The following is a 143093-nucleotide window of genomic DNA, read 5'->3' as shown; positions in this document are numbered from 1 at the left end:
CAAAAAGCCTTGCTACGCAACCCAAACTGGTTTCCAACCCATAATCCTTGTGTCTCAGGCTCCTGGGCACTGGGGTTGCAGGAGTGTGCTGCCCTGCCTGTCCGGAGAGCCCAACACATGTGCTTGAGGCAGAGCATGTAAGCAAGGTCGCTCTTCTACCTGGACTCTGGGCCCCTGACAATCAGCTGGTATCCATGCCCAGTCTGCTCTGTGCACATACACACACCAAAGATGCCCTGCTTTAGGCCAGTCATACAGCTGCTCCTGGGGCCTGGGAAGGGGGCTCCCCACTCCCATGCAGCTAAGGAATGAGGTGGTTAGCCTTGAATGCCAATTTGATGGGGTTTAGAGCAAGTCTCTAGGCGTGTCTCTGGGGGTTGTCTATAGATTTAGTTGAAATGGGAAGACTCGCCCTAAACATGGTCAGCAACATTCTGTGGCTTGGGGTCCTGGGCTGAATAAAAATAAGTAAATAAAGCAAGAGGACCATCTCCATTCACTGTTCTCTGGCTTGTGGGTGTGGCTGCATGTGGGTGTGGCTGCATGTGGGTGTGGCTGCATGTGGGTGTGGCTGCATGAGGGTGTGGCTGCAGCATGACCTCTTGCTGCTGTTGACCTTCTGGCTGTGGTGTCTGTATCCCCAGGAACTATAAGCCAAAATGACAAAATAATAATAATAATAATAATTAATAAATAAATAAAATAAAACAAAAACTTTCTTCCCATATCGCTGGCCAGGCCTCTCTAAAGGAACAGAGCTGATAGAATGGCTCTCACAATATGGTCCAGGTAGTAGAGCAATGGTTGTCTCAGGACAGTGAGGCAGAGAACCTGAGAGCTGCCCAGCCCACGAGGTTGGGTGTCTCAGCAGTTGCAATCTGGTCTTAGGCCTGAGGGATTCCTGGAGAGCTGCTGGTCTTCAGCCCATGGTAGAAGCCCGAAGAAGTTGGTTATGTAACAGCAAAAGGAGGCAGCAGTTACAGAGTAGATGAGCTTGCCAGCCAGAGTGAGGGCCCCAGGCCCAAGCAAAAGTCCTTTCCTCCATGTTCTATTATATGGGATGCCACCAGAGGGCGCCACACACACTTAGCGTGGGTACCAGCTTCCAATAATCTAAATGAGGAACTCTCACAGCACTGATGGTTTTATTGATTAGAGAGCCTGTCAAGTTGACAACCAAGGTTAGCTGTCATACTCCCTCGCTTTTTTCAGGCCTTTTGTCACAGTGAAGAGATAAATAGCAAATACAGGAGTGTCTTTTGAACTAGTCGTAGGAGCTGGGGAAAGGGCTTAATGGCTGAGGGCACATGCTGTTCTGGTGGAGAACCCAGGCCTAATTCCTAGAGCCCACACAGGGATCACAACATCTGCAACTGCAGTGCCAGGGCCTTCGGTGCTCACTTCAGATCTCTGGATGCACATACATAAGGGCGGGACCCTCATGAACATAAAAGTGAATCTTAAAAAACGTAAAACTGAAGCTAGGAGATGGTGGCACACACCTTTAATCCCAGCACTCGGGAGACAGAGGCAGATGAATCTCTGAGTTCAAGGCCAGCCTGATCTGCAAAGTGAGTTCCAGGAGAGCTAGGGCTACACAGAGAAACCTTGTCTCAAAAATAAAGACAAAAACAAACAATAAGTAAAATTGAACTGAGAGTTACAGCTCCTGGACTTTAGCTCAGGCCACACTTGGATTTAAGGGACTTAAGAAGCTTCCAAGCAGTGGCCTGAGGTCAGATGTCCAACCCCATGCCCACCTCACGCCCACGCCCCCCCCCCACGCCTGACTTATGCCCACGCACCCTCCACACTCCTGACCCATACCCACCACACACACACACCCCTCACCCATGCCTACCCCACCTACACACCCCTGATCCATGCCCACCCCACGCCTACCCCACACCTACCCCATGCCCACCCCCCTCCCCACACACACCCCTGACCTTACTGACCACATGATGAAGGTATGTGAGCCTCGTGTCTAGCAGGGACAGAGAAATGGTGAGTCTGCCTAGACACTGGAGAACGTTAGCCTCTTAAAAAAAATGTAAGGAATTTTCTAGTGAGAGAATTTAGGAGGGATTCCAACTCTTTGTCCTTTCATTGTACCAAATTCACTGAGTCCTACTTTGCATAATGATGTTTAATTGCGTTACAGAACATGGTGCACACGCAGAGTGGGCCAGAGGCTCACACACACACACACACACACAGGATGGGAATTTCGCACTTATTAGTTGCATTCAGTTATTTTCAGAGTCAGTCTTATTAAGCTGCCTATTCTCCAGGGGTTTTGACTTTTAGATCCTGACCTCTAAGAAAGGGCTAACAGCAGTATGAAGGAGGGAGGGAGACTCCATCGTCCCACTAAGAGCACCCCAGTAAAGGAGGCCTGACCAAAGGGGGGAGTAAAGATTTGTATTGCTTTTAAAATTATCTGTATTAACTGTATTACCTGTATTATCTGTAGGCCCGGCTAGCAATCAATCAAGACACACAGACACTTGTTATATTTTAAAATAGCCTTAGTTAACCTGGGGCAGGGCAGATATCAATCCTCTAAACTACCTCCCATAGTGGGGCAGGCACGGGATCCCTGCCTCAATCCCATGCCATCTGCTCCTAATAACTTCTATCAAGCTACCTCCCATCCATAATCCCAAATACTTGCTCATGTTCTTTATCTGGGCCAGATTCTCCATCCACGCCAGCCATGTGCTTCTCCTCCAGCTAACCCATGGCGGCCTTCCTCTCTTCACTTCAGGTCTCCTTCTCCTGGTGGTGGTCCTTCTTCTTTCCAGAATTTCTCTCTCTCTCTCTCTCTCTCTCTCTCTCTCTCTCTCTCTCTCTCTCTCTCTCTCTCTCTCTCTCTCTCTCTCTCTCTCTCTCTCTCTAAGCCCCACCTATCTCCTGCCCTGCCCAGGTGTGATGGCTTAAAGAAAAAGTGGGTCAGACAGCAAGCAGTAGTTAGCATCAAAATACATCAGATTATCCCAACAGATTTCCTTCTTTCTTTCTTTCTTTCTTTTTTCCCCTTTTGAGACAGGGTTTCTCTGTGTAGCCTTGGCTCTCCTGAACTCGCTTTGTAGACCAGGCTGGCCTCAAACTCACAGAGGTCTGCCTGCCTCTGGCTCCCCAAATGCCAGGATTACAGGTATGTGCCACCTCGCCCGGCTTTTTTTTTTTTTAAGTCCACATACAGTACCAGATATTCTCAAGTCATCCCCCATCCAAGTACTAACCAGGTCTAACCCTGCTTAGCTTCTGAGATCAGATGCATCAGGTGTGTGGCTGTGAGGAAAGTAAAGAGTTTATCAAGCAAGAAGTGAGAGTCCAGACAGATGCTGGTCAGAAACGAGGTCACTGATGACAGAGGGCCTGGAAAGTGGTCAGATCTACTGGAACGGGGTCACAGAAGAGGGAGGAGACCTTTAAACGTGAACTGGCTGGCAGCCATCGATTCATCTTGCCGTAGGACAGTATGTAAGATGGGGACAAAGTAAGAGACACTCTAGGCCAGGGAGGCCATGGCTAACATAGGCTCCTGGGTGCTTATGGGGTTAATACACGCAAAAATGTGTCCCAGAGTCTAGAGGCACTGAAACAGAGAAGTCATGGCAAGTCACACCCCAAGAGCTTCTTTTCAGATGCAGGAGCATCCTTCCAGGCTGCCCATCATGGACTGGCTGACCATAAAGAAGAGAGCCTTTGACAGGAATGCTGCAGAGAGATGCTTCCGCTGGTACAGGGCTTGGTGTGGCAGCATCCAGAACTTACAGATGGAAATGCCGGCATGGTGGCATGCACTTGTAGGTCTAGCACTGGGGGAGCAGAAACAGGAGGATTTCTGGGAACTTGCTGGCCGGCCAGTCTAACCCACTAGGCAAGAGCCAAGCCAGGGAGAGATCTTGACTCGGAAGAGAAACTAGGCCATGCCCGAGGAGTGACAGTTAATGTCCCTAACACACACACACACACACACACACACACACATGCACACACACACTCAGAGGAAACCACTGAACCGCTGGCAGGAACAGCGATGGCTGTGGCTGGGCCATCCTGGTGTCACTCAGGTTTCTAAGTGTAGCTGACCCTGGACCTGAGACTCCAGCCCCCTCCCTATGCTTCCACAGCATATGTCTCTACAACTCCAGCAAAGTGAATAAATCCCTTCAGCTTAGGCTTGATTTCGTGTGTCTGTCGCTTAGAGCCAAAACACTCTGACTCAAATCCACTCACCTGAGTGGCACACTCCCCTGGGTGTCCCCAGGCCACACACATCACTGCGTGCTGCTATTGGCATAAGCCAAAAGCCTCTTCTACCTGAAGACACCACACCTTCTACCTGTTTTCCTATAAGCAGAGTGATGATCGGTGGCATTGATTTTGTTTAGGTTACAGGCAGGGGAAACTGAGACGCTGGACAAATGACCTGCCTGGGCATCATGAGGAATACTGGGGGAATTTGAACATTCCATCTTGCTTCAGACACTGACCTTTGAACTATGTATAATTTGCTCTGGCATCGAAATTTTGTGGTGAAAAGGCTTTAAGGGAAGAAAAGCCCAGAGGATACAAACATTGTATCTCAGAAAAAAAAAAAAAAATGGCAAGCCTTCGCTTGGAAGGAGCCAACTGGCTTAATTAAACTTAATTCCCCCATCATGCCTGCTGCCCTGCCATGGCTTTACAAAGAGATAATGGCAAAATATAAAGTGAGTCTGGGCACAGAGCCTGGGAGAGAAGAATTCTCTGCTAAGTCCCTCACTGGTCTGTGGAGAATACCCTGGTACTGTCAGGGAGAAAGAGGAAGCCACATGGGTGGGCTCGTGACCTTCCACCAAAGATGAGAGAGTGGAGGGGGATCCCAACATCATGGAAAAATCAAATGAATGAGACCTCCTTAGCCAATCACTGAGGGATCAGGTGAGGCCTCCACAGCCAATCACTGACATAAGAGAGTGGGGCCTCCACAGCCAATCACTGACAGAACCGAGTGGGGCCTCCACAGCCAGTCACTGACAGAACCAAGTGGGGCCTCCACAGCCAGTCACTGACAGAATGGAGTGAGGCCTCCACAGCCAGTTACTGAGAAACTGACAGAGATATACAAAGCCAATCACTGGGGACCTGACTGAGGCTTCTACAGCCAATCATTGAAAAATTAAGAGAAGTCTCCACACTTAAGTTTCAAGAAGCAATAGCTCATTCATCGGGGCATAACTGAAAGAGTATTCAATTATTAGGAAAGGAAATCACAGCACCATTGGTTCCCTTGTCCTTTAACTATTGCGTCTTAGAAAGACTGCATGTGTCTCTTCTGTGAGTTCTTGGAAAATGGCAGCCACCATCCAAAGGGAATGACTTTTCTATTGCCATCCCTGATCAGGTGCTGGCCTTGGCTCACCTTGTGTAGACTCCTGGCACCGCTGTGTTTGTAGTGGTTGCTGGCATGGAGTGTGAACTGTTTCCAGGGAGGACTTGAACAATCTCTTTGCAGAGAGATCTAATTTTATTTACTGTCCCAGAAGTTAGGAAGAAACCCATAAATGCCTGGTTTTCATGTACCGTTATCTACAAGCAAAGATGCTGGTATATGGGGGAAGGGTTCCTCCAATCTGTACTGGAGCTGCTCCTGAGACAAAAGAGTCTAGCTTTCATTCAGAAATCTCTAGAATCTACCGCTTTGGGGTGCAGAGAGATGTCCAGGTAGGATTACCTGGGGACAAAGAAGACAAAGAGGACCATATATCTGGTGACGGAGGAGGAAGAGAGGGACAGAGAACCACTAAGTGAGTGAACTGCAGGTCAAAGATAAATGACCAAGGCATCATTTACAAAGGCAAAGTCAACTGCATGTTACCAAACAACCACAAAAGTTTGCTGGTCGGTACTCCCAAAACACACCGAGATGGTAACTCTTGTCCATTTGATGGGATTCAGAATCACCATAGGAACAAACCCCTGAGCCGGTATGCGAAGATGTTTCTAGAATGGATCAACTGAGGTGTGAAGATCCGCCTTAAATACAGCAGCACAATCCATGTCCTGAATCAAAAGGAAGATGTCAACTGAACACCAGCATCTCCCCCCTCCCTCCCTCCCTCCCTCTTTCCCCCCCCCACCCCCCCACCCCCCGCTCCTTCCTGTACTGCAGATGCAATGTGCCTCACACTCCTGCTGCCATACCCTTCCCACCATGATGGACTGTAGCCCTTCCAACTATGAGCCAAAATAAACCCGTCCTTTCTTAAGCTGTCTTTGTCAGTCATTTTGTTAGAACAACGAGGAAGGACACTATTACACACAGTGACAAGCTCTACTTCTACTTCTGTGACTGATATTTGGTGGAGCACTGAAGACGAAGAAGGAATAGCCCACACCGAGGTCAACGCTAAGGTGGAACTAAATTGAGTTCTGCTGGCTAACAAATGGTGAGCAGGAGCCAAAATCTGGTATCAGGCTTTGGCATGGAAGTTCTCCCAGAGTCTGTCTTGGTTTTCAGGACCAAGGTGAGCCCAGGTGTTGGCTAGGGGTCAGTGGGACAAAGTATGTCATGGGAGAGACAGTGTTTCGAATGTTTCTGCAAGGGAGGGAGAGTGTGAGCTACAGTGAGCCAGACTGTGACATGACCAGTACACAGGCAGTAGACACAGCCACATGTATTCAGCCATCTGAACACCTGGGTTTGGGAAAATGGATTCCGGTTGGCGCTTACTAAGGGTTTGAGGATGAGTGACAATGCCTGGAACATTCAAGCCCTGAACTTGGGTGGAGCACATACATAACTGCATTGGTAATTGCTGCTTCCCAGCCTACTATACGATCCAAAGACTCACTGGCAAGTCAGAGCTAAGAGAGCATCCATCAGTAGCAGTGGCTCAGCTCGCTGTGGCTCCCAGGTCACCTGTGGTGTGTGTGTGTGTGTGTCAGGACCAGGGATTCTAGATCTTAGCCAGTATTGGAAATCCTTTTTATCATACAGGAAAATGATACTTTTCACAATTTCAAAACCAAAAGCATGTGTTGGGGGAGGTAGCTTAGTCGGTTAGAGCGCTTGCCCAGCATGGATGAGGTGCTGGTTTTGATCCCCAGGTCTGCAAGATGTGGGCATGTCAACACCTGCCGGCAATGCCAGTATTCAGGAGACATCTAAGCTGGGGACATCTTGGGCTTCTCCCAGCCCTTTATCATGGTAGGCATCTCCTGGTCACTAGTAAAAAAGAGAAAAAAAAACAAGCGTAAGAAACTCAGGGGTGAGAAAAACGCAGATGGAGACAGGGAACGGGCAACTCAGACAGCTGCCTGAGCAGCGAGCAGTGTTTCCCTAACTGCGCTTCCAGGGGCTCTCAAAGCCTGTGGCTCTCCGCCCACCTGAACTCCCTCTCCAATTGACTGTGCTCAAGCATCAGCAGGGACGAGATTCCCATGACCACCCACGGGAGTTATGTTCTGCTTAAAGATAATACAAAAAGGGTCACCTTCTTAAAATATCACTCTTGTCCTCAGAGCTGGAGCCCCTTGTAGACATCAGGGGTGGGGGCAGGAAGGAGAGAATGTGGCCAGGCAAAGAGCCCAAGCGAAGGGGCTCTTGAGTTAGTGACTGCTGAAGCCCCTCTCCACAACCTAACACCCGGTGATGTCTTTTATAAAACATGGCTACTGTTTATTAAGTAATTATCACATGCTAAACAGCTCCCAATCCTCTGAGACAGACACAATTATTAGGCCCCGTGTTTACAGGTGAGGGACCAGAGTAGGCCAAGGTCTAGTCACTTGCCCAACATTTACCCTCTTTACAGTGGTATTGCTGTTAGGCCCTGAAGCCCAGGGTCCTGAACTCTACCCCACCTACCCACCACCACCCACCCCTGACCCACACCCCTGGCCCACTTCAGGGGCTCAGACATGACACCAACTGGACTTTTCCCCTCTTTTTCTTTGCTTTACAATAACCTCTATGCTCACTGACCACAAGAGGACCAAGATCACCCCTGAGTGTCTCTGCAGTGATGCCGGAGATGCTGTGTGCTGCTCAAAGGAGGGCCAGCTGCGTTCTGGGTGACACACACTGTGTCAGGCTTTCTGCCTCACCAAGCACTGCCTTAGAAGATGCAGGGTCAGGAGACAGATGCTGATGCCAGATTCCACCCCAAGCTGCTGCAAGCTTCTCCCTGGAGAAGAGGGGGTTGGGGCTCCTCCAGGGACTAAGCCCTTGATGTAATCAACGTAAGGCAGAAAGTAAGCCAACATCTGTGTTCTGTACTCAGAGATGAAAAGATGTTATTTTCTCTCTCTCTTGCACACACACACACACACACACACACACACACACACACACACTTCTCTCATGGATATACACACTCAGACACACACCTTTCACGCATGTACTCACACACACAACTTCTCATACACACGTATGCCTCATGCACACCCTCATACACACACACACCAAGCACCCACACCTTCCCCGGCCTCCTCTCTAGCTGGTTTAGGAAGTTGGGCCAGGCAAGGCTGTATTCCAAAGCGGCCAGACTCAGTGATAACATCAAAGAAATACATTCTTTTCATATGCTCGTCTACTTATGTATAAGCCCAGAATAATGGCTTGTTTTCTCTGAAATGACTAGATCTTTGTTTTTTCCCTTTCATGTGCTTATAAGATGAAGCTGTGAGCAGTCTGCGCGCACTGATCAGGCTGAGCCCCATGACAACCCGGCGTACGGTTTATTCTGGAAGACGCCTCCTTTGCTCTCCTGTAAGCTTGCACCCGAAAGCTTCCCTGTGCCGTGTGGTGGCCTGCCATGCCAGGAGGAGATAATAACCAGGCTTGCTCATGTGGTTGCTAGGAGGATGGTGGGGCCGTGCTAGTTCCATCTCTCCCTCCACACATATCCCGCTACCCTGTACAGTGTTTGGCACCTGGACCAGAGAGAGATGCGTGCCCCTCCCACCGTGAAGAGCAAAGAACGCAGTATCTAGCACAGTGCACCACAGAAAGTAAACATTTGTCAAATAAGGGCTTCTTGGGGGTTGAGTGTAGAAAATGTTCTGATGGGAAGTGGAGACAGGGGGACCAGAAGTTCAAGACCATCTTTGGCTGCATAGAGAGTTTGAAGCTAGCCTAGGCTGCATGAGGCACTGCCTCAAAGCCCCGTATGCTTGCAGCTCTGACTACCGAGAGAGCCAGAAGCTTAGATCTCACCCCCACTCTCCCTTAAATCTGGGCTGGCCTTCTTTGCTTAGACCAGTGGAATGGGACAAAAATGACAGGCGATTTCCAAGCTGAAAGCTTTGTTGCTTTGGAAGAAAGAATCCTGAGCCACGTGTTCCATGACAAGCCCCAGGTTTAACCCTGTGGCCCTAACTATTGGGCTCAGGCTGGTCCCTGCTCCAAGCTACTCCATAGTGTGAAAGCAAGATGTGCCTTGCCCAGGAGACTTCATTTTACACCAACACCGGATTCCACTCTGAGTGCGGACACAGAGACAGGGCGACCTTGCACCTTGGTGGGCAGCATATAAACAACGCGCCTTCCATCCAGTACCACCTGTAGGCACAGACTGACACACAGGTTTGTTTGTTTGTTTTTTTCCCCCACAAAAGTAAAAAGAAGGCAACCCACAAATTTATCAAAGAAAGTTGGGTTGACATAAACATGCATGTGAATTAGCATCATATCAGGAGAAAACAGCCCCAGGAGCTTCTTAACCACACAGACCTAAGGAAGGAGACAGCACGCCAACCTGGATCCCAGAAACAGAAGGCTCATCTTGACAGCATCAAAGCCTACAGATGGAGAGCCCATCCCCACAGGCTGCCCTCGCTGGCTGATGTCAGTCTCAAGTGGCAAGCGGTCACCTACACGTCAGAGTGCCCTGGGATACAGGTCCCACGGCCTCATCTGCAGGCTTGGTTCATTTGCTGGAGATGGTTCACAGATCTCAGAGAAATGCTCCATTCGTGTTGCCTGGTTTACTGTAAAAAAATGTCACACAGGTGCGGATGAGCTGCCAGATGCGAGGGCTGCACAGAGCAAGGCATGTCCGAAGGGAGCACAGAGCCTCGCTGGGCAGTTCACTCGGAAGTCCCTCTGTGTGCTCATCTCTTGAGAAGACCCCCCACTCCCCCCCACCCTCGCCAACTGCCGGTCTCTTTGGGTTGTAATAAAAGCTTCATTCCCCAGGCCTGGCTGAGGTCAACGCTGTCCAGCAGTGGTCAGTGTAACTTAGGGCCGGAGCTTGAAAGCCCCAGGCCTCTCAGTGTAGACCAGTTTTTCCGGGGACTGGCTTTGAGACCGCTAGCCACCAGGCATCTCATTAATACACAAAAGACAGAAGTATCTGTGGAGGGTTGAAACCCGGCTCTGGGAAACAAATAACAACCAAAGATTTTTTCACACTGCTGCACAGATATCCGTGTAAGGGGGTAATGATAAACACTAGTAGAATCTCTTTCGTTGTGAACCCTGGTACTATTCTTGGGATCTTCCTCTGTTAATCCCTCATTCCCTGGGCCTGGGAAGGGAAGGGAAGCACAGGGTGTGATGTAGAAGACAGCCAGGGTTGATTAAAGAGGATAGAACAGCATATTCTCAAGGGGTCAGTGGACGGTGGCCACAGGGACTGTTGCTGAGCAGAACACTTTGATGGGATGTGGGTGGACAATCAGGTGTTGAATCTACCTGTAGACTTGATACTGTTTCTTAAAGTCTCTCGAACAGACAGCCTTTTCCAAGGGGCATCATTCCTTCTAGATGACTGACAGATCCAATTGGATTAACTCATGTTGTGGATAAATGCTTTATCTTCCAGCTAGGTGGTTAATCTTAAAGCTTTCTGGACAATTTCGAATATCACGGTCCCCACCTAGAACCAGAGGTACAACTCAGATGCTATTTTTTTTTTTAACCAATAATCAGAGTCCTGAAGTTTTAATTCCTGGTTTACAACTGTTGGTTGTAAGTGAGGGTTCCAGCCCCAGTGACCTTCAAGCCTGCTAACATCTAACTAGCTACTGAACAATCCCTGATCAAGAGTTGAGATCTTAATATTATTTAGGAGACAGGCAAGTCAATCTGGCTGCTTCACACTGAAGTAGGGTCTCCACTCTTGCTGACTTTCAGGCCTTGAAGGATGGTAAGGCGAGCCCAGACAGATGGAATTAGAAGGTAGATTGGTGGTTAAGAAAAAGAAATAAAGATAAGATATCAGTTAAGCACACAAAGTTCAAAGACTGATAGGACTGCTACTAAGTACAGCCCATTTCCACCACGAAGATCGGGGCTCTGGTTCTAAAGCAGAGCTTCCAAGGAAATGGCATGGGCTTGGATTTGATACTATAGACCATGTAAAGCAGATGTGACATCAAAGGAATCATCAGGAATAGACACATGGCATCTGTTGTAGTTTGAATGAAAATTGTCCCTCATAGGCTCAAGTACATGAGTATCTGTGTTTTCCTCTTTGGTAGTGTAGTTTGGGGATGTTATAGAACCTTTAGGAGGCAGAACTTTGCTGGAAGAAATACATCAACACACACACACACACACACACACACACACACACACACACACCAGCTTCCTGTGTTGATAAGGATGTGATGAAATAGTTCCTGTTTCTGCTACCATGCCATGCCATGCCTTCCTAGTAATTATGGACTCTACCCCCAGAGCCATAAGCCAAAATAAGCTTTCTATTGCTTTTCATTTTCATATTTTATCTAAGCAATGGAAAGTAACTAATACAGCATTTGTACCGGGTGGTTTTGTGTCAACTTGACCCAAGCTAGAGTCATCAGAGAGGAAGGAACCTCAATTGAGGAAACGCCTCCATGAGATCTAGCTGTAAGGCATTTTCTTAATTAACGATCGACGGGGGAGGTCCAGGCCTATTGTGGGTGATGCCATCCTTGGGCTAATGGTTCTGGATTCTATAAGAAAGCAGGCTGAGCAAGCCAGTAAACAGCACTCTCCTCCATGGCCTCTGCATCATCCCCTGGCTCCAGGTTCCTGCCCTGCTTGAGTTCCTGTCCTGACTTCCTTAGATGATGAACAGCATATATGGACAACATGGGAGTGGAAGCCAAACAAACCATTTCCTCCCCAGCTTGCTTTTTGGTCATGGTGTTTCATCACAGCAATAGAAACCCTAACTAAGACAGCATTTAACCATGGTCAAATGACATCTTCTAATCCTACAGATAGGCTAAAAGTGGAAGCGAGGTGTCTATGTCAATAAGGAATAATTTGAGTTCAATAACAAATAATTTAGCCACATGACCTGGAGGGTTTTTGGTTTTTTTTGGTTTTTTTGTTTTTTTTCAATCTGGGATGTATAAAAAGGCAGAAGCAAAAGACTGCCTAGACCCCAGTACAGACAGCAAAGGGTGGCTTCCTCGGGAGAGAGAGGGGAACCAAAACTTTATTCATCTGCTCATCTGAGTAGGTTTTTAAGGTCCCTTCTGCCGACTTTCTTTCTCAAGGGTCTACAGTAGATGTTCCAATGGGAAGGTCTTCTTTCCAAGCTTTAACTTGGGAGTGATGAGCCACCCGACAAAGTCTTGAGACCTTGATGACTCCCAGAGATGATGACGTGTGCGGAAAGGTGCTTTCCAAAGAGAAAATCGTTGCTGGCCCTGAGGACCCTTCCCATACATTGGAAACAGGTTTTCCTGATTTCCAGATAGATTAGGCAAGTCCCTGTAAGCCATAATATTGAGAACCAGATAGAATTCATTGGATTTAGAGACAAACTGGCTTACATATTGGGCTTCAGTTACCTAGGAACAGATTTAAATACAGGAAAAAAAATATGTCCATAAGATACCTCAAAGGCCTTGGGCCAAGAGCTCTCAAAGAGGACCTAGGCAAGCTCTAAGGAGGATTACTGCAACGTTGCTCTCCAGGTAAGACAAGCTCCCCCTCTCTGTCTCTGTCTCTCTCTGTGTGTGTGTGTGTGTGTGTGTGTGTGTGTGTGTGTGTGTGTGTTGGTGTTGGTGTATTGCATGTGTGCACTGTATACCTGTGTGCATAGGAGGCTATACCAGTGTATGCATATATGGAAGCCACATTTATGTGGGTGCCTTATTCTTTGAGAGAAAATCTCTCACTGAACTTGATGCTGACTGATTCATTAAGACTTGCTGGTCAGTGACTCTCTGGGATCCTCTGGTCCCTGCCTCCCAGCAGGGGAATTACAAAAATACATCACCGTGACTGGTGATTTATGTGAGTGTTGGGAGCCCACACTTAAGTCCTCACTCTTGCACAGTAAACACTCTATCTGCCTAGGCATCTCTCCAGAGCTTTTCAATGGAGAACTTTGGGGTCCGATTAGCTTGTTCCACCTTTCCAGAGGATTGAGGTCTATAAGAGACATGAAGATAATATCTAATTCCTAGAGATTTAGCAAGAGAATGAGTGGCCTGGGAAATTAAGGAAAAAACATTATCACTTGCAGTGATCTCAGGAGGACAAATCAAGGAATAATTGTAATGGCCTGCATTGAGGTAGTACTAGTGACTGGCAGGGATTTAAAAGCTTATAACAGAGGAATTCACTGACAGGGGTTAAGTCTCACCCCATCTTTAGGCCAGGGGAAATACTGTTTATAGTTAGGAAAACCATGAGAGGCCTTTAATCTGACCATGCTCACTGAGGCTGCAATCTGCTCTATCTGGTACACCCCAGCTCCATACTTGAGGGTTAATGGAGAGACTTATAAAGAGAGAATCATAGCCAGGCATGATGGCACACACCTTTAATCCCAGCACTTGGGAGGCAGAGGCAGGCAGATCGCTGTGAGTATGAAGCCAACCTGGCCTACAAAGTGAGTCCAGGATAGTCAAGGCAACACAGGAAAACCCTGTCTCAAAAAACCAACAAAATAATACAAAACAAATAGAGAATCATTGTTTGTCCCTTTAAAAGAGGTTATTGTGGCCAGATGTTATAGAGGATAGCAATAATCTGGGCCCCCATTGTGTCAATGGGTCTCTACCTGGTAAAGGGAGAGGACAGCCAGGCAGGCATTGCTGGAAACATATAGTAAAATTTCCCAAACTGGGAAGATCTCTCAGTCAGTGGACCGCTTGCCATGTGTGATGGTTTGAATGAGGAATGTCCCCTGTAGGTTCATATGTTAGACACTTTCTGTCCAATTAGAAGTGCTGGTTTAGAAGGTTCTAGAACCTTGAGGAGGTGGCCCATTACAGAAGGAAGTATGTCACTGGGGACGGGCTTTGAGTGTTGAAAGCCTTGCCCCACTTCCTGTTCTCCCTGTCTGCTTCCTGTAAAATGTGATCTCTCTGCTTCCTGACTTCCAGGTTGACCTCGAGCTCCAGCCAACATGCTTCCTCCCACCATGCTGGACTCTGTTCCTCTGGAACCATAAGCTAAAATAAACCCTGTCTTCCTTACATTGCTTTTGGTCATGGTATTTTGTCACAACAACAAAAAAAGTAACTAACGCAGCTTGCAAGCATGAAGACCTGAGTTCGATCCCCAGCACTCATACAAGAAGCCTGGCTGTGACAGCACACACTGGGGAAGCAGAGACAGGAAGATCCCTGGGACATTGTGGTCAGCTAATAATCTAGCCAAATTTGTGTAAGTTCCAGGCTCAGCGAGAAACTCTGAAAAAGTTATAGATTTTCGATAAATAGCATAAAGGTAAGGGGAAATATTTAGTCGTAGAATCTCACTGATGCCCATGACAAAAGTCAGAGGCCAACTGTCTGGAGGTGATGACAGAGTAAGAAGCTCCAGCGTCAAGAAACTTTTACACTGTAAGATTTATTCAACGCTATCCCATTGGTCGTGATGGTCAAATCAGGGGGCAACTAAGAGCTTACTGGTTCCAGGGACAAAATGGAGGGCTCCAGTCCAAGGAATCCTCAGGTCAGTAAGTGTCCTGTCCTGTCCTCTAGTGTCCTGTCATGCCACACTGAGGGCAAGGAGTCTTAGAAGGATGTTCGTTATCAGGCAATCTCCTCCAGTGGCCTGTCTTCAAACACGCTACTTCCTATGGGGAAGATTACAGTGGGAGCTCTTAAGTAGCCTGTAAGACCACAGGGAGTTCTATCTGCCTTTGTTCTCCGCCATCCCCTGCTTTAACCTCCTCTCATTGGTTCCTCCTCTCGATCCTGGTTATATAAACAGAACTGTCCATGCTGCTCGACTTAGTAGGGGATCAGTGGGACTCTTAGGTCCCAGTGACAACTCTAGTAATTTTCTTCTGATGTCAGGAGCAGACTGAGTAAGTAATCTGTCCCAGAGAGGGATTTTGCCTACAAAGGAACAAGAATCAGTTAGGGTGTACTTCCATATATCCTCCTTATGGTGCCTGAAAAGGAAAGGAAAGTTATCGTTAGGTCACTGGTCGATGGTTCTTCTCCATCGGTCTTTTCTCTCTAACACCTAATTTAACCTGTCTGGTTGCACTGGTTGTATGGAACCAAGTTCATTTCTTTCTCTTTAAGGTCTGAGGAATCTAATTTGTCTGGACTGTGAATGGTACATCTGAGAAGAGCATCAGCAGGGAATAAAGGGGAGTTACCCAGCTGAGAGAGAGAGAGAGAGAGAGAGAGAGAGAGAGAGAGAGAGAGAGAAGTGGATCGTTGGAGAGTCCTTCTGTTTTGGAGCTAAAAATGTAGCTTGCCCTGTCAGTTCCAAAGTTGACTCGGCCAGTGAGTGCTGAGTTCCTGGCCAACAAGAGCCAAGTCCCACGAGGTGACCAGGGATCGTGTCCAGCAAGTCTTGCCTGGTTTGCATTGCACTGGAAGGTGGGGGCCAGGGCTCACCCCTCTATCCACCATAAAGACACAATGGTCTCTCTCTGATATCGCATGGATTTCCCTCCTGTAAGCGCATGGACAGACCAGGAAGAAACACAAAACAAGGATCCGCACATCCCGGCAGCACCATGTTGAAGTCTGAGGGCTAAAGAGGAATGGAGAATGCAATTAGCATATTGTGCAAAATAAGTGCCTCAAAAACAAAACACCTACACTTCAAGGTCTAGGGTTGCCTCTAAATCTGATATAGGATGTCTTGACCTTCTCACATGGTAATAGGGACGTCTAGAACACATTGCATGGGGATAATTGTCTCTTTTTGAAGAAAGAAGAAAGGCACCTGAGTTAGGTTATCATGGATGTAGAAGGAAACTGAAGTTCAAATGGAGCAAGTCATACAGTCCTGGAAAGTAAGGGAGAGTCCTTAGCACAGAGACCAAGGGGCATTGTGAATGGGAAAGAGCAAAGAGTTCCATGAGCTCACTCCATGAGAGGTGAGTCCATGCCTGACCATGATGAAGATGAAGATGGAAGAAAATCTTTTGCAGAAGATGTCCATGGGGTGTGGGTGGGCTACGGCCCTGAAAGCCAAGCATCAATCTACACCTTAGGTAGGTTTTATTCTATCTCCAAAGTCTCTGAAACCGCTTTCCCTGAGGAACAGTTGACCAGGAGGTCTATTTGGATTAACTCAAGGAAAGGAATAATGCCATATCTTGGTTTGGCACCAAAACGCCTAGACCTACACAGTTATCCTGTGAGCCTTAGTGCAGTTTAGTATGTCATGCTGTAGTTGTTGTGTTGCAAGTGGATGGTGCAGTAGAGAAGCAGATCGCTAAAGTCCCAGGTGGTTGTGCTCTGGGTGCTGAGAACCGAATTCAGTTGGGTCCTCTGCAAGAATATTATGCATTTTTGTCCCCTGAGCCATCTCTCTCTCCAGCACTTCAAAGAGGTGGTTTTAAAGTTCACCTTATGTACATATACACTATGGAATACTACTCAGCTATTAAAAACAAGGAATTCCCGAAATTTGTGGATAAATGGATTGAGCTAGAAATGATCATAATGAGTGAGTTAACCCAGAAGCAGAAAGAATCAAATGGTATATACTCACTTATATCTGCATACTAGCCCAAGGGGCATGTCCCACGAAAGCCTTCACTCACCAGGAAAGTGGGTCAGAGGGGAGGACATCCTATTGGGACTCTAAATGAGAGACGCATGGGAGAATAGCAAAATAAAAGGATACAGATGGTCCTAGAAATCTACAAGTAGAACAATATGATAGGCAGATTTGGGCCCAGGGGTCCCGCTCAAACTAAGGCACCAGCCAAGGACAATACAGGAGGTAAACTTTAAACCCCTTCCCAGATCTAGCCAATGGTCAGAATATTCTCCACAGTTGAGTGGAGAGTGTGATACGACTTTCTCACGTACTCTGGTGCCTCACATTTGACCATGTCCCCTGGAGGGGGAGACCTGGTGGCACTCAGAGGAAGGACAGCAAGTAGCCAAGAAGAGACTTGATACCCAATGAGAATATACAGGGGGATGTAATCCCCCTCAGGAACAGTCATAGGGGAGGGGAATAATGGGAAAATGGGGGGGGGGGAGGAATGGGAGGATACAAGGGATGGGATAAACATTGAGATGTAACAAGAATAAATTAATAATAAAAAAAAAAAATAAAAAAAAATAAAGTTCACCTTATATGGTATATTCCGGAAAGAACATTGTTGTTGTTGTTGTTGTTGTTGTTGTTGTTGTGTTGTTGTGGTTGTTGTTTATCTTCTCCTTCCTCTTCTTTCTCCTTTTCTATTTCATTTCTCTGTCTATTTCATTAGACAGAGACTCATATAGCCTAGGATAGCCTGGAACTTGCTAGATAGACCAGGCTGGCCTCAAAATTGTGATCTTCCTCCTCTGCCTCCCGAGCTCTGGGACCAGAGGTGTGTACCACCACATCTGGAAGAACAGAAAATCCTTAGACAAATAAGAAGACAATAGAAAATGGTGTTGAGTATGTAGGCAGCAATGTGGGGGAAGGGAGGCAGACAAATAGTGGCTGCAAGGCTGAAGTAAACTGAGGTCCTCAGAACCTCGACATCGCCACATCTACGCTGAGGGTTCTACAAGGCTGACAGACTGGTTAAAACTGCATACTCTTGATGAGTTTTTCAGATCCAGAGGCAAAATTATCTTGGGCTGTCTTTAGCGCCCTCATAATAGACACTTTTGCCTCCTTCAGTATCTGACCTAACACCCCTCTAATCTAGCTTTCACCAACACACAAACTAAAGATGTCATCTGATAGCTCCTGAAAGCTGCCATAGCAATGTCACTGTAAACCACCAGCTACCCTCTTGCCCACCCAGGGTGTTTGCTAGATGCTTTGATTTCATGGCTGTCTTTGTTCTGTGGCTATGAAAACTCATCGGACCACTTCCACAGTGGAACGTGCCATTGGAGTAGCCTATGTCGTTGCCCGTGGCCTGCGCTTACTTGTATTTGGCTCAGAACAAACCACTTCTTAGTCCCTTTCAGAAAGAGCTGTTCCAGCTGGGCATGGTGGCTCACACCTTTAGTCCCAGCACTCGGGAGGCAGAGGCAGGTAGATCGTTGTGAGTTCGAGGCCAGCCTGGTCTACAAAGTGAGTCCAGGACAGCCAAGGCTACACAGAGAGATCCTGTCTAAAAAAAAAAAAAAAAAAAGCTGTTTGCCATCAGCACTGGTTAGAAAGGTCTGCTAATACAATGTCCTCTGGGGTTGTCTCCAAGCTAAGTAAGATCTCAACCTGTCTCCTGTGCTTCTACTTTGACCCTCTGGTAAAGGGGAGGGGATGTCTTTGTAAATCTATGTCCCACATTTAGGCAAACAGAGTAGGGAAGAAATGGAGGAAGGGATGCTGGGGAGCGCCCTGCTCATGCCTCTTCATGGCCATCAGCTCACTAATGCTTCATACGCTGAGGCATTGTACCCCGTCTCCCACACCCGGAAGTTATGAATATAGACTACAGTTCATTGCATAGTGTGAGCAGAGACAGGATAGCATTCTTTTCACTGAATCATGTTTTCATTTTTTAAAATGTAGCCTCAATGTATTTTGAAGATTTTAAAATTTTTTAATGTATGAATTTGCTCTGTGTGTGTGTGTGTGTGTGTGTGTGTGTGTGTGTGTGTGTGCACGAAGTGCTCATGGAGGCCAGGAAAGGGCATTGGCTACCCCAGAACCGGAGTTGCAGGCGATCTTGAGCTGCCACGTGGATACTGGGCTCCCTGAAAGAGCAATAACCACTCTTAGCTGCTGAGTCACCACTCTAGCCCCCTCCTTTAACTCAAGGAACTGTCAACATTGTTGTGGTATTATTTTGTATTAGTTATCCGTGCTCTATAATACTACTTTAATTAACTGTACAAGTCCCTATGGATGAACATTTATGTTAAATTCATATTAATTAGATAATGTGAAGAACATGTTTATTGAGATATCTTGAGGTGCAGCTCTGGTTCTGTTGGTGGGATAAATTATTTTCTTTTGTCTTTTTTTGTTTTTGTTGTTGTTGTTGTTGTTGTTATTTTTGTTTTTGTTTTGTTTTAGATAGCATTTACACTATGTAGCCCTGGCTGGCCTGGAACTCCCTATGTAAGCCAGACTGGCTTCAAGCTCAGAACTCACAGAGATCTGCCTACCTCTACCGTCCAAGTGCTGAAATTAAAGGTGTGCCCCACCGTGGCCAGCAAAGTAAAAGTAAATTATTTTTAAATAGAAATGCTAGATTAAAGAAATGCTTTGATTCAGCGTGATAGGGCATGCTGGTAGTGTTGACACTCAGCTGACCAAGGTAAGTGGGTCACAAGTTTTAGGCCAGCTGAGGTACATAGTGAGAGCCTCTATGAAATAAGTAAATAGTTTCTGTTCAGCTAAGATTGTTAACCCAGTAAGTGCCACGACTACCACTGTCCTTACTGTTTGTAAGGCAAGTGTTCACGATAGAAGCCTTGATTGCTTTATAGCCCGCTCAGATTGCTCAATCACTTTTCCTTGGAGATTCTATTAACTCTGTTACAGTCTCCACAGGAGGGCATTGTCTATCACAATAGTTCCAGAAATAAATTACCCCCTGGGAAGGTTCAAAGATGTACAGATAGGAGACATCCAAAGAAGCAAAGAGTGTCACCCATTTATCCCTTCATTTACTTACTTAAAGGCTGGGTGGTGGTGGCACATGCCTTTAATCCCAGTGCTTGGGAGGCATAGGCAGGTGGATCGTTGTGAGTTCGAGGCCAACCTGGTCTACAAAGCGAGTCCAGAACAGCCAAGGCTACACAGAGAAACCCTGTCTCAAAACAAACAAACAAACAAAAACCATATACTTACTTAATAAATATTTTATCAAGGATGGATGCAATGGTTTAGTCATAAAAGGCTAGGCTCACGACCAAAACTTATCGGGTACAAATTGCACACACTCCACAGGATGGATCCCCTGCCCGCCTCCAAGCTTAGAGTCTGGTGGAAGTCTTGAGATCTGACTCTGGCTCTTTCAAAAGTGTTGAATCACACAGCACAGCACAGAGGCACCCTGAGAAAATGGAGACAAATGAGGTCAGTATTGTAAGTAAGTTCATATTGAAGGAAGAAGTCAGACACCCAGCTGGGACAGGGGAAGGGAACACAGAGAAGCAAAGGCAGGGAGTATGAGCGCTGGAGAGATGAACGAGACGATGGTGTTAGAGGCACGTGAGAGCTCACACCCAGGAAGGACGAGAAAGGCAAGATAAACCAGGATGTAACCGGCTCAATGGAGTGGTCCAGAGACCAATGAGGCACACCTGCTGCTGCTCCCTGTTCTGAACGGGAGACGCCATTCATCAACTGCCTCTTGCCGAGGCTGGGTCTTTTTCAGCCCAGTGCTCCAGGCAGCCCTGGCAGAGCAATCAGGGTCTGCATACATGATGAACCCAATCTGCCATTTCTGGAATAATCATTGTCTCTCCTGAGGACAACAGATAAAAATATTCAACTGGCACCAGGTAAGATGAACTACAGAGTGTAAAGCAAAACCTGCTCTGGCGCCGAACTTTCTGAAGCCAGGTCTTGCTTGGCTTCTCCACATATCAACTATAGCATATTGGGTCTGCTACAAGCTATTTGACCTCTCTGGTTTTCAGTGTCCAGGCCTTTAAAAAATAGAAAAAGTATAATTACTAAGAGAGTTGAGTATATCCAATATGCCTATAACAGTGCCCGGTTTTATTAGTTACGTTCACATGACTATGACCAGAATCCCTGGCAGAGGCAATATAACAGGGGAAAGGCTTATTCTGGACGTAGCTTCACAGAATTCAGCCTTGTTCTGTGAACTTGAGCAGGGCGTCAAGGCGGCAAGATGCGGTGGAGGGAGAGGTGGTTCACTCCATAGCAGGCAGGAAGAAGGCGAGAACAGCAGCAGAAAGTGGATAGGACAAGACCCAGCCTGAGGGGCCTCCTTCTTGCAGCTAGGCTCCACCTCTCACATTTCTCGAAGCCTCAAAATAACGTCGGCTGGAAGACTAAGGCTTCAGCATACACACCCATGAGGGCCTTTTCAAATTCAGACTGGAAACGTAGCCTAGCCCTATTTATCCCAGTACTCATAACCCTTTGAACATAATATTTTGTTAATTCTTTTCTAATTTCATACAATGTGTTCTGACTGTATTCATTCCCTCATTCTTCCCCCAACCATTTCCCGTTTCCTCTCAGATCTACTCCCCCCCCCCCCTATAAGAGACTACATGGCAGCAGATGGCCTGGTCCTCTGGCTCTTACAGTCTTTCTGCCCCCTCTTCCATTACATGTCGGGGTTATGTTGTGAACGTAGCCACTGGGGATGGGCACCCCACATTCAGTTCGTCTCTGCATTTTGACCAGTCATGGTTTTCTGTAACGGTCTCTGTCTGCTGCCAAAGGGAGCAGGGTAAGAGCCACGCCCACCTGCGGTATAAGGATCACCAATGAGCACGCAGCTCGAAAGTACACTGGTTTAGGGAAGACGTGGCGATGGGAGGGTTTCCTCTAGGTTCCATGGCATCACCAGCTATAAGAAGTGGGCTAAGTTTAAGCGCCAAGTGAGTATTCCCTTCCATTAGTCAGACATGACACTCAATTAGGTGGTTATCGGTTACCCCCAGGATGCAAGTGCCGTTGCTGCACTGTTCAGAATATCATGCCATGCCATGACGGTTGTGGTTCACAGTCTTTACAGGCGGATAGGACTTTTGGTTGCTTTTCTCTCTTGGCAGCTTGTGCAACTCCTCCTGAAGCTACAAGAGCCTGTCTTTCGGCAGGAGACTTCCACTTTGCATCCAGATTAGTTCTTCTATGTCCTGTGTCTAATGCGTCAGCGCTCATGATCTTGATTTCTTCATCTTTCCCTTTGCAACAGTCGCCCAACGTCCAAGTAGATCAAGATGAGAAAACAGATTCCACAGAGGCTGGCAAGTGTAGGAATGTCACAGCTTTGCTGTGTAGACAGAGACAGAGCCTGTGACTCCAGCTGACCTCTAGGAGAAATGCCACTTCAAACCACGTGGGCCTTCATAGAAATATTCCCGAGTCTATGTTAGCGAAGAAGGGCTGTCCCCGCTGACGTTCAGAACATGGTTCATTTAGAGAGGGCTTTCTGTGATGGAAGGCCAAGTTGCCAGCTCTAATGGTTGGACCAAGTCCTTTCTTCTTCAGCCAAGCAGAAATGAACAGTGAGATTACTTGATCACTGACCAAAGAAAACCAATGTTTTCTGGAGATTGCAGCCAGACACGGCAGCCTTGGGGACAGCATCAAATCTGCATGCTCCCAGAAGAGAAGAAAGATAGTATGAGGCAAAGTCAGGCTGGAAAGAGTAGCCAAGAGAATCTTCCAGATGCCTTAGGAGGAGGGACCAATGAGGTGGCTCAGCAAATAAAGACTCCTGCTGCTGAGCCTCAAGACCTGAGTTTGATCCCCAGGCCTCATATGATGGCAGGAAAGAACTGACACATGCACGGTGTCCCCAGGCCTGCATAAGCACATTGTGACACCTTTGTGTACCCCCAACACACACACACACACACACACACACACACGCATGGTAGATAAATATAAGAAAGGGGAAATAATAGTTCATTTGCTTGGTGTTTTGATTTGTTGTCTTATTGGAAGTTTGTTGTTGTTTGAGACAAGGTCTTCCTATGTAGCCCACGTTAGCTTCAAACTTGTGATCCTACTGGCTCAGCCTCACAAATGCTTGGGATTACAGATGTGCTCCACCACACCTGGTGATTGCCTCAAGTTGGGAGGGGGTGTCTCAGCACCAGCTGTGTAAAGTGAGGACATGATTGCTCCAAGATATGGTTGTGTGTGGGGGGTTTATTGTAGTCATGAGGAAGAGAACAGCTAGAGGCATTTGGAAGAGTCCAGAGAAAGAGGAAGTGGAAATTAAACATGGCCAGCAAACTGAACTGGGCCATGAGAGGAGAGAGTGAGAAGAGAAAGGAGAGAAAGAGATGGGGGAGGAGGGGGAGGGAGGAGGGGGAGGAGGGAGGGAGGGAGGGGGAAGGAGGGAAGGAGAGAGAGGAAGGGAGGGAAGAAGGAGGAGAGAGGGAAGAGAGGAGAGAGAGAGAGAGAGAGAGAGAGAGAGAGAGAGAGAGGTGGAAAGAGGTCCAGAGAAGAGAGAAGACCAAGAGAGATGGGCAAGGGAGAGGGGGCCAAGAGGACCAAGAGAGTGCATGGCCAAATGGCATGGTTATACAGCAATGAGAAGCTGGGACAGCGAAGCCCATGACCCGGAGAAGTTTAGGGTAGGGCAGGGTGAGAGGAGCCACAAGCACTGAGTGAGCCTGAAATGTGTGCTTTAGTATACTAATAGACACCACAGTTAGCCACTTGTCCTGAGTTTCTTTGGGATCTGACAGTGATAACTGATTTTTACCAGTACAACTGGTATTTCATGTGTGGGACATGGTATCTATCAGAGATTATGTTTTTAGCATTATCTGAGTTAGCTATAGATTAGGAAATAATTGGTGTAGATTTTTAAACTATGATTCATATACATAATAGAATACCATGTAGCCACAGAAAAGGAAGAGCAAAGATCTTATGTACAGAGACTGAACCATCTCTGAGATGTGCTGGCTTCTTTGTTTCTTTGTCTATCTGTCTGTTTTGAGACAAAGTCTCACTATATAGCCCTGAATGGCCTAGAACTTGACACGTAGACCAGGCTGGCCTCAAACACAGAGACCTTCCCGCCTCTGAGAGGAACAACACTGGCTGGTGCATCAAGGACATCTGGGTGGCTCTGCAGACAGTGGAGGGGAATTTCTCATCTATGCACATTCAAACCTTTTGAGCTTTCTATCATGAGAATGTATTTACCAACTCAAAAAACAAAATTAAATATAAAGACTAAAGAGCATAATTTTGAGCATGAGCAGCTGGCTTCTAATTTGCCCAATTTCCTTAATTTTGACTTCATATTCACAGTCTCAAGGGCTTTTCTTTGCACAGAGTCCAGTTTCCAGGAAGCGCGTTTAATTCCCTCTTTGTTTTCTGTCCTGTCAGCTGCCCCCTTTTCATGTCTGAGCCTGGGTGCTTCCGTGGGAGAGAGGTGAGTGGACATGAAAGAAACACAAGAGTGCTGTGCAGCTTTCACCATGCCCCGTGAGTACACACACACACACACACACACACACACACACACACACACACACACACACACACACACACACACACAGCTCTGCTGTCAATGTCTTGTGTGGATTGAATCTCCCGATTTCAGTTTGTTGGGACAAATGAAAGGCCATGGAAATGACCCACATAATCCCTGCAAGTTCCAAGAACTCTCTGTAGCTTCCTATTTGCACTCTTTTCTTGTCCTCTGCTGCCTTGTCAAGTCCAGGAAGATACAGAGTGAAAAAGAGGCCCTGTAGGATAAAAGAGCAAGGAGAGAGAGAAAGAAAGAAAGAAAAAGAAAGGAGGAGAGAAGGGAAGGGAGGGAAAGAGAGAGAGGAGGAGGGAAGGGGAAGCGAGGAGAGACATGGGAGAGCAAGCCTGTCTCCAAATGCTGAAGGCAGTTTAGCTGAGGAGCAAGCATTTAAATGAGGACTTCCTGGGGCCAGCATCACCATGTGGTGCTGAGGTGAGCTCTCACTCCTGAGTCCTCTGCAACTGCTGAGCTAGAAGCAAATAAATTAATGCGCCTCTAAGCTATTAAGTGCAGGAATGACTTTATGTTGGGTAGAAATGAACTTGGGAAAGCATATCAAAATTATTCCTTTGACATACAAATGTTTCATTGAACATCAAGAAATCTTTGTCCCAATGTTGCTTATCAAGAAACTAAGATGAAAGAAAGAAAGAAAGAAAGAAAGAAAGAAAGAAAGAAAGAAAGAAACTAAGACTAAATAAATTAAGTACATGGCCAGCGCCATGAAGGTGCCATTTAACTACAGTTGGGATTTGAACATGGAACTGTCACATTTCAAAGACTGCTTTCAGTGGCTCTACTGCCCAAACAAAAGCTCAGAGGTCTATATGTGTAGACATGCAAAATTTCCAAGAGAGACAGAGCTACTATCTCTGTCTCCAGGCATGCATGATGCTCAAGCAGAAATCTTTGTGGCACTGACTCTGGCTCTGAGTGACATGTGAGGGTTAGCACCAGTGACAGAGACATTTCCTCCAAATTAGTGAGGTCTTTCAAAACCTGAGGGGGAAAAAAAAGCTCACTGAGAGCTTTCCAAGTTCTTGAAAATGACCTGGATCTGCATGCTAACCGCTGGTGGGTAATGAGAGAAGGCTAACACAGGTGCAAATCAATAATAGATAATTGCTGCTCAGGCTCCACTTGAAAAACCTCATCTCAGAGAGAGCACTGGGTAACCAGGTCTCCAGCCCACTAGCCTCAAAGGTCAGTTCAGCGAAAAATCACAGGTTCTGCAGGAGATCAGGGAACCCGCACACTCTGCTCGTGGCTCCTACTAGAGACACCCTGCCACCACAGAAGCAACTCAGCTCCTACCACAGATGTGCTTGCAACAGATGACACTACCAGGACTCCATCATTGTTGCCCTAAAGGCTTTACTCCCCTCTAATACAGTGGTACCTCTCTAGTGCCCTGATATTCCCTGCCTCTCACTGGTGGAGTTCAGCTCACATGACAACATGATAGCTGCAAGGGAGGCTGGGGAAGTGAGTTCTGCTTCCCACCTGGATTGTGGAAGGGGGACTCATAATGTAGGAAGTTTTCCAACCGTGGACCTTACAAGGCCATTTTGGAGCACAACTACTCATATACCCTTGATGGAAGAATTGTCTTCGTCTATCAAGTAAGGAGTGCACAGTGTCTGGAGAAATCCACATGGAGTGATGAGGGAGGAAGGAGATATCAGCCTGGCCAGCAAAATCAGACAAATCTACCCTCATAAATCAGTGATTACATTGTCATAGCCAGGATTCCCTCATATCCCAAATATTGGAAGAGCAGAACATTGGCGTTGTTGTTCTTTTTGTTGTTGTTGATATAATAAAATACATGGATAAAAAGCAACTTAGAGGAAAAAAAGTTCTATTTGGTTGACAATTCCAGAGCAATAGAGTCCATCACAAAAAGAAAAACATGACAACTAGTAAAGTCTGCTGCATAGTTTTATGTCATGTTGACACGAGAAATTAAGAAAATGTTTCCGTAAGATCAGTCATGGTGTTTTATCACAGCAATAGTAATCCTAAGAAAAGACGAATTGGTATCAGAAGTGGGGTATTGCTGTGACAAACCTAACCATGTTGTTTTGGGGAGGATTGTAGAAGGACTTTGGGACTTTGGACCAGAAAGTCCATTGGGTATTGAGAGCTCAGTGGGCTCTTCTGTAGGCTTTTAAAAGATGAGTGCTGAAAGCAATGCAGACATTTTGAAGGCATGAAGGATCACAGAGAGCAGCTGAGGGCTTGGCACTATGAGAGACCACAAGAGGTCATTGGTGAAGGTGCAACCTCAATGGCTGTTGAAGTCCCAGTATTAAAAGGGTCATGCAAAAAAATTGAAGCTTGGCACCAACCACCAAGAAAGCCTAGGAGAGGCTATTGGTTAAAGTGGAGACCGGTTGTAGCAGAAGACCCCAGCATTTTTGGAGATGCCAGGACCATGGGATAACCACCAAGAACAGCAGCAGCCATGGAGTGGAGCCTGCCTGAGCTTAGAAGACAAACTGTGTGTTGCAGAGGGCAGAGCTGGAGAAGTGAGGCACAGCCTTTGGAAGATCTCAGAAGAGGGTGAATGGATCCCAGACACCGAATATTGTGTTATTTACAGTGTTGAGAATTCGGGTTTGCTTTGATCTGATTATGACCATACCCTGGTTCTTCCTTATTGAAGTAAGCAAGTATTTAACTTAGATCAGATTCTTAGAGGAGCCCACAGGATTTTTAAAGACACTGGATATTTTAAAGGAACTGAACTTTTAATGTGTTTGAATTTGTAAATTCAGTTAGTGGGACTTTTAAAGTTACTTACGTTTTGAATGTGAAACCTCGGGGATGAGTGAAAAAAGAAAGGTTGTGGCTTAATGATGATATGTTTATGCGCCAAGCTGACAAAGAGTCAATTGTGTTAGATAGTTTTATGTCAAATTGACACAGTCCAAAGTCATCTGAGAGGAGAGAACCTCAATTAAGAAAATGCCCCCCATAAGATCAAGTTGTAAGCAAGCCTGTAGAACATTTCCTTAATCAATGGTTGATGGGGGACGGCCCAGACCACTCTACGTGATGCTATCCTTGGGGTGGTGGTCCACGGTTCTATAAGAAAGCAGGCTGTGCAAGCCATGAGGAGCAAGCCGGTAAGCGGCACGCCTCCGTGGCCTCCAGGTTCCTGCCCTGTTTAAGTTCCTGTCCTGACTTCCTTTGATGCTGAACAGTGATATGGAGTGTAAGCCAAATAAATCCTTTCCTCCACAACTTGCTTCGAGCATGCTGTTTTGTCACAACAATGGTAACCATAACCAACAAATAACTCTGAAACACAGGGTAACCATGGTAGCAGGAGCCGATCACATTTTCATCCACACACAGGAAGCAGAGAGAGAGAGAGAGAGAGAGAGAGAGAGAGAGAGAGAGGAGGAGCGGAGAGAGAGGAGGGGAGGAGGAGGAGGAGAGAGGAGAGCGAGAGGAGAGAGAGAGAGAGAGGAGGAGAGAGAGAAGAGGATGTAGAGAGAAAGATACAAAGCGTCAAAGCCCAACCTCAATGATGTACTTCCCTCAGCAAGGGTCTACTCTTGAAGGTTCCATAACTTTCTCAAATAGGTATCAACACGGGATCAAGTGTTCAAATATGTGAGCCTCTGAGGGACACTTTTAATCCAAACCACCATGTAAGCACCAGCAGGAATTCTGGAGACCACAGATGAGTTATTGAAACCCAGGTAGAGGCCAATGTCTTCACTTTGACCAACTTCCAGGCCAGTGGTTTTGGTTCTATCATGGTGTCTATTCTTTTAGCAGATGGTCCATGCACACCCACACTACCTAGGCTGGATGCTTATGATGGATGGTGTCAAGTGTGCTTCACACCCACCTTCAGGAAATTTAGCGTGGTAGAGGAGACTCCGTCTAGGTACCCAGCTGGTGACACACACTAAATAACTTCTCCTTGCCACTAGGACATGTCCTCCCATCACCGTCACCCATCTCCAAGACCCCTCCCCTAGGTCGAGCAGGTAAACTCAACCTGCAGAACATGCTTCTCCTGAGTCGTCTTCCCTAGCCAGAATTTGTGGATACTTAGTCATGAGCCAAACCCAGAAGCCACAGTGATGCTCTGTGCATCTACAGGTTCAGTAGTAGCCCATAAAAAGGACCAAGAGGGAGGGTTGTACTCCAGTCATCACAGCCCAGAAGTTTCCCAGAAGAGCAGCTGATAGACATGTCTTAAGGGGATAGATGGAGGATAGGGGATAGATGAGAAAGAAGGAGCCTCTCAGAGTACAGCAGAAAGAAGGGTGTGGACATGGGAGGGGCCTTGAGCTCCACCAGCCACACAAGCCAGGAGCAGACACTATCCTAGATGGTGAGTATCTTTCTCTGTCCTCTAGGAATGTGAGAACCTGACTGTACTTTTGTTCATATTCCAAAGCCTTTTGTAAAGAGATTAGAGCACTGTCCCCAAGAGCTGAATAACACCCAGGGATTCTAGCTGTTCCTCCGGGCATCCCTCTGGACTTGACCTCTGGATAGCTTGCTTATTACCCACTTGAGAGTTGATCTGAGCCTCACAGGGAAAACCAGTTTCCTTTTTGTGTGAAGCAAGCCTTCCCCCCACCCCACCTCATTTCTGCATCTCCAGTTGGTCTCTGGTGAAAAATAAACAGTAAATAAATAAATTTTTTTTTGCAAAAGCTAATTAGCAGATAGGAAGATGCTAATGTGTTTTGTCAACTGTATCTCTCCCCATCTCATTCCCAGATGGCCTGGACCTGGGGAGGGGATGCAGCTGTTTGGAACTGGCACTATTGGAGATGGACAGCAATTCTAAACACTGTGGCATGGGGACTTCTCTCTGCCCAGCAGCTGGCCAGTCACCTGCTGGCTAAAGGAACTCCTCTTGTGCAAGGAGCAGATGTTTGTGTTGGTGGGGAGGCCTGTAGGGAGCAGTACAAAGGCTTGGACTCAGGGTGATGGGAGCTGGATTTGCACAGGTGCCTTATTTATTTATTTAAGATGTATTTATTATTATGTACACAGTGTTCTGCCTGCATGCCAGAAAAGTGCACCAGATCTCATTATGGGTGATTGTGAGCCACCATGTGGTTGCTGGAAATTGAACTCAGGACCTCTGGAAGAACAGACAGTACTCTTAACCTCTGAGCCATCTCTCCAGCCCATAGGTGTCTCTTTTTGAAAACAATGTTTATGGATTAGTGGTATAGCTCAGTGGTAGAGTGTTTGCCTGACATTTCCAAAGTCCTGGGTTTCATTCCTAGTATGGCAAAGAAAGGGGAGGGATAGGAGAGATGGAGAGAAAAAGGTAGAAAGGGAGGGGGGAGGAAGGGAGGGAGGAAAAATTGTATTACTCTCTTCCTGACATCTTTTGTTTTTGTTTTTGTTTTTCAAGACAGGGTTTCTCTGTGTAGCCTTGGCTGTCCTAGACTCACTTTGTAGACCAGACTGGCCTTGAACTCACAGCAATCCGCCTGCCTCTGCCTCCCGAGTGCTGGGATTAAAGGCGTGCACCACCATGCCCGGCTCTTCCCAACATCTTTTGGGGTACTTTGTATTCCATTCCTCATTGCTGTGGCAAAATACCGTGAGGAAGAAGGAGGTTGTCTTGGCTCACAGTCTGAAGGTACAGTCCATCACGGTAGAGACGGCAAGGTAGCCAGAGCTCGAGGGAGCTGTTCTCATCACAGCAGCATCCAGGAAGCAGAGAGGCATACCGGCTGCTGTGTCTGCTGTCTCATGGGTAGAAGACACCAGCCCATGAAGTGGTGCCACCCATGTTCAGGGCATGTGTTCCCATCTCTGTTGGCACAACCAAGAAACTCCCATGCCTAGAGATGTGTCTCCTGGGTGGTTGTAGATCTTGTTGAGTAAACAATGTTAACAATCACCCATTTACTTAAAAAAAAAAAATATTATAAAACTTACAGCCTTAACAATTGTTAGCTATACACCAAGTTGGAAGGCCTCCACCTAATTCTCAAGCCCCTCCTCCAAGTCTAGCCAGCCTCCAGTTTTCCCTTTCTCTGCCCAGAGAGCACAGTATGTGTAGTCAATCATTGAACTACAGTCAGGTTCAGTACAGGTGGGGTCAACCAATTGCAAATGGAAAATACTTGGATAAAAAAAAAATTCCACCTGTACAGAACATACACGGACTTCTTTCTTGTTATTATTCCCCAAACAATGCACCATAACAAGTATTTACATAGTATTAGGTGTTATGCATAATCTAGAGGCAATTTAAAGTGCAGGGGAGGCTGCGCGTGGGCTTCATGCAAATGCAACCGTGTTTTATATAATGGGTTTTCAAATCCTGGGATTCTAGTATCTGCAGCTGATGCTGGAGCATCACACACACACACACACACACACACACACGAAGGAGAGGAAGAGGGAAAGAGGAGGGGGAGGGAGGGAGGGCAGAGAGAGAGAGAGAGAGAGAGAGAACCTCTGAATACAAATGTCCTTGCCCCTCTCCTCTTTAACCCGTCTTCACTATGGTTTGCTGAGTTCAGCAGGTAACCCACATTTGGCCTGTGAAGTTCTCTCTGACATGCCCTGATTAACCTGAAACCACTCTGACGTCTCCCAGAATTCTCCCTCTTTAGGGCAGCCTTCCTTGACCCAGGTCTGTCCAGCTGCTGCAGTGTGGTAGGAAGGATGCTCACCACCTCTGCCTGTCACTGTGTGTTTAATGCCATCTGCTCTGCTTGGCGCCCACAGAGGTAAGCCCTGTCTCAAGCATTATTATGCGCCTTATCATCTCTCCCTTTGCATGTGGGGGAAGTAGTGAAAGGCCTTCCTGAGCCTCAGCGGAGGGGAAGCACAGACTGCCAGCCACTTGGCACTTTGACTTTGGAAGGTACCAAAGACTCTTTGCACAGATTAACAACGGCACTAGGAGAACAGTGCATTGTTCCTTGATGTCCAATGTCAGGTTTGAGCCATGTGTGATGGTACACACCTATAACCCTAACACTGAAGAGGCGGAGGCAGAAGAATCCCTGGGGCAGATGGACTAGCCAATACAGGCAAGTTGGGGAGCTTCAGGTTCAGTGCAAGATCCTGCCCCAAAAACTGAAGTGGAGAGCAATAGGGGAAGACACATGATATCAACTCTAGCCTGCATACACATACATACACACACACACACACACACACACACACACACACACACACACACACTTCTCACTAGGGTAACACCCAATCCCTGCTTGAAGGAACCTCCCTCCTGTGTGAGGCTGCAAATATATTATCAAGAGAAACAGTGACACTCGCAAAGGGACCACCTATTTCTTGGATCAGGCAGGAAGAGGGCTCTGTAGCCCCACAGGAGCCTAAGCCATCACACTACTTCCAGAGAGAGCAAAGAGGCATCCAGTGATGGCTGCATAACTGAGTCTATGTGACAGTGAGGCAGTGTGTCAGGGAGAGCAGAAAGAGAACGCTGTGTGGGTATTAGGCTGAGGATCTGTTTGGGGGATGGTCTCCACCAGCCAGGCAGAGGTGTAGTGGAGGTGAAATCTTCCCAGTGGGACTGACTGGTCAGGATGCTGTATTTCAGGGCTTTGAGATCTCACAGTCTGTGGCTGTGTTCCCTAGAGCATTCCACAGATGTACCCTAAAGGACATGACATTTTGCCCAGGGAGGCCCCCCAAGAGGAACGCCATAGCCATTGTTTGAGCCAAAGATCCCTAGTGATCTTGCAAAGTCTTCTCCTGGCCTGCTCTTCTAGACTTTCTGGTCTGGGGGCTATGACATAAGGTTATGCACATGACAGGCTTAGATACTTGAAGTCCCTGACTGCCAAAGAGAAACAGCTTTCATGTCTCAGAAGTGGAGCTGTGGGATGGGCCTAACAGCTACAGAGTGGACATGGCGTGTGCAAGGCCCTGGGTTCTGTTATATCCTCTCCACTCAAATACCAGAAAAGTAGAAACATTTCCTGATATACAGAGAAAGTGACAAGAGAAAAGACAGGAAGGGAGGAGTGAGTGACCCGTTAACCACATAGTTGGTGATGCTATGGCTAGACTTTGTGGAGGAACCGGAAGCCCTAGGCTCTAATATCTTTGTCTAGCTGAGCCACAAGAGGAAAAAGACATCCTGAGGGCCACATAGCTCTGGAACCAGATGGTCTGTGCTCTCCCAGATATCTGAGTGAATCTGGGAATAGCTCAGTCTTTGTGTTGCTGGTCAGAAATGCAAGCCTTTTGAATTGGACAACTAGGGAGTCAGAGATGCTCAGGAAATAGCTGACTGACTCAGCATCCAGCTACTGACTCCTCTGTCCCCACCCCCACTGCCTGCTCTGATGAACTTATGGACCACAAGTTGTTCAAATGTAGGACAGAAGGACTAGGGCTCAGGCTGCCATATTGTAAGCCTGCCTACATTGGTTAGGTTATCTGGGATGCAAGGAGCAGGCTCACCTAGTTCCAGAGATGAGAGCTGTGGAGGTGAGGAGGGGCACTCAGATCTGGCCAGTGACATACCGCAAAGAGGCTGTGAACAGAGCAAAGACACCATTGTACTCATTTCTCAGGAAACCACATGGGGTCCATATCTCCATGTCAACATCAGAGCCCCTAGCCTTTGCCAAGTATTGCATGTGGAACCTGCGTTGAGTCCCACCAGGCTATGACCAGGGGTGGCAGGTTCTCTAAAGGCTGAATGGGTGCCATTTCCCTTAAGAAGGAGGGTTGTGGGTTGGTGTCAAGGAACCATCTGCTACCTAGGGTGATGTGACCACAGTCCAGAAGCACTGACTATCAGTCTTATGTTACCTAGGCTGGTTTTGAATTCACTATGCACCTCAGGACAGCCTTTTTTCTAATCCTCCTGCCTCCACTTTCCCAAGTGCTGGAATCACAAATATAAGCCAATTCTAGTTTATTCAGTGCTTGGCATGTAACCCAGGGCTTTAAGCAAGCAAGGCTATGGACTATGCCACATCTCTGTGTCCCACCCTGGTTCTGCCATCAGAGATAAACAAAACAGTGGTGCATGCCTTTAATCCCCACACTCAGGAGGCAGAGGCAGGGGGATCTCTGTGAGTTTGAGGCCAGCTGGTATACAAAGAAAGTTCCAGGACAGCCAAGGTTACACAGAGAAACCCTGTCTCAAGAAGAAGAAGAAGAAGAAGAAGAAGAAGAAGAAGAAGAAGAAGAAGAAAAAGAAAGAAGAAGAGAAGAAGAAGCAGAAGAAGAAAGAAAGAGAAGAAGAAGAAGAAGAAGAAGAAGAAGAAGAAGAAGAAGAAGAAGAAGAAGAAGAAGAAGAAGAAGAAGAAGAAGAAGACATGGTAGACGGCCCTCTTTAGGTGTTGCTGCTGTCCGTGGTGCTGAATTTCCCTCCTCTCCAGGAGTTAGGTCCACTTGGCTGTGAGTTCCTTCAGGGTCAAGGCCAAAACCAGTCGATGTCCACCACTGAGTGTTTTAAGAGATGATGGCTGAATGAGGAAGGTGTCATAATTCTCCTGAAGTTGACACATGCAGATAATAACAAGGTGTGTGACACCTAACAAGCAGGGGCTGCTCTTCTTTGTCGATATTTGTCACAGGTTCTTTGATGTTTGTAAGGCAGGGGTGGACCTGCCTAGGACTGCAGACATGTTTACAGACTGGAGCGACCAGGATGGGCACCTCCAAACACCATAGAAAGGAGAACAGTGCCTTTTTGCTAGTCAATAAACCCAAATTAGATACCAGGAAGCCATTGCTTCACTTCTCACTGTGCAGAGGCTTTCTCCATACAGGGCAAGAGAGAGGGCAGGAGAATCTCACCAAAGATAGAACTAGTTTGGGAAGGGAGGGGTGATGAGGTAACTTTGGGGTAGTGCTGGGGAGATGAATTTGGATCTGCAGCAGCCATATAAAAAGCCAAGCATGGCAGCACACACCTTAATCCCCAGCTCTAAAGAGGTAAAGACGGGAGGGACCCTGTGTGTGATGGCCAGCCAGCCTAGCCAGTTGGTGAATTCTAGGTCCTACACACACACACACACACACACACACACACACACACACACACGAGAGCTTTGAACCATACCTACAGAATCCCCATCAAATGCTGATGTCTGAGCCAATGTCTTCAGCGTGGAACAATTTCCTGTATGCTTCTGAACCTTGGAGCTCCTACCATGTCTAGACTGTCCTACACTCTAATCATTTCTAAAGTATGATTTCTTCTGCAAGCAGTAGTGACTGCAGTAGCATAGCAAACCCACAGTTCCAGAACATTCATGTCAATACACAGTCCTTAGCTTTGTTCAAATTGGTTTTACTTCTCCTCTTTATGGGTAGTTGTGGGGATGGGGATCCATGGGACTGGGAAAAGCTGTCCCAGAGCAAAAAATGGGGTTGAGGTATGTCCAAACCCCAGATCTTGTCCTGAGATGTGCAGGAATAGGACTGTTCCTCCTTTGCCCCAGGAGGCGTGCATGTCCTAGCACATGTAGTCCTGCACCTCCACTTTTGTCATCTCTACCACCAGAGGAGGACCTCTCCTCTTCCAAGGTCATGTCTGTCAACACTTGAAATTCCTCCTTATACAAATGAGGCATCTCCAGCACCCTGTCCCCAGCCAATGATGTGTATTCATCCCAAAAGCCTTTACCCACCCTCCAAAGGTTTAAGCGGCCTTTCTTCCCCCCACTAAATGAGCAGTCTCACTGAAGATGCCTCCCAAGAGTCTTCACATGATGCTCACAGCCACCGGAAGTCTCTTCCACTCTCACTTCACTTCCTGTCTCAGGAGTCACTGGTCACCACCATGGGTAGATAGCACCACAACACAACAAGTGGGGAAACAGAGCGTGGACAACAGTCAGTGAGGTGAGGAAGTGAATGCGTGCCTTGTTTAGCCAAGGTAACAGAAGCAGACATGGCCTGTGTCCTGGATGGAAGTTTTCAGAGCCAGGACACAGCTTCCTATGTTTCCTCTCCAACAATTGCAAGGGCCAGGACTCCACCTCCATTCCCTAGAATGCTTTTGAGTGGACTGGCAATGAGCATGTTCTTGGGTGGGCTGTCAATTGCCCTGTGACTGAGAAGGTTGCTTGCAGCAATGTATCATGAGATTTGGGAGATGCTTGTTACAGCAACATAACTGAGCATCTACTGACAGAGGCACTGGCCTACCCAGTGTGAGGTCTCTGTACTCTAGACCTTGTGTTCTTAGCAGATCACTCAGAAGAATTCATAAGCACTACAAACCTGTCTCATCTGTTCATTTGTCCATCCAATGCACCCAATGAATGTCATGTTGTGACTTCACAGATCCCAGGGCAACCTAGAGACAGCTGCAGGATCTATATCCAAGATCCCCAACCCTCCAGCCTACTGAAGCTTGTAGCCATGACTCCATCTGATTTGGCTTCTTCTCATCTTGGCAACCTCAGAATTCCAGAGAGACACTGTCCTCCCTTGGCCCTCTGCTCAGTTTCTCCTGCAGTCAGACAGACACTCATCTGCAGGCCTCTCTTTCTAGCTCTGCTTCCTCAGGACTCCTGTAACTATTAGTTGAAAAAAGAAAGATCACTACAGCAAGGGACAGTCAATCTTGATTGTCAACCTCCTGTGATCTAGAATCAACTGAGAGACATGCCTCTGGTTAACAGAAGGGAGAAGACCCTCCCCCAAAGTGGGTGGGACTTTGGACACCAGCCCAGATAAACAAAGGTTTGAGGAAAAAACAGGGCTCCTCACTTGCCTGTCTGCCTCAGCTTCCTGCTGGTGAGCACATCTTTCTCATAGCCACTGCCAATGCCTTCTTTCACTGACACTGGAAGGCAGCTGCTTTGGGCTTTGCACATGGAGTGGAGAACAGTGGCTCTCCAGGAACACCATTGGCCTTCAGCCCCAAACTGGGACTATGGAGTCACCCAGCCTTGTGGACTGTGAAGTTACCGGGCTCTCTGTCTCTCTGAGATGCATACAGCCATTGTTGACCTACCCTGCCCCTGCTGTGTAAGCCAGTCTAATAACTCCCCATTGCAACATCTATCCTCCACAGTATGGGTTCTACATCCTTAGAGAACAGAGCATCATCCTGCTCAAAGGCAGGGCATCCGTGAGAGTTCTGCCTAGATAGCAGAAACCTGAGCGTTTCCAGCAAAGGGAGTTTAGTCTAGGATCTTGGTTCACAATGAGGAAGTGGTCAGGGTACCCAGATTGGAGAACCCGAGAGGAGCCATATGCCTCCTTCTCTGAAAGGACAGAGAAGAAAGGGTCTGGGGACAGCCAGAGGAAGCTGGAGCCAGCGCTAATGGGAACTAGAGCCTGCAAAGAGACACAGGCAGTGGAGGGGGATGCAGGCAAGAGACACCCAGCCTGCACCCTTTCTGTAAGAGCTCCCACTGGCTGCATGACCCAGAAGCAGGTGACACAAGAGCCAGGGGATCAGCTCCACACGACTGTGGAAGAGCTAGAGCCAATTTGGAGAGCAGCTGGCCCAGCATGGCTGCCTAGGCCTCTTCAGTGCAGCACCCACTTCCCATGACCCTTTTGGGCAGGGATTTGCCTTTTGTCCCAGGGCTCAGAACTCTCCTGGCTTTTTTTCCTTAGCTCTTATCTCAGCTGATGAGTCTCTGTCTCACTAGCCTCCCCTAGCTGGAACAGTTAAAGGCAAAAGACTCATTTCCCATAGCCAATGTAGTGGTGTATGTCCACTCAGGAGAGGCTGTGGCAACAGGAATCTGAGTTCAAAGCCAGCCTGGGCTACATAGTGAGATTTCTTCTCAAAACAAACAAACAAACAAAACAAACAAACAAACAAGGGGGTGGATAAAAACAAACAAACAAAAGCCCTCACTTTCTGAGTCTCTATAAATATGGTAGTAACCATGATTTCGCCCCACACCCTTGGTTAAAGAAAATAGATACAAATGTGACCACCTCTACCTCAATTTTCTTGTCTTGAGTGCCACAAAAAGTACTGGTGCAGCAGCAGCCATTTTGTAACCATGAGTTAAAAAGCCAGTACTCTAAAGATGGCTGAGCAAAATGGAAAATAAGTCTTAGGCCAGGCACAGTGATGCACGCCCATAATCTCAGCACTCTGGAGGCAGAGGCAGGCAGATCTCTGTAAGTTCGAGGCCAGCCAGGCCTACAAAGTGAGTCCAGGACAGCCAAGGCTACACAGAGAAAATCTGTTTCAGAAAAAAGAAAGAAAGAAAGAAGGAAAGAAAGGCAAGTCTTAGGTCTTTTATGACATTATTGAGATTTTAAGGCACCTCTAGGCTTTCCAGTGTGTGAATTAATCAAACGCTTTCATAGCTCAAGTCACTGTTGCTACTGAGGCTGAAAGTGTCCCGATGCAGACACGGCAGCATGACCTATCTAGTTCACACACCAGGAGCTAGCTATCTTAACTACTTTTCTACAGCTGTGACGAAACACCATGAGCAAAAGCAACTCGGGGAGGAAAGGGTTTATCTGGCTCACACTCCCACATCTCTGTTCATCATTGAAGGAAGTCAGGACAGGAACTCAAACAGGGTAGGATCCTGGAGGCAGGAGCTGATGCAGAGGCCATGGAGAGGTGCTGCTTACTGTCTTGCTCCCCATGGCTTGTTCAGCCTGCTTTCTTTCTTTTTTTTTTTTTTAATTATTATTATTTATTTTATTTGCATTGGTGTTTTGCCTGCATGTATGTCTGTGAGAGGGTGTCAGATCCTCTGGAACTGGAGTTTCAGACAGTTGTGACCTGCCATGCGGGTGCTGGGAAGAAAATCCTGCGCCCTTAAACACTGAGCCATCTCTCCAGCCCCAACCTGCTTTCTTACAGAAGCCAGGACCACCAGCCCAGGGATAGCACCACCCACAATGGGCTGGCCTCTCCCCATCAACCACTAATTAAGAAAATTCCCCACAGGCTTGCCTGCAGCCTGATCTTATGGAGGAATTTTCACAACTGAGGTCCCCTTCTTCCAAATGACTATAGCTTATGTCAAGTTCACATAAAGGTAGCCTGCACAGGATCTCGAGAGAAAGAAAAAAAAAAATCTCTCCTCAGACCCCTCCATGTCCATGATTCGTTGAGAGCCAGAGAAGTCTTTTTGGTCTTACCCGCTGTGCCCCATTGTGAGTGCCCACTTAATAGGTCAGGCTCTTACCCCACTCTAACCAATCCTCATTTATTGCCTACATCCCCCTCCATCGCAAGCAGGGAGGATCCTGGTAAAATGCAAACATCATACACTGGCTGGTGTCTCTTTGGGGCTTCAGGCTTGCCTTGGCTCCCTTAGTGCTTCCAAAATAAAAAATCCAAATTGCTTAGCTAGGCTGCCAGCCTCGTGAGCTGACTCACCAGGCCCAGCCTTTCCTCCCCCTGGATCTCTACTCCAGCCGTGCAGGCTGCTAATGATTCTCACAATCATCTACATGCCCATCCCACCCTCACAGAGGAGCCCACCCCCACCCCACCCCACCCCACCTCACCCACCCCCAGCCCTCTCTGGCCCTCCTCACCCACCTCCACCCTACCTGCCTCTTTCCTTGCAGCCTCTGAGCTCTGTTGCTCTCTTCCGAGTTTGCATTTTATTTCCTCCCTTCCCAGAGAGCCAGTTCCTTGACAACAGCGTCAGGGAGCGTTATTCATCTCAATGTCCCCAGAGCCTGCCACACTGCTGCGAGGACGTGATAAATGTGTGTGGAGTAAGAGAGTTGAATGAGTGAGGGAATGAATGGGGCCATGCATTCGGGAGCTTGGGGAGGCAGCTGCCGGAGGCACTGGCATTCTGTTCTGTATCTTTGCAGAGAAGAGAGAACAGCAGCGATGACCCAAGTCTTTGAAAAGCCGCCCAGCACCCTAGCTTCCTGGAACTCTGCCCAGCCAGCTTAGGGGAGGGAAGCACCCTGCCCAAATGGAGCTATAACCAGGTCGCTTCTGATTTTTTTTTTTTTCAAGCTATTGGCCACCAGGGAACCATCTTGAAGGTGGCCTTGACTTTTGGATCATCTCTGTGACTCTGTGACTCCTTTGAGACCTCCTGTTCCCCTCTGTCTTCTCAGGCTTGCTGCAGCTCTGAGATTGACGCACCTGTCTTGGATAGGGACAGAGGAGTGACAAGATGAGAGCCTGAACATTCCCTTCATGACACGAGGCGCTGTTCATCCTGCTGGCAAATGAATGATTGTCGTGTGAATTACACGGCCTGCCTGTTACACAGCAGCTCAGAGCCAAAGCCTCCCAGGCTGTAAAGCAAGGGGTAATAAAGAATTATGGGGCCCAGTAAAATGAAAATTGAAGACAATCAGCTCCCTTCAGAGGAGTAGTGCTTACAGAACATCCGTTCTTGTCACCCCACTGTAAGAGGGAGGTGAGGAGGAGACAGAAATCTGTCCCCTTACAAGTGGCTATGTCCCCCCATTTAAAGACCCTCATACCAACTCCCATTAAAGGCACAGTTAACAACTCCAGGGTTGGTGTCTCTGCTCCACCACTCCACCGCTCCACCTCCTCAACTCCTGCCTTCTCCCCCACAGCTGGGGAGTTCATCCAAGTTCAGCCTTCATTCTGGAAGCAGTGGCTCCTCAGCTGATGTGTTCAGTTAATTAGATGTCAGCCTCCAAGTGCCAGTCAGAGAAACAGAGTGTCACACCAATGTCCGGGAAGGTGTGGTTCGCTCGGTTCCAAGGGACCCAGCCATAAAGGGTCATGACTGATTGTGAAAGGCTGATGGCCAACACTGGGGTGTGAGTGGACACTTCCATCTTGGTTCATCTCTAGTCTGACTCTCATGGAAGCCTGTGTCAGAGAAAAGCTCCCATAGTCACCTTCCACTCTCTCCCCTCCTCCCTAGCCTCTGCTCTGGGCCCAGACTGCCCTCAGAGACCCTTGGACCTTTGCTTTGCACAGCCACTGTTTCTTGAAAAGAGATCCAGCCACGTCCCTCGGTCCCTTGCTCTTGGCTTTGAGAGAGAGAGAGAGAGAGAGAGAGAGAGAGAGAGAGAGAGAGAGAGAGAGAGGGAGTCTTATATTATATCCCAGGCTAGTTTTGAACATACTACACACATATAAAAAAATGACCTTGAACTCCTAGTACCTTACTCCTATTTCCCAAGCATGTGCTACCACACCTAGTTTATGTGATCTCACACATGCCAACGGTGTCACCTCCCAGCCCAGTCTCTTGCTTTTAATCCACATGCTGGCTTCTAAGAAAAGATGGGGACACCCTTGACACTCATATCCTTAGTTCTGTCTGATCAGGCCTCGCGTCTCCCGTCCTCCCACTCTGTAGCCAAAGAAACAAGGTTCCTGTCGGTTCCTCTGACTCCCTAAGGCTAGTGGCTATGGCTGGGTGTATACCGTGTGCTCCTAGCCCAGAAGGTTCTCCCATGCTTTATGTGTCTTTTAGTAAATGGCTGCTACTCTGGGAAGCATCCTTGGCTCTCCAGACCAGACCATGGCCTCTTTGCCTGGAGTTCCCTGGCCAAAACACACATCACATAGAATTGTGCCCTGTTTGCTTGATGCTCCTGGGGGTACATGGGGACTTTGGCCCCAAGTTTAGCTCAGAGTTCTACAAGTGACTCACGCTGTGTTTGCAGCTGGAACAAAGGCAGGTTGGGGCTTCTGGTGCAGGGGCATTTGTACCTTGCTGGCCTGGCATTGAGGATGAGAGCGAGTGTGTGTGTGGACCAGGTAGAGACAGCAGAGGAGGTCTGATGGGAATAGACAGAGGGTCCAGGGTCAGGAATCAGCCAGTCTTGGTAGGCCAGTTTCTCAGCCATCATAGGTGTGTGATGTCAGTGTGACTGGGAGACAGACACTCTGAGGGCAACTGGGAAATGCTGCCTCTAAAAGTAGCCACACCAAGCTAGAAACTGCCCCTACTAGTTGGCCCAACCTTATCCAGGAATTGTCAGAGAAGAGCCTTGGGGACAATGAGACAAAGCCTGGGTGACCAGTAGTAAATGGAAACGATGGGCTCTCTATGGATTTGTTTTCTGCCTCTGTGTGTGTGTGTGTGTGTGTGTGTGTGTGTGTGTGTGTGTGTGTGTATCCACATGTGTGTAGGTATATGTGTATATGGGTGTATGTCTGTGTGTGCCTACATGTGTATAGGTATATGTGTGTGTACCCACATGTGTATAGGTGTGTGTGTGTATGTGTGTGTGTGTAGAACAACCTTGGGTGTCATACCTTAAATGCTGTCCTTTGAGACAGCGTCTCTTACTAACCTGGAATCCCCAAGTAGGCTAGGCTGGCTGCCCAGTGAGCTCCAGGAATCTGCCTATCTCTGCTTTCCCAGCATTAAAATTACAAGTGTCACCACTGCCTGGCTTTTTTTCTTTATAGATGTTCACACCTGAACTGCAAGCACTTTACCACTTAAGCCATCTTTCCAGTTCCCAGACCAAGGATTAATCCTGACTCTGCCTCTTGTGGGCACGTGGGAAATTGCTAGATCCCCTTCAGCCTCATGCTTCACATCTGTGAGATGGGAAAATGAGGGTTTGAAGGCTCTGCGTGAAAGTGTGTCTCTGAGGACAGGGTGGAGTACATCTGAAATAAAATGTAGTTGTCACTGTGACTACCCCAAGACTCTGGATGGACTGAGACAGGAGGGGCAAGGCAACACCCAGTACTAGCGAGGACAGTGGGGCTTGTTCATAAGGCCTGGGTCCCTGAGGTCTCAGCCAGACCTCAACCTTCCAGAGCTTAGACTCCGGTCCTCTTCCCCTCTGCCCCCTAGTGTATAGCCAAGAAGCCAGGCCAGGCAGGCCACGCAGATCTGGCAAGAGCATGTCATGGCCTGAGGCAACGTTTGGTCTCACAGCAGTGACTTTCTGCAGACTCAGGAAATTAATTAACCGCCTCTCCTCGCTCAGCCCCAGCAATCCATCACTCCATTCACTGTCCTTTTTCCCATTAGAAAATAATGGCAATTGTCCCTTAAATAATCAATTTTTACAGTTTACATTTAATTTACAGAAGGATGATGGGCCCAGCACTCCCACCTGTGACCATGACTTTGTTTTCCATTCGCCTTCTTCTCTTGGTGCCCACATCCCTTAAGGCAAAGGAAAGGACACAGGATGAAGGCAGCAGGATCAGTCCGTGGGGTTCTGGCAACTTCTTTGAAACATGACAGGCAGGATCTAGGAGGCCCAGACTGACATGAGAAGCCAGATAGGAAGTGAAGAATGGACCCTCAAGAAAAAGGGCCAAGTGTGTGGCTCCCCTTCATAGCTCCCCAGCAAGCTGACCCCTCAGCCCAGGGCCTCAGTAAACCTTTATTTTGACCCACTGGGCTCTATCATCTTTGACATGCTCAATTTCTGGTGGACATCTCCAGTCAGCCTGATCAAAATATGTCAGTCCCCAGTTAGAAACCCTTCGGAGGCTCCCCCATTGCTCTGGGGGAGATTCCAGCAGGTTAGTCAAGCTGAAGTCAGCCTATGGTGGCCTCAAGGCTGCTCCCCCATGACACTGCCTTTCCAGCCCAACACCTCAGGACTGCACACTGGGCCTTGGGGCACACACCTCAGGGCATTTCCCAGATGCTCTTTCTACAAGCTAACCCTTGGTGTCCAGGCGAGAAAACGAAGCAGTAAGCTACCCAGGTTCTCAGAGCATCAGGGAACTCTGAGACCCGCTGTCACCAAGGACTCTACGAGGATTGTTGTGCCTGCAGCCCAGACGTGCCACAGAGGATACCAGCTGAGTATCCCCAGTACAATTCAGGTCTGACCCTATTTAACTGGAGTTGGTGTCAAATCCTATGCGGAAGGGGCCCATCCCCAAGAGTGGCCACCCACTTACTATGTCAGTTGAGAGTCCAAGGTTCTTTGGCCTGTGGCCTGGGCTTATGGTGTAATTTTGAGTTCCCACATGTGGATTTACTAGGGTATCTCACAATACTCAGAGAAACACACTTATTTATTAGAAAGTATGCCACTGAGGGGGGTCTAGAAGAGAGGGGTCAGGGGCTAAAACCACTTGCTGCTCTTGCAAAGGACCACAGTTTGGTTCCCAGCACCCATGTGGTGGAATGCAACTGCCTGTAACTCAAGTCCCATGGGACCTGGTACCTTCTTCTGGCTTCCTCCGGTACTAGGCATTCACAGAGCACACATACATACTTGCACACAAACACATACATACTTGCACACAAAACCCTCAGACACAGAAGGAGTTCGACAAAGGTATCAGAATGGGAAGTGAACGGATGTAATCGGACCCCTAACATGAGCCACCCAAATCAGCTGGGCAGCAGTCTCTGTGCACCCCCACTCATATCCCCTGCGCGGATGGCATGCCTGACACGGGCTCTGGGGATTAGGATGTAGGCATCATTGGAGGCTCTTTATTCTGCCCTTCATAGAGAGGCCCCCAACACGTGCATCCTGCAGAGATGAAGGACTACAGCGAACCCACAAAGGTTGTGAACCCTTTCGACACTGTGAAAATTAGCCTTCCATAGGTCAGGTGCTGGGGGAGAGAGAGCACTGACCGGGATGGGTGCAGAATCCATTGTGCACCCCAGCTGCACCTGGGCCCCAATACTGGCCTCCTCTCGCGTACTCACTCTACCCTGTGCCTGTGCCTCATGAACTCTGATTGCACAAGGCAAAGCCACCTTGGAGAGTTCACTCCCCACTCTGACACCTTCGCTGAACTCTCCTAGCACAGGTGGGTGGCTTCTCCTCTAGGAAGCCATTTATAGATGAAAATCTGCCTTGCCTACGACTCTGTTAAGAGGCAATTCCTCTTTAGCCAAGGATCTACCACAGGGTCTTCCTAAAGACCAAGTTCCCGGGAGCCTTGATTGGGGGGAAGCTGGCGTATGACTTTAGAAAGATACAGGAGGCATTGTCCAGCAGCTTCGACCCTTCCACCATCTCAGAGGCAATGGAAAAGACTACTTGGGTCAGGTAAGTGTCTGCTGCCCAGGCGAGCTAGCCAATCACTGTCTTACCCTGGTAAAGGGACATTGTACAGCCTTTTCCCACTGTTGTCTGCACAGCTCCTTCTCGAATGCCTAGGACAGAGTTAGCTGCCTTTCTTCCCTCCTCTTCCTTCTGTTTTTCTTCTGGGGGAGAACAAGGGTGGTTGCTACAGCAACCCATTTCTTTCTGAGAGTGCATTTAGCTACTTTTCTCAGATGCTCCCTCTGACAGGAGCTCTTCCTTCTGGGAGCCTGCTCACCTTGGAAGAAGTCTGCTCCCACCCCCACCCCCTCTCTCCAGCCTTAGGGTGACTATACACATTTACTGAAGGGAGGAAATCAACTTTAAAAACAAGACTTTCAGAGGAGAGAGGAAAACAAAGTAATTACATTCCTGTGCCTGCTGCCCATGCAATATTGAACTTGTAATATTTGGGGAGCGGGGAAGTTCACCATGCAACTATTGGTTTTTCTTCTTTACTCTTCACCTTCATGTGGTCCAGGGAATATCTTTGCTTATTTTCTTCAACAAATGTTTGTTGAACAATTATATATAAGAGGCCCTGTGCGTTGGGCAGGGACAAGGAGTCAGTACGGTACCCACCTGCTGGAAGTAGTGGGCTAGGGCTGAGTCTCCATGGTATGCACACGTCCTGGACTCCGTCTGCAGCATTACAGACAAAAGTCCTTATGCTAGTTTTTGGGATAAGGAAAGGAAAGGAGCCAGGATGGCAGTGCATGCCTTTAATCCCAGCACTGGGAAGACAGAGGCAGGCCACTCTCCCTGAGATCCAGGCCAGCCTCATCCATTTACTGAGTGTCAGGCCAGCCAGAGCTATATAATGAGATCCTGGCTTAAAAAAGAAAGAAAGGAAAGGAGCGTGAAAACAGAGCTACAAATATTAACCAGACTGGGTGGGGGAGGGCTGGAAAGGTCTCTCTGGGGTGATTTTGAAATAAAGAGTATAAGGAAGAACTTTATAGATGTACTCAGAGCTATACGGTGGCATCTGTGAGTTGTAAAAGCTCAACGTTGGTGGATTGGAGGGAGGGAAGGTGGCTGGTGGGACAGGAAGGTGGTTTCTTAAGGAGGAGAAACCTGAGGATGGGGCGCAACAGGTGGCCAGGGCACATGGAAAGCTCCAATGGGATCTCAGCTGAGCGTCCACCGCTGAAATTCACACATGTTCCCTAGCCTGTGGACAGATAAGGACACTGAAGAGGCCAGTATGAACCAGGAGACAAATTAGATAGAGGGTCCTCTAGTCATCCACAGGACAGATGACATTGGCCTAGCCAGGTGAGGCTTCAGACTGGAGCACACAGAGAACTTCTGAATATACCCTACATGTGAGACTGTAGGAGGCTGGCAGTGGGAGGGTGGCAGTGGGAGGGTAACAGTGGGAGGGTGGCAGTGGGAAGGTGGAGGGTGGCAGTGGGAAGGTAGCAGTGGGAGGGTGGCAGTAGGATGATAACAGTGGGATGGTGGCAGTGGGAGGCTGGCAGCAGGAAGGTGGCAGCAGGAAGGTGGCAGTGGGAGGCTGACAGCAGGAAGGTGGCAGTGGGAGGGTGGCAGTGAGAGGGTGGCAGTGGGAGGGTGGCAGTGAGATGGTAGCCGTAGGAAGGTAGTAGTGGGAGGGTGGCAGTGGAAGTCTGGCATTGGGAGAGTGGCAGTGGGATGGTAGCAGTGGGAGGCTGGCATTGGGAGGCTGGCAGTAGGAGGGTGACAGTGGGAGGGTGGCTGTGGTATAGTAGCAGTGGGAGGGTGGCAGTGAGAAGGTGGCAGTGGGAGGCTGGCAGTGGGAGGGTGGCAGTGGGAGGGTGACAGTGGGAGAGTGGCTGTGGGAGGGTGGCTGTGGTATAGTAGCAGTGGGAGGCTGGCAGTGGGAGGTTGGCAGTGGGAAGGTGCCAGTGGGAGGGTGGCAGCTGGAATGTGAGAGGTGACTGACAGGCTTGTGACCTGAGCAATGGGCTGATGGCTGTGTAACACTGAGATGGAAAAACTGAAGGAGGAGCAGGTTTAGAAAGAGGAGAGAGGCTCTACGTGGCCTGAGTTCTCCTTCGACGCCCCTCTGCAGCCAAAACAATCAAGTCCATCCCCTTCTAAATGAATTGGGAGCCCCATGAGAGCTGGGGAATCATATGTGCTCAGTTCACAGCTGGTTAGCAGAGCCAGGGCCCTGGTATCTGAAGACTCTGTGCTGCCGCAGGAAACAACCACTAACTAAAGCAACCACCCAAACTAAGCCTCTCCTTATCTCAGAGGTCAAAACCTGAAGTCAAAGCATTCCTGGGGAAAGTGCACTCCACACCCTGTCCCTAGCATGGCATCCTTGGTGCTTCTCGACTTGTAGGTTTGTAACACTGTCCCTGCCTTCACATAGCCCCCTTCTGCATCTCCTCCCTTCTGATGCTCCTTTTTAATTATTTTATTCTTAATTTGTGTGTGTGTGTGTGTGTGTGTGTGTGTGTGTGTGTGTGTTGTATCTGCTCATGTGCATTGCAGAAACCAGAGCACAGCATTAGATGTCTTTTTCTATCAATCGTCTTATTTTTGAGCCAGAGTCTCATGGAATCTGGAGTTCCCTGATCCAGCTAGTTTGGCGGACCAATGCACCCCCCAATATACGCCTGTGTCTGCCCTCTTCCCCCAGTGCTAGATTACAAGCCTGCCCCAATGCCACTCACACACAGTTGTTGTGTTGTTGTTGTTGTTATTGTTGTTGTTTTTAATGAAGGTCTGGGAATCTGAACTCAGGGGCACATGCTTGTATGATGTGCTGGTTTGAGTAGAAATGGCCCCCATAAACTCATGTGTTTGAATGTTTGGCCCTTGGAGAGTGGCACTATTAGTAGATGTGGCCTTTTTGGAGGAAGTGTGCCACTGTTCAGGCAGGCTTTGCCCAAGCCGCGCCCAGTGTGGCTCACAGTTGCTTCTGCTGCATGTGGATCAAGATGTAGAACCCTGAGCATCTTCTCCAGCCTCATGTGTGGCTGTGTGGCACCATGCTTCCCACCAGGAGGACAATGGACCAAACCTTTAAAACTGTAAGCCAGCCCCAATTAAATGCTTTTCTTTATAAGAGCTGCCATGGTCATGGTGTCTCTTTGCAGCAGTAGAAACCCCAACTAAGACATATGGCCATCTCCCCAGCCCCATTTAGCATTTATTTTATATGTATGTTCTGGTGTGTGTGTGTGTGTGTGTGTGTGTGTGTGTGTGTGTGTGTGTGTGTGTGTGTGTATTTGTGTCTCTGTATGCCAAAGACTTATCTTGGGTGTCATTCCTCAGGAACTTTCCACTTTTTTTTTTTAAAGACAGAATCTCTCACTGGGATTCATTAAGCGAGGCTGGCCAGCTGATTAAGACACACTCCCTCCAACAAGATCACATCTACTCCACCAGGATCCATCTGTCTCAGCCTTCTGAGCATCCACTTGTCTCAGCCTTCTCAGGACCCAACTGTGTCAACCTTCCCAGTGCTAGGATTACACACGCCCCACCATACACTCACTCCACCTCCCTAACACTCCTTTGTATAAGGTACACTTGTCTTTGGACCTCAGGCCTCCTCTTATTCAGAATGACCTCAAGATCATAAGCTTGTTTCTATCTGTAAAGACCTTTCCTCCTAAGTAAGCTCACATTTGCAGGTTCTAGGGTTCAGACATGGGTTTCTGTTTTGAGAAATTTGATCCATCAGTTGAGAGGATCATTGACTGAATGAACCCCATAATCCTGTAATTGCAGGGAGTGTGGCCCAGAGCCAGGCACTTGTAAGCTCCAGGCAGGCTCATTGGTCAAGAGAAGAACCAAGGATAATTCAGAAATGCCATTTAGTCGTCTGCAGGGTACCCATATCACCAACAGTTTCTTATGTCAACTGTAATTCCATAGTGAGGGCTTCCAGCCAGAACTTATGGTGGGTGCGCTGGAGAAGAGGGGAGCCACACTTAAAAGCAGGTATAGCATCCCAAAAGTGAGCACAGACCAAGCCCCATGGCCAGAGCTGCTTCTGTGTCTCTTCCTTCCAAGATGAGGAAAATCAAAGGTAGCACCTCACAGCCGAGGCTCACTGCACAGCCTCCAGGTCCTCTACTCCTCCAGGCCTCCTGTGTGGCCATCCCTGTGTCTCCCAGAAGCAATGATGGTTTCCAACCTTCCAGAAGAGGAAAGCCCATGAGAGATGATGATGAAGACACATTCTGACCAAGGTCGATGTGACCTCCAAAACTGGTGCTGGGGACAGATCTCTCATACACGTCTTGGCTCTAGGTAGATTCCTAGGAGGTGCTGAATTCCCCCTCCATCTTGAGAGTACTGCCCCGGACAGAATCTGCTGTGAGCTGCTGAAGATGGGGAGGGAAGCCTGATTGTCCACTTGGGCAAAGAGGTCCCAAGGCAAAAGTGAAGGTCTACTGGGCACGCATCTGCCTTTCGAAGTGACACCTAGATTTAGGATTACAGTTCCCCTCTACCTGAGGCAGATGTCCACAGGGGTCTGTCTCCCACTGATGCTTCCCCAGTCCCTGCCTCTGACCACCAACTCTGTCCCACAGAAAGCCTGTATGTCCTGACTCCAAGGTAGGTAGGGACCAGGTAAGTGACATTACAGGAAGACCACCAGGAAAGTGTGTGAGGGGCCAAAAGACCAGAATTCACAAGCAAGGACAACAGCTGGATCTCCAGGGATGTCCAGGGGTGTGGCCAGACTGCAATGTAATGGGTAAGGCCAAGGCACTCACTGTGGGTGTGGTATTTCTTGGACAACCAGCTCTCCCTCTTATTGGGGAGCCTGGTACCCCAGCATTATGGTCCCCCCATCTCCCTATAGACAAACCCTTGAGTAGGGGGTGTTCTATCCATGCCCAGCCATCCGACCTGGTGCATACAGCTGACTTCTGCTAGCCTTGTCTTGCTAGCTCTTCAGAGGCCTGGGGCTTCTTTGCTCATCCCCCATGGGCTCCCCTAAAAGCCACTTTTCTCTATGCTCTACTTATCATGATGTCCCAAGGCAGTTGAGTTAAAGAAACAATTTTACATTATGGATAAAGAAAAAAAAAAAAAACCCCTTCCCCCATTTGCCAGGTCTGCATCCACACTTGCTCCTGCAGCTCCTATCACTGGGCTCTGGCAGGTCCATTCTCTCTATTGGGGTCCACAGGAATAAACAGATCACTCCTGGTACCCACAGGCCCGGGAATCAAGCATGGAGCCTCAGGGCTCCCACTGAGCATCTAGAGAGGCACTTTTGCTGAAATTGCACTACGTAATAACGAACATTGTAACTGGCTTCTTCCATCTGTCGGAGCAATTGCTGTGCAGTTCTCCAACACTGGGACTTAGGGGTTTCGTCCTTTTTTTCCCATTTCCTTTTTTGCCTTTTTTTTTTTCCTTCAAATATTTATGAAGAGATTTCCCATTTATCCTGGCACGTCTTCTCTACCGTGGGTGTCAGCGGGGAGGGCTCAGACAACAAACTCCAGAAGGTATTTTCCCCAAAGCAGCAGCTGCGTCTCTTGGCAAATGCAGCACGGGGGGGGGGGGGGGCTTTTCTGAGGACTGGCCGAGGCAGAACAGGGGGAGGTGGCAGGCTGGTAGCCCCATGGTCTCAGTCTGGCTTCCTTGTCTCTGAGATACCCTGTGGAAGGCACTGGTGGAGGACACTGGGACAACTCAAGAGAACAGGATGTCTGGAACCTGACATCCCATAGTCCTAATGCCCTGTGCCAACCAGGACTCAGGACACTTCTGGGCTCCCCCACCACAACCCCCAGGTTGTGACTGAGTTTCCAATGGCCAATTTTCAGGGACTTTAGTGGCAATTCCTAGTGGGGGAGATTGATCAAGAACATGCTGACTAGGTCTGGATCCCCTGGCTCTCCTGTGCCTCCAAGTCTTCCATGTATGCAAGGTAGGGGACAGGAAAGCATGCTTCATACTGGAGTCAGGAGTCAGCTGTGTAGCAGAGATAAAGGGAAAAAGGAGAGTCTTGCAAAATCTCCCAGATCTCCCCCAGCCTGACAGCTATCCCCATGCTTGCCTGAAGACCCAGCTAGTCAAGTTAAATCTGGGAGCCCCCAGACTTCTAGTCTCTGTCAATTACCCAGAGACCAAGACAGGCTGTGTGTGCCCGTGGTAGATTCAGCTAAAAGCCAAACACTTTCTCTGAGAACCTAGCCCCAAAGGCATCATGGCCTCATGCCCTGGTCCTCCCCAGGTTTCCATTATTAATCACTTGGAAGCTTTCAAATATATGATGCCAGGCCCTCTTCCAGACAGCCAGAATACCAGAGTGGAGCATGTGTTTCCAAAACCTTCCAAGCCATTGTCAAAGGCATCCGTGGCTGAAAGTTATTGGATTCTAGGAAGAATGTGTTCTCTGGAGACTCCTAGACTAGAATCCTAGCATTTATTTCCTAGCCTTGACCTAAAATAAGCTACCTAATGCCCCCAGCAGCAGCACCTAAAAAAACAGGGATAGCAGCATCTTTCTTAGGATGAAGGGCCTGACCCATAGACACACTCACATCCCATCTTCTGGGACAAGAGATTCTTTACGATGCACTCAGAGGAGTTCTGAGTGGCTGGCCAGGTCACTAAGGAGTAGCCACACCTGGTTAGTTCCGGTGAATCACAAGCTGTTATCACAGGTGGGTCACCTCTCCTACATGCAGAGCCACCATGGGGCCCCACCCAGGTCTGGGCACAGACTTTGTAGGAAGGAAGTCCCTGGCAGGTACTGGACAGTACTAGCCACTAAGTGACAACACTTTTTTCAGAAACAAAACCAGTTTTTCTCTTGGAATTTCAAGTCATCCAAACCGCCGATCTAGGTAGCCAATTTCTGCCCAGGATGGCACAGGATCCAGGAAGAGCAGAGATGGATTGCAGTGTCTAAGAACTCTGGCTGCTAAGGTGGGAATGAGGCTGCATGTCCCAGTAATCATGCCAGGGACAGGTGCTTCTGGATAGACACGTCTGAGGTGCCACCAGCGATGCTGCATGCCTCTTGAGCAATCTCTGGAAGGCCTTGAAGGTGTGGCCTTCACATGGGAAAGCTCTCTCTCTCTCTCTCTCTCTCTCTCTCTCTCTCTCTCTCTCTCTCTCTCTCTCTCTCGTGTGTGTGTGTGCATGTGTGTGTGTGTGCGTGTGTGTGTGTGTGTGTGTGTGTGTGTGTGTGTGTACTCGCATGTGAGGGCCAGAGGTTGACACCAGCATGTTCTCCTCAATTGCAAGGCCATTCTGTCAGGGTCAGGCAGACACCTAACTGCTGAGCTCTGTTCTGGAGCTGAGGAAGAATTCTAAGAGCATTTTAGTGACTGAAAGCAGTGACTTTAATGACGTGCCCGTCACCCAGCATGTCCCCATTCATAGGTCCCCCAGGAGACAATATGAACCACAGAGAGGGAGTCATTGATGGCAACCAACATCTCTTGGCTAGATAAATTAATGGGCTTGTATTGTGAAGGACACCAGGGTCTGGCAATGCCCTTGGTTTTTGGTAGAGGAGGAAGTTGAGTGCTTAAGCCTAACTGTTAAGTGCTATTAGCAAATGAGATAATAACTGTTCCTTCAGTATATATTCAAGTCGAAATAAGGGTGGGCTCTCAGGCCAGACTTCTGAGTCTCAAAATCACACCATCTTTGGTAAGTCATTTGCTTGCTTCAGGCCCCTTGATATCACTTTGGTAAAATGAGCTTACATTAGTACCCACCTTTAAGAGTGGGGCCAGGGTGAGTCAACACGAGGCAAAGCCTTTAGAATATAGGCACTGCTTGCTAACCACCATCAACATTTCTGACTCCCCTGGCCTCTGTTCCACACAGCACCCCCAAGACAGGTACTTGGGTCCCATTTTACCAGAGCGGTTCAGCCACTAGTCCAAGGCCACATAGTGTCCATGGCAAAGCAAGACTAGAAACCCAGGTTAGGATGAGTTGGATGACTTTCTTTGCCCACTTCCTCCGAAGGTCTCAGAGAGAAAAGCTTGAGAGATTCAGAGCGGGTCCGATGACCCAGCAGGCAGGGACAGCAGATGGAGGGGAGAGTGTGCAAGCAGTCTGTCGACATGGGCGATTCTTCAGAGTGACGCCTGTAGCATAAAGCAAGCCCTCCCACTCCACAGCAAGATGGCTCTGAGAGGGCCAAGAGTGTCCCACCTCCAGGCCCCCAGCAGGCGCTGAGAACTGTAGGAGGCAGGAGATGAAAAGGAAGGCGTGGCTCAGGAGGCTAAGGGACCAGACCTCCCCCCCCCCCCCGCAGAGCCAACCTTTCATTCGCAGCTGGCACTTGGCAGCCGAGTCTTGCGGCTGGCTGCCCTCTCTCTCCAGCTCCTTCACAGGGCTGTTATATTTTAAGAATTAAAGCTGCACTAATGTGCCTTCACCGGCTACCGCCACCCCACCCCCACCCACCCCCACCTGCCGCTCATGCCTGGTGTTCAAAGGCTTCCTGTCTCTCTGTGCCTACCCAGTTTTCCTTGGAGTTGTCTCCACCTTTAAGGATCAGCTCAATTTCAGAGGCTAGCTGAGGACAAAGGAACCTCTGGCCTGTTTGTCCTGTAGAGTGTTTTGAAAAGAATGTTCTCAGAATAACCATCTGGCTCTCCAGCGTGCTGGGCTGGGAGCTTTGGCCAAGCTGGCTCTTCATATCAATATGCTCATCCTCATCCCTGGAGCTGATGCCGGAACAGGTTCTTGCTAGGGCGCTCACCCAGCCCAGCCCCTAATGCGATTCCCTTTGAAAGCGCAGTGGTCCTGAATAAACCCACATGGACCTCACTCACAATTCATGGGTCCACTATTTAACACCGACAGCAATGCTTTGGGTGGCTCCTCCCACCGGCAGTGCCCGGGAGACAGCAGCAGCCAGAGTCCAGCATTGTCTGGCGCGGGAGCCACAGGGTTCTTATATTGCAGCACCGGCCAACCTTCTGCTTTCAGTTCTGACTAGCACCTAGGCAAGGTCCTGGGAAAGAGAGGAAGATGAGCTCCTAAGGCCAGTGGCTTCCAGCACTTGCCCTCAGCCCCATTCCACCCTTACCTTCCCTGACGCAAGAAGAGGCAATCAAGAGACACCCTAGACTCCACCCCCGTGTGACTTCAATGGTGATTTGAATTTGATTTCACCTAAATGTATGTGAGGAGTGGGAGAAAGGACCAGAGTAGAGTGGCCTAGGCACCCTCTGAGAAGTGGGGTGCAATGTAGTAACAGCCAGAGACTGACTGTGCTCTAGTGACAGCTGTGCTCAAATCCCAGGCTTAACTGTTTGCTCACACGTGCACTGTTTACAAAATAAAGATAAATCCCCTCTTCTAGATTGATATCACAATGAACCTATGAGGACATAAAGTGACCCTCACCCAAAAGGCCCCCACTAAACGCTGCTCCCCTCCCCCTCTGTACTGCAAGGGGCTGCCTCTGAGGCTTCTTTCTTACTGCAGAGGCGCTGAAAAAGAAAGCTGTGTACCCAGCTCAAAGGGGATCTCAGAGATAAGCAAATGAGATGGAATAAACTTGAATCCACAAAGCCAAGCCGGCTTTTTCTGATCTGCGCTCTCCCTCAGAGGAACCTTCTGAAATAAGGAAGAATAGAAAGTCATTTTTTTTCGACTTTGCATAATCTGACAGAGGGGACACCACTCTCTTCTGGATGCTAAGCAGCCACCAAGTAGATAAGCCTCCTCCACCCCCAGCCAAGCCCTGGAACATTCTGAGACTCATCCGCAACCTTTGCCTATATAAACTCAGAGTCTTTCTGTCTAGGTGCCTGAGATGCTTCCTGGACTCCCTCACCAACCCCATCCACCCACCCACCCAGCTGAGCCTCCGAAATCACCACAACCATCTGCTTTGAGCAAAGAAGTGAGATATCACAAAACATAAAGGTCGTTCTTTCAGGAGGACAAAGGGAACCAAAGCTCTTCACATAGGCTTTTGGAGATACCATACACAGTGGCTGCATCCCTTGGTGATGATGGGGCCTCTCCTCTTCCTCCAGCTGCAGAGGTAGCCTGGCTTTGCCAGGCTAGCCACCTTGACATGCATGCCCTGACATGCGTATTGTGCCGCATGAGCAGCCTGCCTATGTGGCCTGCATGCCCTGACATGCGTGTTGTGCCGCATGAGCAACCACTCAGAAGTTGGGGGGAAAATGATTCTGGAGAACCGCTTTTACTGATGGTCTCGTGCCCCATCTTTTTGACCATGGGGTTGGCAATAAAACGTGTCATCAGTTGCGCAATTTGTCCGAGATGGCTGGCTCCCTAGAAGTAATGCCAAGAGTCTCTCTGGAATAAGACTGGTCCAGAATCTTTTCCCAAGCAAGGGGTGGATATATCCTTCTCTCAGGTCTGGAAGCAACCCCAGGGGACACTGAAAACTCTAGGGTCCCAAGGCAACAAAACACTGCCATTTAGAAGTCTTGAATCTGGCTGAGCAGAAATTTTCGGATTTCAATTGTGCTCACCCAGGCATGATGAATCGCCTCAGACAGCCTTGAGTTTGCTCCAGCTTCGCCGGCGGTCAAGTCCTTATTTGACTCCACAGTCTACACCCACCTAAGCTCGGGTCCAAGTGAGGCTGCAGGTTGGATGTTCCCCCGACAGACAGGCAAACAGTCAGGCCCCCTTTAGGATTCTCTCAGAATAACAGAGAGTAACAACAGGCTTCAGGACCTGAGGTAGGATCTGACCCACTGCCTTCTGGTGTGAGAGGTTCAGCAAGTCCTCGACTTCACCTTCACTCCCCATGTTTTCTACAGTGTGGGAGGCAATGCCCTATCTGTTCCCATAGCACCTCCTGCCCTGTGCTTCAAAGACAGAAGAAATGACAGTTTGCCACTCCTCTACAAATGGCTGCCCAGTACATGCCTATCTGTTTCTAAGGCCCTCGAAGCAAATCTGAAAGGCAGGCTGGAAGAAGCATCTTTCTCGCGTGGCTCCTCCAGAGCAGTCTGCTCAAAACTTAGGACAGTAAGCATCATAAGCTCAGGTCCCACCCCCAAATCTCTCCAACACTCTGCATGCTCCTCTGTGGGTGTAGTACAAAAGCTGATCCAACTTATACCCTAGAACTGAAGACGTCTGTCCCACCTCCTGCGGGATTTCAGGGGTGCTTGCATGGAGGATGGGGCATTATCTCACAGCTGCCTAAAAAGGGACAAGGGGAAATCTACTCCCCACTCAGCCCCTGGAAAATCAATTAGGCCACTGCATTGGTTTCTTCCAAGTAGAACCGGACAGAGGATGTCTCTGTAACCCAGCAGCTAGCTAATAACTCAGATGCGGGTTCTCACATCTTGTTTGATAAAACTCTAGGACCACAGAGGTGCTTCCAGCTGCAGGGTGTGGTGTGGGGGTGTGGGCACAGGTACTCCCCATGCCTCGTTTGCTCAGAGAGCTGCAGTTCCTCAAGACAAGGCTGGCGACCAGTTGTATTTATGTTGGGAGAGCGTTGAGGATTTGCTCTCAAACAATGATTTTCTCCCAAAGAAAAGATCTGAAATTGACTCTCTCAGAGCACAGCACCACCCACCCACCCCACCCCACCCCACCCCACCCCCCGCCCTCAAGTTCAACTTGGAGGCTACTAGAGGTGAGCAGCCTTTTCCTGAGCCAGGAGGAAAAATGGCATACCTTCTAGTTCATTCTGCATACAGAATACTAGACTAGACAGCAGTAAATTTTATAAAGGGAGGAAAAAGCAACGACTCTTGTCCTTTGAAACTTTGGACGACAGAACAGACACCCCCACAAAGGCAGAGGAAAGGTCCAGCAATTAAATCGGGTAACCAGCCTGGTCTTCATACTTTATTATTTTGCTATTTATTTATATTCCCCTTCCCCAATGAAAGATAATTTTCCAAGGGCAAACATTTGCACATCGCTACATCCATGCTAGACAAGGGCAGGGCTCACACTCTCCCAGGAGGAAAAACAGTGCTACCAGCCTGGGGTCATTAATTTTCTCTGAGGAGATCTGGGAAGGTGCCACTGGGAAGTAAAATTGCCAGGGCAGCAGTTTTCCATATACCTCTTTTAATTTCCTGGGGTTCGGGATAGCAGCCCTCAGGACACCCCTCAAGGATGCAACAGGAATACAGGTGTGACACAAGGAACCGACTGACCTCCCACAGTGGGTTTCTGGCCTCCCGTTTGGGAGGAAGGGAATTGGGTGAGCTTGGGGTGGCTCAGAGGAGAAAGGAGTGTTCTTCAGCTTGGGACCCTGCCAGAGCCAAAGACAATTAAGTGAAGAAGCTAGCTGGCCTGAAACATTCTGATATTGTTACGGGAGCGGGGCGGGGGCGGGGGTTGAAAGTAGAACAAACAGAAGAAAAGGTAAAGGTTCAGAGAAGGAGCTGGGGTAAGAGTGAAACGGCTGGAGGCTGCAATGCCTGACTCTAATACAACTGCGGCGGTGTTCCTGCCTCTACCAGCAATGGACTATCAGAAGTGTGACTGTGGTGAGTCACATCCTCAGTCTCCCCTCCGGAAAAAGTCCACAGCTTCCCAGAACCCCTTGGCTGCTTGGGTTGGGGGTAGAGGTGGTCTCCGTTTGGCTCAAGCCATAAAGAATGCCTCCGATCTGTGAGCCACATCTAGGACTTTTGCAAACTGGATGAGTGTTACTGTATATCTATGCCTAGACCTTCATGGACAGGTACAGGCACGCGTTGTGGGGAAAGGAGGAAAGGGTACATACTCCCCATCCCACAGACTGCTAAGGAGATCCTGACTTGGGAAGAGGGGTGACTTGGAGACCTGGCTTCCCCGGGGTCCTTCCAGGGAACCAACCTTTCCCTCGGCTTCCTTCGTTCTAATAATGTGAATGAAGCCTAGGAGAGAAAGAGAGCGCGCGTGAGCGCGGGGAGGGGAGCGCGGGGAGGGAAAATCCCGGCCAGGGGAGAGCGAGCGCGGGGCCCGAGGCGGAGGGGCGGCGCCGAGAGAGCGCGCTGGGCGGCGGGCGGTGGGTGGAGGCGCGGAGGGCGCGGGCCGAGAGCGGAGGGGAGGGCGGGCCGAGAGGGAGGAGCCCCCGGCCGCCGCCGCCGCCGCTGCCGCTGCCGCCAGCCCGCCAGGCGGCCCGCGTAGCCCGCGCAGCTCTCACTGGCCGCCGCGCCTCGGAGTTTGAGCCCCGCGCAGCCCGAGCGCAGGCACGCCCGGGGCGCGGGGTCGGAGCGCGCAGCGCGGCGCCGCCCCCCGGCCCTCGGCCCCCCAGCCCCTGGCGCCCCGGAGCTGCGCGCCGAGGGAGGAGGGCGGGCGGGCGCGGCGGGCCGGGCCGGCGGGCGGCGGACTATGAGGCGCCCACCATGGTGCGATGCGACCGCGGGCTGCAGATGCTGCTGACCACGGCCGGAGCCTTCGCCGCCTTCTCGCTCATGGCCATCGCCATCGGCACCGACTACTGGCTGTACTCCAGCGCGCACATCTGCAACGGCACCAACCTGACCATGGACGACGGGCCCCCGCCCCGCCGCGCCCGAGGCGACCTCACCCATTCGGGACTGTGGCGGGTGTGTTGCATCGAAGGTACGACCCCTGTCCCTAGCGCACGCACATACACGAACAGATGCACACGCACACATTACCCCGGGGAGTGGGCCGGGGGAGGGGTGGGCGCGGCGCTGGCTCCACGCGAGACACAAAGAACCTGAAACCAAGAGGGTGGGTCCCCAAGTGGACACGGGCGCAACAGCCTCGGGTCCCTCCAGGCTGGGGACCTCCCCAACACACAGATCCCACAAACTCTCGGCTCGCACGCGCACACCCCCTCGCGCACAGACACAATGAAACACACAGAAACTCACGCACGCGCGCGCAACCCGAGAGCGGAGCGATCCCCAGGGGCCTCGCCGGCGCCCCTGAGGGAGGTGGAGGCTGGCGTGGGGGCGGGAGGAGTCTAGGGTTGGGGGGGAGCGGACGCGGGAGAAGGGGGAGGGGTTGCTTGGCAACCGGTGTCTGTGCGATTGCTATGGGAACTGGCCATCCTGGGGCGGGGCCGGCCGGGGGCGGGGAGCCCCGGGGCAGCTAGGCGCTCACTCCAAGCCCCCAACTGAAGGGGTGAAGGCGGGGTACAGGTTGAGCCCCAAGAGGGTCTGGGAATGCCAAGTATCTCCAGCCGGACACCCTTCTCATATTCCAAGAGGCCGCAGATTCACTCCTCCCTGCGCGATGGGGACAAGAGGGGAGCCACACTGCCTCTTCCGTAACTGAAGCCGCAGAGCCTTGGGTCACTGCCCCTCAGCACGAAGGCTGCAAGACACGGCCATGGGAACCACACTGGGGAACTAGGGCCAACAGCAGGACAAGAGTGGGCTGGGAGGGGCGTGGTCGCTCTGCCACGGCAGGGCGGGGCTCCGCGACCCCCTAGGATGCTGAGACCGGAGAAGTGTGTTAAGGTTGAAATGCAACTAGAGGTCGAGATTAGGTCCCCTGGACTGTAAGGACAGCTCCAGGAACACAGGCCAGATGCCTCCGACGCCAGAAATGCAGTAGGCTTCTTAGCCCTCCTGGCGCCCTCATGCCCAACTGTGAAACTCAGAACTAACAGGTGTCTATAGAGGGCAGGTCTAGTTCTGTCAGGTTGTAGTCAGATAGGCTGCTTGGTCCTGGCTCTAATCTGGGAACAGAACTGAGGATCAAAATCTTGGATAACGTTTTGTCTTTATTAACCCATCACCTTTTCTCTTGTGTTCGCACCGCCCCTGGGTGGTTGAGGAAATTCTTCCATCTCCCTTACTACTGCTGCAACCCCTCCTGCTACTTAAGTGTGGTGGGATGTGATAGGAGGTTAGGGACCAGCTCTTAGAAAGATAGCCCTTCCTGGTTGCTTTGGAGTCATCTGAAAAGAGGCAGTGTGAGGTTTTCCTTAGTGACGCCCCCAGTGTCCCCTCCAGACCCGGGACTCCTGTCCACCTGTGTCCCTGGACTCAGGCTGCAGCTGAGGGCTGCTTTTGCACTTTGGAGAGTCACGCCCAGGGCTCTGAACAGTCTGTAGATGACGGGAGTGTGAGATCAATGGTTAAGGGGAGAAGCACGCCTCACAAAGGAACTGATGGGCCCGCGATGACACCAGCCCCCCTTTTTTCTTCTGAAAAACATCATTTTGGGTATGCAGTTGCTCAGATCGTGAACACCTACACTTCTCATCTGGAGAATGTACCCACGTCACTACCTGCCGCAGCACCTGAGTTAGAGAGAGACAGCAAAGGCTGCAGGGCTGTGTTCCACCTCACTAGCTCCACTGAATGTCATGTGTGGCCACCATCCCCCCTCACCCCCACCCCCACCCCCAAGAAACCCATGGAGCTGGGACCTTCCCGTTTCCCAAGGGAAACTTGAGCGCCCGCAAGCCTGGCCTGCGTGGTGACTCCAATGCCTCCTTTATTAATTCCTCATTCTAATTAGGATTGATGCTGCACTTAGCATCTTGCCAGCTGCCTCGAGCCGGTTGAACTCACTGTTCATCAAGAGAGCCCCGGGCTGATCAGGGCAGCTGGCTCGCCCTGGCAGAGGGAGCCATCTGGGGGACTTCATGGAAAGAACTGGGCTGCCTCTGTTATTCTCCAAAGCTCAGGGAGGTTCCGTGGGACGAGCAGGCTGTACCTACCTCCCAGGGCCAGAGCATCCTCCAGACATCCAGGGCTTGTGAGAGTTAGTCCAAGATTCCTTGTCCAGTGCTCCAATCCATAACTGGGTGGGAACTGCCAGCTTTTCTCTTAACACGGCGAGGAGGCTGACAGCTCCTAGAGCCACTAAGAGCCTCCTGTGACACCAGCCAGCACGTGGCCAGGGGCTGAGACCAAGACAGGACACTTAACCTCTGTCTACTGCCCAGGGACACCAAGAGGTGTTTCACAGGTTGCTGCTGCTTTTTTTTTCCTCCCCCCCCCCAGGTTGCTGCTTCTTTATTAGCTTTTGTGGGTAAAATGCACCATTTCTTCCTGTTTTCCAGCAACCTCCCCACCCGCCGCCCCAAGCCTCCCATCCATACACACACACACACACACACACACACACAAAGCATGACATCTAAATGAAGGGGTGGGGGAGATGAAAAGACGAAACCTTTGGTCTAAAATGGACTACTGCAGCGGGCAGTGAATAAATGGCTCAAGTGCAGCTCGAGGAGTCTGATGGGTTGGCTGGGCACTCATGAACGGTCAATTCCATTTCCTGAGTGCTTCCTGTGCCCGTTAGACCTGGACAGCCCAGCCCTCTATGCTGAAGTGTCCACAGAGACACGGGACAGGACAGCTGCTGTGTCCCACCTTAGCAGACCTGACCTTGCCCCAACTTCCCTCCACCCACCTGACTCTTGACTAGACAAACTTAAGAAGACTCCAGCGCACAGTGCTCCCCAGCAGGCTCACGCAGCCCTGCGAGGGACTGCCCTCACCCCTATGTGCAAGCAAGAGAGAACAGTTCTGGGATTTGCCCAGAGGCACCCAGGCAGGAGGCAGTGGGCTAGATTTGAGCCTCTCTCACTACAAAGAGAGCCATGTTACCCTGCCCTTTTCCCCAGCAGCTTCTGGGTTGCCATTAAAAATAGAACCAAGTACTGGTATTTGGCTACCCAGTAGAGCCCAGCTCTAAGGTTGGGTGGCTGGCAGGAAGGCATTTGGAAGGGAGAATGTACAACCGGTGCACAAATTGCATAACACACTTTTCTCCCTCTTTTCTGTGTGTGTCTCTCTCTACTTCTGTCTCCATCTCTCTCCTTCCATTGTGTTCTGGACTAACTTGTCCCATCGGCCACTCCTCTGCCCACCCCACCCTACCCTTGCTCCGATACACATCTCTTTAACTATCTCTGGCCAAGGCCAGAGACATAGGGAAGGGGAAACAAAGTCATTTCTCTCCCAGGCACCATCCACAAATGCTTGCTTAATTTCTTGTAGTTTGGGAATGTGGAAGGTGTGGCTCATGTCTTGCTCAGAGAACGAAGTACTGTTCTCTGTACTGGAGGGGAAAGACCCCGGGCTCAGAAGTAGGAGCATAAAACCATCTGCCGTGGCGCCACACCCACCATGAACCCCAAAGCACACACAGCCTGCTGAGGACCCACGAGAGCAAAACTGAGGCTGAGCACCATACTCACTTCCTTCCCGCTCCCCCTACCACGTCCCCTGCAGAGGAAGCCACCTCCAGCACACTCACGACTCTGTCAGAACCTTAACAAGACAGTCTTGACACCGGGGGTGTGGCTCATGTGCTTCTTTTGTGGCAGCTCTCAATGCTGGAGATATAAAGAAAGTGCTAGAACCTAAAGGATAGGCAGCTCCTTTGCCCTAATCAGATTCACCTCCCTCAGCTGGGCAGAATCTTTTATAATAGTGTCTCCAAACTTCATTCCCACAATGACACACAGATACATACATACATACATATATTTTTTTTCCTTAGCCCTGTTCCCTGCATGTGAGAAGGGAGGGCCTAGCTAGGCTACCTGCTCCAGGGGATCCAGCTATTCTAAGCCCTGGCTACCTGCCTACAGATGGAAGGGGCATGTACTCTTCATACACCCAGGCTAGGCAAGCTGGGAAGTGGGTCTCCAAACCACACTCTGTAATGAACCAGACTGCTTGGAGACCCTGGGTACAAACCATAGCTTTTCCTCGGCAGCTGCAAGGCCCTGACTTGTTCAGGGACCATCGCCTCTTATGTTTGTTTTGTTTCCCCCCTGCACTAACCCATAGACAGCCCATCCAGTCTGGCTAAGGGCGGTGGTAGTGGCCAGAGCAGGCTCTCCATCCCTACTGCTTTGGGATGCCACCTTCCCTGAGGTTCAAGATGGGTGGGGCTCCCGGGTCAGGGTTGCCTTTCCCAGCCTGCATCTGCTTCCATGTTGTCACTGGTCTCCAACAGCTATAGGGCTCTTTATTTAAACCAGCCAGGCCTGGGAAAGGGCAGCTAAGGGGCCTACTTTACCATATTGGCTGACCTAAAAGAAGGATGCAGACTATGAGAGGCAGGGCTATTTAAACAATAGGCATCTTCTTCCCATGGTTCTGGAAGTCAGGAAGACCGAGGTAGAGAGGCTGGCTCCTCGGTCCCTAGTGGGATGTTCGTCCTGACCTGCTGATGGCCACTTGCCCTAGGAGGAGGCTGTTGGTGAAATCCTTTCTAAGAGAAGAGATGCTACCTCGAGGACCTCTTCCTTATGGCCTCATCTAAGTCTAGTCATGCCCCCAGCCCCATCTTGTGTGTACTGCTGTCCACATCGAAGACTAGGAGACCGCCATACGAATTTGGGGGCATTCAACAGCTAGGCCGTGGCAGGGGTGCTTTTCTTTCCATATCCTGCACAGCAGCTGGCATTCATACCCCCGTCATCTGGACAACACGCATCCAACTGAGCTGCACCCCAAGCCCTCTGCTTTCTCTCTTCTTGAAGGAAATACCGGCTCCTTTCTTTCTTTCTTTCTTTCTTTCTTTCTTTCTTTCTTTCTTTCATTTTCCCCCTTTTCTGCCAGCTGACTTAGTAAGAAAAAGCTGGACATCTGCATCTGCTGGTGCCCTAAGGATTCCACCACAGAGCTGGCTCTGAGGAAGCTGTGTGTCACAGGCTTTCAGATAGGCTCAAGAGTACAATCCAAAGGTCTTTCCAGTAGACCTCTCGTGTCAGTCTCCCCACAAGTGCTCACAGAAGGGCAGAGTGGAATAGGGCCTCTGGTCAAGCGACCCAGGGTCTCAGAAGTGTGGAAGGCAAGAGTAATCGCTGTGGGGAAGGCAGACTGCTGGGCCTCCGTCTCTCGATCTGACACATGGGGTCTAACTGATCTGGACCCTCCTCACCTCGCAGAGCCCCAGCCTTAGCTTGCAAGTTGAGTGAAAATCTGGGTGCTTCCAAGGGAGACACAGTGGCTTTAAGTGACTTCAGAATACCTCAGCCATGCTGCATGAATGTGATAAAAGCTGCCTGCCTGTCGGTACACTTCATCCATCCACCCATCCATCCACCCATCCATCCACTCACCCGCCCATCTAGCCATCATCCATCCATCCATCCATCATCCATCCATCCATCCATCCATCATCCATCTGGCACAAGCTCACTAAACAACTTGTCACCTCAGACCTAGGAGGTTCTGCAGCCTTGCTGCAAGAAGGACACACTTTATTTGGGGGCGGAGGTCTCTGTGTAGCCTTGGCTTGTCCCGGATAAGGTTGGCCTCAACTCACAGCTATCCACCTGCCTCTGCCTCCTCTGGTGCTCAGATTAAAGGCGTGCGCCACTGCTTTCTAACTGAGCAGCTGATACTGCTGATTTGTTCTCTGATGCGATCAGAGGCGGTCCAGCCATAGTCACAGATGAAGCAAGCCTGATGTGGATGGAGGAGGATCAGCAAGGTGAGCCGAGGGCAGCCCAGGGAGGGTGGCCCAAGGAGGCTGAAGGTCAGGGTTAGGGGCCCCTCCTCCTTTCACCCCAGATTGCTGCTGCTAGTAGGACTGGGGCAGTGGTGAAAAGGCACCCAATGGCTTTTTGTTGTTTTTCTGAGGCACAGTCTCATGAAGCTCGGGCTAGCCTGGAACTCGATACATACTCAGGGTTGACCTTGAACCTTGATCCTCCTGCCTCCACCTCCCAGGCGCTGGAGTTACAGGTCTGCTCCGCCAGAAACGTGGCTGAGACGTTTTGTGTTTCTAGATCCTCTACATTTATGGGTAGGAGTTCAAAAGGCTAAGAGCCAGCTGGACCCCGGGCTCGATAGCCACACTAGATTCCTGGGACCAAATGGCAGCTGCAGAGATAGAAAGCATGGAGGAAGGGTAGGAGAAGAGGAGGAGGAGTCAAGACCCAGAGATGATGCCTCACAGCCTGCTGGACGATGGTGCCAAGTCCAAAAGGGAGAAGACTGGAGAAATGGTAGGGAATCAGACCCAGGGTCACTCCGATTTTTGATGTCACGAACCTCCATGTTTACAATAAGTGGCCGGTCTGGAAGGCCCTGTGGAGCCTCGCAGGGGCCCATGATAATTCATCAGCACCAAGGCTCATTACCACTGGCCGCTCTATGTGCAGGGTTTCTGGTGTTTGGGCCATATCACTGCGTTGTGTCACTGCCCTGTGTTGAAGAATCTCCAACTGTGTCGCAGCCTTGAACCTCTAGAAACCAGAAGCACACCTCCTCCTGTTGTGATCACTCAAAGTGCCTTCAGATGTCACCGTGTCCCACTGGTCCCACTGGTCTCAGGGAAGCACCGTTTACTCTGGTGGCTGTGGGGCAGGGAGGCAGGCAGGCCCCGTTCCAGCTAGAAACTCTGCTCAATTCACCAACCTTCAGAGACACACACGGAGCTCTAGCAAGAGGTGGGACAAGCCTATTAATGGGGTGACCTGGCATCTGTTTTAAGTGCCCGACTCCTTCCTCCTGTATTAATAGCACGGCTCGCCTGCTGTGCCACCCCAGCATGAGGCCTCAGCCGGGCCGGGAACTGCTGATGGAGCCCAATCCTCCCTCACAGCAGCCGAAGGAAACTCAAGACCAGCAAAGCAGAGTGACTAGCCCAAGGTCATATGGCTGTGATGAGGGTCATTAACAACAGAGATTGAGTCGGTGCAGAGGGTCTGTCCCCAGCACAGCTTCCACCTGGGCAGTAAGCAGCCACCACAGTGCATGAATCAGGGTGACAGCCGTAGTGCAGTCATTTGGAAGATAGCTTCTAGTATACACAGCGGATCCTCCCGGTGCAGCTCAGAGACAGTGCTATTCTTCCCAAAGCCCCGCTTCTCTCTCTCTTCCCTCTTCTTCTCCTTCTCCTTCTCCTTCTCCTTCTTCCTCTTCCTCCTCCTCCTCCTCCTCCTTCTTCTTTTTCTTTCTTCTTCCTCTCTCTCCCTCTTCTTCTCCTTCTCCTTCTCCTTCTCCTTCTTCTTCTTCCTCCTCCTCCTCCTCCTCCTCCTTCTTCTTCTTTCTTCTTCCTCTCTCTCCCTCTCCCTCCCTCTCTCCCTCCCTCCTGGCCTCCAGGGGGCGGAGTGGACTCTAGCTATATCCAGTTAGCCCCTTCCTTGGGATTTTCAGCATTCACCTGAGTGTCCCCCAGACACAAGTGGCCTCACGGGTGCATGAGTTTGGATCTAGACTGCAGCCACAACCTCCGCCACAACCCCTAGTCTCTCAGGCAGGGCATATAGAAGGGCACATAGATGTAAGAGAGCTTTGCAGACCAAAGTCTTGGTCTCTGCGGAGACCCAAGATGTCATTTGCTTATTGGCTTTGGCTTTTATTTTTGTATATTTGAAACAGAGTCTCATGTAGTCCAGGCTGAACTCACTTTGTAGCCAAGGCTGGCTTTGAACTCCTGATCCTCCTGACTCTGCCTCCCAAGTGCTAGATTACAGATGTGTGTGCAATCGTGCCCAGCTTGCTTTTGCTTTGCTTTTGACAATGCTGAGGCTTGAACTCGGCACCTTGCACATGCTAGGCAAGCACTCTGCCGCTGACCTACATCCCCAGCCTGTTTTGGTTCGCTTAAGATGGTCTTAAGATGGTCTCACTGCATGTCCCAGGAATTCTTGCATCCTTCCTCATCAACTTCCCAGGCGCTAGGATTACAGACTCCAGGCGCACAGCTCCACGCCTGCTGCAAGTGTTGTTTGTTAGTCCCTGCTGCCCTCTCCACTGCTGCCTCATCTCTGAGAAAGAGCCGCAGGGCCTAAGAAGTGTCTTGACTCAGCAGAGTTCCACACGGCCTAGGAAAGAAATGAACAAGTAAAAATCAGTCAGCCTGTCTCGCCTGCCACCAGCCTTTTACTTTCTGTCTGTCAGGGACAGAGGCTCGTCACAGATAGCCCTTTCTCCCCACATCAGTCCACACAGAGGCACCAACAGCACTGCAGTCACACAAATCTGGGTTCAAGTCTAAGCTCAGCCACTTGTCGGCTGTGTGTCTCTAGACAAATTACCGCGTCTATCTGAACACCAGCTGTCTCAGTATAAAGCAGGGTGTTGTGAGATAGCTCCTGGGGTTGTCTTAATGTTAAACTATAAAACATGGCAAAACATCCCTTGTGCCTGGCACCTTGGAGTCGTCTGAAGTGTGCCGGTCGCTTCTTTCCCCGGTCCTGTAATTCCTGAACTTTGGGAGTTCACAGAAGAAATAGATCTCCCAGATGTTGCAGCTGACCTGGGAAGTTACGTGGTCAGCTTCCTGGCCACCAGGATCTGGGAATAGCTGTCTCCCTCCTCCCTTAATAGAGCTCATAGGTGCTGGCTCATCACTCTGGGAGACAGAGCTCCAGATGGCTGATGAGAACCCCCAAATTGATGGCTAAGGCAGAAACTGAGTGGCTATTGATATCCAGCAATAGAAAGACAACATCTGGGGTGAAGCTAAGGATGGTCGAATCCATCCTTCCTCCTGCATCCTTTCTACAGCCAAACTCAGCTCAGGCCCCAAGTATCTGGGGTGGTGCAGATAAAGAATGGCCGGTCCCTAGGGTGAGGAGATCATTGCAGAGAGTCAGCAGAGCTGTAGACTGGCCGCCATTTTGCCACTAACTATCTGGACACTTTTCAGCCGATCCCTTAACCTCTTTGGGAAATGGTGCCCATCCTTGCCTCCATGTTTCCCATGTCTCCCTCCTCCTTATAGCTTCCTTCTCTAGCTTCCCTTCCTCCTCCTCCTCCTCCTCCTCCTCCTCCTCCTCTTCCTCCTCCTCTCTATATCCCTGCCTCTTCCCCTGTGGTGTTCAAACATGCAGTGAGAAGAGACTTTGGAAGGCCCATGACAGCGGCCATGCTCTCAATAGCGGCACTGTGGCAGGAACTGAGACTTCAGAATCCTTTTCTTGGAAACGGTCTGGGCCTGGCTCCCCTGCCCCCAACACACTTTGAAGGGAAAGGCTTGCACACGGAGAGCCTCACACATGAGGTGTGGGGCAAGCTGTCTGCCATCTGGAGGAGTCTCCCTTCCCTGCCCCACGAGTTGTCATCAAGCCTCCATCAAAACCCCAGGAGCTCTGCCTTACACCTAGCGTGGCACTGGCCACTGCAGAGACAGGGTCGAGCCTGTTTCCTGACACTTGCAGAGCTCCCTCTAGAACCATTCCTATCCCCTTCTGTCCCCAGCCGGTTCTCCTCTGTATGGAGCTGTTGCTCCGCCCACTCTGTACCTCCAGCTGGGTGCCTGGATATCCTCTTCCCTCTGCTCTGGTCTCTGCATGCAGCCACAAAGGTCTCCTCAAGCTATCAGCCAGATCACATCGCTCCCCAGCTCCCTCCAGTGAGAATGCTCCCCCACTTGTGAAAAAGCCAGGCTTGGCCCCTGGTGCCTCCAACTCTGACATTTCCCAGAGTCTCAAGTGAACCTGCTGATGCTTAATAGGCAGAGAGGCTGGGGGCAGTCAGAAAGACCACCTTGCTTGGACATGTTTCTTTGTCTCTCTGGGCCTCTGTTTTCTCATCTGAAAAAATGGGGCTTTGGATGCTAGACAGTACTCCGTGCCATAGAATAGCCACAATGGTCAAAAGGAATTGTACTCAAGGAGCCTTGCTCTGCCCAAACATGGTGTCACTGTCTCACTGGAGAACATGCTGTGCTGATGGTTCAGCCCAGAAGGCTGGGGGCAGCATAAAGTGATGTCTGGGAAAGGAGCTGGACCAGTTCACCAAGAGTCACTGAGTCATGGACCAAGGAGGTGACTCAGTGGGTGAAGGTACCCGCTGCAAAGACTGAAGACCTGAGTCTATTTATTATCTGGGTCTCATGGAGAAAGGACAGAATAAATTCCTGAAAGTTGTCTTCCAACCTCCGTAATAGTGCAATGGGATGCACAATATCCCTGCCTGCCCCCCCCCGTGTGTGTGTGTGTGTGTGTGTGTAGTCACTGAGTGACTTGCCAAGCTTAACAGGTAGACTTACATAGTCAGCACCATACGTTGGTTTTGTGGGTTCACTCCTTCTATGGAGAAGATGGATTGAGGCTACGAGGCCACCAAGGTTGTCCCTAAGTTGAAATGATGAGAGTCGAAGCCAAGATGGTGATCTGAGGGAGGCCAGCACTGTTGGATGTCCAAGAAGAAGGGTGTTTCCCAAAGACTGAAGGAGGCCCGTCTGACCGACTGGATGTCATATATAGAAGTTGGGGGACAGGCACTGAAGGAGGAGGCCAGGAGGAGCTTCACAGTATCTCAGCCCAGGAAAGCCACAGTAGAGCCACTTCCCAGGAAAGCCACAGTAGAGCCACTTCCAGGAAAGCCACAGAAGAGCCACTTCCAGGAAAGCCACAGAAGAGCCACTTCCCAGGAAAGCCACAGAAGAGCCACTTCGCAGGACTGAGTGCCCAGCTGTGGGGAGAGGAGAGCTCAACTTTACTATGTATCTGGCTGAAGACCTCCCTTCTCCTGGGGCTGAGACAGCCATGACCTGGGGAGAGAGATTACAGAAGCCCAGATGGATGCATGCATGGAAGGATGGATAGATGGATGGATGGATGGATGGATGGATGGATGGATGGATGGATGGATGGAGATAGCTCCCCCTGGTGATGTCGTAAGCCCCAGTACTTGGGGCTTAAGGGGGCAATCATACTTCTGAAAGAAAACTCTGGCTGAGAGACTTGGCAAAAGTTTTTTGTTGTGGGTATTAAGTTGTAACACAGAAGTTGCCATGAAGATCCTGGAAGGGTTGGCTCTCCTGGTGTGGGCAGGAAAGGGAGAGACATCTTGGAAATTAGAAATCAAGACAGCAGCTAGGAAAAACCCAGGGCCTGAGGATATAGCTCATTTGGTAAAGTGCACAAAGCCCTAGGTTTGATTCCCAGCACCCCGTAAACCAGGTGTAGGGGTGCACATCTGTAATTCCAGTGCTTGGAAGAGATGGAGGCAGGATCTAGACCAGTTCAAGGTCATCCTCTGCCACATAGAGATTCAAGGACTGCCTCAACTACAAAAGATGAGAAGGGGCAGAGAGCACCCCATTTTCTTATTGGGGGTGGGTGGGGAGTGTACATGTACACCCTACATGAAGGCCCGAAGTTTGATTTGGGAAATCATTCTGACTCAGGCTTCTGCCTTATTCACTGAGACAGGGTCTCTCCCTCCTCTAACCCAGGGCCTGTTTATGTGTCTTGTCAGCCTGCTTGCTCCGGGGACCTTCAAGTCTCTGCTTTTCAAGGCTAGAACTGCAGCTGTGCCCAATCAACCTGACGGGGGTGGGGCCTGGAGATCCAAACCCAATCCTTATGTTTGCATGGCGGCAAGCACCATTGAGCCATCTGCCCAGGTCCTTAACCACTCTTGAACGCAAGGAGCGTGCAAATGCCATCAGTGATCCCAAGTGACCTGTCCTGCTCCAAGAAGACACTGGAGTTCAGAAAAGCTGGTGATAGGGACAAGAGGGTTGCAGAGAAGATGGCAGTAGGGTAGAGACAGAGGTGGCTATGGAAATCTGGAGTTGGCTTCTCTTGCATTTGCTAAGTGCCACCACCAGGATGCACCTCCCATCAGGATGAGGGGCTGCTCAAAGCACATAGCACCCTGCTGAATACCTGGCTCTGAGCTAGGCACTGTGGACCCCCAAAAGCCTGCAAACACTTCCCATTCAACAAGAGAGACATTTCATGGGGGGGGGGGGCGTGAAGAGAACATGTCCTATAATGGGCCTGAACTAAACAGGGTTCTTGTATGTATTTGGCATTGTAAACAGCAGGCAGGACAGGGAGACACAGCCAGATTTGGGTAAGTCAGGATTTGAATCCACACTGCCTCCTCCTGTCTAGGAAACCCTAACTCAATTACTGTAGCTTCTCTGAGACTCAGTTGCTTTGTCCATAAACTGGGTTGGGTAGCAATCCTCATTTTCTGGCAGGAGTGAATGGGGAGACAGGCAAATGCTTGGCTTGGGGCTAGAATTGTGACCATGCGCCATCTGTATCTCATTTGCTGACGTAAAGGATGCCCAATACCTGGAGATGATGTAACAGCCCGCAGTGAGCATGAGTCTTGGGAACAGAATTCCTTGGTGTTAATCCCGGGGCCTCTGCACACCTCATTCCTAATCATACCCCCCAGCGATGGGCAAAGGAAAACATGGGGACCCCGTCACTCTCCCCCCAACCCCCCGCAACCAAGACTCTCCCAGGACATCTCAGGACATTCAGGCTCTCTTCCAGGGGCTGCACAGCCCAGCCAAGGCCAAGCCACCAGCTCATCGTTAAGATGCTGTGGGTGTGGGGGTTGAAACTACCCGGCACTGCTTCCGGGCCTCGCTCTGAAAAGCTCTGATAACAAGTGCACATTGACAGCAAGGGTTCCCCAGGCGAGCACGCTGTCCCCGGCTCGCATCTGAGCCCTCGCCCGAGACATTTTCTCGCTTCAGCAGTTTGGCTTGTCATACAAAAGGGGCTCTGATTCCTCCTGATGGCTGACTCCTCTTGCATGAAAAATGGCTTTTGTTGTCTTTTGAGCCTAAAGGAGTCCAAGGAGCCCTGACCACGAGTCCACGCCAGATGCCTGGCGGCTGAGCGGTCCCACTGGCTTCACCGGTCAGAAGGGCTCTCTTCTACCTTGATGATCACTTATAACCTGTAGTCTGAGGCCCTGAGGCTGTTGCCCTCTGGCCTCTGAGTTCCTGTCTTCTATTCTCATACTAGTCAGCTCCATTTTTCTTGGAGTGACTGGCTTTTTTGTGTGTCCCAGAAATTCTTTTTTGGGTGGCCACCATACTAACATAGCCACTGTCCTCATCAGCCACATGCCGGGCAACCTCTTTTCCTTTTTGTGTGTGTGTGGTGTCTCTCTCTATTCGTGTGTGTGTGTGTGTGTGTGTGTGTGTGTGTGTGTGTGTGTGTGTGTGTGTGAATGCATGCACGTATGTGTAGAGAAAGACTAGAGTTCAGTGTCTGGTGTCTTTCTCCGTCTCGCTCCACCTTGTTTTTTGAGGCAGAGTCTCTCACTAAACCTAGAGCTTACCAAGCTAGCCCGAGCACCCCAGGAATCCGCTTGTCTCTTACTCCCCCAGTGCGCATGCATGTACCCTCTCTAGGCTTTCGGGTGAGTGCTGCAGACCCAGCTCCGGTCCTGGAGTTTGCATGGGAAGTACGTTACCCACTGAGCTATCCTGCCAGCCCAGTCCCACTTTCGTAAACATCAGTTTCTCCGCCCTTCTCCTTCTTTTCCATCCTTCTTCATTTTCCTTTTTAATAATTTCTCCTCTTCCCTTTCTGGCCAGCCATATTTAAATTATGCAAGCTTCCTGTGGAGAGATAGCCTTTCTAGAGTTTTTGAAGCATTTCCTAGATTTAAAAATAAAAAATAAAAAGTATTATTTTAACTCTGCCATGATTAGGAGGGTTCTTAAACACGGAGAGAATTCTATTAAAATGGCAAATTGAGTGAGTGAGAAACCCACGGTTGTGGGGCCTTTAACGATCATCTGGTGCAAAATGGATGTGACTGTGGCAAGGGCTCTTTTATTAGGCTGGGGAAAATATTGGAAGGAAATTCACCAAAATGTTAATACAGTAGTCATGGCAACCAGGAGTGATTTATCTTATCTCCTATGGTTTCCAAATTTTCTATTATGTTGGGGGGTGGGGTGGTATAAGCCTCATGCTTAAATTAAAGGAAACCACCAGATGAATGGGGTGCATGTGTTCTTTCCCAATGGATGGAGTTTCATCTCCTTATTCTTAAATGCATCTGGGCACCACGCCCGTGGCTTCTGGCCAGGGTTTCACGACTGGCCACCCCTGACTTATAACCAAATTGATTCCTGGATCAAAGCTTTCAAGAGCCGTCTATAGTTGAATCTTTTATTTCCCGTACGTTGCAGTTTATACACTGGGTTTTCATCCTAGAGAGCTCTCTCTTCCAATAAAAAGTGCCATGACATAATTGAGGAGAAAATGAAATGTGGATGTGGACTCTTAGGAACTTCTATCACGTATGGAAAGCCTCGTAAAGAGCACTGGGCTCCTGAGAGGCTCCTGAGGAGGCGGCCAGGCTGACCAAGTTTCCTAAAAATAGGAATTTAGTGATGGTTAGACAGAAGCAGCTTCGATCTGTTGCCTGCCCCCAGCCCCTGGGATTCTTCCCCTGTGACAAGTTTAAACAGCGCTTCATTGCACCGAAAATCTTCATGGTCTTTGAGATAAAGGGTGCTCTCTCAAAAAAAAAAAAAAAAAAAATTCCACTGCCAGCCCAGTGGTGGTGGCACACACCTTTAATCCCAGCATTTGGGAGGCAGAGGCAGGCGGGATCTCTGTGAGTTCAAGTCCAGGACAGCCAAAGCTACAGAGAAACCCTGTCTCCAAAAAAAAAAGAAAAAAAAAATTCCATTGCCAACTTCATTTGGGTCAAGTTTGGAAAAACCTGCATAGTGAGTGCACGGAAGGAAAACCAGTTTCCACAGTGCCTTTCAAAGCCACTTGATGCAGTATTAGCTCCCTGCCCATCCTGATGGCCAGGTCACACACTGCTTCCTGTTAGCAGGGGTCTCCATTAGGACAAAAGTGTGAGCACACACACAACAGGAAAGGCAGGGATGTCACAGCACAGCGTTCTGCAGCTCTGATTCCCAGCACTTGACATGGAAAAGTTATTCTTGATCAAAACGACCGACCGCCCGTCCCTCCAGCAGTTACAGCAGTTACGTCACTCCTCCATTCTTCTTCAGTCTTTCCCGGAACCTGAAAACAAAGCCCTCTAAGGCCTTCCAGATTCTTGGAAGTAGGTATTCTCCCTGAGTCTGCCCATCTCGGGAGGAAAGGAAAGGAAGTTTCCCTGGACTTCTGTTTTTGCACTACATATATGTGTGCGTGGTTACATTATAGATTATAAATGGTGGTATTATAGATTATATATAGTTGCACCGTACATACTTCATATATGTTTGTATTATATATAATTTATAAACACACATATGCTGCATCATAGATTAGATATGGTCGCATTTTGTATATTTCACATATGGTTGCAATATGTGCATGTGCATGTGCATGAACATGTATGTATACATTATATATATATATACATATAGATATGTAGTTGCTTGCCCATTTCTTGCTTAAAATCAGCACATCGTTGTAAAATGTGATCTGGCAAGCACTGGCAAGATGCTGGGTCCAGACAGACCCATCACAAGACCCTCTCATCTTTTAGAAGTTAGCCCGAGCAGGGAGAAGCCCAGGTTAGCCCTGTCCACTCCTGACAGTACGTGCCTTATCCTCCACCATTGGCAGCTTATTCACGCGCGCGCGCGCGCGCACACACACACACACACACACACACACACACACACACACCTTTTCCTTTGTCATAATTACAAATCCTTTAACAGCTATCAAGTGCTGTCTGTGGAGTAAGCACATTATCTATTATCTCCCACTCCGTGAACTTCCCTCATGTTATTTCGTTTTCTCCTCCTAGCAGCTAGGATTTAACAGTGTTTAATTAATTATTGAATTAGCTATTAGGTAATCAGGTAGATTGTAGACCGGAGGAGAGCTAGTAGTTGCAATGGTCGCTGCTGTGCGCCAGCAGCTGCCCCAAGTGCCTTATATACATTAGCATGGTTAGTCCTCAGCTTCCCTCAGAGACAGCAGCTATCACCACTTTCCACAGATGGGGAAACTGAGGAACAGAGAAGCCTAGTCACTTGCCTGAGGCTCCAGAAGCGCAGGTCATGAACTCAGGTTCTCTGGCATTCCTCCTTCACCTCAGCCATGCCACCTCCCATTCAATGACAGCATGGGCGACGACCTACTGACCCCGCTGCACAGACAGTCCACAGCCAGCCTCATCTTGGCAATGCGGCATGCATGGCATCTCCCTATGCTGCCTGAGACACAACGGGTACTGGCACCCAGCTCTCCAAACTCTGGTCTGATCTCTTTCTCAGCCCTCTCCTAAAAGCTGTCATGCACCTGCTATATACACAGTAAGGAAACGAAGTGGATTGCATTGTCTCTGGGCCCTGTAAATATCCCAGAGAGCCTACAGTGATCCCAGGACATGGGGGGGGGGGGCGTGTCACAGTGCAGTTACGCTACAGGGAGGAGTTGGGTGTAATGAAAGAGAGCAGGACCCACCCAGCAGGGGCATCCCAGTGGTTGCTGTATGCTGGCTGTGGGCCAGGCTGGCATGGCAGGCTTCAAGGAGGAGGTAGGGAGAGCTCTGCCACCACAGCCCTGAATGATGCTGAGTCTAGATCTGACCCATGGAGCCCACAGGGACGGAGGTTACCGTGAGCTGGGGCGGCTCTGAGGATGGTGTGCAGAGAGTATTCTGCTAAGATGGCTCTTTGAGAAGACATTCCCCACACGCATTCATCCCCCAGAGCAGGTTTCACTGGGGATGCCCCACCCCAAAGCCACACTTCCCCACCCAGACTCCAACAATAGCATTCACCTACCGACTCCCAGCTAGGTGGGAAAACAGTGCGAGCAGAGCAGGCTTCCATTCAGGTAGCGAGACTATGTAGGGTGATAGTAGCAAAATGGCTTCTCTGGGCGACATTGATGGAAAAGGGTCGAGGGAGTCCGCCAGGCTGTGGACATGTTCTGTCTCTACCTGGCTGGTAGTTACGTGAGTGGGGGGGGGGGGCATGTCCATCAAGCTTTTGTCTCAGGATTGTGTTCTATATGTCAGCCTCAATAAAAGTTCTCCTCAAAAAAAAAAAAAAAAAAAGTAGAATCTGGGGCAAGAGAGGCTCCCCCAAGTGGCCTACTCCAGCCCTCAGATGCCCCAACAATTCCTAATGTGTTGGTTCTGGTTCTTGTTGTTGTTGTTATTGTTGCTGCTGTTTGAATCTGATAAACTGAGCACATGCTCATTGGAGATTCATATACCTAGCCCTCGCTAAGTTCTAGGAACTCACAGACTCATTCATTCATTCATTCATTCACCAGTTGCTTTACAAGTGCCTTTTGTGGATGTCGGGACCTGGAAGAAAAGGATTGTTACCAGCAAGTTCTGTGATATAAAGCTGTTTAGAATGACATGGCCACCCACACGGTCCTGCTTCGGGACTGATAGCCTCAGTGAATTCTTACAAATTCCATGAAAGGTGGCTTGTGCCGGGCGTGGTGGCGCACACCTTTAATCCCAGCACTCGGGAGGCAGAGGCAGGCAGATAGCTGTGAGTTCAAGGCCAGCCTGGTCTACAGAGTGAGTCCAGGACAGTCAAGGCTACACAGAGAAACCCTGTCTTGGAAAAAAAAAACAAAAACAAAAAGAAAGAAAGGAAGGAAGGAAGGAAGAAGGAAAAAAAGAAAGAAAGAAAGGAAAGGTGGCTCGAGTCAGCTTCATAAGGTAACATGGCAGGAGAAAAAATGGACTTGAACTCGCCCAGGCATGTCCTAACCTGAGTCCCAACAAGATCTTTCCAGCCACTACAGTATGCTTAGCCTGAAGCCTGCCTTGCCTTGGGTGGTTCCTAACTGGGGGGGAGAATCTTCTGGAACCCATGCTTAGGAGACATACCTTATGACGTCTCAAGTCCAGAATGATTTGGCCTCTATCTGCCTTGGGGAAATCAAGAAAGGCTTCTCAGAAGAGGTGGTGCTGCCTCAGTGCCTTCCAGAATGTGCCAGAGTCCCTCAGGGCAGGGGAAATGAACACACGGAGACACCTCTCGTCATCCACTCACACAGTTCTTGTGCACGCCTTGTTCACTTAGCTGACTCTTCATGGAGTTCCCAGTGGCAACGTAGAATGCTGGCCTGTCCCTCAGAGTCTGAGCATCCAGTGTGGATAGAGGCACAGCCAGGCATCACAGGTTCACACACACATGACCATGCATGCACAAGGAGCTCCAGTCACAGGACAGGGAGAAGGAGTCTGTCTGAGGAGTGGGAGTGTTGTGGGGATTTTTTTGTAGACGACACCCATGTGAGCCAGGTTGGGGAGTCAGCCATGACTATATCGGGGGCAACAGGGCAAAGAGGGCTCAGGGCGGATGGTGGGCGAGGAAGCGTGGAGGATGCCCTAGGCAGGGGAGTCTTTGGGAAGGTGTGAACACAAACCTTGAATTGCCTAAGAAATGAAATGGTGCCGAAGCAGACAACAGAGGAGGCACGGGAGTCGGGCTTGGCAGAGGCAGAGACAGAAGCTGAGAGGCCCTGGCCTCTTGTCCTGTGAGAAGCCTGTGCCTGCCCTCCTGACCAAAAGGTTCTAGGCGAAGCAGTGTGTGTCCCAAGTGCTCACTGCCTCTGGGCAACGCAGAACGGGATGAAGGGAGCAAGGCCTGAGGGTAGGACCCCTTTAGGAACACGTGAGAAGAAACCAGAGTAGGCACAGTGGAATCTGAGTCAGGACAGGGAGGTGAGGGAGAAAGCATGGCATTTCATCTGTTTTTCATCCTGGAAACAGGCTAGATGCAGGAACTTAAGGGAACCCTCTATAGGTGACAGAGCTGAAGGTATGTCATAGAATGGGCATATATAGGAGTAAGCAGGCTTGACTGCCCTGGTCTCCCTGGACCAGCCTGTACAAGGGGCTGTCGTGCCTTAACTAATTTCTTTTCTTTTTTTTCTTTTTTTTTTTTTTTTAATTTTATTAATTTATTCAGATTACAGCTCAATTGTTATCCCATCACTTGTATCCTCCCATTCCTCCCTCCCTCCCACTTTCACCCTATTCCCCTCCCCTAGGTCTAAGACTGAAGGGGACCTCCTCCCCCACTGTATGGTCATAGGTTATCAAGTCTCATCGTGGTAGCCTGCTTCTTCTTTCTTTGAGTGCCACCAGGCCTCCCCACCAAGGGGAGGTGGTCAAATATGGAGCACCAGAGTTCATGTCAAAGTCAGTCCCCGCTCTCCACATAACTGTGGAGAATGTCCTGTCCATTGGGTAGATCAGAGTAGGAGTTCGATGTTTAATTTCTTAACTGTATCCTCGTTTCACAGACAGAGAAATTGAAACACTATGAGTGTCAGAGCTAAGCTGGGATTTGAACCTAGGGAGTCCGGTTCCAGAGTCATGTCCATAACCGCTGTCCATGGAGGTCATTATCCTCCAGACCCAGGACGAGCGTGATGAATGACTCTGGGGAGGTGATAGGAGACATGCAGTTCTTTAGGAGGACACGGGGTAAGTGGCCTTACCTTGCAGGTGCCCACAGCTGGGACATGGGAAGATTTGGAACTTCTCGGGAGATGTGTCTACTGTGCTTCCGGAAAGAACTCGGCAGGCTGCTGTCCCTCCCCACCCAGCTCGTGCTTCCTTCCCACGGTGCACGCCCCCCACCCCTGCCCCCCCGACCCCCACCCCCGCCCCCCAACCCCCACCCCCGTTGACTGTCTAGAGACCTCTGTCTGTCAGCACCCTGGTCGTGGTCCCTGGAGAAGCCAACACACAATAATGAGGCAGGCCACTCTTTGGGCAACTTCAAAGCCATGATGCCAGGTGCAAAGGATGAAATAGAACCTACTGTACTCCTCAGCCCTAAACTGGGCGGCCTCCTGCTATTGGCTCCAGATATAGCCTCCCTTTTGGCCACGCCTGCTGAGAAGCCACAGGCAGAAAAGGCTGGGAAGCACAGTTCCTTGGAGTCCAGGGGATCTCAGTACAGGCGATCGGTGAGCACTGTTTTTATTAGTCTTGGTGCCAGTTTCATGGGTGACATCATGCCTCAGACCACACAAGCTCCTGGTGTGTGCAGGCTGCAGAGGTCCACCAAGGGAGGAAAACAGTGCAGTGTGCATGCGTGTGTACACATCTCACAGTTGCACATCTCACAGCCTTTACCCTACATATATGACATAGGAAGCTACGTGGCCACAAAACCACTCTCCTGATAGCCCCCAACCTGGCTACATGACCACGTTTGTGCCCCACTAGGGAGCACATGAGTCCCTCCCATGGCACGTGAGGCTCTGTCTGCCTGGATCCTGTCACTCACACTCAGGTGGAGTGTCAGAACAGCCCAGATTGTGACATTGGCATTGAGACTCTGCCGTGTCCTCCCAGGATGCCCTGTGACCTGGCCATTCTGACTGGCTGAGCCACCTTGCCGATGTATCTTCCTCCTCCATACTGCTGCTAATGAGAGAGAAGCCAGGGCAGCCAGGGAAGAGGGGGGCCATGTTTATCTGCAGTGCCCGCCTTTCTTTGAAACTATTAAGCAGCTCTCCTGGTTTTCTCAGAGATCTAACCCGGACACTAACAGCATTTACCTGCCACAGCCCCAGCCCTGTCTCTCCACACACTCACACCTCTACCCACCTCACATGCTGTGTTTCACTCATCCCTTCCCTTAATCATTCGCTTATCCCTATGTCCCATGGTATCCACTGTTCCCCCGCAGCCAGTGAGGTATATGAGACATTGGGGGACAGAATGTTCCAGAAATTGCTGGCAGAGGTATCTAATATCATGTCATCTGAAGGGGGCAGGAGGGATAGGTAGGAAGAGGGGGTTGCCAAGGGCTTTTTAGTAACATCATATGTAGATTTGGGGGACAGTTGTGGACTACATTGTGCCCCCTAAAGATATACTAGAGTCCTAACTTCGGGTACCTGAGTGGGCACTTTAGAATCAAATGTCATCAAGTTAAGCTAAGGTCACGCTCCGTCACAGTGTCCTGAATCCAATATCCTGAGTGTCTGTGAGAACAGAGGAGACGGGGAAGGGGAGAGGGGATCAGACAGGTTCTGCCTTTGAACCAGGGAGCACGGTCAAGCTTCCCGGGTCCAAGAGAGAATCAAGTCAGGTGTTTGAAGCCAACCACCCCAATGCGTGGTACTTCCTGATGGCAGCCCCCAGGAAGTGAGCTCCAAATAAGAGTAGCCTCACATGTGACTGCCAGAATCAGCGGGCTCCTGAAAACTGGTGTGCGTCACTCTCCGAGAGAATAAAACACACAGTTTTGTCAGCCACTGCATTGATAGTTCGCCGTGGAAGGCCTGAGGGCGGGCTGGGTGGGCGGGGCATAGCTCAGTAAACTTGCCTTGGATGTGCAAGGACCTGAGTTCAATCCCCAGAACCTATCTTTAAAAACCAAACACCAGCCAGGCATAGTTCCTCATGGTTATAATCCCAGGGGTGGGAAAGTGGACACAACTAGATCCCTGGAGTTCCCGAGCTGGTCTACTTGGGAAGTCCTAACCCAGTAAGAGACCCTCCCTCAAACAAAGAAGTAACCGCAGTTGACGAACCATGCCCAAGGTTGTTCTCTGGCCGGTATATGAGCACACTCATATATGCATGAACATAGACAGAGAGAGAGAGAGAGAGAGAGAGACAGAGAGAGAGAAAGACAGAGAGAGAGAGTTCACTGTGCACTGTGGAGTCTAAGAGTGCGTGCAAATGACCTATTCATTGCTCCCTAAGACCAACCTGGTGATATAACCCTTGACTTTATGCCCATTCCAGTGTAGAAACCTGAATCATAGGTGAACCAGTTTCCCAAAGGTGACATGAATTTCTTCCTGGAGCTACAGCTCTTTCCAAGGCTGGATTGAGCTTCCAAAGGCAAAACAAACATCTCCTGCGAAACATATATTCATTTAAAAAAAAAAAAAAAAAAAAAAAAAAAGCATCCTCACACATCACCAAAATCTCAGTGGCTTCAAAGAGCACAGACATTATCTCAGTGTCCATGGCTTGGGAATGGGCGCGTGTTCTGGAGGCCCTCTGCTCAAGTGTCCCGAGGACACAGGTGAGGTGTGGGATGGGGTACATCCCTTCCTGGAGCATAGAGCCCTCTGGTTGCTGGTTGCTGGCAGAAAACAGTTGTGGTTGTCTATTGGAGGTCTGCTGACCTGCTAGCCATCAGCAGGGGGCCTTGAGGGCGCCTTGCCCTGTGACCACATTGACAGTTCCCAAGCAAGGCCCTTTGCTTGCTACCAGGCTGGGAGCTGAGGGCACACATACCCATGGATCTTCTCTAACATGCACAGGAAATCTATATTACATAATCCCATTAGCATACTGCCAGGTGCCACCCACCCTCCAGGAGATATCTCGGGGCCACCATAGGATCTGCCTGCCGCAGATGGAGGGGTTATTTTTTTAGGATGGGTGACTTCCAGTCAGGTGAACTTGACTTTGAATTGTGCCTTTGTTCCTCATTAGGAGCATGATCTTGGGGAATTTGCCTGTGCACTCCTTAAATCTGAGGTTCCGTATTTATAAAAGAAGAGTGATAATGCCAGACTTAAAGGGCTACTGTGAGGATTAGATCAGCTCAACTGCAGACCCAGGCAGTTACTAGATGACAGCTCCCTCCCTCCCCTGTGCAAACAGAGCTCAGAAAACATCTGGCTCAGACGGTTGACACAGAAGACACCAGGTCCCGGAGGCTGAAGCCTGAATGAAGCCTGGTCTTCAGCCTAGCCTTGGGTGGGATTCACCTAAAACTCATGCAATTTTCAACAGCCTTCTGTTTCTTCCCGTGGTGGGAGCCAAAGTAGCTTGCTTGGAGAAGAGGAGTTAAGATCTTCAGCCTAGAAGCACTTGTTCTGGTGTAATGGACTGGCGCTCCCCTTCTCAGAACCCAGACCCCAGCGAGGTGACCCTTCCTTCTGGTCACCTCTTGGTGCTGAATCAAGGGGCACAGGATACCAGCTAGTGGCTGGCATCTTTGCCCCTATGTGATCAGTGTGTTGGTCCATTATATTGGCCCAGAGCCTTAGGAGAAGCTTCTGCTAGACTGTACATTCCCTGACCACACAGGTAAGGATACCAGCCTACAGGGTTATTCCCTTCCTGAGGGAAACCGATCCAGAGAGGAAATAATTCCCCGCCCCCTGCCCCCCCCACCCCTGCCCCCACCCCCACCCCCAAATGTGAGCCCAGGATACAAACTGATAATTGGCAACTACACACTTAGGATTGTTGCTTGTAATCAACCAAGTCGTCTCTAGCTGATGCCAGAGGCCATGCTCATGGTCTGGGCCAATATAATGGACCAACACACTGGCTGGCATCCTGCACCCCCTGATTCAGCATCAGGGAGTGATGACCAAGAGCACAGGACACAGAAGCACGAAGTAAAAATATCTGAAGGTTGAGCCTGCTTTCCCGTTTCAGAGTAGACTTGCGGTTTGAACGGCCTCTGTCTGCTCTACTTTGTCAGCCACGCCATCGTCACCTTGCCTGCTGGAATAGAGTCTTTCAGGGGAGCCACTGCGCACCCACTCCCTGCATCCACCAGGATGTGACTTACGGATGACCCTCATCACAACCCGTAGCTATCCCTAGTTATGCTGACACTTCCTCTCTCTGCTCTCAGACTTCCAAGTCTGTGCCTAGACATGGGCACAGTGTATCTGCCATGTCACTGGATATCTGCTTAAGGTTCGTGGAGGGCAGGGGCAGTGGCCTTCACTCATGATTTCAAAGCGTCCAAGTCAGTGGCCAAAGTGAGTGTTCGCTGGGTGAGTGCATGTGCCAGATGGATCTGGAAAGAAAATAAGAGTCTTATGGTCACTGTTCTCTGTTGTTCAGTAGACCTTTGTTACCTGTAGTGGGTGGTTCCAGACCCCTTCGGACAGCCGAGAATATTCAAATCCTTCATTTAAAATTTGCTTATAACCTTTGCCTATCCTCCTGAGTACTTCAGATCACTTCTAGATGGCTTATAGTGCCTAACACAATACAAATGCCATGTAGGTCACTGTTATGATGTAATGTTTAGAGAGTAATAAGAAAACCATATGTACACACACACAATCTAATATAATAGCATTTTTCAGTTGTCAGTCCACACGCAAAGAATCCTCAGCTAGGAAGGGCTATCTGTACTTATCTCCTGGAACCCCATATTGGGTTAATCAAAGAGTTTGTATGTGAAGCAGTAACATTTGCAACAAGCAGAGCCCCCGCACGCCCCCCCTCATCTACTACCCACCCATCCATCCATCAGGTACCCAGCACATAGCAACAAAAACTTCCAAGGGACTGAAGAGATGGCTCAGGGCTTAAGACTGATGAGCTGCTCTTACCGAGACCCTGAGCTCAATTTCCAACACCCATATTAGGTGGCTCATGACTGCCTGTAACTGCAGCTTCTGAGGAATCTGACATTTGAGACCTCTCAGGGCACCAGTAATCTCACACACACACACACACACACACACACACACACACACACACACACACACACACACCATTAAAAATAAAACTTTATTTAAAATTGTCCCCATAGCATTCAAAGGGCCCTCACTCTGCCCTCCACCACACCATTTCCCAGACAAACTAGTGTCTACGTAGCTTAAAGCAGTTCTGCTTGGCTTGGATTGAGCAGTTAGGGGTTGTGTGTGTGTGTGTGTGGAGGGGTGTATATAGGGTGTATATAGGAACTTGATTTCCTGGACCCTGATTCAGAACCCACCCACCAGGTGAGGGGCTTGCCTGAGTGGTAGGGACAGCATCAGCCCTGGGGCCAGGGGTTGGCCTAACGGGAGCCTCAACAGCTGCAGGGGCAGCCCCACCCCACCAAGGCCTAATCCAGCTCAGCATTTATTGGGTGTTCTTTTTGTAAGAGGATCTGCCTAGTTCCACAAACTTAAGGGCCCATAAAATTGACGTCTGCCCTTAGCTAGACTGTAGATAAACATGTCACCCAAGAAGGCCTTCCGGTGAGAGTTGGGTTGCTCTGTGGGCACTTTAGGAAAGGGGATGTGTAGGCCCACTGTGGAAATGCCCGCTTCTGGGTGGGGCTGCCTTCCCTGTTGAGTCTCCCTCTGAGGAGGGGGGAGAGGGGCTTATGGGAGTGAAGCATAGTAGCTTTCCATAAGTAGGGATGTGGACTCCTGGATGCAGCTGGCTTTAATTCCAAAGGGTAAGTCTACTCCTCCTACAAGGGTTGTCACGCGAGTGTTCCCGTGCCTTCCTCGGGTCTCTACCTCCCCAGACTATCAGAAAACATGTTCCTCCAGCTGCCCTTTCCCACGCCAGCTGTCACAAGCCCTGTCAGCAAACAGAAACCTCCAAAGCTTGCTGTTCTGAGGTCCTGGAGGGAAATCCAGAGGGCGCCCATCCTTGTCTCCAACAAGCGGAATGTCAGCAGTCAGCCCTGCTCACTTGTGCAGAGAGGCACTGGCTGTCATGGACCTCAGAGTTCGCACAGGGTCCTCAGCAACTCCAGAGTGCCTTGGACTCACTCGGATTGCTGCTCAGGTCCCCAGCAGGGGCCTTGGGGCCTGATGCAGAGCTCGGCATTTGCTGAGAGCGGTTTGTCATCATTTATGAATGAGTGCTGGCAGCGGCCTTGTGAATTAGGGCCCAGCTGGAGGCCTGGCCTATAAGAGGCTAAGCACACAGGGCCCAGCTTCTAGGCGCCTCCGCTTCAGCCGGCACTGTCCCTGCTGCTACAGCCACCACTGTGGGCCATGCCTTCCCAAAGCCAAGATCATACATTTGGGAGTGAAAGGCAGCTCCCCCCACCTGTGGCTAGTCTTCTGCCTAAGCACTCACTGCTGTGCCAGCCAGAGTCCACTGTGCACCTGCTCACTCTGTGCAGGAGACATCAGCCCACCCCTACCCATCAAGGACAAAAGTGTTGGAGTGTTAGGGCTACAGGTGACCAAGTGCTCCTTAGTATGATGACCCAGGAGGCACATCAGGGCTATGTGTTGGCAGCCCCCACCCTCAAGGCTACTCAAAACAGGAAGGTGAAACATGGGGTGGGGGCAGGAGGTTCCCCAGTTGCCATGGACACCCTCTGCCAGACCGTGAATTGGTCTCCAATTAGTCCTCTTCTGGCCACCAGTTGCCATAAGCTGGGTGCCATGTGAAAGAGCAACATGAACTTTGAGGCCAAGGATAAGCAGTTTAAAACCCAGCTCTCTAGACCTGCTCACTCTGGCTCTTCCTGGAGCCTCCTCTGGGAAATGGAACAGTAGCACCCATATCCCAGACTTCTTGGGTCCATCAGTATAAATCAACAGATTATCGTGACTTTACAAAGTTGGCGTTTTGTCGGGGAGGGTGCTTGGGGAGATGGCTCAGAGGCTAAAGTACGTGTGCAAGTAAATGCCAGGTGGGTATGGTGGCCCATCTATAATTCCAGTCTCTAAAGGCTGAGACAGAAACTCTGGAGCTAGCTAGCTAGTCTTATTCATGAGCTCTGGGTTTGACTGAGAGACCCTGCCTCAGTGAATATGAAAGAGCAATTGAAAAAGAGTCTTGATGTGGACCTTTGGCCTCCACATGCATACGTTTACCCATGCCCATGCAAACATGGCATGCACACCACAACACAGAGACACATAAAAAGAAGTGTCCGAGGGTGTCGCCGACTTCTCCATGCGCTTCTGTAGAGGGCGGTGGGGGGAAGAGGAGAAGCAGGAAGAGAAAGGGTTAGACTTCCAGGGCAAGAGGAAGGTGGCAAAGGCAAGAGTTGGATATTTCCAGAAATGAGTGGTCTTAGACTGTAGGAAGACAGAGCTACCTTGGAAGGGCTTTAGACTCACATCTAGCCTTCTTTATTTTTCTCTAACAAATTATCCTCCAGGGCCAGTTTCGAATCAAGTTTAATCTGGTGTCGGAAACTCTAAAGCCTATATAACTCGAAGTCACTAGGTGTAAAATATTGAGGCCTCAGTGGACTCGGCGCTGGCTCCGGGCCACAGCACTCAGGCCGCTGACCTGCTTTGCAGCACCTTGGCAAACAACTGCGTTTTTGCAGCTGATGGCTGAAGCGCTGCCTTCTGTCTGTGAGCTGGGGAAGGCTGCTGGAGAACCGAAGATGTGTGCTCCGTGTGGCTAAAACCCGGATTTCAAGCGGGGGGGGGGGGGGGGTGGCTTAATGAATAATGAAAGCTTTGCAGGTCACAAGGTGGCTTCTCGCCATGCCTGAGGAGTCTGGCTTTTGAGCTCCAGCCAAGCAAAAAGGAGGCATGAAAAGGGCAGAAGACAACCTGGCTTGGGATCCACCTGCAGCTTGCCACCATCTTGGGTTGACCTGCATCACCCTCAGAAACAGCCAGACTGCAGGGATTGGGAACAAGGCGTGTCGCAAACAGGATGCAGTCAGATGTATGGGGTCTCTGTGGTTTGTTCTTGGAGCTAACTATCCAGCCTGCTTGCTGGTGGCTCTTTTATTTTGATGTTAAAGTCAGTTGGCATGAAGGCTGGTAGTGTAACTCAATCAACAAAGTGCTTACGTGTTCAGGCATAAGGACCCGAGTCCGATGCCCAAACCTATGTTAAAAGCCAGGCATGATGACACGCGTGTGTAATCCCGGAGCTGGGGAGATGGAGACAGGCATATGTGTCCCCGGAACTCACTGGCCCATTAACCTAGCCAAATCAGCCAGCCCAAAGGCCTCACAAAAACAAGATGGACAGTTCTTAAGGAACAAAACCCAAAGTTGACCTCTGGCTTCCACATGCACATGCACAAGCCAGTTAAGGTTGTACTCATCTGATCACACTGGGTTCCACACTGTGGCTCTTGGCGGTACAGTTTGTGGATTCACCTCCAGAACAATGGACTTGAGCTTCCATTATTGATTAGTGGGCCCAGGGAGGCCAGTGACAGGCGACTTCATTCATTGACATCTTTTGGATGGAAACATTGATGTTCTCTCTGTGGCTTGCTCTGTCCAGGTTTGACATTCTTGGTCCTGGGGTATTTTGCTCACTGCAGGGAGAAAGGGAGAGAGAGATGGAGTGAGCATTTCTTTCTGCCTTTCGCACATGAGCATAGAACCAGGGGCTCAGGGGAGACCAGTGCTCCCCTACATCCACAGCCTCACAGGGGTCCTCTGGTTCTTACAAACATGAATCAAGCTGAGACTCAACAGCAAATTATGTCAGACCAAGGCCTCTGGCTTAGAGATCAGAACGTTGAAGTCCTGTGTCATCAAATCATCCTGGCAGGTGGTTTTGAGTGAGGACACCAGTTAAAAGTCACACAGATCCAAAAAGGGGGGCAGGGCAGTAAGGACAGAAGAGGAGGAGAAGAAGACAACATCAGGATGTAAAATTGCAAAGTTGGCTGGTGGGTAGACAAGGCCAGGTAAAGAAGCAGGGAGCCCTCCAGAGGTTAGGAGAGAGGGGTGCACGCATGCCTGGTATCCCAGCTCTTGAGAGATGGAGACAGAATGGTCAGAGCTTTGTGGTTATTTTTTTTTTACTATATAGCAAATCTGGGGCCAGCCTGGACCACTTGAAACCTTGACTCAAAAACCAAAAAGAAAAGAAAAATAGGGCTGGCAAATGGCTCAGTACATTTTCCCCCCCCTGGCAACCTGAATTCCATCACTGGAACCCTTATAAAAGTGTCTGAGAATGGATTCTACAGAGCTTCTCTCTCTCTCTCTCTCTCTCTCTCTCTCTCTCTCTCTCTCTCTCTCTCTCTCTCTCTCTCTCTCTCTCTCTCACTCTCTCACTCTGACATACATTCTACGGCACACACATATACCGTCTCCATCTGGTACACACTCACACAAAAGCAGTATTTTTTAAGAAATATGCACATTTCCGAAGAGACCCAGGGTTCTTGGGTACCTCGCGTGGTTCAGAAACTTATTCCTGAGATGATGTGGAACATTCCATCTTACGTGCTGTTGTAAATGTAACTTTTATTCGCCAGATGTAATTGTCATCTCAGAGGCTTACTGCTGAATAATTGCTCCTTTTCTAGTTCTTTCTGAACTCTGGCTGGCTGGTTCAACTCAGCTGTTCTGGCTCAAACGCCTCTCCAAGCTGACTGATTCCTTCTGGATTCTCTTTCTTGGCCTCAGACTGAGTTGCTGCACTTGGCCTCCAACTAACTCTGGCAATGTGTTCTAATTTTCTGGCTCCCCGTTCTCTGGCTTGCTATCTCTGGGACCTGTCTCTGTAAAACTGTCCCAGGAAAACTGCCGCGCATACCACTCACTCTTCTACCATTCCACTACTACTGTCTCTGCCCTGCTCTTAAGTAGCTTCTCTTCCCTGTACTGTTCTCCTGAGAGCTGGGCATATCCTATCTCTCATCCAGTCTGTCAGATCTCTCTGGTTCATCACTTTGTCTGCCCCTCAACTAGATATCACTTTCCAACCTGCCTGCTTCCTTTTTATAAAGTAACTTTTCTTTCATTGTTTGGGATTAAAGATGTGTACTAAGGGCCTATCTGTAATCCAGGGTGTGTCTGCATTCCATCCAGGTCACATAGACCTAGAAGGTTCATTGGATGTGATCCCTTGCCAGAGCAGCCATGGATTAAAATTCCTCTATGGTGCAGGGCATTGTCAGCCCTTTTAACTACCAGCTGGTGCCTGTGTGCAGATGTGTGCGTTTGGTCCCAGAGATGGTAGAGCAGTGTGGTCTAAGCACTCTGGTCCTCAGGATGACTGTTCAGGTTCTAAACACAGCTATGCACTCACTGACCTTCCAGAGACCTCAGTTTCTCCTTTTGTAATGTGAGGATCACAGCAAGGGCAAGAAGTAAGACAGTGCACTCAAAACTGATATCCCCAGGTGATGTCAGCTGCTGGGATCGTCATAACCAATGACACAATGACACCAGAGCCACACTTGATGCCCACACCACTCCAGGCTTTGGTTCCATGCCTCTCTCAGCTCTGAAGGCTATGAGAAGTCTGAACTGGTACAAACTGCTAGGACAACCAAGGCTTCAAGTTTGCATTGTCCAGCTAGACCACTTCTAGGGACCGAGTAAGGCTTTATCTAGATTAGTGGTTCTCAACCTTCCTAATACTAGGACCCTTTAATATAGTTCTCAGGCTATGGTGACCCCCCCAACCATAAAATTACTTCCGTCCCTACGTCATAACTGTGATTTTGCTACCATTATGAATTGTAATGTAGATATCTGATTTGCAGGGTATCTGACATGCAACCCCCCAAAGGGGTAGAGACTCACAGGTCAAGAACCGCTGATCTAGATGGATTGACAAAGAGCCCTCACCTCCTTCCCTGACCAGTGTCCACTGTCCCTAGTATGGGGACACTGGGTAATAGATTAAGAAGCCACTTGGAGAATTTAGATGAAACTGGGAATGTCCAAGCCTTGACCACCTTCCTAGTCAGGTGATGGATGTGACTCCCCACCCCACCCCCTCCAACAGGCTGCCATGGCGTCACCCTCTGCTGCTTCCCATCCACCTCTTTGTGTGGTTTATTTGCCAGCATTGCTCTCGCTTAATGGTGGGGGCTGAAGTACAGCTTCTCATTAACTTTTATCCTCCCCATAAATGGCCTGCTTAACTCACAATGGCAATTGTTCCGCTCTGTTCCCAGGGGTTTCTCTGCAGCCTGGCTCCCAGCCAGCCTGCCTTCTCTGCCTCCAGCCCCACCAAAGCCCCACAGCTCATAGGCCTGCTGTGCCTGTGTGTGGAGGGAGGGAAGCTGGCTTTTCCATTCGCTATACTCCCACCCCACCCCATCCCCCCCACCCGCAAGCAAAAGCCTCAAGCCTTGGCTCCAAACCTCCTAGAGGAAGCTGAGGCAGAGGGAGCTGAGACTGGGGGTGAATGAATATGGACAGGCATTGACACCTGGTCTGGAACTGCCAACTGGGAGCCTGGGGTGTTATTGGCCTTGAGAACAAACTGTGGAGGAGAGGGGCTCTGGAGGCTTGATCGTTGGTACAGCCCAGGAAAGCTACTGGTGCCTTAAGCCAAGAGTACTTGGAAGTGAGGGGCATTTAGATCGATGATGGATAGAGACACATGGCTCTTAGAGAATAGTCTCTCTACCCCCCAAATTAGCAGGTGAGCTTCTACGAGAAACTATCCCAGAGTCTAGATCCTGACTGTCCCACAGCTTCTCTGTCCCTGACTCTGGAGGGCCCAAACAGAAGATCTGGTATCATTAGTTACTGCTTTAATTGCTGTCATGGTTCCCAGGTTTGCAGAGGCCCCGGGCCATGCCACATCTATCTCCTTCCCACAGCTTTCTGTGTTCACAGCCACCGTTTACCTGCTCAGGCATATGGGCCTCTGGCCCTGAGCTCTACCATGAGTTCCCTGGGTCTGGAGCATCTACCTAGTCTTTGGCTCGGTGATCCTTCTTGAGGCTCAGCTCTGACAACAGTTTCTCCTAGTGGCTTCCCTGCCTTGGTCTCAGACTGTCCCGAGTCACCAAGTCACTGCCAAGCTAAAGGCAGGGATGGAACAGCTATGACACTTGAGTGTGCACACACATGCGTACACACACACATACACACTTGTACATGGCCAGGCACCTGGTACATGACAGGTGGTGGGCATGTAGGTACTGACTTGAATTCAAGGGTGAGTTCGTGGACACCTGCTCTTTAGTGCTGGGGTACCCATCTTGGGCAAGATAAGGGAACACTTGTCTCTGTTGCCCTAGGGGACTGGACTGTGTAAGGGCCAAAAATAGAGACTGTCTTCATGGAAAGCAGCCAGTAGACTGACACAGGCAGGACGTTGGGTTCCCAGGAGGCTGAGACCGAGGACATGGGCATCAGGTGTGGCTGATGAGCCCAGAGCTCTGAGGCCTCATCCAAGCCTATGAGCTGATGGCTCTCCACCAAAAGACATGTAGCCACCAGGGCTCCAGCTGATAACAGTGTGTTTACTTGTCACTCTGCACCACAGGTGTGGGAGGAGGGAGGGGTGTTGAAAATCATGTTTGAATTTGGTTTCTGTTTGGCTGGAATTGCTGCCCCAGCCCCAGGTGTACTCAGTGAGCAAATCTGAGCCATCTCAGCTTTGCCTGACTGCCCTTTGGCACCAGTGACTTGGCAGGTGTACCGCCCCCTGCCTCCCCCCCCCCTCCCCACACACACACTTCCTGCCTCTACCTCTTTTCTCCTTTGGAGAATTCTCCAGGAGAGCACAGAGGCAGGAAAACGTGGCTCTGGAGAATTCTGGTGTGGCTCCTTGGGACTCTGCAAACTACCTGTTCTCTCTGTGCCTTCTTTGTGTGTGACAGCTTTGCAGAAGGGCCTACTACATCCCTCCCTTTGGTCATATTAGAAATCGAACTTAGGGCATTGCGCATGCCAGGCGAGTACTTTGCCACTAAGCTACATCCCCAACTATGGGAGCTCCTTCTTCTTAGGGCATTTTTAAGGCTTAAGTGAGAAATTGGGAAGAGCTTAGCAAAGGGCTTTTGCAGGGTTTAGTGCTCAGCTGCAGCCTGCTCTGGTTAGTTCAATAACAGTGGGGCTGAAGGAAAAACAGTCATTGCATGGGGCCTCCTAAGAGTCAGGCAAACTGCTCATTTTGAAAGTCACAATCTTGTGGCCATATGAGGATAAAGAGGGCTCCATGCCAGTCCCAAGGAGGAGACAGGCAAAGCTGGTTCTCTCTGATAAAACAGCTGCCTCCTGGTCACCTGGTTAGAGCAGCAGGTGATATGTTTGGCACACTTACTGTATGCTAGGCTCAGTGACCTTTTAAACCCTGCTGTGTCACCTTCAAAAGACCCTCTCATGTGACCCCTGTTTAAGATCCCCTTTTCACAGATGGGGAAAATAAGGCACAATGTTAGTTAGCACTTATGTCACACACCTGGTAGGTGACAGCAGAGCCAAGCCAATGACCCCTAGAGACTGGCTTCTGAAGCCACCACCTCAACTGAGCCATGGCAGAGCAGCTAGCATCTTGACCAGTAAGTAGTCCGTGGGTGTCGCACTGTGTTGAGAAGGATTCAGACTAAGTGAATAGCACTTCTATTGGTCAGCAGTGTCTACCATGGGGGGGGGGGGTCACTTATAACTCGATGCCTCACCATCAACAAAGATGCTTTTGATGCTTTCAGGATTAGGTTGGAGCTTGTTGGAGTGGGAAGACAGTGTCTCACAGAATGGCTTAGCAGCGGGGAGATCAAAATCATATTTGAGGGCCTTTACACAGAGCAGGCAGCAGTGGGTGAGCAAGAGTGCTGAGCTTGGGAGTCCAGAGATTAGCGATCTAGACTTGGCTGTTCCACCAGCTAGCCTGTCACCATAGAAATGGCCTTTGGCCTCTCCAAGCCTCAGGTTCCTAATGTGTAAAGTGAAGGCGATGAAGATGCCCGTCCCTAGGGCTCCTTTGAGAAGTTTATATGTCTCTGCTATGATTCTTCCACCCCACTCCCCACCCCCCCCCCACCCCCCCCACTCTCCCCTACCCCACCCTCATCCCCCAACCCCTACCCCCACCCCCCACTCCCCACCCACCCACCCACCCACCCCACCCCCGCTCAGGCCCTCCAATTAAAACTCTCAGGTTATTGGGGCATAACTTTCCAGAGACCTGCAAAAGCGAAGCCACGGAAAAGTCTGGAATCTGCAGAGAGCTGTTTTGCCCCCTTAGAGCACCATATTTGTTCCTCATTAAAAAAAGAAAGAAGGCAGCAAAGAGGAAAGAAAAAGAAAAAAAAAGCCAACCCTTAATACCCAAGCTTTCATCCAAGCAGATACAAGGAGAGAAATCACAGAGAACACCATTCCCAGTGCTGGGGGAGAAGACAGCTATTGGTTGGGGAAATCTCTCTGGCTCTGTTCAATTATGAATCTCGGCAGGAAGCCTGGAAAATCCCGGCAGTTCTGCAGCCTAGCACTGGAGGAGGCAAGGCTAGAGCTGTGCTGCCCTTGAAGGACTCATTGAGCCCAGAAAGGATGGACAAAGCCGGAGGCCCAGGGTCAGGGGATGGGCCAAGGACAGCATGCCTGGGGTCACTTCTGACCACTGCCACCACCCTCATGGCTAGTTTTAATTGTCACCTTGGCGCAATCTAAACTCAGCTGGGGAGTCTCAGTGAGGAATTATCTAAGTCAGATTGCCTTGTGGGTAATGCCTGGGAAGGATTTGTTAATTGGGTTAATTGAAGTGGGAAAACCCACCCTGTATGGAGGAGGTACCATTTTGTAGGCTGGACCCTGGATTGAATGAAGAGACAGCCAGCAGAGCACTATCGGGGCCATGCACGCATTCATCCCTCTGTGTGCTTGACTGTGGGTACCACGTGACCAGCTCTCCCAAGCTCCTGCTGCGGTGACTTTCTAGCAATGACTGGCTGTAGCCGGAACTGTAAGCTAAACTTTCTCCCCTAAGTTGCTTTGGCCAGGGTGTTTTATCACAGTGACAAGAAACAAAACTAAGGCATTCCTTACGCAGGTTGGTGTTTCCTGAAAAGGTGGCCCTGAAAAAAGAAGCTATAGGTTATGAACAAGCAAAAAGGCTTTTGTTTGTTGGCTGGTTTGTTTTTAAATCAACGACAGACGACAACTTGCCATTTATGAGGCTCCTCTCCTGCTTGGTCTCCCCTTGTATGTGGTCTCATTACGGAAGTTCCATGGGGTCTGTGGTACCCTATTTCAGAAATGGTTCTTTAGAAGTGCGTGTGGGAAGATGGCTGGCTGGGCTGGTTAACTTGCAGGTAACTGAGACCTAAACGCATTGGGAGACATGTGTCACATGCTTCTATGTGATGGCGTGCAACATTGATATTTGTCCTTCCTGTCCCCCAAGATCTGTGATCTCTTGGGCACCTGCACTTATTTTCACATCTCAGAACAGTGTTGTCAGCCGGACGTGGTGGCGCACACCTTGAGTCCCAGCACTTAGGAGGCAGAGGCAGGCGGATCGCTGTGAGTTCAAGGCCAGCCTGGTCTACAAAGTGAGTCCAGGACAGCCAAGGCTACACAGAGAAACCCTGTCTCAAAAAAACAAAAATAAAAAAAAAAGCAAAGGATGCTGACGCACTGCTTGTATCTCTTCTGTCCAGAACACCACCCCGTGGGCTGAGTCATCCATACTCAGAGTGGGCTTCCCATCATGCTCTCATGACCCCACAGACATGGTAGGAGCTTTATCTCTTAGGTGATTCTAAATCCCAGGAGGGTGACAATCAACTCTTACCCGGCCACTCCTTGACAACTTGACACCCAAATGCGTCCTTTTAAGTTCATCACATTCTACCCCTCACCCCGATAGTTTTATAGTCATCTCATAATGCCGATGCAGTCATTCCAACTTCAAAACCCCCCATAATTGCAACAGTTTCAGCAACTCTCCCTTCACTCAAAGTCCCTATGAAATTAATAAACAAGCTGCAGTCTTCCAACATTTGACGACACGGGGTAAATATTCCTATTCCAAAAGGGAGAGCTTGGAAGAATAGCAGGGAAACGTTGGGCCAAAGCAAGACACACCCACCAGGGAAAACACCAAATACTGTGGCTCCATGTTTAGCATCCGGACAGTGGTCTCTGTGCGCCTTGACTGCTGAACCTGACAAACTACCTCCTCAGGCTGTTTTTGAGCAGGCAACCTCTGTAGTGGCGGCCTCCTTTCAGGTTCTCTTCCTTCGAGTGAATTAATTTTTGCCCCCGCTTTGCTGTGACCTTTCTTCCTCGCTGTCCTGAGTGCTGAGATTGTGCGTCCCACTGTGTCTGGCTATCACATCACCTCTTTACATCACCCTACTGGGAACCAGTGCTGCCAACAAATGGCTGTGGGGGCCAAACTGTAGTAGATGCCTTCTTCCCAGGCCCAAGTCCCTGTAGCCCCTCTTCTTTTCTGTTGGGTTTGCAGACAGCGTGCTTTGTGGTCCAAGCACGGTGGTGCATCCCTATAACTGACAGCCTGTGAGGGGAGTGATGGGATGATTCTGAGGCACCCACACCTACCCTTCCCCATGCCTCCTCATCTTCTTCCTGCCCCTTGCTCTGACAGAAGCCAGCAAGAGGCTGCCCGGGGTCCTCGGACAGCTGCAGCAAGCTGCTGACTTAGAGCCAGAATTAAAAGTGCTCTCACAAGGGGTTCTAATGTGAGAAGGCATGATGAAGAGCGAGCTTGTTAGTTCTGGGCAAGCATAGCCTGCCATCTCCCAGGCAGCTGAGCTCCATTGGGACTAGAGGCAGACACCTAAGAGCCCTAGGGTAGGGCAACCCCTTACAGGCCAAATGATGCTCAGCCAGACTGGGAATAGCACCAGAGACATCCAAGGCCTCTAGAGACAAGTGCTCCCTGGGCATGAGTCATGAGGGATTTTTTTCCTAGCTGCCATTCACTCCCTGGCCTCACAATATGATCTCTCCCTCTTTGTGGCATCTTGGAGCAGGTGGCATTAAATGCAGCCCCCTTATAGGGAGCCTTTGTAACTGAGTCTCACTTACCTTTTCAGCTTCAACCCCCCACCCCCCGTCCCACTCCCACCCCATTTTTTTTTCTCTTCCAAGATGCCAAATCTCTGGGCCTTCTGGGCTGCCCAGGCTGCCATCTTCCCAGCACTGCCTAGGGGCCCATCTCCCTGAGATTCCCCCCATATGCCCCATCCAGCACTAAGCTTATTTGAACCCTGCCCCCATATACCTGCTCTCCACCTCATTGTTTCAGGTAAAATGTCCGCTCACCTTCCCATCCAAGATTTTTTTGTCCTCCCAGACAGGATCTGTGTCTTTTCATTCCCACAGGACCTGGCATCAATATAGGAATGCTGATTTAAAGAAAAGAATGGGGAGCCAGACATGGTGGCTCACACCTTTATTCCCAGCCCTTGGGAGGTAGAGGCAGGCAGATCGCTGTGAGTTCAAGGCCAGCCTGGTCTATAGAGTGAGTCTAGGACAGCCAAGGCTACACAGAGAAACCCTGTCTAGGGGGAAAGAAAGAAAGAAAGAAAGAAAAGAAAGAAAGAAAGAAAGAAAGAAAGAAAGAAAGAAAGAAAGAAGAAAAGAATAGGTGAAAGATAGGTGAAGAACATCTGAAAGGAAATCTCTAAAGATCATAGAAGGACAAGAACCTTCTGGGTGTTAAGCCTATGAAATGCAGAGAGAAAGAGAGATGGGCATGTAGTTTGGCCAGTAGGGCACTAGCCTAGTGTGCACCAAGCCTTGGGTTCGACCCTCAGCTCTGCATGACATGAGTGTGGTGGAGCACACCTGGAATCCCAGCATGCTGGAGGTGGACATAAGAGAATCAGAACCAGGAGGTCATCCTCAGATGACCTTGGGAGTTCAAGGCTGCAGAGACCCTGTCCTAGATGTTCTTTTTGCAATTTAAAAGTTAAACAGTAAAGCTGGGCGGTGGTGGCCCACGCCTTTAATCCCAGCACTTGGGAGGCAGAGGCAGGCGGCTCTCTGTGAGTTCGAGGCCAGCCTGCTCTACCAAGTGAGTCCAGGACAGCCAAGACTACACAGAGAAACCCTGTCTTGGGAGAGGAAAAAAAAGATATGGACAGCTCTTTGCCAAACTCCAGACAAAACACAACTAGGTATGAAGACATCCCTGAAAAGTAGGGAGTTGAAAACGCTGTCTTCCTCCTCGGCATGACACTGGGATAAGAAATAGCTTTCTGGGCCTGGAGAGATGGTTTGGAGGTTAAGAGCACTGGCTGTTCTTCCAAAAGTCCTGCGTTCGATTCCCAGCAACCACACGGTGGTTCACAACCATCTATAATGAGATCTGGTGCCCTCTTCCAGCGTGTAGGCATATTCTACATAATAAATAAATCTTTGAAAGAAAAAAGGAATAGCTTTTCTGACCTCAGTGCCACAGCCTCAGCCAAGTTCCTCGGCCATGCACTCTCTGGGGGCCCTGGGCTCTCCTGCAGAGCACGTTCCTTCATCACCATTGAGGGACTGTCAGTGGAAAGCTCCAAGCCACGTATGTCTTTGTCTCTCTTAGCATTGATTTTTTGCTACGGCAGAAACACGCTGGGAGGTGGAAAGCAGCCAACACAAGAGCCAGTCACCTGCTGGAGGTAACAGTCTAAAGCGAGTGGCCCTCCTAGAGGACAGACAACCTCCATAGAATGGATCTGGCATCTTGTTGCTCGGAGATAGTGAGGATGGGGGCCAAGGGGGTATAAGAGGGCACACTTCCATCTCCAGAGCCTGTCTCAGACGTGGACAACAAACCAAAGGACAACAGGGTCACCTACGCCATGACCATAACCATAGGGAACGTTGGAAATACGTAGTAGCCATGTGCTCAAGGAAAGGAAAATGCGTATAATGAGAGGGGACTCTGCTACATCTCCAAGACTCCATTGCCCAGAAAAATCTCAAGTCCTCGGGAAATATAAATTGCATGAAGGAAGTCTGTGATTATTTAACGGGGTCTCAAACTGTCACTATAGGCCAAAAATGAAGGGAGAGTGCAGCCCGGCCTCGAGCCTGGTATTTCTCTGTAACCCGGGGAAGATTTCCCAGCAGCCTGCTTTGCTGCCACTGGAGAGCCGCCAGCCCGCAGGAGACCAGAACATGCCAATTGGGAAATCACAGTCATTAGGACATTTCTTTGGAGGTGGGCGTGGAAGTGGAGGGATTATGAAGAGACCTCTGAGTGGGGAGCAAGGCAGGACGAAGAGCCTAAAAGGGAGGTGAGTCTGGCATTTTGGCTTTGTCAACCGGCACTCCTGGCCAGGGCACCCGCTCCAAACTCTATGTTCCAGCTTGAACGGCTCTCCTGCCCCCAAATCCTGCGTTGTCATCATCACCCCAATACCTCCAAATGTGACCTTGGTTAGAGATATCATCTTTAGAAAGGTTACCCATGATCTGAGGGGCTGGCAGCAAGATGGCTCAGCTGGCAAATGTGCTGGCTGGCAACCCTGATGACCCGAGTTCGATTCCCAGGACACACGCACTGTGGAAAGAGAGAACTGACTCCCAAAAGCTGCCCTTTGACATCAACCAGTACGCTGTAGCTTGTGCTGGTGCATACACAATGAAAAAACCACAGTGTTGAGCATGTGCTACTTCTCTGAGACCTAGTGGTCTGAGAGCAAATCCCCAGGTAGAGACTTAGCAGCCGGAGGTGGCCACCCCGTCCACCCCCTGGGTTGCTATGAAGGCTATGTTGACAAACCACAGGTGCTTCAAACAGTGCCTAACAGGCAAAAGGTGCTAAACGATACCCTGGGTTTCACTCCTGCGTATCCTGTCATGAGGGGTGACCATCTCCTGTCTGCCAGTGCTTCTGACACCCTGCCACTCTCTCTGCCTGGCCCACAGAGTCCCGGATTGCTCCTGGCCCAGGTGATTTAAGGCATGGAAACATTTGCCGCAGTGTTTCTTCCCTTCCCGCTGAGAACAGGATGGAAGCTAGCCCATGGGTAAACAGCGCTAGGAAGCTGCGGAGGGTAGAGTGGCGTGGGAGTGGGAGGCCCAGCATGCCCTGCTCTGAGATCAAGACTTGGGCCATTTGACCCGTGTACCAGAGCTGTGGGCCACAGGTTGTCACCCCATCTCAGCGCCTCCACCAGTGAATTCTTTCTAATCTGGACTAAATTGGAAATTGCCTTAGAAGGAAATGCTTGCAAAATTCATGAGATATAAAGTTTGCAGTTGATAAAAGGACTCAGACACGGGTGGCAGGATATGGAGCCAGGTGTGGGCCTTGCCTCATCTGGGCTGGGCAGTCTCTACCTACCGTTTCTTAGCACTGGACCATCCTGTGTCTTCTTTCCTTCCTTATTTTTTCATTTATCTTTTCAAATCTTCTTTTTTGGTTCATTTGGTTCTCTGTCTCTGTGTCTCTGTCTCTGTTTGTCTCAGTCTTGCCCCCCCCCCCCGTGTGTGTGTGTGTGTGTGTGTGTGTGTGTGTGTGTGAGGGGGGGGGAGGAAGGAGGGAGGGAGGGAAGGAGGGAGGATAACCTTGTGTCACTCCTTAGGCACCATCCATCTTCCTCCTCCTTCCTTTTTATGTACTTGTGTGTGCTGTGGGATATGTTTCTGTGTTTGCACATGTGTGAGTGCACGTGTATGCAGGTACTTGGACATGTTGAGGCCTACATCTAATGTTGGGACTCATCTTTGAACACACTCTTCCATCCTATTCACTCAGGCAGGCCTCTCAATCTGACCCAGAGCTCACAGATACGGTTGGTTTCTATGGCCAGCTTACTCTGAGATCTTCTTCCAGCACTGGGCTTGCAGACCCACGCACCATTGGTGTGGGTTCTGAGTCCAAAACCAGGTCCTCATGCTTGCACAAAAAGCTCTTTAACCACTGAGCCCTCTCCCTGGCCTGCACCACTCTTTTCTTTCTTCCTTTCTTTCTTTCTTTTTTTAAGACAGGGCTCAGTAATTCAGATAGAATGGCTGTCCAGCAAGCTCCAGAGATCTGCATCTCACCTCCCCAGTGCTGGGATTACAAACATGTGCCACAATGCCCAGCTTTTGTGATACAACCTGGGAACCAAACTCAGGCCCTCTGGCCTATAAGGCATCATCTCCATATTTGCAAGTTTTGAGACTGGTGTCTCCTGTGTAGCCCAGGCTGGCCTTGATCTCACAAACCTTCATGCCCCAGCCTCCAGGATACTGGCCTTTGGGGCTTTGGAGCTGCATGTGGCTAGGTTTTCTCCTGTGTGTAATGACGCCTCTGTACAAATTCATGGGGCACAGTGTGATATTGTGATCCATACACGCAATGGTTACATTTGTATGGTTGAAATAGCCATCCCCTCATTTAGCGTTTCTTTGGGGTGACATCTGGGGCTACTTTCCACTCTTCCTGGGTTGACCCTGGAAGGTGGGGAGCCTCTGCAGGAGTCTTTCCCTGGATTTGGCCCTGGTGTGCTTTCGCCACCACCCAGCCCTGAATTCAGCTTCAGTATCTTTATCTGCTGCTCCCTGCCAGTCTCCTTGGCCCTGTCGCATGTAAAATGACATAGGTAGCCATTTATCTTATCTTTTGGGTGTGAATCCATCCTCACAATAGGGTCTGTGAGCGCACCTCCTCTCCAGCACCTAGCAGTGTGTTTAGTGATCTTTAAACACTCAGCAAAAACACAACTGGAGGGGGGGAGAGAAGGCAGACCATGCCTCAGTGAAGTAAAGCCCACGCCACACACACATGAGAACCAGCACCCACGTAAAAATACAGACGTGGTCACGTGGGCATCTATAACCCCAGAGCTGTTGGGGGATGGAGACAAGACTGGGGCATGCTAGACCCAGGTCTAGCTACAAGTTCAGTAAGAGACCTGTCCCAAGGGAATAGAGCAAAGAGTGCTAGAACAGGACACCAAATGTTATCCTCTGGCGCGCGTGCACACGCGCGCACACACACACACACACACACACACGCACGCACGCACACGCACGCACACACACGCACGCACACACACACGTGCGCACACGCACGCACGCACGCGCGCACACACACACGCACGCGCGCACACACACGCACGCACACACGCACACACACACATGCACACACACACACACACACCTTTGAATATACCACATATATACATGTATTATACACACACACAGCTGAAGAGTGAATGAATGAATGAGCGGGTGACGACCAATCGAATGAAAATACCATCGAGGAATGCAGGATGTATACATGTCGGGGGCGGGGGGGCGGCGGGGTGGTGAACGAATGGTTTGTGAATGTACGGGCACGTCTCACAGAGCTCCCTCCTCTGCTTGCCTCTTCTGCGCTGCATTTACACAGAGCCCTTAGTGCTCCTTGGCCCTGCGCCATCTTCCTTGGCAGATTAAAAAGCTGACTTTCATCCCAAGACTTAAGACACTGCCATTTCCTCCAGCTTCACAGTCAGGAAGCCATTTCTCCTAAGCTTGCCTGGTACCCACGCTGCCTACCTTCCCTGTGGATGGAGGACACTTCGGGGTGGTGGGGAGGACCGCTAGTCAAGGAGCCAAGAGTCAGCGAAGAGCGGCTCTGCCAGGCACAGCAGGCCTCACGCTCCCCTTCAGCTTTCCATCACAGGTGGCGGGGGTGGGGGATGCCTAGCACCTTCACCTTTGGGCCTCTGTAGTGGACTTAAGCAAGCAGGTCTTTAGACCTCTCCATGGCACCTCCCTTCATCTCCAAAGAATCCTTGGACCCTTGTTATAGAGACACAGGAAGCTGATGCACAGAATACAAACAGCACCCCAGCCCTGGCCTGAGCCCAGGTTTGTCTACAGGTAGTATATGGCTCAACGGTGGCCGTCCTACAGGACCAGACCTGAGGAAGAAAGAAACCCTGGCCCCAGCTTCCCAGAAGTAATTTAGAGTGGACCACAGAACTTGTGCCCAAGGGACAGAGACTGGAAATGTTTCTCCACCTGCTTCTAGCCTCTCCTCCCCTGCACAAGGTTTCCCGGGTGGGTAACCGGGGATGCCAGCAGAGCTGTTCCTCCTGGCAGGCTACCCATTGCTGTGAGCAAAAAGCAAGAAATAATTGGTGCGGCTGAGTTGAGGGATGAACAGGGAATATGGACACGAGGCTGATGGCTGCAGCAGATGTGGTGTGGGGCAGGGGGTGTCTGGATGCTCCTGGTAGGTGCTCCTAGCTGCCGTTAATGCTTGTGGGGCTTGGGTGTATGTGTGACGCTAGAAAGGCTGTGTAGGACATGAAGGGCTGTATGAATGATCATTGTTAATAAGACAGCAGCTGGCATTCTTGTCCCTAGGATTCCCTTAATTAGAATGGGCTGCTAAGGTCCCTACCAAGGCTGGTGTCAGATGCCAGCATCCTTGAAATGCCTCAAAGAGTGACTAACCACGCCAGCTTTCATATTGAAAGTCTCGTCTCTGGAAATCCCTTGAGTCTATGGGGTTGGTCACCCAGGCTCTCTATGGTGGCATAACCCTGAGGTATGACTTCAGAAGGATAATGGAAGGACAGGCTACCTGGTCCCACTACACACACACACACACACACACACACACACGTACACACACGTACACACACACACCCTCCTGCCACCACAGTTCATACCTGGTTTACCGGCTTCCACAGCTAAGGGCCTCTGTAGTCTTTTCAGATATGCCTCCTTCACCATGTTTTCTCTTAAAATTAAAGAACCTGGCCGGCCCCTTTTAATAAGCATTAGTGGTCTGTTCCAGGCATGGCAGAAAATTCAGAAAACACAAAGGAATTTACAAACTTAGCTCACTCATTATCCTACCACCCAGAAATAAAACAGTGGACATATCTTGGGAAATTTCTTTCCAGATATTTCCTATGCTGGTAGAAAATGTATGTGCATGCATGCACACACACACACATACACACACACACATACATACACACATACACACACACACACACCTTTAGAGGAAGTGGCTCGTGGCGGAAGGAGGTGATTGGATACATATGTACTCACTGACATGTCTACACATCTCCTCAGGAAGCCACGGAATCTCAAACAGGAGCAGCCTCCCTGGCCCTTTCCAGCAGTAGCTTCCTGAACTTCCCGTGGGCCGCTGTGTCCCTGAGAACTCCCTGCACCTGGCGCCTCTGTAGTCTTGTAATGGTGTCAGCCAGCCCAGGGTCTCTAGATGAACCACCTAAAATGATCAGAATAAACCTAAATATCATTTAGCAGGTAGCCCAGCAATGCTGTCTCGCTGAGAAAGAACGCCGGCGAAGTGAGCTGGAATGGCTTTCTCACCTACATCTCTCATCAGCCATTAATTTTCTCCCCGTTAAATGCCTCAAGCCAATGCTAACAAAATTACACTTGGCAGAGATAAATGTGACGTCCCCAGGGCTGACACTGTTGCACTCCATAAACAGGCTGAGGGAGGTGAGGTAACTCTTGTGGAAGAAACTCCCAGGAAACCAAGGCAACAGGAATGCTAGGTCCCGCCATTAACAGAAGCAAGGATCCAGAGAAGGGGGGATGCAGCGTAGATGTTGGCTTTGTGACTAGGTGTCATGCTTCAGGACCAGATGTCCCTAACTGGGGGAGTGGCTCTCAGAGCCGCCATGAAAAAAAAAAAAAAAAACAACATAAAGATGTCTGACCAAGTAAGACTTACAGGGGAAATATCTCCAATTCTTAGCTTCTGGGTCGAGGAATAATCTCTTTCTCTTTTTGGTCAAGGAGCTGGAGACAAAAACAATAGGGTACCACCTGCTCCATCACCCACTCCCTCCTTAGACTGTGATGGGGTACAATTGACTGTAGTGGGTCTAGCTCCCCACCTGTGAATCAGGGGAGGCCCATCAAAACCTTGAACGACCTCGCTATAACTTGATTTCATCTGCAATACCCTCTTTTCAAAATAAGGATCTGCTATATTGGAAATTCAGAATGTCCCCCCAGAGGCCCAGCTTTGGTTCCCAGCTTTTAGCTGTATTAGGAGGCAGTGCAGTCTTCAAGAGGTGGGGCTGGCTGGACTTGGCAACTGGAGGTGGGCCCACGAAGAAGCTGAGGATCTTAGCTCCTTTCTTTTTCTTTGCTCCCAGGCACCATAAAGTGAATGGCATGTTACAGCCCCCTGCTCTCATCACTAGATACTACTATGTACTGTACCATGGGCTCAAAGAGCCACAGACTGGAGCTCTGGAAACTGTGAGCCAAAAAGAGCCTTTCCTCTTTTGCCATTGTTTGTCTCGTGCATCAGGTCACAGTGATGGGAAGCTAACTGGCATCGGTGCCTTCACAGCTACCACAGGTTAGACTGCTGGATGCCTTAGAGGGCAGCAAACCACACTGATGTCAGTCTGCTATTTTAGGCTATTCTTTCTCTAGGTATGTGAGAAAGTGAGGAGACAGAAAAGGGAGGGGGAAGGGAGGGAGGACCAGAAAAGCTACAGCATTCCGCCTCATCATTATCCCACAGAGAGTGGGGCCCACCAAGTATAGACAGATTCCTGAAGAAACAGAAGTGTCTAGAACTATAGACATGTATGCAGCCACTGAAAATAACATGCTGAAGAATGAGGTGCTGAGCACTCAGAGAAGCAGAGGCAGGTGGATCGCTGTGAGTTCGAGGCCAGCCTGGTCTACAAAGTGAATCCAGGACAGCCAAGGCTAATACAGAGAGGCCCTGTCTTTTAAAAAAAAAAAAAAATGAAAGTAAGAAAGGAAGATTTCTGAAGACTAAAATTTTTAATTGGAGAGATGTTTGTGATTATGGGTCAATGGCAAGAGCAACCTATAGATTAATGTACATAATGTTCTATTTTTAAACTAGAGCTCTACAGCCTTTCCAGAGCCCCGTTAGACAGTCTCTCTTAAAACTAAGAATGTTGCTATCATATGACCCAACAATTGCACCCCTGGGCACTTGTACAGAATGGTAATAAACATATTTTTCGCCAACACCTGAATGCGAACACCCTCAGCAGCACTGCTGGGAACAGCTGGAGACAGCAGGCATCCTTCAACAGGTCACGATTTAGCAGAGGATGAGCTTTCCCTGCTGTGGAATCCTGCCCGGCCATGGGAGGCATAAGCCACCAACACGCAAACAGAATGTGAATCTCAGGTGAATGATGCTGAGCACAAAAAGCCACCCTCCCCCCCCAAAAAAAAGGTGACTGGCTGTGTTACATAACATCCAGTGCAAAACGGCTTCCACTTCTGGCAACACTACCACAATTGAGAACCTTGCGTGGCTGCTGTGGCTTTAGGAGAGACTGGGGTAGACAGGAAGGTGAGTGTGGCTTTAAAAAAATGGTGCAACTACAGGGGATCTTTGAGACGGAAGGTTCTATTTCACTTGAGGTCAGCCATCCTGGATGTGTGACAGTGTGCTAGTTTTGTCAGGTGTTACCACTGAGGAAACAGAATAAAGGTCATTCCATGTCTTATTTTTTTTTGCTCTGTGTGTGTGTGTGTGTGTGTGTGTGTGTGTGGGTGTGTGTTTGTACACATGTGTGCTCACCAGTGTGGGCGTGGGTGGAGGCCGGAAGTGTGACTTTGAGATGTCTCTCAGTTGTTTTGTTGTCATGCTTAATTCTTTTGTGTGTGTGTATTTATGTGTGTGGATGCATGTGTGTGTGTGTGTGTGTGTGTGTGTGTGTGTGTGTGTGTGTGTGTGTGTGTGTGTGTATGCCTGAGTTACTGTTGGGTGTTCCTTTGTTGTTCTTTGCCTTATATATTGAGGTAGTCTCCAGCTGAAACCAGATCTCGCCATTTAAGCTAGTCTAACTAGCCAGCGTCCTCTGAACTCCATGTATCTTCTTCGCTCCTCTCCCGCAAGCCCCTAGCATACCACCTTGGGGTTACAGGCTTTTACATCCTTTCTGGGGATCTGAACTCCAGCCCTCTGGCTTGCATGTTGAGTCATCACCCCACCTTACTGGGTGGGTGGAGGGGTGTTTTGTTTTCCCAGCAACCTGCCTGGGTGCTGGGATTTCAGGTGTGCATTACTGTGCCAGCTCAGGCAGGGTCTCTCACTGAACCAAGAGCTTTCTAATTGGCTAGACTTTGCTAGTTGGCAGATGCGCCCAGGACCCTCCTGTCTTTGCCCACCTCCCCACCCTGCACCACCACACCCAGCTTTTTACATGGGTGCTGGGGACTCAGGTTCACGTCCTTGTGCTTGAGTGTCGTGCATTTTACCCGCTTCAGTCACCTCCCATGCCTCTCCCATTATTTCTTCCATGGGCATATGAATCCACAATAATTCAAAATAAGGTATGAGTTTTAAAAATAGAGACTGGGGTGTCCAGGAGTATATTATGCACGTGGTACGAGCAAGAACTTGGGATCAACTCCCAGCAGCCCTTAAAACTGGAAGAGGAGACCCCTCACCTGCACACACGTGCCTGGGAAGATGGGGAAAGACAGTTCACAAACCTAGCAAGTCAGCTGCAGGATTGTCACTCCGAAGAGATGATTTTTCTTCTTTTCCAACCTCTTATTATTTGACTTGTTCCAACAAGCAGGTGCGACTTGGTGATTTTCTTTAGACTCGTGAAGTGGCAAAAAAGAAAAAGGGGCGGGGGGGGGAGGTGTTGGAGGTGGGCAGTGGCAGAGGGCTCTGCTCACCCCACTCATTTTTTTTTTTCTCAGAAAGGGCTGGTTCTGGGTCTGCGGGGACAGTTTTTTAATGTGGGAATGGCAGGCCTAGGAATGAGGTAGGGGCTGTAGCCGGCCCACTCCAGCCTCTAGCAGCCTGTCTACTCCCAGACATCCTGAGACCGACCCATTCCGGCAACCTAGCCCCTCCCTCACCAGCCCTTGAATTTGCTTCACTGACTTAACCACTCAGGACCTCTTGAAGTAGAAGACGGGTGGCTCTGGGTCCAGCAGCAGGGAAGCTCTCTGAGTCATTACCAAAGGCTGAGAACCACCTCAGTGTGTCCCTCATGTGGGTCTAAGGAACCTAGGAGATGAGAGCTGAGATGAGAGGTGAGAGCTGAGGTTATTGCCACTGTCCAGGTGAGGAAACACAAGGTTAATGGTATTCCCACAGGGGGGAAAAAAAAACTGTCAAAGTACACCCTGCCTGAGATGCCTCCTCTGAAACCCTCTGACTATCTCTTGCACTACTGACCCCAGGGGTTCCAAGGAAGCAAAGCATGGCCGCTGCTGTGCCACAGGACCTTGGATGCAGCAGCTGAAGAGAGATGGAGGGAGAGCTTAGAGTGGGGCTCAGCTGAGGGGGAGGGTGTTGTAGCCAGGTAGGAAGGTAATGCGCTCCCGGCTCGGCAGGGAGCCCTTAGTTGGATACCCAGGAAGACAGATGTGCCCCTGGCACACTCCCAGCCTCTAGTACTGTTCCCACCCACTGTGAGGCCAGGCTGGGCTGCTGGAGGCCAGCAGGATGCTTGACAGCAGCTGTGACAGAAACACTGGCTACATCTGGGAATAGACCAGCTCTGACCAGTTAGGGGGTGGGGAGGAAGAGCTTTGGCCAGAGGCTGCAAGAGTCAGGTGCCTGAGTTAGGCATGAGGAGTTGGCAGGCGTGGGCATGACCCCCAGCCCATGTGACTTCCTCTCCGGTGGTGTGTTTAGTGATGGGCAATCCCCGGCTGCAGGGCAGCAGAGGGTTAGGAGAAACTGGGACAGAGAGCTGGAAGGAAGAACTGTCCTGTCCTCCTGAGTTACTCCTGAGTTACAAACCAGGGATCCTGCTCCGTGAATTCTACCCCATGAAGACAACTTCTCCACATGGAGAGGAGAGGGCCAGGCGGGAGATAGTCGTAGCCCTTCTGGAAGTTTCTTGACTCTCTATCTTTAATCAGATTGCCGGGGTTGGAATCTGAGTGCGGAGGGGGCGGGGCGGGGGGGGGGCTTCCCACTGTGCTGTGTAAGTACCACCCAACCTGGTCATTTCTCAAGCAGCAACTCTAGAATCCCCTTGGGATCCCACCTGCTGCTTGGGGCCTTTTGTCCCAACAGCGACTGATGGTTTGTTGTTTCATTCTTGAGGATGTCAAGGTTTAACCATAAGTGATATGGCTCTGATTGAGGTTCATTTCAGTGTGCCTGCGCGCGTGCGCGCGCGCGTGTGTGTGTGTGTGTGTGTGTGTGTGTGTCCCCACAGAACACCAAGCAGTGGGGACTCTCTTCTCTCTGCCCCTGTGACCTGCCCAAAGCGTCCATGTCTGGAATGGGTGAATGAATCCGGGCCACTCACAGCCTGCCTTTCCCTTTTGTTCCCTTCAGGCATCTATAAAGGGCACTGCTTCCGGATCAACCACTTCCCAGAGGACAATGATTACGACCATGACAGCTCAGAGTACCTCCTCCGTGAGTGACAAGTCCCCCAGCTGCTTTGTAGGAGGAGGGGAAGGAAGGGAGGGGCTAGAGAGGTGAGCCCTGTGGACTTGGCCCTGGGGGGCTATGAGCATTTTTATTCGGAAGTCCTGAGCTCAGAGGGTGGAGTGTAGTGCAGCAGTGGACACTAGCCTTGATGAACTACCCCTGCTCCTGAATCCATCCATGGGCCTCTGAACACCTCTCCTCCAGAAAGGAGGAAACCACCGCCAGAGAGAGGCTAGAAATGGATGCTCAAATTTCTGTGTCATTTCACTTTCCCACCAGCTAAAAGACACAAAGAGCTGCTTCTTGCAGCATCCCTGGGGCTTGGGCCCAGCCTCACACATAGAGGATCGATACCAGTGCTTCCTTAGAGAAAGCATAATTCACTGTGCACCTGATTATAGGTCTTTTTTTTTCCCCCCTTACAAGAAAGGATTTGGATTATGAGTCATCTGATGAAATAGAACAGTGCGGTTCCCATGGAGCTGAGGCCATGCCAGGCTGCTCCAGCCAGGCCCAGAACCTGCAGTAATCTGACCAGAGCTCTGCCTCCAGCCCACTTACCATCTCCTCTTTCACTTTCCTGTCCTCTCATTCTACATATGAGGGGCCCACATGCTACTGAGTACACGCGATCCCCTTGGGGGCGGCCATAGGTCGTGGAGGTTGCACACTGCACAGCTCAGGGAAGGCCAGTTGCATATGCTGTGGCGTGAGTAGCATCCTTCTGTCTCCGCGATGCAAAGCATGTGTAAGAACAAGCTGGAAGGATGGATGGAGCTGGAAGAAGGACAGAGCTGACTTGGCGAGAGCCATGACCCTTGGGAAAGATCGCAGCAGCCGGGCAGAGAGAAGCTGTATACACTCTACCAACTGAGCTACATCCCCCGTGCCCCCCGCCCCGGCATGGAAGTTCCCACCCTTGGGAATGAACTCCGTCAGTGAGAGGCACTGTCCCCAAAAAGCCAGAGTTGGGAGCCTTGATGCTTTGGTCCACACAGTCAGCCTCCTGGGGGTCCACAATCACAAATCACATAACCAGAAGCTTAGGCCCTGTTGCTACAGGTCCTCCCACCAGCAGTGTCCCCTGGGAGCATCCTGGGATAACCTCAGAGTGATAGTATCAATGGGACAGTCGGTTCATTGTTCTCAAATGTACAAAATCCCCCAGGGAGACCTGCTGGCTCGGTGACTGTGGAGATGGGACCCTGAAAACTGATTTCCGCATTCCCTCAGAACCCAGGAAAACCTGGGGCCAGCTGGATACCAAATTTGAAATCTGTGACGGCCATAGTCCCTGTAGGCAGGGGGCCTGTGTCTCCCAGGCTCCCCTCATCCTCAGTGTTCAGTCCTCTGATCTCTGTCCAGAGGATTATCTCCAAACTGTAGAGAAACCCTGGAGCAAGGCCTCTGGGTGCTCATATGGCGATTTCTTCCTTCATTTAACCGAAACTTACTGTAACTCTCTCACGTGCCCGTCACCATCCTGAGCAAGTGGGATAGAGAAGGGTGGCATGATAACAGTTCTGTCTTCCATGTGGTGGCAGAGTACAGGCATTTGGAGAGCACAGAAGGTTCCTTGGTGAAGGAAGGCCTGGGAGACAGCAGCCCAGCAGGCCCAAGGCTAGGCAGCTCCTTGCCCCGTCTTAGAGAGTTCAAGAAACAAACCAGCCCCTGAGCCTCACATTCCTAGGCCTTCCAGAGAAGCCAGACTTGTATTTTTGAGTTATATTGCTGTCATCGGGTCCCTGGAGGCCTCTAAGCATATCATACTCATGGCTTGGGACTTGAGGGAGTCACCACCTCACACCCTGCTGAGAGTCTTTTCCTCAGGTGTGTCTTGTCCCCATCATCCGTACCTATCTTGTCCCAGGTCTGGCACGTAGGTTCAGGATTTCCAGTGAACTGGCTGATGTCTGTGCCAAGCCACAGTGCTGGTGTCGAGGTAACTGTGAGTCCCTAGTGGGGCTTAGAGTAAGTTACAAGGTAGTGTCCATCCCCCAGACAGATATATGTCATCCACTGTGGCTTGATGTGGTCATCAGGGTGTGGCTGACTCCAGCCGCTCAGACGCATGTTTGGCAAGACACTCTAGCAGCTGAGTCTATGTGGCAAGGGGCAGGCGCTTGCAGGACTCACCTGCCTGGGTGACTCTGAGCCCAGGCCTCCAGTGTCCTTCTGTCTGGACCAGCTGACTGGTCTGAAGAAGAAGGTGGGGCAGGGGCTTGACCTGAGCCTGGCCATCTTGGCTCAGAGCTATATTTGAGAAGCACACAGGAAGCCTCCTCCCGGAGCCCGCTACTACAAGAAAGCTAAGAGGAGTCAGGGAGGAAGTGCCTGAGAGAGGAGCTCCATTTAGTACCTCCATACAATCCCTTCTCTGTGGAGCAGGGGCTCACACTGTGGGTGTACAGAAAAGAGACAAACACTGCCTTCAGAGGCTGCAAGGCCCCAAGCCAGTCAGCTGGCTCAGGAGGGGCACCTGCCCGCACTTCCTGACTCACTGTCCTCCGCCACTGACGCCACCGAGGCCCATGCAACCAGATTTCTCTAGGGCTGTGAGGACCCGGAGGAGGCCGAGCTCTGAGCATCTCTCCCATCTTTGTCCTCTTCCTCTGACCTCCTTGCCGGCTACCCAGATGCTCAGGGTGGGCACTGGAAGCCTCCCGTGTGCTTTGGTGGACATCCATTTTCTAAGGGGCTGTAATCCCCTTAGAACCATCATGAACCACATGACTGAAAGCAACAGAACGTGACTCCTGGGTAGTAGCTAAAAGTCAAAAAGAGCAAGGGTGACACTCTTTCCTTAAGCAGTTTGGGAGCACCAGAATTTCTTGACCGTGTCATTGCCCTCTGACTCCATCCTCATAAACTTCTCCCCTGACTTAGAAAGATGCTATCGCTGGACTTAGGGACCACCTGGTTCATTCGGGATGGTCTCATCTCCAGGCCCCTAAGGTCCCTAAACACATATGTAGTACCTTTTCCACAGGAAGCTACATCCACAGGGGGAGGGCACAATCAGCCTTTCCATCTTGGTACTACTACTGTGGCCAAGTTATGAAACAATGAACTCAAGTGGTCACTGAAGTCCCCTGGTCCTGCCCCCACCATGCTGGGCATGGGCGTAACAAGGATTCAGACACAGCTCTGCTGGCCAGTGTGGTGGACAGCATCTCGCTGTGTGCCTCACTGCCTCTTCTGTGGCTCGTGCATGTTGTGGGGCTTGCACTTCCGTCTCTAGGCCTAGCGGCGAGGTGCTGAACATACCTCGTCACTTAGGAAGTGCCTACTGCAGTTAGCTTTGTGTTAATCACCTCGTGAGGCCAAAACCAACCAACCGCAGCACAGTGCCCCACCCCCAGGAATTCATGCTTTTTTAATTTGTGAGGTTTTAGTCAATAGCAAGTCAAACTTATGAAATGGAAAATGCTAGAAATAAAGAACCCATAGGTCTTTTTTTTTTTTTTTTTAGTAACTTTTATTACAGTATATTGTTACAATGATCTATTTTATTATTAGCTGCTAACAGTCCCCCCCCCCACTTTTTTGTTTGTTTGTTTGTTTGTGTGTTTGTTTTTGAAGACAAGGTTTCTCCATGTAGCCTGGGCTGCCCTGGACTCACTTTGTAGACCAGGCTGGCTTCAAACTCACAGAGATCCGAGTGCTGTAATTAAACGCATGAGCTACCACACCCAGCTTAACCACAACAACAAAAAGACATGTGACAGCGACTTTCGATATTTTATTTGTCAATTAGATTTTATCATGGTGGACTGGCCAGATGGCTCCAGGTAAAGGTGCTTGCCAGATAGCTATGCAAGCCTAGTGACCCAAATTCAATTATGGAACTCTCGTAAACTTCCAACTAACTTCCCAGAGTTGTCTTTCAGCCTCCACACGCATGCACCCACACAACAATAATAATGAGTGAAAATTTAAAATGGTAAGTTTGTCATGACTATGCAAACTTATAGGACTTATAGGACTCGGTACTTGGAGTGTACTGATGAGGACGATAAATTATTAAGCCGTATTTCACAAGTGGGGAAAGTGAGTCTTTGACATGATTTGACTAAGAGCCCGGAGCATGTGATAAAGAAGGGCTGACACCCAGTCCCACTTAATGTGCCAAGGCCTGTTCCTCCAACCCCTCCCAGCCTTCTGCTGCTCCTATGGGACCATCCAGGAGAGAGCTTAGTGGGCTATGAGCTGTTGCATCAGTGTCGTGCCATCCAGAACATGAGATGTGACCCACACCCACTGACCAGCAGGCAGGTGTGACTATGGGTCACGTAGCTTCTGAGAGATGAAACAGCCAACCTAGAACCGTGGTTTGCCCAAGTCCGGCAGCAGAAGTCCTGGGAGAGACAGACGCCCGTGGCCATGGCGGGGGCCGGGGGGGGGGGCGGGGTAGGGGAGCACGTGGCTGAACTCACTGCCCTCTCCGCTTTGTTCCCACTCTGGCCTAGGCATCGTGCGAGCCTCCAGTGTCTTTCCCATCCTCAGCACCATTCTGCTCCTGCTCGGAGGGCTCTGCATCGGGGCTGGGAGGATCTACAGTCGCAAGAACAACATTGTCCTCAGTGCAGGAATCCTCTTTGTGGCTGCAGGTGAGTGGGGCCACCCCTCTGAGGCAGGGCCTGAGGCCGTCATGAAGTGCCTGAGCATCTTGTCTTCGATGCGGGGAGTGTTGTCCTGGTGGGAGAGCAGTCTAAAAATCCCAGTACCTGGTTAACTTGAAGAGGTGTGTAGGACTGGGTCAGGGATGGGAAACTGCTTAATTGGAGGAGGGAGGGGGGCATTGTTTGAGAAGATGACAGTGCTACATATGGGATTTCACACATTGTTAAGGGTCACACACATTGTAAGTGTGCTAAACGCCCCAGGCTGTATCCTTTAGGGAGGTTAATTTGACAGTGTGCAAATCCACTTCATCTCAGAAAGTCAGGTGTGCAAAATACAACCGAGGCAACAGGGCGCTGGGTGCACTTTTCACACCTATTAACAGGGTCAGGAGCTGCCTGAATTGGATATCAGGAAAGAGCCTGAGGACTCCTGGAATGCCAAGACCCAAGGGGGTTTGCCCTGTAAAGACAAGGTGAGGGACTAGACTAAAAAGGACACAGCATAGATCTGTGTTGGCTGTTATAAGCTAGCCAGAGATGGAGAGTAGAGTGGGTTATAGGCAAAGGCTGCACTATTCTAAGGGGCACAGCTATCACAGATTTTGGGTGCTGCTGGAAATTATAGAATTTATCTCTCACAAATACCTAAGGGTGACTGGACTTAGAGGGGGAAAATTGGCTTCCAGGATGGCTGAGATGGTGACTAGCTCTGATCCCACCCAGTACCTGGAAAGTGGAGATTGGGAGAGATCGCTCAGTGGCTAAGAACACTCAGTGCTCTTACAGAGGACTGGGGTTCAATTCCCAGTACACACACATGGTGGCTCACAACCATCTGTAGTTCCAGTTCTAGAGGATCTGATACCCTTTTCTTGCCTTTTCAGGCCAACAAGTGTTGTACAGACATGCAGGCAAAACACCAAGGCACATGCCATAAAATATATTTAAAAAAAAAAAAGAAGAAGAAGAAGAAGAAGATCAGGAGTTCAAAGCCAGCCTCAGCTACCTCAGGAGGTCTGAGCCAGCCTGGGTTACATGAGATCATATCAAAAAGAGACAGAGGAAGGAAAAGATGAAGGAGAGAATGATAGAAAGAAAGGAAAAATTAGTTACCAAGCCAGCTGTGGTAATGCATGCCTATAACCCTAGCACTTGGGAGGTGAAAGATTAATTAGAAGTTCTAGGTCAACCTGGGTTACATAAATTCAGGGCAAGGTGAGGCTACATTCGATTGTCTCACAAAATAAAAATAAGTGAACTATCGGGGCTGGAGAGATGGCTCGGAGGTTAAAGGCACTGACTGTTCCTCCAGAGGTCCTGAGTTCAATTCCCAGCAACCACATAAGTAGCTCACAGCCATCTGTAATGTAATCTGATGCCTTTTTCTGGCCTGCAGGTGTAAGTGCAGGTAGAGCGCTGTATACATAATAATAAAATGAATCTTTTTTTTTTTTAAGTGAACTATCATAAATAAATAAATATTCATCGAGGAGAAGGACTGGCCACCACGCCACGTTCAGTGGCCCGTTCTCTGTCCTGTCATTCCTGCTGTGAGTCTAACCTCTAGCTCTCTCCCTGCTCGCCCCTCTCTTCTTTTTAGGCCTCAGTAATATCATTGGCATCATTGTCTACATTTCCAGCAACACGGGCGACCCCAGTGACAAACGTGATGACGACAAGAAGAGCCATTACAACTATGGCTGGTCTTTTTACTTTGGAGCCCTGTCATTTATTGTGGCGGAGACCGTGGGCGTCCTGGCTGTAAACATTTACATTGAGAAAAATAAAGAGTTGAGGTTTAAGACAAAACGGGAGTTCCTTAAGGCCTCTTCCTCCTCACCTTATGCCAGGATGCCGAGCTACAGGTACCGGCCACGGCGGTCCAGGTCCAGTTCGCGGTCCACTGAGGCCTCGCCCTCCAGGGATGCATCTCCCGTGGGCCTGAAGATCACCGGCGCCATTCCCATGGGTGAGCTGTCTATGTACACGCTGTCCAGGGAGCCCCTCAAGGTGACCACAGCTGCCAGCTACAGCCCAGACCAGGACGCTGGCTTCCTGCAAATGCACGACTTCTTCCAACAGGACCTAAAGGAAGGTTTCCATGTCAGCATGCTGAACCGGCGGACAACTCCCGTGTGACCTGCCCACCCCTCTCAGCACCAGCCTCCTCCACAGTGGCTGTCTGTGTGACACACAACAGGCTGACCCTTAAGATTATAAACAGTGAACTGGAGCCGAGTATAACCCTCCCTGGCCTCCAGAAGATGCCACAGGCAGGCTTAGAGTGAAGGATGCCGGGAGACTGCAATTAGGCCTAGGGTAGAAACTGAATGGCTGACTTTCTCCCAAGACAGGGTATTTTGCTGCCCTCTGGGTCTTTGGAACTTCTCAGGAGGCCCAAGAATTTTCCAGAAGCTGCATCAGCCTGCCTCTTGGGAACCAGGAAACCAGTCGTGCCAGAAGAAGAAGATGTCAAACCCTTTCCCGTTCCCTGGGCACTGGGCCACAGGAAGGCTTCTTCCAGACACTGGGACCTCCGGACTCCCATGAGCTCTTCCCCACCCAGAAGTTCCTGTGTCCTGGAGCCTGAGATGAGCCGAAGCTTGCTCCGCTCCCCTCTGTGTCTCCCTCTCTCGGCCTCTGTCTGGCACCCTGGTGGAGCCAGTAGTTGTATAAATATCATCTGTCCTGAAGAGAAAAGCTCTCTGGCTAACTGGTGCTTCCGCCTTGACTTGTCCTGGGGCCGTCTTCTCTCCACCTCTGGAGACCAGGAATCCAGGGCAAATGCAGAGGCTCTGCTAGCTTTCCTACCTGCTTCTGGAAGTTTCTGCTGAGCTCAGAATGGTCAGGACATACTCACTAAACTTGGGACATCTGGAGGATTCCATGGATCTGAGGAAAGGTGGGCATGTGGCCTCTTGCTGTGTGCCTCCACACTGGCCGGAGGAACCACTCTGTCCCTTGAGCAGCAGAGGGCCCTGCTGGGGGGTAGAGCCATACTCTCACCTCCAGACTGGTGTTCCACATCAGATGAAGAAAGAAAAACCTGAGGGTGAGCAGAGCCCAAAAAAAAGAAAGAAAGAAACCATTTCCAAGTGGTTTTGAATCACGGCACACTGAAGAACAGCAAGAGAGCAAACTGTACTCACCTCTTCATCCGACATCATAGCAACAGCATCTCCCCCAGGTCCCGCCGCTGTTATAATTTATTCGCTGACATCAGGACTCAGTGGACGTCTGACTCAAGGGGCCATGCTGGGCTTTCTAACTTTGCCTGAATCTAAGAATGAGTTCTATGTCTTACAGTGTGTCCAACCATTCCCCCCTCCCTTGAGGTGAGCAAATGCCACGTGAGTGTGTCCAGGTTAGAAAGAACTCTCCAGAAGGTGAAACTTACCCCCTCCCTTTTCTATAACACACGTGCTTTCTAAGGATCAGTTGTTTCTTACTTTTTAAGACTTCTTAATCCAATCTTGAACAATCATCTGTGACCCCAGTAACTGTCTCACTTAGAAGTGACAGACCAGTTCTTACCTCAGTCACCTGCTCACGGAGCCCCCCTAGGCTAACTCGGGAGTTCAGGCCCTGGGTCCGTTTGTCATTTTCCTGCCTGCCCTTCATTGCCCCCACCACCACCAGAGGAAGACATCCCATGTCCTAGCTCCAGCCAATAGCCCATGAGCTGGTAAGCTGAACCGTGAGCATGCCAAGGCTCCTTTGTGCTTGCTCAAAACCATCCTCCCCACCCCCACCCCGGCCAGGTTGGCTCCTCAGTATGTGTCAAAGCATGTACAGCAGCAGTAAGTGCCAAGTGTCGAGACAATGTGTGGTCTGTCCCTGCCACAGGCCCTCTCCCTGCCCACCTCCCCAACCACCCTCACCTCTCCTCTACCACCATGGTAACATCTAATGAGGCTGGAGGAAGCCCCAGCCCCCAGGGAGACCCAAGACCTGTCTCGTGTGTCTTCCGGAAACAAAGCAACCTGGGTGGTGAACTTCCACACAAGCCACGGTCCCCAACCATGGCCTCAGAAGTTCCCATGACTCCACACGAGAAAGCTGTGTGTCCCCGTGACTCCTACCTCTTGTCCAGTTCCAGGCAGAGTACATAGGCCCACTCCAGGGACCAAGAAAGAGTTAGAAAAGAGACAGAGGCGTAGAACACAGGGAGAAAAGCTTAGCTGCTCTGGCCATGACACCCTCTCCCCCCCGCCCCCCTCCCGCCGCTGACTGCTGGCCTCATTCTGGGAATCCTGGTCTCCAGCTTGCCCTCCTTATGGGACAGAGGGAGTAGAGCTGGACCCTACTGCTGACAGGCTCAGATATGGCTCCCTCTCTGAAGGGGCATATGGCCCGAGCCCACCTTTCCTGCCCATTCTCTGTCCCGCCCTCTCCCCTGTGTGTTTCACCAGTCAAGCCCCTGTGATCCTGTACCCACCAATGGTTTGGGGTTGTTAGTTCTGTCTCTCTCTCTCTCTTTTTTTAATTAAATAAAAACATTTTTAAAATGTCCTATTTTCAATATGGGGAAGTATTTCTTTGAGGTCCTTATGAGTGTCTAGTATCGAGGGTGTAGGGATTGTGTGGGATGAGGACCAGGCTAAGCTTAGTCTGGGCGGGGGTGGGGGTGGGGGTACCACTGAGATGCTTTGTCATGCATAAACTGGGAGGAGCTGAGCAAGTCACTGGTGGAACCTGGCAAAAGCCTGACCTCCCCAGGCCATGGGAACTAGTAGCTCAGGATACCCGGGGACACATTTTCCTAGGTACCCTTCTAAGGTGGGAAGAAAGAGGGCTGGGTAACCATGACAGAGAGTTTCAACAGGCTGAAGTCCTTCCCTGGGACCAGGACGCAAGAGGCCTTGAAGGACACACTAGCTGAGACAAGTGGCCAGTAGGCTTCCTTTGCTGATACAGGACTGAACCCCCGCCCCCAGCAGCCCTGTCAGGACAGCCAGATGCCACTGCCCCTGGCACTGGGAGGGACAGAGTAAGAGAGGGAGAGAAGAGCTAGAGTGACCTGTCCACCCAAGCTATACTTGGCAGACTGCGGAGGCCCCAGCTACGACTGCTGTGAGTCACCAGCTTCTCCCTTGCATGGCCTTTGCTGTATATCAGAGCTGTGAAGAAAGCTCACCAGTGATTCCCACCATTCTGGCCACCCTAAAGCCCAAGGACCTTCCCATACCGTGTCACCATTCCTGCCTTGGAGGACTATGATCCGGAATTTTCTCCCCGAGAGTGATGGGCTCTGCTGGTCTCCGAAGCCACACTCCTCCTTCAAAGGCTTCTTGCATCCTGGTCCCAGGGAAGGGCGCCCAGCTAGGGACTGAGATCTGTTGTCCCCATCCCTCTGCCCTCTCCCAGCCCATCTGAATTCTCTGTCCTGGTTTCTTATCCCTCTTTCAAAAAATATGTTCCCAAGTATGCTGAGCCATCAGGTCCCACAGCCTGGGGAGTTCAGGCTTTTGCCAGGTCCCACCAGTGGCCGTGGTGTAGACAGACTGGCTGTGCTGCTAGCCTGGAACCGGTTCTGCCTGGAGTTAGCACCTTGTGCCAAAATGCTCGTGTCCACTGTTTATTCTTAGCCTGGAGGAAACCCCGACTCAGCAGAAGCTGTCCAGCCACCCTGGGCTGGCTCTCGTGCCAGGCTGCACTTAGGGACTTGCCACTACCTCCTGCAAGTCACGCAGTCACGTGTTTAGGTCAGCTGAGATTGCTGCCTCCGTAACTCGCAGAGCTAGGTCTGTTAGAAGCAACACAGAGAAATCAATGTTGTAGTTCCTTGACGAGAATAACCTCCAGGGCTGGCGGTGGGGGAGGTGGCTCAGTCAGTAAAGTGCCTGCCTTGCAAACATGAGGACCTGAGTTCAGTCCCCAGAGCCCACTTAAAGATCTCAAGCCTAAGGTGATGGGCGCCAGCAATCCCCCACTTGTTGGGAAGGCAGAGACAGGAGTATCTCAGGTGCTCTCTGGCCAATCAAATGAGCTCCAAGGTCAATGAGAGACTCTGTCTCAAAAGACAAGGACAGGGTTCCTGAGCATGGTCTCTATACATATGTGTATACACACACACACACACACACACACACACACACACACACACACACACACACCAGGCTGGCCTTGAACTTACAGAGAACCACTTGCCTTATGCCTCCCAAAGGCATGAGCTACCATACTTTTTGTTTGTTTGTTTGTTTGTTTGTTTTTTGAGACAGGGTTTCTCTGTATAGCCTTGGCTGTCTTGGACTTACTCTAGTTCAGGCTGGCCTCGAACTCACAGCAATCCACCTGCCTCTGCCTCCCGAGTGCTGGGATTAAAGGCATGCACATTCATTTCTAAAAGAAGAAAAAGTAAACACTCATAGCCCATCCTTGGGTCACCTGAGTAGCCACCATTCTGGCCTACACTGTGTTTCTTAACAGAAAGCCACTATATGCTCTACAACCCCAAGTGTAAATACTGAAGAGAAAAGAACTCCATTTCTCCTATTAAGCCCACCACCCAGTGGAGTGTCAAAGTAGGGCCTGGTCTGTGCTGTCATCCAGAGGCTGGAGTCCCAGGCTATGGAGGGTCCCCTGTGGCAGGTGGAGTGGATGTTGAAAGTAGATAATTTTGGTTTTAATGGAGCAGGAAGTTGTGACCTGCTTCTCACACACCGTCAGCCAGAAGCCAGTCACCTCAGTCCATCCAAGAGCAAGGGAAAGTAGGAATGTGATCCACACGAGGAGAAAAGGGTTTGGGAGACAGCTGGCCAGGCTCTATCCCTGGAGACACCTTTTAGTTCTCTCTCTCTCTCTCTCTCTCTCTCTCTCTCTCTCTCTCTCTCTCTCTCTCTCTCTCTCTCTCCTCTCCTCTCCTCTCCTCTCCTCTCCTTCCTTTCTGCTCCCAAACCTTTTGAGGCATGCTCACTTAAAAGTAAAGTCTTAGCCAGTGTGGTGGCGCATGACTGTAATCCCAGCACTTGGGGAGGCAGAGGCAGGCAGATCACTGTGAGTTCGAGGCCAGCTGGGTCTGCAAAGTGAGTCCAGGACAGCCAAGGCTATACAGAGAAACCCTGTCTCAAAAAAACCAAAAAAAAAAAAAGTCTTCACCTGTGACAGTACCAACCTCATGTACCCTGAGCTCCCCCCGCCCTTCCCTTGGGTCCCACTTTAGGTATCTGGCTTCATCTTTGCTCTAGATGGAGGAGCAGAGGACCCTGCTCCAGCCCTTTCTATAAACTGGATCTGTGTCAGCCTCTTCCCAAGAGAGGTACATGTTGGAGCTCATGCCTTTGTCACACAAGAACACACCGCCATTGAAGACACGAACAGCAGGCCTGGCCTGGCCTCATCGCATCTGTTCATCATAGAATCAAGTTCAGAGAGAGAGAGAGAGAGAGGAAAAAAGTAAGGCAACCTTTAAAATTTAAAAGGAGACATAGCCCCTGCCCAGTGGCTCTCCAGTGGGAAAAGAGATTTTGCACAGCAGGGGCCATTTGCCAATGTCTGGAGACATTTCTGCTTGAAGTAGGTACATATGGGTCTTCTGGGGAGCACCAAGGATGCTTTCAAGTCATGTGCAGTACCAAGAATAGCTTCCCAGCCCTCAGAATGGTCTGTTCTGAACATCAGTAAAGCCAAGGCAAACAGCCATGGTAGCCTGACAGCAGGGAGGAAAACCAAGGCACAGAAAAGGGTAGTCACTCACGCAAGGTCACACGGCAGCTGTGGAGTACATGTGTATAGACCATGGACCTAAGACATTTTTTTTTTACTCTCCACGTTCCTTTTTCCTGCCACATGGTAGGATTTCTGTCTTATTTCCTCTTTATCGTTGAGCTACACATTTCCAAAATAGAAATTGGGGGTTGAGGAAGGAAATGAGAAAATGGCCCCTGTCGGGGGTGAGGGATGGAAAATCTCCTGAAGTCTTTGTCCCTGGATTTTGGGACCACAATGTTAGTAGGATTGAACAAGCCCAGAAGCGTGGCCCAGCATGACATTGCTGCCTCCCTCTTCTGCCCACATCCACAGCAGCTGCAGTGACGTGGCCAAGGGCCAGGAAAGATCGTGATAAAACCCAGCCATTCCTTCCTATGCCCCTAGGGCAGCAGTGATGGGCAGCTGTCAGCCTGTCACAGCCCCCATTCCTGCCATCAGGGGAGGACACTGGCCACCAGGGTCTTTGAGAGAATGAATTAGATTTTAAACAAGGAAATGCTATAATAAAATAAATAAATAAATAAACAGTTTAAACACTTCGTCAGAGGGGCTGGAGCTTTGGCTCGGTGGCTAAGAGCGTGTACTGCTGTTGTTGAGTTCAGTTCTCAGCATCCATAACAGGTAGTTTACAACCTACTGTAACTAACTCCAGCTCCAAGGGATTGGATGCCTCTGGCTTATGTGGGTACCCTCCCTCACGTGCCACATACCCACATACAGACAGACGTGTCTACACATAATTAAAGTAATAAATGCAAAATCCTTTTTTTTAAAGATTGCATTTGAATGCTCGAGAGTGTTTACTGACAGCTCTCAGGGAGTTTGCACTGTTGGGTTGTTCTAGAATGCCTCTTGGAAACCAGACCTTCTCATGCCCACTGCTCTTGGACAGCATACCTGCATCTGGTAGAGTCCTCCCTGTGGACAGTTTCTTCCACTGACAAACACTTATTTCATTTTTCATGTTCCCCAGACTTTTGGATAGGAATGGCTAGGGTACTTGCAGGCCCCATCCAATGACCTCTATTCCACCCTAGGGAATTTCATAAAGCTCACACACAAGGCTGAAAAAGCCCAGGGGCCCCAGAAGCCTAGCTGTACTAGTCCAGTGCCTGCCCTGTGTCACCTAAGTGGAGCTACTGAAGCTTCAAGGGAAGGACAGGAGCCCAGAATGGACCACCTGACTTCAGGTCCCTATGTGGGTCCCAGATACACAGCACCTAGGCAAGTGCTCTACCACTGAGCTAAATCCCCAGACTTGGTAGGAGCATTTTTTAAAACAGCCATTAAATATGGGCTGGAGGCCTGGCAAGATGGCTCCGTGGGTAATGGCATTTGCCACCAAGCCTGACTAACGGCCTGACTTCAATCCCTGGGATTTTATGTCAGGTAGGGAACCAACCTTCGACCTACACACACACACACACACACACACACACACACACACACACACACCATTAAATATGCTCAAGGGTTCTCAGCTCAGCTCACCAGGACCAGAGCCTCACGGTTTCTCTCTGCTTCCCAGCACAGAACTCTACTGGGAGGCTCCACAGCTGAATCTAGGCTCAGCTGGAGACTCCCTGACTCAAAGACTCGATGGGAAAGTAGCGTGGTGGATGTCTGTCTATGTGGCTAGAAAATCCTTCAGAGTAGTGCCTTGACCCATGGACAAGTGTCCTGAAGGGAAGAAGTCTCAGAAGAAATGGAAGTCTCAGAAGAAATGGAAGTCTCAGAAGATGGAAAACCTTTTCTAGGCTCAAGAGAAAAAAAAGAAAGGGCATTCCTACCTTTGTCTGAGAATGGCAGTTCCAGAAGTTATGGTGGCAGGGACGCAGCTGTGGTCGTTTTCACAATCTCCTGCCTCTAGGACTCTGCCCTGGCTCTAGCTACCCTCCCACCCAGCCTCCATTTCCACTGCGCTCCCCACATCTTCAAATCTTGTCACTGAGTTGCTTTCCACCTGCCCGGAGAAATGACTCCACACCCTTCTGTGACGACCCTGCTTCCCCCAGGCCCTCTGAAGGAAGCTACCCTCCCTAGAAAGGCTTCTGCCCAGTTTCCCAGGATAACGTCCTCAGCTGCCCAGCCCCAGGAGGTGTGTGGTAAGGGAAAAAAGGAGATCTGGGGATGCGTAGCATCCCGAAAAAGTTGCTGGAAGAGCTATGCCTGAGACGTGCAGATTCCAACAAAACTGGCAAGATGATCTCAGGAACAAATGTCTTGAAAGTGAGGGTCATGTACTGCCAGACTTGGGGTTACAGGAGGAGGCTTCTTCCAGTGCCAAATGCCAATACTGCCAAACCCCTCCTCCTCCAGCCTCCAGACAAAAGCTTTCTCTGAGGGACTGGATGGGCCATGCCAATCCTTTCCTATCACTGTCATCCCCTAACTCCTCCTCCATTCCTGCACGTGCACCTGAGATGGTGCAGAGGGTGACAGGCTTCCTTTATGTCCGAGCCCCATCCACACCATATGAAGGAGCATCTGTGTCCATGAGGTAAGTCACTCGACCTGGCCTCCCAGCTCTCTGGCCCTCTCACTTGTGCTGATACATACACATACACATAAATAAATAATCCAGGAAATCATTCTTAAAATTATAAGGATTTTTCACCAGGGAGATTGTCCATACGACCCCAGTGTTATCACAGAGGCCCTTGCAAAGAGAGAGGCAAAAGAGCCAGGAATGTGCCGGAGGCAGAGGTTGGAGCGACTGGGTTCCTCGCTTTGAAGATGGGAGGGGCCGTGAGGTGGAGATGCACGAAGGGCTTATCTTCTTCCCACAGAGCCTCAGGAGAAACACAGCCCGGTGCACATCTTCTTTTTAGCCCCATGAAGCAGCCTGGACTGTGAAATAATAGATGTGGAGTGTTTGAGCCATTGAGTGTGTGATGATTTGTTCCCAAAGCAATAGAATATGACTACAGGGCTCCCGGGCATGCTTCAGCACTTCACTGCCTCCAGTGATTGACTGTTCTCGATGCTCCATTGAAGCCATCATCCCCATCCTCACAACAGCTGTAGTGACTTTCCCAGTTCCTTGGACCCTTCCCATTTTTATTTATTTATTTGTTTGTTTTGTTTTGTTTTTCGAGACAAGAGTTCCTCCGTGTAGCCTTGGCTGTCCTGGACTCACTTTGTAGACCAGGCTGGCCTCGAACTCACAGCGATCCACCTGCCTCTGTCTCCCTAGTGCTGGGATTAAAGTTGTGCACCACCACTGCCCAGGCCCTTCCCTATGCTCTTAGGCCCGGCACTTGACCCTGTTCCAAGGAAACAGGAAGCTTCAGAAGCTAACAGCCCCTGTTTCTCTGCCACCTGTACACTAATCTGTCCCATGATGCTCCTCTTCCCTACCATGGAAGAAGAGGTAACTAGCTTCCCTCCTCCTGTCTGAAGCCAGCTCTCCCGTCTGATCCAGTTGTTCCTACCCTCTCCTCTTGAATCTTTTCTAGGTCTCTTTTTTTAACTTTGTATTAATTATTAGTCTCATTGTGTATATGTATGTGATGGAGGCATGTATTACGTGGGAGGTCAGAGGACAGCTCTGGGGAGTCCATTCTTTTTTTTTTTTTTTTTTTTTTTTTTTGAAGGGGGGGCGCTTTTCGAGACAGGGTTTCTCTGTATAGCCTTGGCTGTCCTGGACTCGCTTTGTAGACCAGGCTGGCTTCGAACTCACAAAGATCCACCTGCCTCTACCTCCCGAGTGCTGGGATTAAAGGTGTGCGCCACCACGCCCCGGCTGTGGAGTCCATTCTTATCTTCCATCTTTATGCGGGTTCTGGGACTTGACACCAGGTCAACAACAGGCTGTTTGGTTAAGCCTCAGGCACTATTTACCCCCTGCCGAGCCCTCTTGCTGACCCTCCTCTTGAATCTTGCTCAAGTGTGTAAACACATTCGATTTAGCTCTTAAAATGGCAAATCAGTCTTCTACTCTATGCCCCCTTCTGGCCTGTCTAAGCTAACCTGTGCTATGCTATGCTGTCTCCCCAGCCACGTCACGCCTCCTTGCCTGCCACCCATTCCTCCGCTACGATCGTAAATTATTATTTGTGGCATCGCTTTATTGCCTGTCAGTTGCTAAAAAATCAATGGGCACTTTTCGATCCGGGGCTTCGTCACACCTCATCTTATTGGCTGCCGCCTTCAAGCAACCCTAGGCTTCTACACCTTAAGCTCAAAACTGCCGACCCTCAGGGAACCTCAATCTGCCTGGTCACGATATCCTCCAAACGGAGTGCTAGACCCGCCAGCCCGTTGGCAACAGTGAGTTTAAGTTCTTGCCAGTTCAAGAGCTTCGCCCAACTTGAGTCTTCACTGCACATTTGGAACACTGGATGTGCACAATTTCCTCCTCCCTGGGCCTTCCACGATAACAGTGAGCCAGCTGTAGCCTCACAAGAGAGAACAGCATGCATGGCAGGGCGGCAAAAGGGAGGCTCCTGGGTGCACGGCTTCCAGTCAGACTGCCTAGACTGGAACTTGCGAAGGAGGCGCACTACTAAATGAAGCCATTGCCTCTGAGGCTCTTGGCTATATCAACACAGACTAGACCAAGGAACATAGTATCTGAACCTAAAACCCAGTCTCTCCCTAGAGTACCAAGTTCCAGTCACCAGCATCACTGCCTACCAAGGCCCCCAAGACTCCAACCTTCACTCTTTTCCATAGTCAGTCTCTCATCAAATCCTTGTGTCCGCGCCTGTGGGTTTTCTAAACATAACCCCTCCTGCTTAGCTCCTACCTTGGTTCAGGACCTTGGTGACTCTGCTCTTACCATTCCAGCCTCTCTCTCTCTCTCTCTCTCTCTTCCATCACTTGCAGGCAGACAGCCTTGATGTAAACGTGGTGGTTTGGAAGGAATTGGCCTCCATAAGCAGTTCATATGCCGGATACTTGGTCCCCCCACTGGTGGAACTGTTTAGGAAGGGTTAAGAGATGTAGCCTTGTTGAGGAAATGTGCCTTTAGGGGTGGGCCTTGAGGTTTGAAAAGCTTATACCATTATCAGTTCTCCCTCTCTTCTCTCTCTCTCTCTCTCTCTCTCTCTCTCTCTCTCTCTCTCTCTCTCTGTCTCTCTCTCTCTCTCTCTCTCTCTCTGTCTCTCTCTCTCTCTCTCTCTCTCTGTCTCTGTCTCTCTCTCTCTCTCTCTCTCTCTGTCACTCTCTCTCGCTCTCTCACTCTCTGCCTTGTAGTTGTTGTTTTAAAACATTAGCTCTCGAAGCCAAGTGTCGCAGTGCACGTCTTTAATCCCAGCACTCGAGAGGCAGAGGAAGGCAGATCACCATGAGTTCGAGGACAGCCTGGTCTACAGAGTGAGTCCAGTCCAGGATAGCCAAGGCTACACAGAGAGACATTGTCTTGAAAAAACAAAACAAAAAATTAAATAACAAGAGGGAGAAATACTTTAACAGTTCTCAACATTCTTATGACTTTTGACTCTGGCATAACCTGTCTCTTTACATGGTTTCTGGGGCCCTGAAGGTCTGACCCCTAATGACCTCTTTTTCCCTTCATTTTGTTTTTATAAGCTGCGTGCAATTTTAAAAGTCTGGGTCCTTTTCTTACCAATGGCCTCTGTATTCACTTCTTCCTTTAACAAGCACATCCCCTCGGCCTTAATCCATCTTCCAGTTCACTCCTTAACTTCCTCCTAATCTACCCTGACTTGTTGTCACTATTGCTGCCTTAGTATGTTCAGGGTGAACTATCCCTCAGATGACCTCATGGCTCACTAGAAGGACTCACAGAGTGAAAAAGCTGTTACCTTGATCACAACCATTTGCTCTGTTTACTCTTTTAATGTAATTCATCGTTTCATCTTTTAAGGATAAAGATTCAACTCAGCAAAGGAAGAGGGTCCACATGGCGGAGTTTAGAGGGGACCCAGGTGCAGACTTTCTACTGACCTTGCCTGGCAAAGTAATAAGGTCAAGCATAATGTCGCGTGTCACTGTATATACAAACTCCTGCCAGTCAGAACAGCTCCCGTGACTTCATGCTCAGAATCTCTTCTTGAGGTCAAATAAGAATGTGGTGCTTGTGTGAATGACCTTAGCCATTTTAGCATCTAGCTTGAGTTAAACTAACATGGCCAGAGGCAAGGCATATATCCCTTCCCAAGATGCATCTGACCTTAATCATGTGCACACTCAGTTTTGCATAGGCATAATGTGGTAGATAGGGGTGACAAGGGTGTTTCCCTAAAAGTTCACTCAGAAAAGACAGTCTGCCTTACAGCACAGGCACTCAAAACCAGTTCTGACAGGATGGGTGCTTTGTCTCCCATTAACTGATATGTCCTGGAGGACTTATAGATAGATAGATAGATAGATAGATAGATAGATAGATAGATAGATAGACAGATAGATCGATCTCACTATAAAAGAGGTTGCTTAGCAAGGAGAAACTTATCCCATTGTCTGAAGTCAGGTGTACATATGGCTCAATGCAGGCGAGGGTCCTGGGTTATGAGGTGCAACCAGGTCTACCCTATTGCCATTTCTTAGGTCCTCGTGAGCTTAAACACCTGGATATTTCCTTTGGGTCATCATGTAGATTAGAGTATATGAGCCACCATCCCTTTCTTTTAGTCCATGCACCCATGCACCTATCCAACCAGCCAGCCAGCCATCCAACAGTCACTCAACAACCACTTATAAAGATGCTACCGGGGGGCCTTGGGTCTGGGCTGAGCCATTGGAGGAAATTTAGAATGGGTACCCAGAATTGCTTCAGCGCTTGCCTTCCTTCTCGCCCATCTAGAAAAATAGATCCAACTGTGGCCTACAAATCACATTGCCCTGAATCAACTGCTTGCTGCATTAACCTGCTGAGACCACTGTCAATATAACAAAATGCCACAGCCTGGGTGGCTTAAACAAGCAGAAATGTATCTCCTCACAGGTCTTATGCCAGCATGGTTGGATTCTTCAGAGAGCTCGGATTCCTTGGCCTGCAGACAGCGGTCTTCTCACTGTGGCCTCACATGCCCAACAGAGAGGCTGAGACGGCCCTGACCTCATGTTATAATCCCATCAAGAGGACTCTACTGGCATGACCTCACCTAAACCTAATTCTCCCCTCAGCCCTCAGCCATTCAAATATCATCGCTGTCACACTTAGGACTTTTAGTTGTGAATTATAGGAGCATCTGTCATGGGCTAAGCTGGTAAACCCTCCATCTTACTCCACAGCAGCTCCCTCCAGGCCCATTGCCCTGCAATTACAGTGGAGGAAAGGAAAGGGCAGCTTACAGAGGCTCAGGACCTGCTGGAAGCCGCACAGCTGGAGACAGGCCCAGTGGGGTGTGCTCCTGGGGCCACTGGCTCTGTCCCCAGTAAACTATTGCCCACTCTCCTGCTGCTGCCCGTGTGAGACATTCCCTTGACTGACGCTCCAGGAAGCACCCAAAGTGGGCAAGCAATGTGGAGGTTGCCAGGCTCTGGCTCCCACCAAAGGCTTAGCTTCTGAGCCCCTTCCTGGCCTAGCAAAGCCCTGGGTGAGTAGATCAGGAGGCTTGTGAATCAGAAAAAGGTTGTATCTAGAGAGCTTTTGCAGAGAAAAACCGATTCACCTGCAACCGCTGGAGCTGCCAGCCAAGTGGTGTGCTTTGCATAAAAATGGCTTCAAAAGGAAAAGGCCATCAATGTTTAATGCATCCACTCTCCAGGGTGGATGACCCAGCAGGTACCTTCCCCCAATGCCAGCCCCCCACCCCCACCCCACAGAAGGAAAGGCAGAAAGAAGTTGCTCAGTGGTTGCCCTAGCCAAGGCCTGGCGTCCTTGGTGGCTCTACATTGGCATCCTTGGTGACTCTGAATGTATCTCTGCGCTGTACCCCATTCTAAATCCTCACCAAGGCAGTATGGGAGAGCAAAGGGTGCCCCCAATGCCAGGAAATCAAAAATGTATTTGTACATCTTCACAGAAACTTGCAATTACTAAAATTAAGAACTTTTTTTTCAATCCCAGCACTTGGGAGGCAGAGGCAGGTGGATCTCTGTGGGTCCAAGGCCAGCCTGGTCTACAAAGCAAGTCTAAGACAGCCAAGCTACACAGAGAAATCCTATCTCAAAAAAACCAAAAAATAAAAGAATTAAGACCTTTTTTTTTCCTCCCTAGATACTCTGTTTTCAAACATCAGGCTTGTCTAGTTCCGCAACTGCTGCCTTGCTGGGCATCTGACTTGCACTGGCTGTGCCTGAAGCCACCCACTGTCCCCTAAACATGGGACACCTGAAGGGGCTCAAAGGCCGTACAAAATCTCAGCCCCTCAGAGTTCTCCATGTAAAGGATCGGCTCCACGGAGACAGATAGTCGCTCTCTGAGCTGAGTGTGGACAACTGCAAACATCAGCACACACACACACACACACACACACACACACACACACACACACACACACACACACTGGGCCCTGTGTCATCTGCACTTGATCAGCCCAGCTGAGAATGCGGAGCTGTTAACAGGGAGGGGGAGGAGCAGAGACACAGAGGTGTGGAGAGATGCTCTTGAGGATTACACCCCAGGGGCAAGGCTCTTTCGTAAAAGGGACACAGTTCTAATGGAATGGCACTAACACCTGGCTGTCCCATTTCCCTGCTGTGTGGGGAAGTGATTCAAATGTCTGTGCCCTTATCTATAAAGTAGAGGCGACAGTTGTACTCACCCCATGGATTAGTGCAAAGATTGACTTGACAGCCTGCTTTTTATCTGTGACAATACCTGACAGGGGTGTCTTAAGGCGAGAACGGTTTCTTTGGCTCACAGTCGAGAGTACAGTCCAACATGGCGAGGACAGCATGGGCAACTGGGCTCAGTGGAGGCAACAGGAGCCTTTGTGGAGTTGCTTGTTACATCTTAGTATATCCGAAATCAGAGAAGACACTGGAAGCAGGGCTGAGCCATAGCCCTCAAGAGCCCTCCTTCAGTGACCTCCACCAGCCATGGCTCCCACACTCACACCACACCAACCTGAAGGCAGGTCTCCAGGAGAGGCCGCATATGTAATAAGCACTCCCTGGGAAGAAGCTACCGTCACGTTTTCCAGTGGGGTCAGCACTCTGTGATTTCGGCATCTGAACACTTCACTGCACCTGATGAGAGAGACCATCATAAACCCGAGGCTGGGATTTTGAGGCTCGACGCCCTGCCCAGCTCAGAGGTTCTAGTTCCAATCATATGGCAGCCTCATGGATGCACCCCAACATGGCCACCTGCTGAAGCTGAGGCAGAGGGAGATGGCAGAACCTCAGGAGCTGGGCTGGGAAACATGTGGCCATCAGACAGGGATCCCAAACCTTCCCAACTTCCCGGCTCTGTTTGCATCCCCTTGACTTCCTATGCTTTACCAACAATCAGCCTCCTTCTAGCCTGTTTGAAAATGAAGTGACCTAGAGATGTAACCCAATTGGTAGAGTGCTTGCTTGGCATGCCACAAGGCCCTGGCTTGAGCCTCAGCGTCACAACCAGGCATGGTGGCACATAACAGTAATGCCAGCACTTGGGGTGGGGTGAATACAGAGGATCAGAATGTTGAGAACTCCTTGCCTTCATAACAGGTTTGAGGCCATCCTGGGCTATGTGAGACACTATCAAGAAAGAAAGAAGTGTGTGTGTGGTGGGGGTGGGGTGGGGGGGTCCCGACATAATAGAAAATCTTTATTTGCTGGCTCTGAAAACAGTGCAAAGAAACAGGTTCAGTCCAACTCCTGGCCGTGTAGCCTCATTACTCTCTGGGCTGCTCCGTGCACTGCAGAGAGCTATCCCTGACCGTCCAAAAGGCACAAGGGCCTCATCAACTCCATGCATGCAGAGCTGCTCTTTTGGGCCCGGTTGCTGTCATAGAAGACAATAGAAAAAGAAGTAACCTCTTCAGCTGGGTTCAGGCCTGGGAACAAGACGGGATTTTCCTATGGCTTTGGGGAATGAGATAGGACTTGCTTGGGAGGTGGACTCTGCTTGTCCCTTCTGGTGTCCCTGCAGACAAGTTCCTGAGTTCACATACACTGATGCTGGTGGCTCCCTTGGCAGTGTGCAACACGGAGGTTGTGCCGCCAGGGACTCTGGGGGTCCCCTTCCCTTATCTGGTAATGCCTTCTCATCTTGAGCACCCACACATCTAGTGAGCCTGTTACCCATGGCTCACACCACACACACACACACACACACACACACACACACACACACACACACAACATCTACTCTGTAGACCTCTCAAGTCACTATCTAAAGCCCTCTCTGCTCTCTTCTCTCTCTCTCTCTCTCTCTCTCTCTCTCTCTCTCTCTCTCTCTCTCTCTCTCTCTCTCTCCTTCTCCCTGGGGAGGGGTATTTCTAGCCCCCTGGATAAAAATCCCTGAAACCTGAGCAGAAGGCATCCTCAGGGACACGCCTAGAGACAAGCATTAATAGAAGCCTTCCTCAGGCCCATGACACGTCTGAGCAGCTGCTCCGACTGCCCAGTGTCTCTCAGTCCCAAGGCCAGCCCACTCTGGCTCAGCCAGGCTCACTAAACATAGCTTCCACTCTCAACTCCACAGCCACGGCCACATCTAGCCGGCTGTTACCTACCCCTGGGAGACACTGCTGCTGCCCCCTGCCCACTACACCCACACCTCAGCAACCATCATGTCACAGGCCAAAACCCTGAAGGTTCGTGCGACCCTCTTCTTCATCCTGGTGGGCGGAGTGCTCGCCATGGTGGCCGTGGTGACTGACCACTGGGCCGTGTTGAGGCCAAACCTAGAATACAGCAATGAGACCTGCGGGGCAGCCCACTTCGGCCTCTGGAGGATCTGTACCACGCAAGCTGCTGCTGTCCTTGACAAAGAAGACAAGAGTTGTGAGCACATCACAACACCAGGGGGTAAGGTCCCCATTCTCTCCCCGTTGTCTTTCCTTCCAAGAGCCCAAGATAAGTTGCCTGTGGGAACAGAGTTGTTGCCAGCTTTCCCTGCAAGGAAACAGAATAGGAACAGGCTTGGGGTAGTGTTTATGGCCAGAGCCAAGGTGGAAAATGAGGGTGTTTGTCTCCAGCTCCATCTTGTAAGGCCTGGGCTCTCCACCCTGTGCGGGTTGCTGACCAGTGAGTTAAGAAACTCTGGAAACTGCTGGTCTACCAGACCAGGAACTTCTGGCCCCAGCAGCAGACACGCGGGATGATACTCAGTGGCATCTCAGTCCGTTCTCTCCCTGAAAAGACAGGCTGGTGACCTTAAGAGCTCAGACTAGAGGAAACAATGGGGCTTCCCGGCTTCTTCCTTAGCTTCTAGCTCAACGGTTCTCAGCCTGTGGGTCGCGTCCCCAACCCCCCGGGTCATCACATATCAGATATCCTGCATGTCAGATATTTACGATTCATAAGAACAGCAAAATTACAGTTATGAAGTAGCAGTGAAATAATTTTATGGGGGGGGATCTTATGGGGGGGATGGTAGCCACATGACAAACTATCAAAGGGTCGCAACATTAGGAAGGTTGAGAACCAGGGCTTTAAGCAAAAGTATAGGCAAGACCGCTTATGGCTTAGTTTGTCAGTCTGTATAGAAAGGAAACACTGGGTTCCTTGCTTTTAAGTACTAAGAACTTAAAGTTCCTGAAAGCGGAGCATAAAAACAAGCACAGGGTCCTTGGGGGTTGAGGGCGGGGCGAGGGTGCCCCGTGGCTACAAAGCAGGATGTGGTGTGGTTGCCTTGTCAGGGCCTGTGGTCCTGCTATGTGTCCTTCCTTCATCACTCGGCGCTTCCCTCTGTGGCCACTGCAAGGGGCTCTCCCGCTCTCCACCCACACCTTGCAAGCAAAGTTCTTCACCTAGGTGCTGGGGCATTAATGTGCTGGTCTCCATCCTGCCAGGGAGAGAGCCCGTGGGATTCAGAGCAAGCGGAGCATGCGCACTGGGGGAGAGAGAAGCCCAAGCTGTAGCCACCACTACCCACTGCCCTCTTAAAGGACTTTCCAACCAGCTAGCTATCTTGTCGCTGTATGCAGTGCTGGGACTGGGAGGCAGGGCTTTGTGGATGCTAGGCAAGCACTCCACCAGCTGGGTTCCATCTGCAGCCCTACAAAGGAGTAGTCAGAGAGGACACGGTCCATCTCAGCCTCCACTTCACCTGTGTAAAATAGTACGACCACTTCTAGGGCTTGCAACGTGTTTAAGGCCTCAGTGGACCTCAACGTGTATGACCTCCATCCTGACGTGGAGACTGACTCCGTTCCCCGCCTGAGCACTCAGTCCTGAGTCTCTCTACGGGTAGGGTGCAGAGTCTGCCCTCCCTCCCCTCCCTTGGCTCTTGCTTCAGGAAACCCAGGCGTCACTCACCACGGGCGGGGATCCAGAGATTTGTAACCACTCAGCTGTCTTGGAAACACGGAGTCTCAGGGTAGAGGGCACTGACAGGCATGAGCATATGCTTTGAAAGATATCACATAGCCTAATGCCCACACCCCTTGGCCGCTCTACACACCCGTAAACAGAGATGCCTCATCTGGACAACTCCCTGGGCAGGGTAGGCTGAGCAGGGCGAGGCAGCCTCTCCGGGAATCGTGCGTGGGGGGGTGGGGGCGTTATGGTTCTATCCATCTGTCCTCAGAGCCCTGTGCCTTTTAAAGTCTGAGCAGAGGAGCCATGTCTACGCACAGAGAGATAGGCTGGTGAGCACACCAGCCTCAGGGGACCAACAGGCAAGGCTTGGCCTTGAGCCTAAAGCAGAGTCTGTTTGTCTGCCTTCTCGCCCTCATCAGCTGTGAATCATTCTGCCCACACTTGTAACACGGAACCTAACCCCCCCCCCCCCCCCCCCCCCCCCCGTTGTCTTCCAAAGCCCGTTCCTGCACTCAAATGGACATGAATTTCCTTCCCCATCTGCCTTCTCTGTGGTCCTTTGGACCTGTCTTTTCCAGAAGAGGGCTCCTACGGCGTTCTCTCATTTCCTAACAACTGCACTAACGGCACATACACGCAGGGCTCTGTGCTATAAGGGCTTTGCCTATATTAACTTTGGGCGATATTGGGGGGGGGGGGATGACGGAGGGAGAAATGACCACTCCCACACTGAAGCTTCTCTCTCACCGACAGCAATGAGCAGGCAGAGAGGGAGGAAACCAAAAGGCTCTTTATTTTTCAGAACTCTGGAAATTTACCAAAACCTTCCAGCAACCTGGCAAGTGCTTATTTCAAGGAAAGCAGGAGAGCTGGGGCGAAACAGTGAATTTTAGGTGCTTTAATTTTCTCCATGAAAACTACTATCTCAGTAAAACAAAGCAAAAACCAACAGCAGTCTGGCTGATACTAGAGGAAACAGAACAGGTTGGGTCTCTTAGAGAGTCTCTGTCCAAAGCACTGTCATTATCTGATTTTTTTTTTTTTTTTTTTTTTTTTTATCGTTTTGTAAAAGTCCTCAACTGCAAAGCTGTGACTGGGGGATGAGTCAGCTCCACGCACGTTAGAATATCTATGCTAACTGATGGCCAAGCTAGTAGAACAGAGGCTTCATGCTCAAGAGTATAGATGTCACAAAACTAGCTCAAACACAGGCGCAGGAACAAGCCTCAAGACGGAGAAGCAGAATCCTTGAGTTGTCACACAGTGTGTATATTTAAAAAAATACAAGCCATTTGGCACGCGCCTCTGAGCCTAGCACTGGGGAGGCAGACAGGTAGATATTTGTGTCTTTGAGGCCACCCTCGTCTACATAGTGAGTTTCAAGCCAGTCAAGGCTACATAGTGAGATCTTATCTCAAAAGCAAACAAAAACAAAACAGAAAAAAAAAAAAAAAAAAAAAGAAAAGGCGTATGAAGAGCTAATATGACATGAGTGATATGAAGAGGAAAGAAAAACCAGAGCAAACTTGAATGTGGACAAAAAGACTTTATAACATTCATTAATTACTTTCTGGAGGAGTGCCAGAGGATTACTTGAGGGAGTCTGTTGTCTCCTTCCAACCATGTGCATTCTGGGAACCACACTCAGGTCATCAGGTTGCTGGCCAGCACCTGTGCCTGCTAAGCCGTCTCGGCAGCCCTAGCCAGACAAAAACTTTAGATCAGCCAGAACCAGAATCTAAAAATGGAAGAGGAGGAAGATGCCTCGTGAAATAGATACCAATTAAGATACAAAAATTAATTTTAAAGCATCAAATAGAAACCCTTTTGGGAAAAGGGCAATAATAATTAAAGTAGAAAGGGAGCCTTCAAAGGCAGGAATGAGCAGGCAAATGAAAATTCCTATGAACTTTGCCGGGCAAAGCAACAGGCAGGGGAAAGAGGCAATGTCTCAGACACACGTAGGACACCACCATATACACCACGGGAGTCTCTGGAAGAAGAGAGAGAGAGAAAGATAATGTCTAGATTAAACTCCCCAAACTGGATGAAAGACACGAATCTACAAATCCACGAAGTTCAATGAATTCTAGACAGCATAAATTTGAAGAACTTGGTACCTCCATACATCACATCCAAATTGGTGAAGCACACAGAAGATTGCTAAAAACAGAAAGTGAGATGCAGTTGTGATGGTTTATTTGTCAACATGACACAATTTGGAATTACTCGAGAAGAGCATCTCGCAATGAGGAGCTCTCTACATTAGGCTGGCCTGTGGCACACCTATGAGAGACTCTCGCTACTCTATTGCTCTCTGCTCTTGACTGCTATGGATGTGACGTCATCACAGCAACAGGAAATGAAACTAGGATTAGCAACTATCTAGGTTGCTTCTCTGTTACTATGATAGAAACAATTTGGGGAGGAAAGGGTTTACTTCAGCTTACAACCCAACACGGAGGGAAGTCAAGGCAGGAGTTCAAGGCAACAACACGGAGGCAAGAACTCAACAGAGGCCATAGAGGGGTAGAACGCTGCTTGTTGGCTTGCCTTCCATGGCTTGCTCTGCTTACTTTCTCATACAACCCAGGACCAAGAGTGGTACCATCCACAGTAGACTGGGCCCTGCAACATCCACCACTAATCAAGAGATTTTTCCAGGGGCCAGAGGGATGGTTCAGTGGTTCAGAGTACATACTGCTCTTGCAAAAGACCCAAGTCTGGTTCCCAACATTCACATGGTGGCTCACAACTGTCTATACCTACAGTTCCAGAGGACCTGGTGCCCTCTCTTGACCTCCTCTCGCATCGAATGCACATAGTGTGTGTATATACACTCATGCACACATACATACACATAAAAATCAATATTTTAAAAGAAGATGCCCCCACAGACATGCACACAAGCCAGGCTGATGGAGACAATTTCTCGGTAGAGATCTCCTCTTCCCGGGTGATCCTAATTTGTGTCAAGTTGGCAAAAACTGTCCAGCACAGCCATTCATTACACACATGAGATTCTTAATAAGACAAACAGGTGAATTTTCCACCAGACACCATGAGATAATGGTGGAGATACTGGGAGGCCCTCTAGATGCCTCTGTAGCCCACATAACAATATTTGGGTCAATGATGGACCATATGTGAAAGAATGGCTTCATGGGATTATCTCACTTAGTGTTGTCATAGTTATCCTAGTCTGTGTGTGTATACTCCATGAAACATCTATACCACGACAACATTGCCTGATGATGCGTTGCTCAGAACTGTTTCACGCTGCTAAGCCACATGCAACTGCACCGACTCCCCTAATCTCACATAAACCTCCAGGGGCCCTGTATATTCATCATCATCCCGCGCCACAGATGAGGAAAATGAAGCTCAGAGAACGTGAGTAACTTAAGGAAGGTTAGGTGATTCGTGACCAGGAATTTGTCCCCAAACATTTGCCTGTCGTGTCCACTTTCTTAGTTACTAGATTACGTAGGTTTTTAATTCTACGGATGGTCTTCATTTGACAAGGAAGAGTATGGCCGTCCCCAGGCTAACTGCCTGACAAGGAGAGGTTCAACACTCAGGCCTTAAATCCTGAGCATGCTCACTCTCCAGAATTTCCCATGAGTTCCAATGCACAGTGCCCCTAATACCTGCTGACTCAGGGAGGTCATACAGAGTCCCACCCAGGACACACGGTCAGAGGCAGCCAGACCAAGAGCTAATACAAGGAGGGGGGTCCCTAGAAGCCATACTCCTGTGGTACGCTGTAGGCTCCTCACAGGATGAAGCTGCCTCATGTGAGTCTTCCACTGTCCACAGAGAGCCATGGAAAGGCTTCCCTGTAAAAGATCACCATCTATGCTTGGTTCCAATGCCTCCTGAGTGGGAGGAAGGGCTTCCCCCAGTTTATAGGGGAGCTCATGCATCAGCCAGTAAGCCCCAAAAGAACCATTCACTGCCCTTGATTCTTTCAGGTTCTGCCTCTCTAGGGCAACCCCAGCATCCCATTTCTCTGCACTCACATCTCTCCTCGGTGCAAGGATTGTGGGTGTAAAAGGAATATCATTGAGCCCAGGAATCTCCAGGGCTCAAACTACCCACATGAACTCATGTTGGAGGCTGGAGCTTTACCTAGACTCCCCCGTGAAAGAACAGCATCCAGAGGCTCGGCAGAAGGCCTCGGGGTGCCCTAGTTCATCTTAAGGATTCTTCTGTGGTGGTTGGGAGAGCACACAACATCTTCACTAGCTTGCTAGAAGCAATTGGAGACTCATATGTGAGACTTTCTTCCTAGCCCTAAATCACTAGTTCCTGGGAGGTTACACACATCAAGTCATCTTCAATCTATTAACTCTGCACTACCAGGTACACCTGGGGATCTCCTTGGTGATAACTAGAGCTATCTATGGCCTGTTAACTCAACTTCACCTTGAAGTTTCCTGTGCCTGCTACTCTGGTTCTTTGCAGTTGCCACCCTGGATTCTGCATTGAACCACACTGTGGGATTAGCCAGCCACCCTCTGCCCTAGTTTCCAGGCAAGTCTGAGCCGAGCTCACTGTTTTTGTTTTGTTTTTGAGACGGGGTTTCTTTGTGTAGCCTTGGCTGGCCTGGACTCGCTTTGTAGACCAGGCTGGCCTCGAACACACAGTGATCCACCTGCCTCTGCCTCCCAAGTGCTGGGATTAAAGGTATGCGCCACCACTGCCCGGCAGCTGTGTGTATTTTTTTTTAAGATTTATTTATTTATTATTTACTGTATATGAGCATTTTATCTGCAGAAGAGAGCATCAGATCACACTATAGATGGTTGTGAGCCACAATGTGGTTGCTGGGAATTGAACTCAGGACCTCCGGAAGAGCAGGCGGTGCTCTAAACTACTGAGCCATCTTTCCAGCCCAAGCTGTGTGTATTTTTAAGGAATATCACAGTTCACATTTTTTCATACCACTGAATCTTATAGAAAGAGACATCTTAGAATCCTTAGAAGCCAGTTTCGGGGACAAAGGGGATGGTAATAACTTCTGAGACCCTAATTATGGTCCTAGATCCTCTGGGCACTGGGATCTCTGCTTTACTTGGCCTAAAGCACTGTCTCTGTCAGCACAGTGAGGGGACAGAGGCCACCAAGGCAGAGTTTGAGCCCCCAAATCTATGCAAGGATGTTTTACCTGATATTGGAGACAAGAAAGGACATCGGAGAAGCAAAAGCAAGATGGTTCAAAATCTGCAGCACACACAAGACCACCCATGCCTCACCCCCCAACCTTACCTGTGACTAAGGCCCACATAGGGTCTGCTGCAGATGGTGTGCGTGTGTACGTGTGTGCGTTTGTGTGTGTATGTGTGTATTCACGAACACATATGTTCACATACGTGTTTATGAAGATTCATATGAAAGACCAAGGTCTCCATGATGTGTCTCTATTATTCTCTACCTTATTGTTTGAGGCAGGGTCCCCCACTGAGCCTGGAGAATCAGTTAGCCTGGATGTCTAGTTAGAACGAACATCACTGATTTAGTTCGGCTAGCTGGCTAGCAGCTCCAAGGATGATCCCCTCCAGCCTGGCATTGTAAGTGCATGCCATGCGTACCCACTACCCCACCCCCATGGGTTCCGAGAATCAAACTCAGGCCCTCCCACTCGCACACCAAGTGCTTTGCTGACTAAGCCCATCTCTTCTAGGCTTGCTTTAATGCTTAGCTTCCCAAATACCACCATCCATCAAGGGGGAAAATATGAACTGAGTTACATGAGGCGTGCCTATCGGGTAGGACCCTGTGCCCCCTTCAAAAGAGGCTGGCTTGATTGCTCTCATTGGCTACTCTATCTTTAGGGCCATAGGGAACTGTGAAAGGGCTTATAGCCTCCCTCAGGCAGCCACATGGGCCAGGAGGAGATACATTTCTCACAGGTTGAAAGCCAAGAACATAGGCCTTCTTCAGGAGCCAAGTTCAAGAAAGAAGATGAGTCAAATGTTCTGTCCCCCAGTGCAAAGTTGAGCATATTGGAGAAAAGCTGGGGCATCCAGTGGTGCTAACATCCTCTATCCCATCAGCCACATTGGAGGATGTTTAATAGATGAGGAGGAGACATTCTATCTACTACCCAAGGGAAAGAGACCCCAGTGCCCCATCTGCCTGGCCCCCATAGGCTTGCAGCCTATCCCTGTGCACTCCAGCTCACACATCTCTGCCCTGACATCCAGAACGTATGTCTGCACATTGCTGTCTGCCCTGAGTGGAGTCTGGCATTTTACCTGGTGGTGGCTGATTCCCCAACGTGCTATGCGAGAGTAACCACCGCAAGCCACAAGGGTCAGCCATCTGTGGTCACCAGACTCTCGAGGCTGCCTGTACCTCACAGCCCTCGCTCTTAACTCAGAGGCAGTGAGTAGTGGGGAAAGCAGCTGACCATGAAATACACTTGACTTCAGTCAATTCTTCTTGGAGGGTTTTCAATGGCAACTGAAATTGGCTCTTAAAGCACGAAACAGAAATGTTCCTTTGTCCGGAGGGAGACCCAGGGAGACGCGTCACAGAGCGCGAGCCGTTTCGAGGCGGTGATGCGAGAGCATCTACAGCAACCGCTCTCATAAATATAAGAGGCTTGCAACTCTGCTTTAAAATAGCAGTGGATGCTGAGAGAAAAGAGCGATGTTGAGGCTGACATCACAACCGGTCTCCAGACACCCCAGGTAACTTGGCTCAAAAGAAAAGGGATTTAAATATAGAAGCTTGGGGAAAGGCGGCTTGCTGCTGGGAACAGCCACCAGTGGCTAGGCCAGAACCGCCTCTCCAGGTGTCCTGTGCCTCGACCTTGGGAGAAGCAGCAATTGAACTTTGGAGGTGTAGGGAGGGACAGAATCAAGCAGCAGGAAGATGATGTGGCCAGATAGAAGGAAAACCTTTATCCCATTCAAAGCTATGATGGTGACAACCCTGGGACACAAATCTGGATACCAGTCTTTTTGGAATGAGCATTCAACTGTAGCCTGAAAATGAAACCGTGAATCCACACTCAATGCTACTGAAACTAAAGGCAGAGATGTCGTTTATGCGAAGGGAGTCAGAAGCACGGGAAAGACACCAAGACAGGGTCTTGCATAAATAAAAAGCAACTTAATTTAGTTTTTTTTTTTTTGAGACAGGGTTTCTCTGTGTAGCCTTGGCTGTCCTGGACTCACTTTGTAGACCAGGCTGGCCTCAAACTCACAGAGATCCGCCTGCCTCTGCCTCCCGAGTGCTGGGATTAAAGGCGTGCGCCGCCACGCCTGACCTAATTTAGTTTTCTTAAGAAGCAGAAAATAGGGCAGAGGGTGTGGCACATCCCAAGCACCTAAACCAGAAGTGGTGGCAAGTACATGTAGTCCCAGCACTTGCGAGGTAGAGGTCAGTGGATTAGAATGTCAAGATTATCACTGGCCATCTTTGAATATACAGTGAATTCAAGGCAAGCCTGGGCTATGTGGGGCCCTGTCTCCATAAAAAGAAATATATATATATAATAACCCAATCTTATACTTCTTAATCCAGTAATGCATGGATAAAGAATAGTGAATGTATTCAACAAGGATTGCAGCTATACTTTGGTGTCATACCTAGTTGTGAAAGAGACTAAAGGTTGGGGGGGGGCGCAGGTGGTGGCACATTCCTTTGATCCTAGCACTCAGGAGGCAAAGGCAGATGGGTCTCTGAGTTCAAGGTCAGCCTGGTGTACAGAATGAGTTTCAGGACAGCCAGGGATATACAGAGAAACCTTGTCACAAAAAAACAGAGAAAGGGGCAGAGAGAGAGAGAGAGAGAGAGAGGAAGAAAAAGGAAGAGGAGGAGGAGGGGAGGAGGAGAAGTGGAATTACGTATAAGGTCATCATGGCTGGATTTACTTTCAACCCCTCTCCTACTGCCCCATAATGGCCAGGTCTCATGTCTAACTGTCTCTAGACCATCCACAGTTGTCATGACAATGCTCAGTGGCCAGAAAAGGTTTTGTCTGGAGTCCACATGATTCAGGTCTGAGGGTCTGAAGAGGTGACGGGATATGCAAAGGAGCCCTTTGTAGGGCAAAGCCAGGTTGTCAGCCTGGATGAGCATCAGAAAGTTTCTCTCTCTCTCTCTCTCTCTCTCTCTCTCTCTCTCTCTCTCTCTCTCTCTCTCTCGTGTTTCCGTGTTTTCACATGCACTTGTATGCATGTGCATATGAAGGCCCGAAGTTGACATGGTATCTTCCTCAATTGCTCCCCCCATCCCCTGCCCCCCGCCTTCCCGCCTTGTTCTTTGAGACAGGGTCTCTTGCTGACCTGGAGTTCACCAACTGGCTAATCTGCTCCCCCCTACTTTGGGAACAGTATGAACCTGGGTCTCAGTTACCCCAACTGCCTAATGGGCTTGGGTCTTGCATGTTGTCTGCCCTGCAAATCCATCTTCCTTTGCTCCCTGAGGCTGTCCCAGCTTCCTTGGGAGTCAATCCTTCGTCTGCGGAAATAGCATGCTAAAGGTCATGGAAATGCCTGGCCCAGGTGAAAGATAGGCATCGAGAGGGCCCCTCCGTGCCCTGCAGCGAGACACCCGCCGCTTTCCGCCAGCTCACAGACTGTCTCCTCCTCTACAGAACAGAACTGCTCCTACTTCAGGCATTTCAACCCAGGAGAGAGCTCGGAGATCTTTGAATTCACCACTCAGAAGGGTGAGACCCTGGAAGCCGGGGTGGGTGGAAAAGCGACTTCTGTCACTAGCTGCTGAGCTAGGAGTCACTTGGCAGAGACAGATGGAAAACAGCTGCAGGCTGGCGCTCTGTCACATCCCTGCGCACACACACAGCCAGTCCCCTGTCCCGGACTCAGGGCACATTTGATGGCGTTAGGGACAGGTGTAAAGTAGACAGGCTGTAAAATGCAGCAAGAACATATTCCAGCAGGGCCCAGAGAGCTTTGAAAGTGGTACAGGCGCTCACAGTACTGGAGCAGGGAGCTGGGGCAGCCGAGTGAGAGCCTCTGTGGGGGCCTAACCAACAGCTGCCTGAGCCGAGCAAACAAGGTAGTCCAGCCCTTCCTCGATAGAACTCAAGAGACCTCATGAGTAGGCGGAGCCTGGCCTGTGTGGGCGTGGGTAGCCGCACAGTGTATAAGAGCTGACACAGACACGTGCTCATGCCAGCAGATCACATGTAGGCACGCACCACACGCACATACCAGCAGGGCCTCTCGTGCACGGGGTCCACATGCACACTGAGAGTCTTAATGCAGGGAACGCTCTGCATGCATTTACATGCCAACAGATCCTCATGCATGGAGAATGCATACACACTGAAGGCCTGAATGAAGAGAGCACTCACACATGGATGCTCACACAGATAGAGCCTCAGACATGAGGTACATGCAAGTGTTGACAGACTTGTGTGCAAGGCAGATACATGTGCACCCACATATACTGACAGATTCTGTCTGTCTGTCTGTCTGTCTGCCTCTCTCTCTCTCTCTCTCTCTCTCTCTCTCTCTCTCTCTCTCTCTCTCACACACACACACACACACACACACACACACACACATACACACACACACACATTCTCACATGCAGACACAGAGGCACATACTCTGGTGGATTCTTAGGCAGCCCACACACGTCCTCACACTCACAGCTAGGGAACACCCACACTGTCAATCTTGCAGAGTCCCCTTGTCAATCTAAGACAGATCACCTACAGCTCAGTGCCTCCTTCTGCCTGTCAGTCAGGAAGACTTTGGCTCTAGGAACATCTGTAGCCACGGGGTGTCCTGCCTCCCTCTGAGGCCCTCGCCTCAGGAAACCTCACACTTTAGTGCCCTGGAAACATATAAGTGAGTCCATCCCATTCGCATCTGGCTTCACTCTTCCACAGCATCGGGTTTTGAGTCAGTTAGCAAGCAAGTGAGCCCCAGTCAGGTGTGAAATGGGAATCCAGGAGCAGAACCCCTGATAGGAGCTCTGCCAGGAGGATGTGCCTGGAAAGGCTCCGGCGCTCCCTGTGTGTTTTGCAGAGTACAGTATCTCAGCAGCGGCCATCGCCATCTTCAGCCTCGGCTTCATCGTTGTGGGGTCCATCTGCGCGTTTCTATCCTTCGGGAATAAGCGTGATTACCTCCTGAGGCCAGCCTCCATGTTCTATGCCTTTGCAGGTAGAGTGGGCTCCTGCAGCACCTGGGTGGGAAGTGGGGGCTTCCCAGGGCTCCCCACTCCATGGTCAGAACTCCGCTGACCCCAAGAGGGCTAGGAAGGAGAAAGCTTGCTTTGTTCATTTTTTTCCCTATGACACTACCCTTGGGAAGTCACTGAGGAACCTTCCCAGAGTGTTATTAACAACAACAACGCCCCCCCCCCCAAAAAAAAGAGTGGTAAGCAAGGATCACTTTTGCATATTTCCAGTTAAAACCAGTTTCCCCTTTGGACTTGGGGCGGGGGTAGAGTGGCAGCAAAAGCAGAGCAGCATCAGTCACTGAGACGCTTGCCTTTGTCCCCAGGGCTCTGCCTTATAGTCTCTGTGGAGGTCATGAGGCAATCGGTGAAGCGCATGATTGACAGCGAGGACACGGTCTGGTTCAAGTACTACTATTCCTGGTCTTTCGCCTGTGCCTGTGCCGCATTCACCCTGCTCTTCCTCGGCGGGCTCCTCCTCCTCCTCTTCTCCCTGCCTCGGATGCCCCAGAACCCCTGGGAGTCCTGCATGGATGCTGAACCCGAGCACTAGTTTTGGGAAGATCAAGGCCAGACCAGAGCCTTCTGGAGGTGAGGATGGAGTTTCACATCTGCCCCGATCCCTTGCCTATCACTTGTGCCTCTCCCTCTGAGTTCCTCTGCAAACAGTGCAGATGGACATGGCCATGGTCAGAGGAAGCAGGCCAGCAGACAAGCAGGTATTTGAAGGGGCCCTCTCTTGTGCCTCCCCCAGCTCAGGCTTGCCCACCATGCCTGTTGTCTTTGAAGATCTGGTCTGGTCATCTTTATAAAGCTTCCAGGGACAGCATGTACTCGGTCACCAGTTCTGGACATCGCCAGTGTGCAGAGTTAGCCCCCCTGCCCCTCCCCCATGCCCCCTCCCGCTCTCATCCACCATGATACAAAACCCTCTTCCATGACCTGAACATCCCTCGTGGGTTTCCAGGATCCCCAAGAGACATTTTTAACTGGATAGGATCTGTGGTTTGAAATAAAAGATCTCAGAAATGCCCCCCCCCCCTTTTCTTTCCTTGTGCTTGCATAGCAATTGCTGATATTCCTGGCCATAGACCCTAGAGAAGAAAAAGAAGGCGAGTTCCTCTAGGGTAACAGTTCGCAATCTATGTTGTAGAGACCCCTTCGGGAGTTGAATGACCCTTTCCCAGGGGTCACATATCACAACAGTAGCAAAAATGCCGTTATTAAGTAGCAATGAAAATACTGTTATGGTTGGGGGGGTCACCCTACCTTGAGGAACTGTGTTAAAGGGGTACACACAACATGCCGGGCGTGGTGGCACACACCTTTAATCCCAGCACTCTGGAGGCAGAAGCAGGTGGATTGCTGTGAGTTCAAGGTCAGCCTGGTCTACAAAGCGAGTCCAGGACAGCCAAGGCTACACAAAAAAACCCTGTCTCGAAAACCAAAACAAATTTAAAAAAAAAAAAATTTAAACGTTAGGAAGGTTGAGAAACACTGCCTGGGCACTGAGGACTCTTAGAGGAGACGTGGGGTCAGCT

The 143093-nt window shown here is 50.0% G+C and overlaps 2 protein-coding genes across 3 annotated transcripts; both read left to right on the top strand.

Moving 5' to 3' along the window:
* Positions 1–57721: 57721 nt before the first annotated feature.
* On the top strand, positions 57722–114327 carry Cacng4 (calcium voltage-gated channel auxiliary subunit gamma 4). Its single transcript, XM_051158938.1, has 4 exons — positions 57722–57974; positions 106622–106705; positions 111190–111330; positions 112946–114327. The coding sequence occupies exons 1-4, from the start codon at positions 57755–57757 to the stop codon at positions 113482–113484; spliced, it is 984 nt and encodes a 327-aa protein (XP_051014895.1). The 5' UTR covers positions 57722–57754; the 3' UTR covers positions 113485–114327.
* A 15214-nt stretch (positions 114328–129541) lies between these two features.
* On the top strand, positions 129542–142406 carry Cacng1 (calcium voltage-gated channel auxiliary subunit gamma 1). 2 transcript variants are annotated; one of them, XM_051158941.1, is made up of 5 exons: positions 129542–129927; positions 139994–140068; positions 141399–141536; positions 141879–142143; positions 142307–142406. In XM_051158941.1, the coding sequence occupies exons 1-4, from the start codon at positions 129690–129692 to the stop codon at positions 142103–142105; spliced, it is 678 nt and encodes a 225-aa protein (XP_051014898.1). In that variant the 5' UTR covers positions 129542–129689; the 3' UTR covers positions 142106–142143; positions 142307–142406. The 2 variants fall into 2 exon arrangements, with proteins under 2 accessions (XP_051014898.1, XP_051014897.1); XM_051158940.1 differs by having other exon boundaries at positions 141879–142406.
* The last annotated feature ends 687 nt before the right edge of the window (positions 142407–143093 follow it).

Source organism: Acomys russatus, chromosome 16 (genome assembly GCF_903995435.1).
Source record: "Acomys russatus chromosome 16, mAcoRus1.1, whole genome shotgun sequence".
NCBI lineage: Eukaryota > Metazoa > Chordata > Mammalia > Rodentia > Muridae > Acomys > Acomys russatus.
This window is presented reverse-complemented; position numbering and strand designations above follow the sequence as displayed.

Coding starts and splice junctions, on each gene's coding strand:
- Cacng4 (XM_051158938.1), top strand. CDS start 57,755: ATGGTGCGATGCGACCGCGGGCTGCAGATGCTGCTGACCACGGCCGGA. Junction 57,975..106,621: donor GCGGGTGTGTTGCATCGAAG/GTACGACCCCTG, acceptor TGTTCCCTTCAG/GCATCTATAAAGGGCACTGC. Junction 106,706..111,189: donor CAGCTCAGAGTACCTCCTCC/GTGAGTGACAAG, acceptor ACTCTGGCCTAG/GCATCGTGCGAGCCTCCAGT.
- Cacng1 (XM_051158941.1), top strand. CDS start 129,690: ATGTCACAGGCCAAAACCCTGAAGGTTCGTGCGACCCTCTTCTTCATC. Junction 140,069..141,398: donor TGAATTCACCACTCAGAAGG/GTGAGACCCTGG, acceptor TGTGTTTTGCAG/AGTACAGTATCTCAGCAGCG. Junction 141,537..141,878: donor CATGTTCTATGCCTTTGCAG/GTAGAGTGGGCT, acceptor CTTTGTCCCCAG/GGCTCTGCCTTATAGTCTCT.